The sequence below is a fragment of the Acipenser ruthenus genome, chromosome 2, assembly GCF_902713425.1.
Source record: "Acipenser ruthenus chromosome 2, fAciRut3.2 maternal haplotype, whole genome shotgun sequence".
Taxonomy (NCBI): Eukaryota; Metazoa; Chordata; class Actinopteri; order Acipenseriformes; family Acipenseridae; genus Acipenser; species Acipenser ruthenus.
Window position 1 is genome coordinate 111411735 of NC_081190.1, and position 143621 is coordinate 111555355.

At 38.5% G+C, this 143621-nt stretch overlaps 4 protein-coding genes across 7 annotated transcripts; 1 reads left to right on the forward strand and 3 right to left on the reverse strand.

The window, feature by feature from the left end:
- Nucleotides 1-19366: 19366 nt before the first annotated feature.
- Nucleotides 19367-25726, reverse strand: LOC117408876 (rho-related GTP-binding protein RhoH-like). Its single transcript, XM_034014256.3, has 2 exons — nt 25428-25726; nt 19367-20643 (listed from the first exon to the last, which is right to left on the reverse strand). Exon 2 carries the CDS (start codon nt 20448-20450, stop codon nt 19878-19880), a length of 573 nt encoding a protein of 190 aa, XP_033870147.1. The 5' UTR covers nt 20451-20643; nt 25428-25726; the 3' UTR covers nt 19367-19877.
- A 2262-nt stretch (nt 25727-27988) lies between these two features.
- Nucleotides 27989-59026, reverse strand: n4bp2 (NEDD4 binding protein 2). Of its 3 annotated transcripts, none has more exons than XM_034015002.3 (16): nt 58386-59019; nt 55019-56114; nt 53413-53537; nt 53047-53135; nt 51206-51282; nt 50797-50955; nt 47922-50308; nt 46430-46515; nt 46166-46211; nt 45352-45557; nt 45063-45184; nt 40832-40952; nt 38653-38835; nt 36744-36912; nt 31363-31486; nt 27989-28182 (listed from the first exon to the last, which is right to left on the reverse strand). In XM_034015002.3, the coding sequence occupies exons 1-16, from the start codon at nt 58633-58635 to the stop codon at nt 28137-28139; spliced, it is 5286 nt and encodes a 1761-aa protein (XP_033870893.3). In that variant the 5' UTR covers nt 58636-59019; the 3' UTR covers nt 27989-28136. The 3 variants fall into 3 exon arrangements, with proteins under 3 accessions (XP_033870893.3, XP_033870892.3, XP_033870896.3); XM_034015001.3 differs by having other exon boundaries at nt 38653-38838; nt 58386-59017; XM_034015005.3 differs by lacking the exons at nt 27989-28182; nt 31363-31486; nt 36744-36912; ... (2 more) ...; nt 45063-45184; nt 46430-46515 and having other exon boundaries at nt 45410-45557; nt 58386-59026.
- A 912-nt stretch (nt 59027-59938) lies between these two features.
- Nucleotides 59939-104171, forward strand: LOC117409394 (sister chromatid cohesion protein PDS5 homolog A). Of its 2 annotated transcripts, XM_034015376.3 has the most exons (33): nt 59940-60182; nt 60932-61079; nt 80476-80679; nt 81027-81113; nt 81377-81474; nt 81561-81687; nt 81793-81873; nt 85136-85276; nt 85425-85540; nt 85676-85770; nt 87608-87753; nt 88638-88789; nt 89147-89260; nt 89379-89460; nt 89752-89800; nt 89959-90098; nt 90465-90580; nt 90963-91068; nt 91365-91525; nt 92165-92288; nt 92775-92933; nt 93311-93379; nt 94021-94157; nt 94375-94498; nt 96444-96648; nt 96870-96984; nt 97305-97437; nt 97699-97818; nt 98228-98290; nt 98392-98537; nt 98861-98966; nt 99720-100075; nt 103986-104171. In XM_034015376.3, the coding sequence occupies exons 2-33, from the start codon at nt 60963-60965 to the stop codon at nt 103987-103989; spliced, it is 3993 nt and encodes a 1330-aa protein (XP_033871267.3). In that variant the 5' UTR covers nt 59940-60182; nt 60932-60962; the 3' UTR covers nt 103990-104171. The 2 variants fall into 2 exon arrangements, 1 of the variants encoding a protein (XP_033871267.3); XR_009310054.1 differs by lacking the exons at nt 92775-92933; nt 93311-93379; nt 94021-94157; ... (8 more) ...; nt 99720-100075; nt 103986-104171 and adding an exon at nt 91940-92022 and having other exon boundaries at nt 59939-60182.
- A 4768-nt stretch (nt 104172-108939) lies between these two features.
- LOC117409282 (ubiquitin-conjugating enzyme E2 K-like) lies at nt 108940-127436 on the reverse strand. The gene is made up of 7 exons (XM_034015075.3): nt 126890-127436; nt 119600-119693; nt 116479-116537; nt 115841-115923; nt 113175-113274; nt 112334-112462; nt 108940-111922 (listed from the first exon to the last, which is right to left on the reverse strand). Exons 1-7 carry the CDS (start codon nt 126950-126952, stop codon nt 111848-111850), a joined length of 603 nt encoding a protein of 200 aa, XP_033870966.1. The 5' UTR covers nt 126953-127436; the 3' UTR covers nt 108940-111847.
- Between the last annotated feature and the right edge of the window lie 16185 nt (nt 127437-143621).

Here is a 143621-nt window from a genome sequence, read left to right on the forward strand (position 1 = left end):
TGTGTCAGTGTGTGTATCTCTGTGTGTGTTGGGTATGGTTATATTGTGTGGGTGTGTGTCAGTGTGTGTATCTCTGTGTGTGTTGGGTATGGTTATATTGTGTGGGTGTGTGTTGGGTATGGTTATATTGTGTGGGTGTGTGTCAGTGTGTGTATCTCTGTGTGTGTTGGGTATGGTTATATTGTGTAGGTGTGTGTCAGTGTGTGTATCTCTCTGTGTGTTGGGTATGGTTATATTGTGTAGGTGTGTGTCAGTGTGTGTATCTCTGTGTGTGTTGGGTATGGTTATATTGTGTGGGTGTGTGTTGGGTATGGTTATATTGTGTGGGTGTGTGTCAGTGTGTGTATCTCTGTGTGTGTTGGGTATGGTTATATTGTGTAGGTGTGTGTCAGTGTGTGTATCTCTGTGTGTGTTGGGTATGGTTATATTGTGTGGGTGTGTGTCAGTGTGTGTATCTCTGTGTGTGTTGGGTATGGTTATATTGTGTAGGTGTGTGTCAGTGTGTGTATCTCTGTGTGTGTTGGGTATGGTTATATTGTGTGGGTGTGTGTCAGTGTGTGTATCTCTGTGTGTGTTGGGTATGGTTATATTGTGTAGGTGTGTGTCAGTGTGTGTATCTCTGTGTGTGTTGGGTATGGTTATATTGTGTGGGTGTGTGTCAGTGTGTGTATCTCTGTGTGTGTTGGGTATGGTTATATTGTGTGGGTGTGTGTCAGTGTGTGTATCTCTGTGTGTGTTGGGTATGGTTATATTGTGTGGGTGTGTGTCAGTGTGTGTATCTCTGTGTGTGTTGGGTATGGTTATATTGTGTGGGTGTGTGTCAGTGTGTGTATCTCTGTGTGTGTTGGGTATGGTTATATTGTGTGGGTGTGTGTCAGTGTGTGTATCTCTGTGTGTGTTGGGTATGGTTATATTGTGTGGGTGTGTGTCAGTGTGTGTATCTCTGTGTGTGTTGGGTATGGTTATATTGTGTGGGTGTGTGTTGGGTATGGTTATATTGTGTGGGTGTGTGTCAGTATGTGAATTGATGTCTGTGCTCGTGTGCATTATTGTTTACACTTTTTACTTTGAAAGTGGGTGCCCTCAGTAAGATGTGAAGCATGAAATAGCAACCGCAATAACATCCTCAATTATTTTTTTAACATGTGAACAGGGGAAGAGAATGGATATAATGAAAGGTTTACACATTAGATGGTTTTAAAAAAAATTGATAGGAAACTATGAAATGTGCCCTTGTAGCAATAATATCCAACACACAGACAACTGCCAAAGATTCTGGAGCACTTTGGCAAATATGCGTCAAAGATCTCATTTCATTTTCTGTCATATTTTTATTATTTGATGCACTTTATGTTTTGTAAAGTTATGTTTTTTGTCCTTACCTTGTGGTATGTGGGGATGTTATGACCAGTCTATGTTGATGAAGAGTTTTTTAGGCAATCATCTTGCTAGTTTTCTGGCCATGAACATATAGTTTCTGGTAAGTCAGAACAAATTAAGCCATTTACCTTTGCCAAAATAAAACTTACAGAACAAAACACCAACAAAACAACTCAACATTGTGGATTTCACATTGCAATAATAATAATAATAATAATAATAATAATAATAATAATAATAATAATAATAATAGTATATATTGAGTGATAATAATAATACAATGAAAACTACTTGACAATGTGTACCTTCTGTACCCTTGACGTTTTTTCACACAATCCCACAAAGCCGTGTTTATAAGGTGCATTCACCCTTACATTTTATAATGCTGTGCCATGCTTCCACAATTTATCATCATTCAGTGTGTTTTACTTTATTTCACTATACTTTTACTATATTTTGAAATGCTATTATGAAGCATGCTGTAAACACAAACCAAAGCAGAGCCCTTTCATTATATCCATTCTCGTTTCATTAAACCTAGTGAGCGCAGCCATTGCGTTTCAGTTTCAACCCCAGTACTGCCTGTCTGTGTGATTCTTTCTGGCCTGACGTCATCCCTGCAGCTAGCCTGTCACAAAGCAACATTGCGTCATGGAATAAATCAGCCAATGAAAGTGATGTAAAAAGTCATGTGACTAGCTTCTTCGCTGGCAAAAAAAGCTTAAAAAAATGGCGGAGAAAATGAAAGCAGAGGCGGTGTGAGATACTGTGAGGGAGACTCTCCTTATCGATTTTTTTCAGGGTGATTTTTTTCTTTATTTTTTTCCCTCTTTTATAGGTTGTATAGGCAAGTAAATAAGTGTTAATCGGTCCATTGCTGGTAGTTAATGACCAATTTGTCAGTTAAAGCCACGAGATGTGGTGGAGCGTCATTAAAGTCGACAAAATTAAAGCATTAGACTCATGTTCATGTTAAACTGCAGTGGTGTGTTAAGTTTTTGTTCCCAAGTTGTGTTTTCAGTCGTCATTTTGTCTCAAATAAAGGCTTTCATTTGATACAACTTAATAGTAATGGATAAAGTGAGTCCTGCTGAACATTGCAGTTCAGCAGACACAGCTTGCAAATATTGTTACACAGTTACTGCTATCTGATTTGTAAAAAAAAAAAAAAAATCCTCACCTGGCATAATTAGGAATTCTGTTCAAAACAATAATATAATAATAAAGAAGTGTAACAATCACATTTCAACTTCTCTCTATTTACAATTAGTTTTATTTACACAAATAAAACAGAAAAAAACATTCAAGCAAAACAAGGCAAAAATAACATTAACAACCAAAATGATGAATGTAATGATAAATATTATGAATACAATCCTATATATTGTGGCAGACTATGGGGAGGATGGGAGGAAAATGTAGTCCAGGAGGGGCTGAAGGACTACATCACCCAGAATGCCACGGGAGGGGGCCAGGTTGAGGTTCACCTGGCTCATATAATTAATGAATGTCACCTGCCTATAATTAACAGGCAGGTATATAAGAGGGGCAAAAATGTTTGATCAGGGCGGTGTGTGTGAAGGCAAGAGGATGTCAGTGTAAGAAACTGTACAAACATGTGTGTTTCAAGTGTTTATTTGACTGCTAAACGGCTTAGCCATCCAGTGAAACAGTTTAACGGAAAGAAATACAAACTATCCATGCGGGAGTTAGGTTTTGTTTTGTTTGTTTCTGTTATTTGTGTTAATAATAATAAATACTGCACAAATGTGCTTAAAAACTTCAATTTCTGTGTTTGGGTCTATTTAAAAGGAGGCAAACAAACCTTACATTATGTGAAATCCTTCACAATATATACATATCTAAGAATAAAGTTTAGGGGGAAAAAATGCTGGTAAATTATGTGGACAGTAAAAACTTTGATAGGAAATATCATCTGTGTATTGTTTTCTCTTTGTTGTCCATCAACGTTCTATCTACAATTTCTCCATACTGTAGAATAGTGTCCCCTGAAATCTGAAGCAACAATAGAAGCAGCAGATTTCATTCTACGTTTTCTAGCAACATGTAGGCTAGTGTCCGCTTGGCTTAAAGGGTTGTGTTGCACCTAACTCTGAGACTCTGTCATCACTTGTAACCACACCCCACCACAGGCAGAATGGTTGAAAACCAGTCTGATTCATGTAGAGTTTAAGGGCTGTGGTCTATCCAAGTCTTACATTCAGAGTTCTACAACCATAGGCTAAGAAAATGTATTGGAAAAACAGCAACTTATTTTTTTCACTGCTTCACTTGATATTTGCTTTTTAGACAGAAAGGATCCTAGGGGCATGTGCAATTAAAATAGGCTGCTGAGATTATATATTGTGGGCAGCAGTGTGGAGTAGTGGTTATGTCTCTGGACTCTTGACCGGAGGGTTGTGGGTTCAATCCCCAGTGGGGGACACTGCTGTTGTACCCTTGAGCAAGGTACTTTACCTAGATTGCTCCAGTAAAAACCCAACTGTATAAATGGGTAATTGTATGTAAAATAATGTGATATCTGTATAATGTGAAATAATGTATAATGTGATATCTTGTAACAATTGTAAGTCGCCCTGGATAAGGGCATCTGCTAAGAAATAAAATAATAATAATAATAAACATGAACACACTGACAGAAAGAGACTGAAGAGAGCTGAACCTGCACAGCTGTACTTGCAGTAGGGTGTGAATGAACACCATGTGAGTGTGATAGATACACACCACAGTGATCTGGTGAAAAGCTGCAAGGCAGTGAATCTAAAAGCTGTGTTTCCCTGTGTAATGTTGCAATGCTCAGACTCTTGTTTTATTGAGCACAGCGGCTGTGGGGGGTGCTTCTGAAAAGACCCCCAAAAGCTGAATTTGTGAAGTCAAGAGGTATTTTTAATAATCCTCCTAATCTGCAAATTACATTTACAGAGGGACAGTAATTACAGCTTGTCGTTTTTCAAACCACTTGATTTGAGGAATGTAGATTTTCAGAGTCTTCTCAGAACGCAGTCCTTGAAAAGGAAAAGCGTTGCTGGATTAGTTTACTTATTGAAGCAGAAGCAACAACAGGGACGAATATAGAACACAGTTATAATATATTAAAGATAAACAATTTATATTTCTTAAAATATAAATGACATACATCTTTTTACAGTATTTCAGATTGATTTAAGATCAAGGGATATTACATATCAACTTTGAGCAGTGTGTAACCTTAGTTAGAGATATACTTCTTACAGTTTCTAGGTGAGCTATAAATGGTAATTGAACTTATTTAATGTTCTCTGGTGCCTCGTTTCTCAGAGATGATAATATCACCACCACAATATTAATATGTATATAGTAATGTTTTTTTTATTTTAGCAGTATTTTCTGAAAGGAAGCATTTTAATCAAAGCAGCAGTTTTTTCCCTAAAAACAGCCAAACGTGATTTTGTCTTCACATCACTTCTTTACTTTTACTTCCAAGATCTGTCAAAAATCATGAACAGCAATCCTAAAGGTGTGCCTTACTAAGAAGTGTAAGGAAATGGCATCTCAGCCCATTGAACTGAATAGAAAAACATGAACCGCAAACCAAACACTTCAAGAAGGAACAGCATAGCATTCAGCTGAACAGCAACATCTGTAGTTAGGAGGCAAGGTCGTGTAAGTGTATGGTTTTGTAAAATAAATGAATACAGCATCATGTAGGAAGGTTAACTTCATTATTTTCAATGTCTTTTTTTGTGTGTAGGGTTTTTTGTTTTAAGATCTGCAATAATTGGGGGGGGGGGGGGGGGGGGGTTCTGCTTGGATTTCCCTGTTCCTTAAAAAAGCAGACTGAAAAATAGCATTTTTTTTTTTTTTTTTTTACTTTTGCTCTGTAATAGTCCTTCAAACCCCCTCCAGCAGTCCTGTTGCACAGTAGATCTCAGGACACACACGAGTGTATTTGGGTAGTTGTCTACTTACTTGAAAACATAAGAACAGCATACTGTGGGGGGTGGTCTCCACTTGGTCTGCAGTTGATATTTGCCTGTATCACCAAGCAGTTCTGAAGTTAACGGTTCGAGTCACAGCTCTCAATGAAGGTGTCCACTCAGGACAGGACTGAGGATTGTCACAGGAATATCATTATTTAAACTGGAGTGTTGCTGTTTTTTATTTTTTGTTTTACTCCTTATATTCATATTTTTGAAGTGATATTTTTCAGTTGTAGACAAAGATCACATGTGTTCAGAGTCTATCATGCGCTTCCTTGTTTTCATCACATTCTTTAATAAGCCGAGAGACGTTCCCTCCGAAATGAACCACAAGCAGAGAGCCTTCACCTACTGTAGCCTTGAACACTTTCTTTTTACCTTATATTACGATACAGGTTTTAGTGGCTCAATACAGCACCAGCATTACAAGCAGGTTCCAAGATTTAATTATACAACCTTGACCTTGTGATCTAGGAAGGATCCTCTGCTTTCATCTTCATTACACTAATCAGCTTGCCTCTACTTCTATAGCATTTTGCCTCAGGAGCTCAAGCATTTCACAGTGCCTTTATTATTACTGTAGTTAACAAAAGTAGGCACATAGTGTGAAAATAGATTTGTATGGTGACAATCATTTGACCCACCTTTCTCAAAAATGTGATACTTGCAAATTCGGAAATTTGTGCAAAATCGGATTACTCAGTTACCTCTGCTGTTCCCCAGATCCACTACTGATCCCATGCTTGAACTCAACCCTGACTGTTTTATCTTGTCTCTGCATTGCCCTTCACCAGCGTTGATCTCCCATATGATGTATGGCAGAGGTGTCCAATCACGGTCCTGGAGGTCCATTCCACTCCAGGTTTAATGAATTACTTCAGGGTCTGGACCTTGGTTACACTTTCAAGAAACAAGACACACGCTATTAGATTTGACAACAAAACGTTTTTTACTTTTTACTTTATCTTACTTTAAGTATGCGCCTAGCAGGGATTAATATAGAGAAATAGTAATGACACTTTCAATTGCCCACACTAGAAAATCCAAATTTATGTTTAGTGTCGTGCGAAAAAAAACCCACATTTTATTTCAGACATCATAGTTTTACAGGAAGTCCTTAGCATGGTTTATACCAAAGACTGCAGTCATTTACTTAGAGAATATATTTTTTGTTCAGTGTGTATCACCACCATTATCAAACTATTTTTTAAAACTATGTATGTATTAATGTATTCATTAAAGTCTGTGGTAATGCATGTATTAATGTGTTCATTGATGCATGTATTAATGCATGTATTAATGTATGTATTAATGTATGTATTAATGTGTTCATTGATGCATGTATTAATGCATGTATTAATGTATGTATTAATGTATGTATCACGTTCAGGAGCTGCTCTTCAGCGCCTAGTGCCTGTTTTAAACATATGTAACATAGACTCCCATATGGAAAATATAACCCCCTTTATTAAAAAAAGTGGTTAAAGTGGACTAAATGCTTGTCCTGAATCTGTTACCTTGAATTAGGTATAATAAGCATAGGGTGCCGATTCTTGTGTCTGTGACTGTAGCTGGGCCCCCTTGAAAGAGGGTTTAAAGTGATTGGATAAGTACCCCAACCCTCAACCCTTTGTCTCCTGGGTTGTGCTCTCCTCATGCGGCTCACTTTGGAACTGAACGGACCAAGCACATTTTTGTTTATTTGAGCCACGGACAACACTCATAAACACATGTGTTATTGCATGAAAATCTACCATTACACCACAGACCCCAAACTACTTCTGATATAAGAACATAAGAACATAAGAACATAAGAAAGTTTACAAACGAGAGGAGGCCATTCAGCCCATCTTGCCCGTTTGGTTGTTAGTAGCTTATTGATCCCAGAATCTCATCAAGCAGCTTCTTGAAGGATCCCAGGGTGTCAGCTTCAACAACATTACTGGGGGGTTGGTTCCAGACCCTCACAATTCTCTGTGTAAAAAAGTGCCTCCTATTTTCTGTTCTGAATGCCCCTTTATCTAATCTCCATTTGTGACCCCTGGTCCTTGTTTCTTTTTTTAGGTCAAAGAAGTCCCCTGGGTCGACATTGTCTATACCTTTTAGGATTTTGAATGTTTGAATCAGATCGCCGCGTAGTCTTCTTTGTTCAAGACTGAATAGATTCAATTCTTTTAGCCTGTCTGCATACGACATGCCTTTTAAACCCGGGATAATTCTGGTTGCTCTTCTTTGCACTCTTTCTAGAGCAGCAATATCCTTTTTGTAATGAGGTGACCAGAACAGAACACAATATTCTCGGTGAGGTCTTACTAATGCATTGTAAAGTTTCAACATTATTTCCCTTGATTTAAATTCAACACTTCTCACAATATATCCAAGCATCTTGTTGGACTTTTTTTATAGCTTCCCACATTGTCTAGATGAAGACATTTCTGAGTCAACATAAACTCCTAGGTCTTTTTCATAGTTCCCTTCTTCAATTTCAGTATCTCCCATATGATATTTATAATGCAGATTTTTATTGCCTGCATGCAATACTTTACACTTTTCTCTATTAAATTTCATTTGCCATGTGTCTGCCCAGTTCTGAATGCTGTCTAGATCATTTTGAATGACCTTTGCTGCTGCAACAGTGTTTGCCAGATTATATATATATATATATATATATATATATATATATATATCATTTGAGGCATATCCCTGATAGAATTACCTATTGCATAGAAGCTGAACTAGAAAATAAATCTTTTTTGGCATATCTTGTGTTTTTACCAACAATCCAAATAACATAAAATAATGACACAGCTTGAAGCGTTGTGATCTCAAAGCACAGCTACAGACACAGCTTGAAGCACTGTGATCTCAAAGCACAGCTACAGACACAGCTTGAAGCACTGTGATCTCAAAGCACAGCTACAGACACAGTTTGAAGCGATGTGATCTCAAAGCACAGCTACAGACACAGTTTGAAGCAGTGTGATCTCAAAGCACAGCTACAGACACAGTTTGAAGCAGTGTGATCTCAAAGCACAGCTACAGACACAGCTTGAAGCGTTGTGATCTCAAAGAACAACTACAGACACAGTTTGAAGCAGTGTGATCTCAAAGCACAGCTACAGACACAGCTTGAAGCAGTGTGATCTCAAAGAACAGCTACAGACACAGCTTGAAGCAGTGTGATCTCAAAGAACAGCTACAGACACAGCTTGAAGCGTTGTGATCTCAAAGAACAGCTATAGACACAGCTTGAAGCAGTGTGATCTCAAAGCACAGCTACAGACACAGTTTGAAGCAGTGTGATCTCAAAGCACAGCTACAGACACAGCTTGAAGCGATGTGATCTCAAAGCACAGCTACAGACACAGTTTGAAGCAGTGTGATCTCAAAGCACAGCTACAGACACAGTTTGAAGCAGTGTGATCTCAAAGCACAGCTACAGACACAGCTTGAAGCGTTGTGATCTCAAAGAACAACTACAGACACAGTTTGAAGCAGTGTGATTTCAAAGCACAGCTACAGACACAGCTTGAAGCAGTGTGATCTCAAAGAACAGCTACAGACACAGTTTGAAGCACTGTGATCTCAAAGCACAGCTACAGACACAGTTTGAAGCGATGTGATCTCAAAGCACAGCTACAGACACAGTTTGAAGCAGTGTGATCTCAAAGCACAGCTACAGACACAGTTTGAAGCAGTGTGATCTCAAAGAACAGCTACAGACACAGCTTGAAGCGTTGTGATCTCAAAGAACAACTACAGACACAGTTTGAAGCAGTGTGATCTCAAAGCACAGCTACAGACACAGCTTGAAGCAGTGTGATCTCAAAGAACAGCTACAGACACAGCTTGAAGCAGTGTGATCTCAAAGAACAGCTACAGACACAGCTTGAAGCGTTGTGATCTCAAAGAACAGCTATAGACACAGCTTGAAGCAGTGTGATCTCAAAGCACAGCTACAGACACAGTTTGAAGCAGTGTGATCTCAAAGCACAGCTACAGACACAGCTTGAAGCGATGTGATCTCAAAGCACAGCTACAGACACAGTTTGAAGCAGTGTGATCTCAAAGCACAGCTACAGACACAGTTTGAAGCAGTGTGATCTCAAAGCACAGCTACAGACACAGCTTGAAGCGTTGTGATCTCAAAGAACAACTACAGACACAGTTTGAAGCAGTGTGATCTCAAAGCACAGCTACAGACACAGCTTGAAGCAGTGTGATCTCAAAGAACAGCTACAGACACAGTTTGAAGCACTGTGATCTCAAAGCACAGCTACAGACACAGTTTGAAGCGATGTGATCTCAAAGCACAGCTACAGACACAGTTTGAAGCAGTGTGATCTCAAAGCACAGCTACAGACACAGTTTGAAGCAGTGTGATCTCAAAGCACAGCTACAGACACAGCTTGAAGCGTTGTGATCTCAAAGAACAACTACAGACACAGTTTGAAGCAGTGTGATCTCAAAGCACAGCTACAGACACAGCTTGAAGCAGTGTGATCTCAAAGAACAGCTACAGACACAGCTTGAAGCAGTGTGATCTCAAAGAACAGCTACAGACACAGCTTGAAGCGTTGTGATCTCAAAGAATAGCTATAGACACAGCTTGAAGCAGTGTGATCTCAAAGCACAGCTACAGACACAGTTTGAAGCAGTGTGATCTCAAAGCACAGCTACAGACACAGTTTGAAGCGATGTGATCTCAAAGCACAGCTACAGACACAGTTTGAAGCAGTGTGATCTCAAAGCACAGCTACAGACACAGTTTGAAGCAGTGTGATCTCAAAGCACAGCTACAGACACAGCTTGAAGCGTTGTGATCTCAAAGAACAACTACAGACACAGTTTGAAGCAGTGTGATCTCAAAGCACAGCTACAGACACAGCTTGAAGCAGTGTGATCTCAAAGAACAGCTACAGACACAGCTTGAAGCAGTGTGATCTCAAAGAACAGCTACAGACACAGCTTGAAGCGTTGTGATCTCAAAGAACAGCTATAGACACAGCTTGAAGCAGTGTGATCTCAAAGCACAGCTACAGACACAGTTTGAAGCAGTGTGATCTCAAAGCACAGCTACAGACACAGCTTGAAGCAGTGTGATCTCAAAGCACAGCTACAGACACAGTTTGAAGCAGTGTGATCTCAAAGCACAGCTACAGACAGCTTGAAGCAGTGTGATCTCAAAGAACAGCTACAGACACAGCTTGAAGCAGTGTGATTTCAAAGCACAGCTACAGACACAGCTTGAAGCAGTGTGATCTCAAAGCACAGCTACAGACACAGCTTGAAGCAGTGTGATCTCAAAGAACAGCTACAGACACAGCTTGAAGCAGTGTGATCTCAAAGAACAGCTACAGACACAGCTTGAAGCGTTGTGATCTCAAAGAACAGCTATAGACACAGCTTGAAGCAGTGTGATCTCAAAGCACAGCTACAGACACAGTTTGAAGCAGTGTGATCTCAAAGCACAGCTACAGACACAGCTTGAAGCAGTGTGATCTCAAAGCACAGCTACAGACACAGCTTGAAGCAGTGTGATCTCAAAGCACAGCTACAGACAGCTTGAAGCAGTGTGATCTCAAAGAACAGCTACAGACACAGCTTGAAGCAGTGTGATTTCAAAGCACAGCTACAGACACAGCTTGAAGCAGTGTGATCTCAAAGAACAGCTACAGACACAGCTTGAAGCGATGTGATCTCAAAGCACAGCTACAGACACAGCTTGAAGCAGTGTGATCTCAAAGAACAGCTACAAACACAGTTTGAAGCGATGTGATCTCAAAGCACAACTACAGACACAGCTTGAAGCAGTGTGATCTCAAAGCACAGCTACAGACACCGTTTGAAGCAGTGTGATCTCAAAGAACAGCTACAGACACAGCTTGAAGCAGTGTGATCTCAAAGTACAGCTACAGACACAGCTTGAAGCAGTGTGATCTCAAAGCACAGCTACAGACACAGTTTGAAGCAGTGTGATCTCAAAGCACAGCTACAGACACAGCTTGAAGCGTTGTGATCTCAAAGCACAGCTTCAGACACAGCTTGAAGCAGTGTGATCTCAAAGAACAACTACAGACACAGTTTGAAGCAGTGTGATCTCAAAGCACAGCTACAGACACAGCTTGAAGCGTTGTGATCTCAAAGAACAGCTATAGACACAGCTTGAAGCAGTGTGATCTCAAAGCACAGCTACAGACACAGTTTGAAGCAGTGTGATCTCAAAGCACAGCTACAGACACAGCTTGAAGCAGTGTGATCTCAAAGCACAGCTACAGACACAGCTTGAAGTGTTGTGATCTCAAAGCACAGCTACAGACACCGCTTGAAGCGATGTGATCTCAAAGCACAGCTACAGACACAGCTTGAAGCATTGTGATCTCAAAGCACAGCTACAGACAGCTTGAAGCAGTGTGATCTCAAAGCACAGCTTCAGACACAGCTTGAAGCAGTGTGATCTCAAAGAACAGCTACAGACACAGCTTGAAGCAGTGTGATCTCAAAGCACAGCTACAGACACAGCTTGAAGCAGTGTGATCTCAAAGCACAGCTACAGACACAGCTTGAAGTGTTGTGATCTCAAAGCACAGCTACAGACACAGCTTGAAGCAGTGTGATCTCAAAGCACAGCTACAGACACAGCTTGAAGCAGTGTGATCTCAAAGCACAGCTACAGACACAGCTTGAAGCAGTGTGATCTCAAAGAACAGCTACAGACACAGCTTGAAGCAGTGTGATCTCAAAGCACAGCTACAGACACAGCTTGAAGCGATGTGATCTCAAAGCACAGCTACAGACACAGCTTGAAGCGTTGTGATCTCAAAGCACAGCTTCAGACACAGCTTGAAGCAGTGTGATCTCAAAGCACAGCTACAGACACAGCTTGAAGCGATGTCATCTCAAAGCACAGCTACAGACACAGCTTGAAGCATTGTGATCTCAAAGCACAGCTACAGACACAGCTTGAAGCAGTGTGATCTCAAAGCACAGCCACAGACACAGTTTGAAGCAGTGTGATCTCAAAACACCATGGCAGTTGCTAGGCCGTAAGTATCACAGGTGTTTCCTGTGTACAAAAAAAAAACTCGGCTGTGGTCAGGCAGTCAGGGTTTACTCATCTTGGTTCACATACGAATGAGTATATAAGTAGAGATTAAACCCTGCATGTTCTTGGTATTTGAAAATAAATATGTTTCAGCACTGGTACAACCCTGATGTCTGTCATTACATTAAGGTGTGCATTCCTCTGAGTTGCAGTGTCTCATTATCAGTGACGCTCTGTCGAAGGCTGCAGAGAAACTCATTATTTGAGGCATATCCCTGATCAAATTACCTTGGCAAAGGCATAAGGAAGTGTAGAGGGCTGGGATTAGTACTGGCACAGCACAGGCAATTTGGAACAGTGACGCAACTTAAGAAAGGGCTCATAGGGGGTGATGGTAAAACAAATATCGCAAGGCAACTAACTACAAGTGCTAACATCACTGAGGGATATACTGATGAATGATTGAGCTGAGGCCTCCAGCACATAGCTTTATAGCTGCTCATCCATATTTAAACATGTAGTATGCACACCTAGGCCTTAACGGCGCCCAAAAATAACATAAGTAAATGCATGGAATAAGCATAAGAAACACATGGTAAAACTGCAAAACCTGCGTGCAATTATACCATAGGAAACTTCTGTATGGGTTTGCCTGCGTTTTAGTTCTGTTGGAGTTGACTGGTCTCAGGTAGATATTGTATGATGTCAATGACTTGAAGTTCATACACCTCACGACAGTACACTTCATTCACCATAACCAAAGGTAGAATAGTTCATATGAAATTTGTACCTGGCAAACAAATAGATTATTAAATAATAGTATTGTAATTGTTATATCTAGTATATAAACCTGCCTTTTCAATTTAAATCTTTTTTAAAGCCCATAATGCCAATCCGTCATTTTCTGTGAAGTGAAATCCTGTGGATATAAGAAAAAGTATAAATCCTTTATGACATTTCTTCAAATGAATAACGGTTAACCTTACTAATGATTAAAATGCGGTTTTCAAACTAATGCAAGATTATATTTCTTTCCTGGTACTGCACACGATGCATTCCACAAAGTTCAGTTTTAACAGTGATTGACGCATGCGTGTGGTTATGACGTTTCAAAAAGTGAACATGTGAATGTGTCTGAGAGTTGAGGTTAGAAAATCTGTCTGGGGTTGATCAACTACAGAAAAAGTCACAATTTGACTTTTATAAGGAGTCTATAGAGCAGTAATAGCTTGTACTCACAGCTTGCTTCCATTTTGGGTTACCGGGAAGCCCTATTGCTTATTTGCAAGAACTCAAGCACTCAGAAGCCTCGCTCTTTGGTTGACCTTCTCATTGTGTGTTCCAATGAATCCCATGTTTCTATGTGATCCCTTGAAGTATATGCAGGGACAGGGAGGAAGTGCATTATTTCAATATCAGCTCTCCATACAGTATTCATTAACACCATGTAAAACTATTAAGCAACACTAAAAGGAACTATGAAAATGGTAATATAAAACATAGATTTTCTGTCAAAGGAATCCCTGATAAACATGACAATCGCTCTAAAGGATGCGAAAAGTGGTGCAGGTTCTAAAACACTGCAATATCAGATGCCAGAAACCAAGAACAGAATTGAGACTTACTTGCCTTTTTTATGCATAAATCATGTGCTTGGAATCTAAGGGAGCAAAGGGTTAAAATGCATTTATTTATTTTTAGGCTGTTTTGCATCATTGTATTGTATCTGGCTTCATTAAAGCAGTAACATAAACTTCATCTGGGAAACAAAAAAAAAAAATCCAAAAATGGAAGGTTTAACATGATTACTAAAATGTACTGTACTTCTCTGTGGTTTGCCAAACCGCCCCAGTGAAGTGTAAACCTTCCTCTTCACTGGTGTGACTGCCTGGGCTGCCACGTCACAGGCGACTCACTGAACCATTTCCTGCCTGAGCGGAGCCACTGGCTGAAAAGCAGTGGGTTGGTTTGAGAAGTTTGTATGTAATGTAAAGTGTAGGCTTTTAATTCCAGCCTTCAGGGTTGTTCCATGTTGCGATTTACTGTACTGTGGTAATTTAAACAAATCAGACGTTTCATTTATGGGCTTGTGAGTCTTGCTTTTTTTTTTTTTTTAGAAAACTATGTCCAAATGCTACTTTGGAGTAAATAGCTTTGAGACTCTAGCCCTTAATCACAAGTTATTCAGTAGTACATCTCCACCTCCTTAAAACTAGAAACGTTGACCTGTTATTGATTTAAGTAAAACTAGCAGTGTACAATGAATGTTTAAGGAACACCAGCTTTCAATATCAGTGTGTAAAAATATATGTAATAGCAGAGGGGGGGAGGGATTTGCCTTTCAATTTTTTTGGGAGCGGGTGGATACATTTTAAAGAAATATAAAATCTATGAAAGTAAATAACAATAATATATATATATATATTTTTTTTTTCAAAACTTACCAACACGTGCAGTTATTATAATATATAACTTCTCTGGTGTGTAAAATGCACTTGGGCCTCATTACAACAGAGACACGGTATATTACACAGCAGCTGCACACCCTGTGTTGCATAACACTTCCAAAGTCTCTGACTGTATAAACACAACAGAACAGCCCTCTGCTCCTTGTTGGTGCGCTGGTATGAGAGTCACCCCACTCCTTCATTGCACCACACAGTCCCTTGTCCATTTAGAACGCTCTCCCAGAAACAGGCATAGTATTAGCAAATCACCTTTTAATGTGACTTACCTGTACTTATTTGTGTCTCTGAATTGCACTGCTTTGAATGAACAATCTTTCAGTGTTGGCTGTTCACTCTAGCATGCCCACTATTGTTTCCTTTATTTGCTTTCATTAGTGGCTGCCACCTCCAGTACTTCCTCACAGCACAGCTCTAACGAGGATGTGTTAGCAGGGCAGAATACACCTGTGCCCTTTACTGCACATTAATACAAGGCTGAGTTGCATCAGCATTTAGGTTAGACATTACATTTAGTCAATATGCGTTCCACAGCTAACAAACCATTTACCAGCATGTATCCATCATTATTAACAGGCAACACAAACATCTGTGTGGCATAATATCCAATATAGCAATATTTGTTTGATGAGAAAGTATTTTTAAAGTTGAATTTGAATCTAATTCCTGACTGATTAATAAAGCGAGTGTATGGCAGTAAAGTATATATGGGAGACTACCTGCACTGCTGTGGTGCAGCTCTTTAAAAGGTCATTCTTCATTCATTTTTAACCTCTTGCATGAGGAGTCTGGAAGGGACAGTGTTGAGGAGGAGTGTATTACATGTAGCACATTATTGTAATCTGATTACATTTTTCAGTAACTTAATAGTTCCTTTTCAGACAGGTACAGAAATGTGGTAAGGGGTTGCTATCAAAGGAAGGGGATCTCTTTTGGCTGCTGCACCCTACTTTGTTCACTAATTACATGAAAACTAAAGTTTAAAATGCAACAAATATTTGAAACAATCATGAACATGCAGGACAGAATCAATTTCAGGTAATCATTTCTTAATTACTTTGAGTTAATGTAAATGAAAAAACAGACCACCTGTGTAGCCCATCCTAATTTGACTGTCCTTTTAACATACATTATTAAAAAACATATACTGCAAAGATTATGCTTTAAGAAAGAGCACTTCATGGGTACTCAAGACAAACACACTTTAAATACAAGTACTAAGCGTGTGTTACTTGTTTCAGTCAATAGCTTACACAAATAGCTTACCTGTCTCTCAAACAGGGTGATGTATCTGCTGCTAATATTTTGAATACCTGCCTTGCTGACATTAAATATCGGATGCTTAAAAGCTTTTTAATGTTAAACTCAGACAAAACAGAATTGATGATAATGAGACCTCAGAAGCAATACAAGAACATAGATTCATCTGATTTTCTACTCGACGGTCTCTGTACAGATTCTAGAGCAGAGATAAAAAACCTAGATGTCACTTTTGATTCAGACCTCTCCTTTGAATCACACATTAAAAATGTTACAAAAATGTTCTTTTTTCATTTAAGAAACATAGCTAGACTGAGAGGTATGCTTTCCAAGCAGAATGCAGAGAGATTGGTGCATGCTTTTATATCTTCAAGGATTGATTATTGTAACAGCCTTTTTGCTGGTATTAGTAACAATGTTATATCTCGGCTGCAACTTGTACAGAATGCTGCTGCAAGAGTTTTAACTGGGAGTAAGAAACAAGATCATATCACCCCTGTGCTGGCGTCCTTGCATTGGCTCCCTGTTCGATTTAGGATAGATTTTAAGGTGCTATTATTAACCTTTAAGGCTGTAAATGGCTTAGCTCCACCCTATTTAAAGGATCTTTTAAAACCATACGTTCCTAATCGTCCACTTCGATCACAGGATGCCAGGCTACTTTCCATACCAAGTATTCAGAAACAAAACTCAGGTGGTAGATGCTTCAGTTACATTGCACCGAAATTATGGAACGACTTGCCCAGTACTATAAAGGAAGCTCCTTCTGCCAGTGCTTTTAAATCTGGTTTAAAAACACACTTGTATAGCTCAGCTTACGCAAGTTTTTAAAGTGATATTCTCTCAGCAATAAAACACACATACAATTATACATAACATATAATTGTATGTGTGTTTTATTGCTGATTTTATATATATTTTTTATTTGTGTTTTATTTTATGTGTTTTATTTGCTGATTATATATTTATATGTGTGTTTTATTACTGATTATATATATATATATATATATATATATATATATATATATATATATATATATATATTTCTATGTGTTTTTTATCATGTAAAGCGCTTTGTGGCAACCCCCGGTAAAAGCGCTATACAAAAATAAAGATTGATTGATTAATTGATTGAAATACTTTTTAAAAAAATCTAATTCTATAAGTTGTTAAGGAAGGAGAGAATAGCGTTCTATAATTATTAAATAGTCTAGCCCTTTCATTAGACATTAGAAATCTGCTGAAGCTAAATGACTTAATTGCCTCCTTACGTTAAATTATGTTTCTCTTTTTACTTTCCTGGCTTTGGCTAAACTTCCTGTTAAATTGATAGCAAAACCCCAGTCATAAGATGTGTTTTGATTATGCGTATCATGATGACGAAGCAAAGTAGCGTGCAGCATTTTTAGTGAATTACATAAAGTTGGGCGTTTCCTTTATTGCTGTTAGCTTTTTAAAAAGTGTTCATGAATACCAAACGTTTTTAATTGTATTTGAATTCTATAAATGTTAGCCTGGCGTGTATTATAGCTACTGTAAATGTATGTGTATTATATTGTAAATAGTTGGAAAAATCTACAGCAGCCAGAGATAACAAATTAATATTTAAACATGAATGGACTCACAATTATTATCATTTTTACACAGAAATAAAACGTATAATCAGCCTGCATTCTTTTCTATTATTTTAGCAGTAGCTTCAGAAGCGTCCTGGCCCCTTTGAAGCCAACCAGTTTTATTTTTATACTGATAATATGTATTGTAGATAGGTGACATTTCCAACATGGAAATAGCTGTTGCCCACACTACGTGTAATTAATTACAGTACCAAAAAAAATCCCTCTTTTTCTGTTGTTGAACATCTCGTTCTCTTTTGTGTGCGTGTGTCCTTGAATTTATACAGGTTTCTTCAAAATTGATTATTTTTTTTTGTTTCTTGTTAATAATTTTAGTCTGAACCTTCGGTAATAAAACCATTCAGACTGTATACAAAATGTCTTTAAATAGTGGGTAATCAGTATATTACATTTTGCACTTAAAGGACAAAAAATATATAATTATAGCTACAATTATAGCTACATATAATATGATGAATGATGTGAGTGAAGACAACGTGCTCCTGTTTTATAGAAAGGGGAATCTAAAGTATTGCAGTATCCTTTTATAGACATATTTACTGTCCTTGTTCCACACCTTCAAGATTATATCAAATGTTAAAGTTAAAGCTCCCTTTTGTCTTTCTCATTCTCAAAATCTGTCTATATATTATATCTTATTTTGAAGCAAATTTCAAAGCACATTTTCAGAGAGGAAAATACATTTTAAGCGGTAAACAGCTATCAGGAAACAACTTGGGTTCCGAGAAGGAGAGGTTAAATTGTGTATTATCTTTTTTTTTTTTATACGGTTAAAATTGTATTATTCCTTTTTGCTTTAATACAAATATATGGAAATGTATCTCATTAGCGTAAATATATTTTTTTCTTGTTTTACTTAGATGGCAAGAGAATTTTGATTTAAAAAATACCCAAGAGATCACGTAAACAAACGTACAATCATGATTTTAAATGTTGGAAACATGCACAGGTTGGTACACCAGCGGACTACGAAATAAATGACCAGCCAGCTCAACATGTAACATGCCTGCTATTTAATTAACATACCTGCTATTTCTGTCCAGCGTCTGTTAGACTGTTCAGAACGCTAAATCTTCACACAGGTATTCTTTGGGTCAGGTTCTACAGTTAGAATATCCACAGTAAATGTGTATCATTAACTTTTATATTAATATATACATGAAACAAACTTTGTTTAAAAGTATGGAAAATTAGAAAAGCACATTCCGTTAACTGCATTCACCAGCTGTTTGCCAGGCACTGTTTCTTGAAATTCAATTTTGATTAATTAAATCCAATTTGCAGGTAGGTATATGACGCCTTTTTACTACTGTTTTAGAAAGTGTTGGCAGTGTTTCATCTGAGAGAAAACTCTCTTCAAAAAATGTTCTTCAAAATAAGGTTTTGTGAATAGGGTCCTGTATTCATTTATTTGATTAAATCACTGGAAAAGTACAGGAAACCCCTAGACTTGATATTTCAGAGTTCTTTAACAGTGTTAAAAATATAAAACTGCATAGGATTCTACACTTTTAACAGTACCAAAGGTATATTTTCTGTTCCAGCTTATTTAAGTTTTTTTTTAATTTTTTTTTTTTTTAATGAAAACAAAAAGCAAACTCATCTTGTAAATGTGTTTAATTAGCTGTAAATTGTAATATATCACACATACTCACATTAGTGATGTTATTGCTATTAACAATATTTCTAACAAGGTACATAAAACATGGTGTAAAATGTCCATATCGTCATTTGAAGCTTTACATTTGTAATGTAAACAATCCGTCTGCATTGGCAGGCATGGTAACACCATGTGAGTGACAAGGTGTGTATAAAGTTACAACAATGTTTTATGTTCAAGAAATGATGGAGACGTGAGCAGTATAAGAAGTTGTTAATACTCAACAGAAGATACAAGTTTGATTAATACATTATAGAACCAAATGCTGACTGTCCATAGCATTCATTACCTGAGCTGCTCTTAATCACTGACGTTGTTACAGCAAAAAAACAATGATGTTCCAGAACAGTCTGTATCTGTGTATACATTTCCAGATCTCACAGTTAATCAGTCAACAATAGAAGTGAAAATATCTTTAGTATTTCCAGGAGCTGAAACAAACAGGGAACTTTAAAATATTGTACACTGATTTATGTCAAAAAGCTTTCTTCTGGTCTGTTTTTTCCCTTGGTTGATTGCAGTGCGAACGGCACATTCAAAAACCTGCTGCACTCCTCTGTTGCTGAGTGCGGAGCACTCCAAGTAGCCCTTTGCTTTGATATCATGAGCCAGTCTCTTGCCATCAACGGGGGTGATGCAGGAGGAGCGGTTTGGTCCCATTTCCCGCTGGTCTGTCTGGGTAGCCACCACCAGCACTGGAGTTTGGGGCAGGTAGCTCCTGACCTCATTGATCCACTTGTGGCGAATGTTCACAAATGAGGTATGGTTGGTCACAGCGTAGCAAACCAGAACCACATCAGCCTGCTGAAATGACAGCGGACGGATTCCTTTAAAGGCGTCATTCCCTGCGGTGTCCCACAGTCCCAAACTGATCTGTATTCCGTCCATGAAGACTTCCACACCTGTGTTCTCATACACCGTTGGCTTGTATAAATCTGGAAAGGTCTCGCTGGTGAATCGCACCAACAGGGCAGTCTTTCCAACCGCGGTGTCGCCGACCAGGACACATTTAATGGAAGTCATTTTCCCGATAGTGCCGATGGCACAATGTCTCACAGGGCAAATAAGCCTTCAATAATCATGAGACTTCTGTCTGTTACCTACAAAAAATAAAAAATAATGCCACCTGTTTGACTTCCCTTCTCTGGAGAACGCCAAGTCCTTGAACCGGTTAAAACAGCAGCCACTGAACACATCCACAAATGGTCATTTGATTCTGTCAGAGATTAAGTAAAAACAAACATAGAAATATGTTAATACCAGGTTGAAAAAGTAGGTAATGCAGTCCAGATTGGGAACCATGTTTAAAAAATTGTAAGTAGTACTTTAATTAATGTTAAAGTCTGGTGGTATTCATTAAATAAGGTTTGCAGTTCACGAAACCTTTTTATAACTCGTAAACAGAGGGTTAGCAGCTTGATCTGAGAGAAGACGTTCCGTAAAACGGCCCTTAAAGTTTTGTGAATATGGTCTTGTGTGTCTTCATTTGTTTCAACAGCTGGAATGACAAGTTTAACTTCAATTATCTTGTATAAGCACAACCGGATTAATATGGTTTTCAACTTGTTTCCTAATAAAGAGTTTCAGGTTTTTTTAATATACATCATTTAACTCCCAATCCTCCCACATGCCACCTACAAAAACAAATCAAGATAAGAAGATGTGGGTATCGATTCATTTTAAAGTTCAACAGAATGAGCTACTACTTCCTTTTTTAAAACACAAATGCACGGCACAATGCTCCCGTTGAAGGATCATTTATAGGAAGCCCTCAAAGTAAATGGACACAACCCACTGAAGTCCATCAAAAGAAATCTGCATAAGAAAACTGCTTGCCTTTAATGATAACATCTCTGTTGACCCACTGTTGGCCCATGCTTTATATTAACAGCTTTGTAGGAAAAAAAATTACATTTACGATATTTTTAAAGCATATCTAAAATTGTTCAAAAGAAGTAACTTCTCTAAAACTTGATTTTAAAACTGATTTTGGATTTTTTTTAGTAGTGAAGTTACTAAATAATGGAGAGGCTCTGCTCATTCTAACTGTCACTGACAAAAAACTCCTCGTGAAACAGTAAGCAAAATACATTTAACCCAGATGATAAACTGGATCATTTGACGCCTGTAAAATTAGACACGTACATCAATGGCATATTTTCATTCTTTCTAAACATCAAGACAGTCAGACAGAAATTTAGATAGACACGTATAAAATGCGTCCAACCATTTTCAGAGACTAAAAGCGCCTGGCTACTTCACCTATAAAACCCACCGAAACTAAACCACATCATCAGTCAGTGTGTATTTGGAGAAGTGGTTTAGAGCAGTGTTTCTCAACCCTGGTCCTGGGGACCCACTGTGGCTGCTGGTTTTCATTCCAACTGAGCTCTCAATTACTTAACTAGACCCTTAATTGAACTGAGAATTTACCTTTTTAATTGTTTTCAGCTCTTAACAGTTGCAGATTTCAAGTTAGCTATAACATGTTATAAGTAACCTGAACTCTGCAACTGTTCAACAGCTGAAAACAAGTAAAAAGGTCTAATTAAGCACTCAGTTGGAATGAAAACCAGCAGACACAGTGGGCCCCCAGGACCAGGGTTGAGAAACACTGGTTTAGAGTACTCCTTTGTTCTCTTGCATCTGAACTTGATTCCCTTATCTTGTTTTAAGAGCATCTAAATGCATACACTACACAAATCAAGAGCTGTAGTGTACCGTGACATGGCCTTCAGAAACAGACCGTCCACCACCAAAGTGTTTATTTTGTACACTGCACTTAAAAACAAAGTATCACTTCATTTAACAAACTTTGAGAAGCCCTGGTTTACAGGGATGGGCATTGGTTGTTGGTTAACAAAATAACCTTGGAAAATGAAGATAATTTACCATTTCCTTATCTATAATCTATACTATCTACCCAGGTATCTTATCACACTATAGTTCATTGTCTCTTATTTAAAACTCAACAATTGAAATGCGTAAATTCCTCACTTTTTTTTTTTTAATCATCTCTAAGGAAGACTTCCTTAACATAACATTGAACATGACCTTTAAAATACTTTTAAAACAATTTCTTAATTGTAACCCACTTGTACAACACTGCTAAAGTAACAAATAGATCTTTAAAGGTCTCAGCATAGAATCCTTTGATAAATAGAAAACCCTTTCTAGAACAAGCCTGGTGCATATTGTAAGACTTTACGTGTAAAATGTCTTGGGCTCATTGCTGTGGGGCTATGGGAAATATCATCATGTGTCCATTTACTGCTCAGATAAAGGTTTTTTAAATCTACAATAGGTGCCGATTATGCTTGTCTGTACTGTATAAAGCTTTCGATGAAGCAACATTTTATCAGCTATGTAGTATAAAAAAAACAAGGCCATGTTCCCTGGTTAGCGGTGTTTGTTTTGAGGTTCTGAACAGTCCTGTTTGGATTGTTTGTGCCTGTGCATGCTCTAACCTAAAGCCTTGGCTTCACTGTACGGGTTGGACAGAAAACACTGCTCTATCTTTATAAGGCTGTATAATCTTTTTTTTTTTTTTTTAAAGACATACACAGTACTGACTGTCATCTTCATGAAACTTTTCAATCATTCTTTGGGTATTTTATTTAAAAAGTTAGGTTTGGTATTTCAAGTTTCAAAATATTCTTCAACCTTTAAAAAAACTGATTATAGTACTTTGTCTGTTTAGACTGACTTTATTTTTTATCAACCAGTGAAACAAAGCACAGTACAGCAGCAGTGTGAAGTAGTGGTTAGAGCGCTGGACTTGACCGGAGGGACGTGGGTTCAATCCCAGGTGGGGGGGACACTGCTGCTGTACCCTTGCTAAAAGGGTAATTGTATGTAAAAATAATGTGATATCTTGTAACAATTGTAAGTCACCCTGGATAAGGGCGTCTGCTAAGAAATAAATAATAATAATACAGCAATCCATTAGCAGCCATTTAAGCTAGCGATGTCTGTTTAATCGCAAGTCCAGATTAAATTAACATCACATAAATAGAAGGTAGTTTACAGTAAATGTAGATAAACTGTATTTTAAGAGTCTGTTTAAGGCACACTGTAACTGTGAATTTAAAATTATTTCGATGTTAGTATCTCATGAATGAACCACTCCTGACAGCGGCTTACAGTATTTAGGCTTTATTATTATCAGTGCAAATTCCACTGCCAGCAGAATAACAAAAAAGAACCCCTGCCAGTCATTTAACATCGGGGCCGAAGAAAGAGAATATATTTACAAAACACATTATAATGGTAGTAAGATCTGCCTAAACAGATTCTAATTATATAAAAGTTGTACAGAAATCAAAGTCATCAATGAGCTTTTCAAGTCAGTTGAAAAATAATATTTAGTGGATTGTCCCACAGATATACATGAGTTATTCAGTTAATTAGTACAGTAAGTCCTATATAACTTATAGCAGATCTGTAATATAAAAGTTCAACCAACATATTTATATTGGCTTTTTTTATTAGTTAGGTGACAAAGAATGCTTCATAGTGTTCCTAATTTAGCAGGAAATCGCCTCATATTAAAGAATGACATGTTTACCAATAATAACTGTTAATAATGATTAGGTCAACATTAAGGTAATAAAGTGAAGCGATACAAAATTACTGGCAATTGGTAATATCTTTTAGCATTGATAAGCAATGGTATCTGTTGCCTGGTTAACTTTGCAGAATTTTTCAGTGAAGCTGTTTTTAAATTGAATTTCCTCTCTTTGTTTTTGAGTAGCGCTGTCGGGGGGGAGGGGGTTGAAGGGGTCCCTGTAAAGTCTGTTTGACGGATACACCTGTTTTTAAAAACGAACAACAACATTAACGACAGCTGCATGAAGAAAACAAGAGTCAGTCAAAATAAAAACTGAACAAGGTTCTGAAAATCAATCAGGGGGATTTTCCCTAATTGGTTGTACAAATTACCACAGAGCTTATGAAACCTGAGTTCCTTGCATGAAAAGTAAAGTCTGGCAGTCAGAATAAACAAATAAATTGCCTTTTCAAAATAGATTACAGTTTGCCCTTGGCAGGCCACTGCTAAAATAAGGTATAAACTATGTTGCAACCCATGTTGACCATTTGACCAATTTTTATTTAGACGGGTGTTTATACAGTATATTATATTTATATAATTTCCTGTCACCTTTTAGTTGTCATATCATAAAATAACAATGGAGTGCTGTATCAAAATCAGCAAGTACCACCTAACGCACAAAAGATGAACCTTAGACTTTTGGTACTGTATTTCTAACCCCATATTCCAAGACAAGGTTTTAAGCATATTTCCAATTATCCTTTCACAAATCTCCCTGAACACATTTTTAACTATGATGATTTCATGCAGTTCAATGCAAGTATTGTAATGTTGTTCAACTAAATCTAAATGTTTATTTGGAACGGTGAGGGACAGCGCCTTATGCGCCATTTTATTTATGATCAATTATAGCTTACAGTACTGGTGCCTGACAATTAGTTTTAAGTATCTAAAATGCAAAGTCACTGTGTGTATAAATAATGCTACTTTTTATGGATGTAATTAGTTCAAGACAAACCACCTACACACCCTGTACAACAAACAATTGGAAATATTGAAAACCACCTTATTACAACTAGCACTTCCTTTTAGAAGTACTGCAGTCCCAAATCATATACTCTTACTTCTTTAGGCGTTCAAATGAACAGCAATAATAATTCTGTAAGTTATCACTTTTTAAAACCAAAAAAATCAAAGGACTATACACAATAAAAAGCAGAGTTAATTCTGTAAGCTACATTTACTTAGTATGTCCCTATTTAGACAACATCATAATGCAATGTCATTTTTATTTTTAAAGTGATAGAAAGTGCAGAAAACTGTTACAAGTGATCTGAAATCACTTTTTGGCATTGGTCTTTTTGTTACTGTCAAAGTAAAGACCAAACATACTGTAAGAAGTACACAAATGTAAAAACATGTTGAGATAACAAACAGAACTGTCTTACCTCTCACTCCGTAACTTCAGCAGTGGATGTTCAGAACATACGAGACGCGGATGCAGGACTATTCAAAAGAACAATTTCAGCGTAATCTGTGTTAAGTGCACTTTCATTACAAACGAGTCCATCTGTATTTTACACTCTGTTGCTCCTAAAACTGTTCCCATTCACTTTCAAACTGAAAGTTGCGATACATGTATGTCGGATAGATATGTTGATGGTTGTTAAACTCTCTCCACTGCAAGTTCATCTGAAGTACAAGAATGTGAACCGAGCGCATGTATAACACAAGTGCTGTGTCGTTGCAGCATCTTCCTTTCTGTGGGGGAGGGGGATGGGGGGGGGGGGGGGCTGTTATCCGGTGTATGACACCTTGTTCAGCAAAGGAAGCGCTTTTTACTGAATATCAACCCCCAACTTTTACTATTAGCATCATGTCCATAACCCCTTAAATCATCAGTCGCATGTGTTTTGTGTGCCGAGACATTTGGAATCCTTTTGGATATAATAGACACCTGCATTTGAGCTGTCAGAACTTCGCATGTCTTAATTACTCACCAATAGTACTTATAATAAGATCGCCTTTTGTTTGATTGTTTTTATTAATCCATTACGGTTATGTTCTGGGAAGAATAATCAGGTTCCTTTCCCCTGCTAGAATCTTCATTTCATACCCGCTTGACATTTGATCTATGAATTCTAATAAAGCTGTCTTTCATGCTAGTGCCTTATGTACCAGCATTAGCAAATAAAAATGGCTCTTGGAGAGCTCCGTGGAATGACACTGGGTTGAGTTTTCAGGCCCAGATTCAGAGTTAAATATTTATATTTTCATTTTAGCATGTCTTACAATTCTAGTCAATTTAAATTATACAATCGTAATAGTCTAATAGTTTTAAAAGACACACAAAAAAAAGTCACAAAACAAAAACAGATTAGATGTTAAAAAGCATTTTTTTTATTAGTCTTAAATAAAAAATAAAAATAAACACTTTAACCAACCATATTTATTGTTGTTTTACACAAAAGAACAAATCAGTATTTAAAAAAATATTCCCTTCCCAAAATATACATGTATTGTACTATATAATAATTAAAACATAATGAAAAAGCAAAAGACCATTCCCTCATGGCTGATCCTTGGCTTTCACCCATTAAAAGTACCAAAATGAACTGTTCTTAATTGGTTGGGAAAGAAAAATCAGAACAGAAGCTGTATTTATGTAATTTGATTACATTACATTTAGACTTAACTTTTGCGGTTAACAAAATTAGAGTAAGTTATCATAACAATATAGTTAAAATGCCAGTAAATTGCTCCAAAAATTACAAAGTAGCCTGTCCTCAATTGAGGAAAATACAACTTAACTATAATATATTCAATTGTAGGTTAATTGCAGCAGTACAACTGGTCCATAAAACAGGAGTTCAAATGTTCAAACAATGCTTTACAAAATCTGTCACATTTTAGAAACATTTTGTGGAGTTCAAACGTTTATAATATAGAATAAGCCAAAAGTTTTACAAGGATATCACACTAAGAACGGGTACTGAGCATCGGCTGTATTATCTGTGCTTCCCCACAATGGAATTCACAATAAGCTTAGCACCAGCTGGGTTTACTTTAAACTAAAACACATCTTCAAACACACTAAAAGCATAAACAAACATACAAATCAAGTTAAACACACGGACCAACTGTTAAAAAATAAAATGGTATCCAATTCCCTGCCATATTACACAGCACCATCTTATTTTCAGAACAAAGCAAGCATTAGCATTAAAGCTGCAATATAAATACATTTTGGAATATGAATGAAGCGACTACATGACTGAAAACACCATTTAAAAAAAAAAACATGTAGTGCACTTCTTTCATAAGACATAATACTTACAAAGAAGAATCAACAAAGCAGATACTGTAGCAGCTTAGAAAGGGCACCGTTTATTTTATAATGTCCAGGATTATAAGTGTACATCAATTTGCGTGTGTGTGTGTGTGTGTGTGTGTGTGTGTGTGTGTGTGTGTGTGTGTGTGTGTGTGTGTGTGTGAACGGTTGTGCATTTATTGTAGCTGGATTTCCAAAAGGATTGTCTCACATCAGGACAGCATCATATACATTATGTACTGCGTGCACTTAGTGTTATGTTTTCTCTTTTATTACTTAAAAAAGTTACAATACCTTTGGGTGTCGATACTCATTGGTTTTAATGTTTTATTTTAAAGAATTATAAGAGCCTTTCAAGGCATGTGTGTGTGTGTATATATATATATTATACTTACATATAATACTTATTTAAAATAGTTTCAAAAAAATCTTTAAAATGAAACAAAGGTCTCTTAAAAATGTCTGTGGCATAAACCCTAAAAAGATATACAGATTGATAGATAGAGATTATTTAGGTACCCTTTTTCTTTTCACACACACACACACACATATATATATATATATATTATATATATATATATATATATATATATATATATATATATATATATATATATATATATATATATATATATATATATATATATATATATATATATATATATATATATACATACATATACACACACACACACACACACACACACACACATATATATATATATAAACACAACATCGAAAGGTCGAAAGGTACCAGTGTGCACATGTGTTTTTAGATATTCACTTCAAAATACCAAGAAGTTGGTTTGCTGGTATCCTGTACCCCTTATCTTAGCATGATGTGCACAAGGCCAGGTTTCGGCTCAGTAAATCTGCAAAACAAACAAACAAAAAAAAAGCACGTCAATTGCAAGTGTTTGCCTCAAATCTTCTGAAAGTTAACATCACTCATTGCTTAGGGTTTACCTTAAATTTAGTGAAAAGGTAGACATATAAATTGTTCAATATATTTAAGCAACAAATATGAACATTGTTGCAAGTTTTAAATGTATACAACATTTATTTATTTATTTAAATAAATAAATAAATAAATAAATAAAACAGAACTAGCTAACATCACCATTGTTAAAGCATGTAGCAAAATTCTAATACCCCCTGTTAAACACTTATGGCCATGAATACCTAGCTTACGTAGTCCAAGATGAAGACATTGAAAAATACTTGTCAAAATAATAGTCTTTGAATGTATAAGTTTATTTTTAATACTTCTAAAGTCCACACTAATGAGTGTTTAATAGTTATGGACAAGATTAACGCTAATCAGGTTTCTTGAAACCAGATGTTAGGGGCCTATTCTCAAAAATGTTTACAGGTTTAGAGACTGGGCAACTCACTGGTTTGGTTTTAATGTAATATTAAGATGTTTTAAGCCCTTTGACTTTTAAAATAGGCTTAAACTGCAAGTTCACGATATGACAAGAGGGAGCACAGCAGGTGTTCTAGTGGTCAGATGATTCTGATAGCAGTATATCCTTCTTACATCATAACCACACTCAGTGCATTGTTCCAACTTGAAACATAGTCTTTCACATGATAAGAGAATACTTTATTTTAGTAAGGAGCCGTACTGCGAGTTTAGTGTCTACCTAAACTTTCTCATTACAAGTTAGATTTCAGAAGTGTTGAAGGCATTTAATTTAAATAGTTCTAGTCTAACTGGTTTCTTTTAGTATTGCTGCTGTACATACAACTTCAAATCGAAAGTCAAGTTTTGCAAAATTTAGAATTACTTCTTTGTTGTTGTGTTTTGTATATAGGCATTTCTCAACAGTGAATTCTTTATTATCTGGTAAACCATTGCTTACAGCACAACTCCACAGAGGATGTGATGTTCTTGAGATAATCAAAGTGACCAGTCATTTATAATTATTGGCATAAATGTGGAGGACAGGGCTGCACTCTGCAAAATGAATTGAGCTAATGCCGATACTTTCATCAAACTGAAACTCATGAAAATTAATATACCTCACACCTAGTAAGATGGTATAGAATGGTTAAGAAATTCGGCCTAATACAGTTAAATAGAAACTTGCTGGCTAATTACCCAATTCATTTTCCTCATTAGCAGCATCACACTTAACAAGTAGCCTGCGTTTCAAAAGAGAAAACAGCTTGCAGACTAACAGGCTGCTGTCGTTTACCTTAAACCTCAATAAAACGAAGTTCAGATGCACGTGAAATTAGCTACAACAGAAATCTAAGCTTATATGAAGCTGTGGTTGAAACATTCACACAGCTGCTTTTCACATTTAGCTTTTCAAAGGCTCTCTTTATGCTTATTTACACAATATAAATACACGTAACATCGCTTTATTTTACTGTATTTTGTTAAACATTGTACAAAATGAAGTGTGTCATTTAAATTCAAAGAACTTCTACAGAATAAATCCAAATCATGTCTTATTTCATGGCGCTTAACATTGTTATTCTCCCTATATGACCTAAATAAGTCTTAGCACTTTACCCTTACGTGTGTTGCATAACGGCATCATCAGAAAACACATTTGTGCAGACTAATGAACACTGGTGGCAATCCTTTACTACAGGTAGGACTCCTTTATTTTGTTTTAGTTGCATAAAGTCATGCAGAGTGTTTGCAGCAACATGTTTATTTTGGGTTATGAGAATAATATGGTGATAAACACGTCACACAGGAAATAGTTTTTATAATTTGAAAAACTGAAACATTTCTGAATAAGCCATTCCCAATGACACTAAAAACACTACTTTACAAATCAAGTGGTTTGAGTTTTTAGCTCAAAATCCGTCCTGCATGGCATGTGTAACAGTCAGTAACATGGAAAGCTAGATGGACACCATTGGATGAGTTGCACATGTAAAAAGTGGCGTACAGCACATTGAGTACTGTTTTTTTCTCCGTCATTTATTTGGTGTATTCTTTGTATGTGTGTCTTTGTATACTTATTTTTCGCGTATTTTATGCTGTATACCTGGGGCTGTTAGTTTTTTTCAAGAGTGTTGACTAGTGAATGGTCTCGTAGATAAATTGAGATCCTCACCATGAAATTCCAACTACGCTGAGATATTCAAGGTTTTTCAAGTGGAATAACACATCCATTACTTACCCTTTATTTTAATTATGGTGCTTCTTTCCTTGAAACAGATTTTAAAAAGTAAAAAAACAAATCAAAACTATGAAAACTGGATGCACTTATTTTATTTGTTACTTTTAAAAGCTCTTACAAGGACACTGGTAAAAACACACTAGCTGGGTGTAAAAAAAATGGCAGATGCAATTGATGCATTTTAAGAATTGCATTTTGTTTTTTTATCTGTACTGTTGACTGTCTTAACTTTTAGAGGTGTGCTGGTATTTTCCTACTAATTACAGCACCTTTAAAAAAAAAAAAAAAAAAAAAAGGCATGTATTAAATAAATCAAAACGCACTATTTATTAATGTGTTGATCTCAAAACAAAAAAAGCTGCCCTTCTCACACCTTTACAAGGGAGTGCCAATCAATAGCAATTAAGTTCTGCACAGAGTGTTTTAAAAGCCGAATGGAAGCGAATTTTCCTTTCATCTGGGGCAGCTACCACTGTGGAAACTGGGGTATGTATTTTTTTGTCGAGTTTAAGGACTACAATCCCACAATGCATTGTAGAAATTACACATTTGTAGAACTACGGAAAGTGGAAAAAAACCATTTCATATCAAAAGGATAAAGAGAACGATAAGCCAAATTGCTTATTTAAAATATAAATGGATTTAGTTAGTTTGATTCCAATAACACAGTCAGACTGGTACTGATTGATTCAAGAACTCTGTAAAATAAGGAAAGTGAGGGACCGTATTGTATTGTGTTGAGTAATTACCATGTTTTATTCCATTTAATTAATACCTGAGAACTTCAAACTTTAAGGCAAGTACTCACAATATATACGAGCATCGGCACGCCCCTAGTAGCCATCTTCTTTTAATTCTTCACAGTGTTTACGAGGATCTGCCTGCACCCCCTCCACCCCCCCTTACCTGAAGCCATGGCTTGTGAGGTAGTCCATGACGGCTGGTTTGATGCGAGCTACTCCCCCCTGGCTGTGGTTTCCTCTTCCCGTAATCACAGAGAGGTGTGGTTTACCGCCGCTTTGCTGGCACTCTAGAGAAGCAGGAATTGGAAGGGTTAGATCAGCTTTTACTGTGCATGGCTCACAGCTATCACAATGACTGTGGATCCACACATCCTGACTTAGTCTTCTGTGATGAAGAAAAGACTGAAGCCTGAAAACCCCAAATAAACGGTTTCCACTCCATCTGTGCATTCACTAGTTTAGATTGATAACAGCGCTTGAGTGATTATGTCAAGCCCAAATATATGGAAACCAGCTGCACCTTGAATATTACAGTACTTAAGTCTGAACAGTTCGTTTATTGTCTTCAACCCCCCCCCCCCCCCAGGAGCCCCCTCAAGGACTGGGTTTTGCATACCATTCCAGTCCTACTTTAATAACCTCTACACCAGGTACCATGAATCTATAATAACCCTGCTTGTGTTTAACATCAGTAAAATGCAATACAAAATAGGACTACAAATGTTCCTAATCTAGGCCTACAGCTATGGCCAAAAGTTTTGCATCACCCTATAAAATTAACTAATTTTGCTTCATAAACTCAAATGAAACCTGCTGGATAATGTTACATTAACATATTGCATTACATACAGCTTTGTAGTTTTCCATGTACTTAAACTGAATAAAATTGAAAAATGTGACATTTTGAAATCTAACATGAAATACTGTCATTTTGTAGTCTGATTACCTGACGTTAAATAAAATATCTAAATTATGTTCATATAGCTGATTTTTTTCAAATGATGTCTCAATACTAAAATTCTAGGTGATGCAAAACCTTTGGTCATAGCTGTACAGTATTACAAAGGCCTCTTTTTTTTTTTTTTTTTACTTAAATCAATGTTAACAGCTACCTTACCAACATGTCCCAAAGTTATTTTTTGTAAATGGTAAATCAGCCTATCAAATCAATCAAATTTATTTTGTATAGCACCTTTCATGCCAAGGCATCCCAAAGCGCTTTGAAAAAATACAGTAGTCTATAAAAATGCCTTTTAAAAAAATGTAAACCCAGAGTGGAGAACAATTAATTGTGGTGGTGCACTTTACTTGAAAATAATTAGTCATTAGATATTAATTAGCAACACATTTGTTACATTATTAAGCTAGTTAACAGTTCAATTAATATAAAAATATCCAATTTAAATGAAGTGCTACTGTTTCATTACAGCTCGTCAGAACAATAAAACTCATTTGTTTTATTAACAGCAAAATTATTGCTGCCCCCAACACGGCCTTAGCTTAGTGTTGAAGATATTATCACTTTCCCTGTTCCTTAACCACACTGTATATTCACTGAAGTTTAGCGAACAACTTGGTAAGTAAACATGATACATTACCGTATTAATCATACTTAAGACTTTGAGAATGTATGTTTCTGGAAAGCATAAGCCTTTTCAAATACGCTTACAAGCAGTGTATGTGAAGTAATTCTATAACAAGACAAACATTACCGGTTTTCAGCACAATTTCTCTGCATGACATACAGTTTCCATCAGTAGGCAAGAATATCTAGCAGCTTACTGAAAATGTTAAGTAAGTTGACGTAAGTGCATTACCGTGTGGGCAGACACAGATAACACTAGCCTCAAACTGGAAAGTCTTCATAGTTAAAACCTCAATACAGCACTTGGAATATAGTTTTAAACTGAAAAATATGAACGGTTCAATTAATCTTACTCATGTTCTGTATGACCAGCCTACTGCAGCACCCCCCCCCCCCCCCCCCCCATTTCGGATCTGGGTGTTGGTGGAGTTCCACGGGCTGCAACTTGGATGTCAACAATTGTCAACAATTTGTTTACGACCGTCTCGTTTCCACGGTCAAACTTGAACTTCAAGTTTCTGTTCTTCATCAAGCAGGATGTTGTCGTCATAACTGTTTTGGCTAAAGATCTTGTGGACGACTCATGCAAAAAGCTAAGGGTCAGATGAAGAAGGGCTATTTTAACTGCTTGTAGTAACTAACGTTTCCTTAGCAAACCTACAACACTCTGCTTTTGTTTTACATTACCATATTTAAAACGTATTTAAGTTGAAACTGGGACATACAGTATGTAAAGATCCCGCATTGCACTGTATTTTTTTTCTATAAGTAGAAACAAACTGTCCGTTAATGTTACAAAACAAGTACGAAACAATACAAGTGTGTATAAACGTCCTTGGATTCTGTGTTATTAATTTACAGTGTACAACATTTAATATAAAAAATACACAACTTTAAGAGTGGTGTAAACTTTAAACTGGTGGAATAGCAGTTTCTATTATACTGTATATATTGTAACCACATAGGATTTATACAGTTGCAGGACTGGTCTGCGGACCCTGTTGTTTGTTTGTGTGTGCGTGCGTCTGTTTGTTAACAGGGAAGTGGTAAGCTTGCATCAGCTGGGATTGGTGGGTGACGTCCAGGGAGGCAGGGACATGAAAGCATATAGGGAATGTGCTCTATGAACGTGCTGCTGTGAGAGCAAGACTTGTTTTTGGTGTGGTCCACGGAATAATCGTCCCAATAAACCGTGGATTTGAGTACCTGCAAATTGTGTGTGTTTCCTTCCTTTATTTTCCACCGTCGGTTACAATATTAATTTGGCTTGGGGGCAGCAGTGTGGAGTAGTGGTTAGGGCTCTGGACTCTTGACTGGAGGGTCATGGGTTCAATCCCAGGTGGGGGGCACTGTTTTTGTACCCTTGAGCAAGGTACTTTACCTAGACTGCTCCAGTAAAAACCCAACTGTATAAATGGGTAATTGTATGTAAAAATAATGTGATATTTGTAACAATTGTAAGTCGCCCTGGATAAGGGCGTCTGCTAAGAAATAAATAATAATAATAATAATAATAATTGTAAATCATTTTGGGAACAAAAATGCGAATATTCATTACATGGCAAAACACAAAAAGCTGTCTCCTAATTAAGGACCTCGATAATCACATTATAACAGGCAATGTCCTTTCTGATTTTATCTGAAACTTGCGACAGCCAGGCAGCAACAGCAGCAAGTACCAAGTTTCATTGCAAATGCTGTTTGAGTACATACCCTGCCGTTCATACAACTAGCTGGCCGTCAATATGGCAGAGAAATCAGAAGGGAGAGTATGCTGCGTATACAGACTCAGAATGAACCTATTGCTAAGAAGGGAGACAACTAATCTTAGGGTGGTCAAACGTATTTTTAAGATTTAAAAACAGAAAAAAACCTAACAAAGATATCTGAAACAAAAACCTTAAAAGTCTTTTAATACGCAAAAAATCAGCTCATTATTAACCTGGCAGTCCATCTTGGATTTACTGTGCACACTGAACGAACAGATGTCAATAGTTTAAAAAAAAAAAAAAAAAAAAATTATATATATATAACACAACAATTAAAATAAAAAAGTGAATGTGTGCTGCATTGTTTTGTTAAAATAGCAAATCGCTATACAACAATGCCTCTAAAAACACCATCTCTCACTGTAAACCACTTGTCTAAAGTGGAAAGCTGCCTACCCTAGTGGACTGCAATAAAACGCATAGGAGTCATTTAAAAGGGTAACATATGATTCATTTACAACATCTGATCAATATCACCAAACTGCCCCATCAAGTCATTGGAGAAATATATAATGACATTTCCAAAGAATCTGCCAGCTTTCTTTATCTACAAACCGCACTAGATCCAACCAATGTGAGCGATAAAATATCCGGTATAAAAAAAATAAATAAATAAAAAAAATCGGTTCTAATTATAAATTTACATGTGCTGCATTTTGTAATCTGTGCGATTTATTAGACCAAGAAATTTGCCACAGATGGATCTCAAATACCAATTCTGTCCCCTACTGTGAATGAGCACCTGTACATATGCAGGAACAGTTTTAATCCCATAATATTTAAGCCATCTCACACGCCAACATATCCATGTCAGATTTTGTCATTCAATACCCTGGGAGTACAAATGGCAGTTTCATTTGGTGCAAATGGTGATCGCTTTGCCAGTGGAGAGATTGGTGATGGATGGCTTTTAGGAGACAGTGGGCAAGACAATAATAATAATAATAATAATAATAATAATAATAATAATAATAATAATAATAATAATAATAATAATAATAATAATACATTTCATTAACAAGTTGTGTAATGTATAACTTTTTCTAGTTACATTATTGTTTATCTAGACAACAAAAAACCTGTTTACTTACATTGGGTCAAAGGCAGCAGGAAGAGCTTCGCTATCTGCTTTTCTTTTTTTGCTTATTGTAATCCTCTCTCTCAATACCAACAACAACTACTTCAAATATATTAACAATGTTTTCTTCCTCTGAGGTCTTTTTCATCTCCCTTCTTTTCCATTTTAATTTCATTCTGCTCACTAGATCTATCCATTTCTTTCTGCCGTTCTCTGCGTCACCCGTCAGTGTTTACTGCATCCGTGATCATCGGCCACTTTTTTCTTTTCTTTGTGATTAAACTTCCTGACAACTTGCCGAATAGAACAGATTTGAGTTGACCAACCATTTAAATAATTGTATCAATTTATTATTTCGAAAAATGGTCTTTCCTTGGCACACCTGCCATTGTATGTAAATTAGTAATCTGTCACTCGGCTTTAAAGTGAATTACCGTGTTACTGATTTTTCACATTGCAGATAGCCAAAGAGTGGTCACAATGTGTTTTTTATAAAACACTCACAGCGTCCTCACAAGTACGCAACTTATTAAAAACGGGCCCCCTGACTGTTCCCCTCCTCCCCCAAGATCAATTTAACCAACTTCACACAAAAAAAAAACACACCAACATTTTCATATTTAAAAAGGTAGTACTGTAAAAAATAAATTGTGTTTGACTGAAAACACAGGCAAGAAAGGTAATATTTGATCTCATCTAAATTTTCAGTTACGTTCAAGAGAAAATTAGTTTTGCACAAATCTTATTCATTTATTATTATTATTATTATTATTATTATTATTATTATTATTATTATTATTATTATCATCATCTTAACAGACGCCCTTATCCAGGGTGACTTACAATTGTTACAAGAACAATTGTAAGTCGTCCTGGATAAGGGACTGTGTAGCATGTCTTTCACTCTCATTTCTGAGTGATAAGGACCACTGCACCTGTAACTCAAGCAGGACATTTGGAGACTGCTTTTAAGCTACAGAGAAGTGATTGCATTATATACAGAAATGCATAAATTCAAAAAAACTATAAATAAGCATAAAGTTAAATACTAAACGTCCATGGTTTCATAGCGGGTAAGTAAACTATTCATAGACCCTAATGCTTATGCTTACCTGCCGCTTTCTCTTGCAGTACCCTCTTCAAGTGGTGAATGGCCTCATCCACATGAAGCCCGTGGAGATCCAGAACGTTCTGTGGTAACAGCGAGGCGTTGACTCTCTCAAAGATCCTCACAGCAGCACGGTGGTTGGCCTCTTTCATCTGCTGTCCATGAAGATGGCCCTGTGGAAGAGTCAAGACAGGTTTCTTTTTTCTTTTTCTACTGTATTTACATTGGGCATTCACTCTGGCATGCATGCATGCATGCATTCTGGTGCTTTGGGCGAGAATTGGCCACTATCTTCACAATTAACTAGAGCAAATATTTTGTTTTAGTGTTGTTTGTTTTCTTTCATCTCATACAAAAGGCTCTCCTACACCAAGTTTTGACACCACTAAAGGTGGCAGTGCTAAGACAGAAGCTACAATGGAGCAGCACCAAACAGCAGATGGAAACATTGCAAAAACAGGAGGAGTGGCAAACACAGCTTCAGCAGCAAATGTCATTCTAAATGATCTAGACAGCATTCAGAACTGGGCAGACACATGGCAAATGACATTTAATACAGAAAGTGCAAGGTACTGCATGCAGGCAATACAAATGTCCATTATAAATACCATATGGGAGGTACTGAAATTGAAGGAGGAATCTATGAAAAAGACCTAGGAGTTAAATGTCTTCAGGCCAACATCATATAGTGAAAAGTGTTGAATTTAAATCAAGGGAAGTAATATTGCTTCTCTAGAAAGAGTGCAAAGAGCGACCAGAATTATTCTTGGTTTAAAAGGCATATCATATGCAGACAGGCTAAAAGAATTGAATCTATTCAATCTTGAACAAAGAAGACTACGCTGTGATCTGATTCAAGCATTCAGAACAGAAAATAGGAGGCACTTTTTTTTTTTTTCTTTTTTTTTTTTTTTCCACAGAGAATTGTGAGGGTCTGGAACCAACTCCCCAGTAATGTTGTTGAAGCCAACACCCTGGGATCCTTCAAGAAGCTGCTTGATTTGATTCCGGGATCAATAATCTACTAACAACCAAAACGAGCAAAATGGGTCAAATGGCCTCCTCTCGTTTGTAACTTTTCTTATGTTCTTAACCCTTCCACTCCGGTGAACATTCGAACCGTTTGAGGTCTGACTGACATAACGTGACTTTCGGCTTGTGTATCAGGACAAATATCCACCGAAAGTATACCTTTTTAAACAGATGAGTCTGAAGATTATTAAAATGATTCACTCTATGATGAAATATACCCTACGATTACCTAGTTTGAATGTAAAAAAAAAAAAAAAAAAAAAAAGTCTTAATGTACTCAAAAACGCAAAATGTAGTTTAGGGATCTCCTACCTAAAAAATTGTAAACCCTCAGGAACTAGGATCAGAAATAATTTTATTAATACCGTGTCTGGTTTTGATTTTACACCAAATTGCTTGACAGGTGCGTAATGTGAAAAAGTTCTCCATCAGACACATCTGTCAACTCTTTTACATATGCGGTAATCGAAACCCAAGATGCTGAAATGCTGCACCTCATATATTAACTGTAGTGAAATGCATTATGATTGGGCAGTCATCCCTGAAGGTTTATCCTATAACTATTTCACTACAGTTAATATATTTTGAATTTATTTTGGGGTTTATAACATTGTGGACGATTTAGTATGACTGCTGGTAAGCGTGTACTTGTGATCGCCAAATCTCCCGACAGAAAACAAACTCGCTCGTCTAGCTTTCTGTCGATCTAACTTTACTTTCGTTTTGAAAGTATATAAAACCATCCCTGATCGGTTGTTGGAGCCCTTGGAGATGGGCATCTAATGTCACCATTACATCATCGTTCATATATGAACGATTTCTAACAGTGCCGTAGCGGAAGGGTTAAGGAAGTAAAAGCAAAAGTGGAGCCTTTATTGTACCTGCTGTGCGTAATAAGTCGCTACTTCCTTCATGCCTTTGCGATAGGCTTCGGCTGCCTTGCTGAAGCATTCCTGCTGACTACGCCGCTGAATCAAGGCTTCAGTCCTGTAATCATCGTAATCAGGGTCCTCCGTGTCCTGGAACAGCGAGTCTACTGCAGCCGCCTCTGCCTCCTTCGCTCTCTTCTAAAACAAGAACAAAATGCATGTCATGTGTATTCAAATACTTCAGGTACTGGGGCACTGGATAAATATGTATTGCATTTAAAAAAAAAAAAAACACACTGTATTTCATATAATACAATCCTAAAACCTGTATTTCATAGAATACAGGATATTTAAAAGGTTGTTGCAGTACTTCCGAGAAAAAAAAAAATGATGCACTTTCTATACTGCGGTTTATATTATTTCAGGTATTGACATAATACACTTCAGTGCATGATTTACGGGGTTTAGAACATTGCATTTTTCATTCATGTGGAATAGGGGTTTTAATCAATTAAACATTAATCATGCCTGTGCGCACTGATCTACCCACGTGCGATAGCAAAAAGCAGTGCGTGAGAAAGAAATCTAGAAAGATGGCGGAGAGTACTTCATAAGACAATGGCAAACGGGTTACAGGGAGAGATACCCAACATCATGTCATAGCTCAGAACAGTGTTTTTCAGGTTATTAGGGGGGCGCCTAGACCTGACTGGAAAATACATTTTTCTGACTTCCTGGCAACTGTAAAAGCTCCACAGTAAATGACAGACTCAGTGGGTCTCCAGGATGATTGACTCGATCAATTACCCAGGCAGGGATAGTAATTGGTTTAATCTGACCAACCCCATTAAATCTGGCCAACCCCTGTCCACAGAGCTTGTCGTTTCAGACCTACATAGCTCAGCATCTCTATCACACAGCCCTTCTTCATTTGAAAGTGTAGAGGCGGTACGTTTTAATATCAAATACATTTTGTTCATAAAGAAAATAAAAATCTAGGATTTAGATACAGCTTCAGCTGATAAATAGGGAGGGGCTTAGCTTCTAGTTAATTAACAGGATTTGCTGTGTGCAGAATGTAAAAAAATAAGCAAACAAGGGTGCAACATTTTATTAAACAAATCTTTAATACAATCTTAAATAGTTATAATAAAAGTTATAATAAAAAAAATAAGCTGGACAAACATTACAATCACTATTCGTAATTGCGTTATTAAGACTAGTCACAGGTATACTATAATAACATCACTGTAATAATAATAGTAGTAAAATCTGTTTCATTTACAGGGTTTTGCTATGAAAATTAAATAAGCTTTTAAATCCTCCATATCCTTACTTTCTCATTTAAAAGTGGAATGAAGAACGACAAAACGAGAGCACAGTATTTTAATAAGTGACTTGTTTTTTGTATTGGTGTTAATACAATTATGAATAGTGATTGTAATAAGGTGTATCCATCTTATATATATTATAATTTTATTTTACTGTTTATTAGATGGGGGCAGCAGAAAAAAAAAATCTCTGAAGGGGGGTGCAGCGAACCACTGGCTTGGAAGGAAGGAAAAAAAGAATACAACTTGCAAGATTTGCTCTTTGGTGCTTTCCTTTTACAGCAGTATTACTAGTTTCTTACCTGAGTCGCAAGTAAGTTGATTTTTATTTTAAACAATGTATTCTATTAGTTTAAATCTGTACCTGCTATAGCCCAAGTCTTAATTATGACACATTCAGCTAACTAAAATTAAACTAAAATAAAATGGCACTCAATTCAAATAAATTAGCTGTTAGTTTAAAGTTTATACGAAAAAACGTCCCAACAGTATTGGTTGTAGTACCGCTGCTAATTTACAGTAATGCATGACACAGTATTTTATGCATTGTATTAATAAACTTGCTTTTGCTAACTTCATACATGCAAGTAAACATTTTCATTCATTATCAAATTGTTAAAGCTGCCTGTAAAACGTTAGGTGTCATTAATAAATGCTTGCAAAAAATAGCATTAATACCAAATGTTACTTTTATTTGGCTTTCACTACAATTGTATATTATAGCAAAACGGGTTTAATCGATTTCTTTTAATTAATCGATTAATTAATCGTCCAGATGGAGCGATTAATCAATTAAAAGAAAATGCCAAGATTAAAACCCCTGATCTAGAATAAACGTTCGGATCATTTTAAGAACTCACCCTTTCCTTTTGCGGACAGGGAGTCTCGCTGCGATGGACGGAACCTTGGGCTACAACTGTTTTCACAGGTCCTTCGTCAAGTAAAGACTTCAGGAACTGTTCAGTCTGTTCCAGGGAATAGCTTGCAGTGTAAAGAAAGATTTATTAATGGAAATCAGGAAGTTACAAAACGTACACCCCTTTCACAGACTAGTTATGATGCTGTGTGAATTGCCTATACTGTCACAGAGCTGTCATATTTTATGGCGTCTCTGAACCACCTCGCGAGGCACTGAAGAGTCTTAACTCCTGTGTGAAAGGCTATGCCGGCACTGAAGCGCTATAGTGGGCGTGGATTGAAAGTCAATATCCCACGTGACTGTATACCGGACGTCGTCAGTGTTACACACTTTCATTTTTTTCAAATACAATGGCTGATCAAGAACGAGATATAGTAAGTGGAGAAGGAATTGTTAACTTTACAATAGTGGCAGCTGCTAAATAGATGCAGCATTTTGAACTATGCAGTAGTAGTTGGTACAGACCTGCGCAAATCCAGTTCATGTGATTGGGGGACTTCGAGAATGCAGAGGAAACTCAAAGTGATCAACAGACCCAACAGACTGTTATATATAGATATATTATATATCTATATATATATATATATATATATATATATACACAGACGTGCTCAAATTTGTTGGTACCCTTACAGCTCATTGAAATAATGCTTCTTTCCTCCTGAAAAGTGATGAAATTAAAAGCTATTTTATCATGTATACTTGCATGCCTTTGGTATGTCATGGAATAAAGCAAAGAAGCTGTGAAAAGAGATGAATTATTGCTTATTCTACAAAGATATTCTAAAATGGCCTGGACACATTTGTTGGTACCCCTTAGAAAAGATAATAAATAATTGGATTATAGTGATATTTCAAACTAATTAGTTTCTTTAATTTGTATCACACATGTCTCCAATCTTGTAATCAGTCATTCAGCCTATTTAAATGGAGAAAAGTAGTCACTGTGCTGTTTGGTATCATTGTGTGCACCACACTGAACATGGACCAGAGAAAGCAAAGGAGAGAGTTGTCTGAGGAGATCAGAAAGAAAATAATAGACAAGCATGGTAAAGATAAAGGCTACAAGACCATCTCCAAGCAGCTTGATGTTCCTGTGACAACAGTTGCAAATATTATTAAGAAGTTTAAGGTCCATGGAACTGTAGCCAACCTCCCTGGGCGCGGCCGCAAGAGGAAAATCGACCCCAGATTGAACAGAAGGATAGTGCGAATGGTAGAAAAAGAACCAAGGATAACTGCCAAAGAGATTCAAGCTGAACTCCAAGGTGAAGGTACGTCAGTTTCTGATCGCACCATCCGTCGCTTTTTGAGCGAAAGTGGGCTCCATGGAAGAAGACCCAGGAGGACTCCACTTTTGAAAGAAAAACATAAAAAAGCCAGACTGGAATTTGCTAAAATGCATATTGACAAGCCACAATCCTTCTGGGAGAATGTCCTTTGGACAGATGAGTCAAAACTGGAGCTTTCTGGCAAGTCACATCAGCTCTATATTCACAGACGAAAAAATGAAGCTTTCAAAGAAAAGAACACCATACCTACAGTGAAACATGGAGGAGGCTCGGTTATGTTTTGGGGCTGCTTTGCTGCGCATGGCACAGGGTGCCTTGAATCTGTGCAGGGCACAATGAAATCAAGACTATCAAGGCATTCTGGAGCGAAACGTACAGCCCAGTGTCAGAAAGCTCTGTCTCAGTCGCAGGTCATGGGTCCTCCAACAGGATAATGACCCAAAACACACAGCTAAAAGCACCCAAGAATGGATAAGAACAAAACATTGGACTATTCTGAAGTGGCCTTCTATGAGTCCTGATCTGAATCCTATCGAACATCTATGGAAAGAGCTGAAACTTGCAGTCTGGAGAAGGCACCCATCAATCCGGAGACAGCTGGAGCAGTTTGCTCAGGAAGAGTGGGCCAAACTACCTGTTAACAGGTGCAGAAGTCTCATTGAGAGCTACAGAAAACGTTTGATTGCAGTGATTGCCTCTAAAGGTTGTGCAACAAAATATTAGGTTAGCGGTCCCATCATTCTTGCCCATGCCATTTTCATTTGTTTTCTTATTTACAATATTATGTTGAATAAAAAATCAAAAGCAAAGTCTGATTTCTATCAGACTATCAGATCTAAATCAAATCCATATTTGGTGTGACCACCCTTTGCCTTCAAAACAGCATCAATTCTTCTAGGTACACTTGCACAAAGTCAGGGATTTTGTAGGCATATAGTCAGGTGTATGATTAAACAATTATACCAAACAGGTGCTAATGATCATCAATTCAATATGTAGGTTGAAACACAATCATTAACTGAAACAGAAACAGCTGTGTAGGAGGAATAAAACTGGGTGAGGAACAGCCAAACTCAGCTAACAAGGTGAGGTTGCTGAAGACAGTTTACTGTCAAAAGTCAAACACCATGGCAAGACTGAGCACAGCAACAAGACACAAGGTAGTTACACTGCATCAGCAAGGTCTCTCCCAGGCAGAAATTTCAAGGCAGACAGGGGTTTCCAGATGAGCTGTCCAAGCTCATTTGAAGAAGCACAAAGACTTCCCTTCGCAATCTGAAGATGTCCAGCAGTGCCATCAGCTCAGAATTGGCAGAAAACAGTGGGACCCTGGTACACCCATCTACTGTCCAGCGACTCAACTATGCATGAAAACACAGGAACTGGGGTGCAGAAAAATGGCAGCAGGTATTGAAATATTTGGCTGTAGCAGAAGGCAGTTTGTTCGCCGAAGGGCTGGAGAGCGGTACACGAATGAGTGTCTGCAGGCAACAGTGAAGCATGGTGGAGGTTCCTTGCAAGTTTGGGGCTGCATTTCTGCAAATGGAGTTGGGGATTTGGTCAGAATTAATGGTCTCCTCAATGCTGAGAAGTACAGGCAGATACTTATCCATCATGCAATACCATCAGGGAGGCATCTGATTGGCCCCAAATTTATTCTGCCGCATGACAACGACCTCAAACATACAGTGAAAGTCATTAAGAACTATCTTCAGCGTAAAGAAGAACAAGGAGTCCTGGAAGTGATGGTATGGCCCCCACAGAGTCCTGATGTCAACATCATCGAGTCTGTCTGGGATTACATGAAGAGAGAGAAGCAACTGAGGCTGCCTAAATCCACAGTAGAACTGTGGTTAGTTCTCCAAGATGTTTGGGCCAACCTACCTGCCAAGTTCCTTCAAAAACTGTGTGCAAGTGTACCTAGAAGAATTGATGCTGTTTTGAAGGCAAAGGGTGGTCACACCAAATATTGATTTGATGTAGATTTTTCTTCTGTTCACTCACTTTGCATTTTGTTAATTGATAAATATAAACTATTAACATGTCTATTTTTGAAAGCATTCTTACTTTACAGCATTTTTTCACACCTGCCTAAAACTTTTGCACAGTACTGTATATATATATATTTTTTTTTAACACAGCAGGGAGGAGGTTAATCCTCCCTGCCGAAAAAAATTAAAATAACTAAACAAATACAAGTTATTTTAATTTTTTTTTCGGCAGGGAGGATTAACCCCCTCCCCGCTGTGTTACAATATCTATCAACGCATATTTTTTGTAGCTGTTGACAGTATATGCAATAGGTAGAACTTTTTTTTTTTTTTTTTATGGTCGACAAGCCTACAACTTTTAATACACTGCAGTTGGTATCAGACGGCTGAATGAAAATAATATTAATAATGCATCTCCACTTAAATATTTTTTATTTCAATTTTCAGTAGCTTACCCACGTTATTCTGCTTATTTATTTGTTTTGTTTCTGTTGCCATGAAAACGATCTGTTGACTGACAGGTTTGAAAGTTGTACTCACATGATCCCTTTGTCTGTGTTAAAGGGTTATGACAGTTTATACTGGCATATACTGCACAATTTCGTGCTGTGTGAATGGGTATTTTAAATATTTTTTTTAATGTCTCTGAGATGGCATTTTGTGTGTGAAAGTGGTATTAGTAGTAGTAGTAGTAAGCCAGTCGCAAGTTTTTCTTTTATCTTGTTTGAATGTAAATCAATGCATTAACTGGCAGATTACATCACTATTGACACTTCATAACAAATTAAAAAGGCAAGTAATACCCCAAAGACAAATCAATGTGAATGTTTTTCCTTTTTTCTTGGAAACCAAATAAATCAGAAAGGAGGAGGGCTGTACAAATACTTACTTATTATCCCTGAAGATATCCATAAGGAAATGGCGATCAATGCTGGGAAATGTATCAAAAAGCTGTTTCTCTTTTAGCATGGCGGCACCATCTTTTCTACCCAGCACAGGATTCACTTTAGCCTAAAATAGTACAGAAATATCATTACATTTTAAATAACCTTTTTTTTGTTTGTTTTTTTTAAAAACAAGTGCTTAAAATTCTGCAATTATTTTTTCATCGTAGTCTGTGAAACATCATGAAACTCTTTTAAACACGTACACATTAGTCAAGTAAAACATGTCCTTACCTTCTTGTACTGCTCCTGCAAGGCCATCTCCTCTGACATAATGGCCTTGAGTGAGACATGGGGTGCCTGAGCACTCCAGTGATCCATAAACGGCATCCCCTCCGACGACTCCCACTGGCCAAAAGCTCCCTCAGCCCCAGGGACAGAAGTCCCACCCCAGCTGCCTTTCAGTCTGTCAAGCTGGTAATCATTTGATAACAAGGGGTCTGTGGGGGGGGGGAAGCACCACAAACATTTTTCTGTTGCGATTTTACAATACATTCTACAGATATACAGCATGAACAGGAATACCTAACATTGATCGAAATTGCAAATAATGACTGAGACTTGTTAAAAGCAAATGAATAATCCTCACGCCACAGTACAAGAGCAAGAGTTTGAAACATCAAATAAATCACCAGCAGGAAAAGGTAACGTTTGTTTTTTGCCATGTTCAAATCACATTCTCACTCATATCTCATCCCTTGTGAAATATGAAATGTTCAACCAATGCCTTGCCAACACTGGTGCAAAACTAATTCATACAAACACTTTAGCCTTATATACAATACTTTGTGCTCAGCACGTTGTAATTAGCTTGTTTTATGTACAATACTGCAAAACCTTTTTTTTTTTTTTTTATAACATTAAAACAAACATGAGCTCATGTTAGAGGCTGGTACGCTATCTCCTTATTATTTATATTAAATCTCAATGTGGACCATATCAATTCTGACACTCTGAGTACGAGAACTGCCCAATTATTTTTATTTGAGCCCGATTACCAATACATCTTATATTTTAATATGAAAAACAAATACATAAACGCACTTACTTTCTTGAAGTAGCTGGTAAGACAGAACCTCTTGTTTTTGACGCTCCTGGGAAAAAAATAAAAAGTTACCAAAATTGAGAGGCAAAAAATAAATACCTTGATATTGGACAGAAAAAATGAATGCTGCTAAATGTTTACTAGTTTTGGCAATGTTGAAGGCAAATACTATTTGGATCTGATTTTATTATTTTTTGTTTGCCTAACTTTATTAAATCAATTTAATTTGTTCTTGCTTCCCCATACAAACACCACAATTCTACCAACTTGTATGGCTTCCTTCCACTTCTGGTGTATGAGTTTAGCAAGATTCAGGTCTATCTGGACAACACAATCTTCTAGCGACAAAGTACCTTAACAAAAAAAAAAAAAAAAAAAAAAAAAAAAAAAAAGCAGCAGAAGATTAAGGTCAGCACACAAAATTGTACAAGACAATACATCTATACAGTCGTCTCTGCATATAGGAGCACTGCCTAAAACAGGCGTGGGCAGCCCTGGTCCTGCAGGGCCTCTGTCTCCCCTGACTTTTGTTACAAACTGTGTCCTAAATTATTTAATTGGACCAATTATTGGTCTAATTAAGTAATTTAGGGCACAGTTGGAACAAAAACCAGGAAGGACACCGGCCCTCCAGGAACATGGGTTCCCACCCCTGTCCTAAAAGAACACTTTTTAGGGCAGTGGCTCTCAACTCTAAGCCTGGGGACCCACTGTCCTGCTGGTTTTTGTTCCAACCGAGCTCTCAATTACTTAATTGAAACTTTAATTGAACAAATAAGTTGCTTAATTTGACTTTTTAAAATTGATTAGCTTACAAAATGTTTAAAATAAGCAAAAAGCTCTGATTAGTTCCATTAAGGGTTCAAATAAGTAATTGAGAGCTTGGTTGGAAAAAAAACCACCAGGACAGTGGGTCCCCTGACCACTGGTTTAGGGAACAACCTTGTGGTTAAATGGAATTTCCCGATGGTCATGGTCCTGGAGGGCTATTCCACTCATGGTCTTTGTTCCAACCTTGTTCTAAATTGTTTAAGTGAAGCAATTAAACCTCCATACAGACCCTAAAGTGGTCAATTGTCTCATTTCACCTGTAAAACCTGGAGTGGAATGGAACATGAACTTCATTTAAAAGAACACCTTTTTGGCACAGATAGCAATTCATTGCTAACCAATTCAAAACAGGTACAGTACTGTTTTGTAACCGGATAACTCACTCAAATTCAAATGGTTTATTACTTTCATGACGACTCGTCATCATGAAAGTAATGTAGAACTGCTGCTGCATTTTCTAACGTGTGCTGCTGTGTTAACAACCATTGTGTTAATTCATTCTAGTAGGCATAATTACTCTTAGACCTGCTGCTGCATTTTTACAGAATGTAGGGGTGTTTTGTTAATTTAGTTTGCCAGTTAGTTTATCAATGTTAATTTGTCAGTTTATTAGCATACGCTTACCTATTACTTTTCTTACTTATTCTGTTAATGTCATATGCTGAAGCACGTGCGTCATGACATAAGTAATACACATTTGTATTTATTGATTCATATTGAGCCTTGGCATATTGTGTCCAGTGGTCAACTCTGTCTTAGAGAACGCTTCACTTGCTTCCCGAGGGGTGTTCTCTTAGCCAGAGACAATTGGATTATAAAAACTTGGGAACACCCAAGAAAAATTCCAATCAAAAAGGCTTGGACACAGGAAACAAAATGTAAAATGGGTATAAAAGCATGCAATTTGTAGCAAATTGACATCTCTTACCTGGATCAATTCCAACTGGTCCAAAGAGATCGCTGAGTTGAAAAGCCAGTTCTGGAGGTAAACACAGCTCTAAGGATTGGATATTCAAGGATCCTAAAGACTTCTGGCTTGGCTGTTTCGTTGGGCTTTCATCTTTCGGCATTTGTGCAGGTCTTGAAGACAATGTTGAGCTGGCCCGATTCTCTGTGGGGTGCTCCACTACCTCCGTGCTTTCCCCTTCACTTTCTCCAGATGGGCACTCCAATAACAATGACGGGTCCAGACTGCCTGGCCCCTCTCTGGTTTCTGCCATGTCTGAAAGTGCACACTGTGCTTCTGCCTCCAATCTGTCCTTTAATGTTGTGTCTTCGCCGATGATTTGTTTAGACTGCTCAGGCATCAGTTTATTTGTACCGGCCTCCATGGCTGTCCGACAGTCAGAATTCCCTCCCTCTACAGTCAGTTGTGTTGTGCAGTCCTCAAGTCCAACGGAAAAGTCGGTTTTAACAGAACCGCCATCATCAGGTTTCTCAATCCCAACTGCTGGCTGACCTTCTGATAGGACCTCATGGTCATCAAGATTATCTGCCGAACTGGCAGAATGCTCATCTAAAATGTTTATGTTTGAGGACTCCTGGTTAAGAGCGTCCAGAGGTATGTGGGAAACACCTGTGGGTAATTCAACAGTTTCTGTACTTTCCAGACCTGTGCATACAAGCTCATCCTCTTTGTACAGCTGCTCACCGGAATCCAATAACAGATTTGTAGTCCACTCCATATCCTGATTGCATTTTTCATACAAGTCTTGTAATATATCGAAAGAAACAGATTTAAAGTGCTCACTCAGGATCTGTAGATTATTATGTTTGTCATCTGTATCAAATTCAGTTTCTTCTACCTGTGTGCCTTTATCGTGGTCGACTCTATATGGAACTTGCTGAAGCTCAGGTAATACTGTGGAGTCCAAACACTTGGGTTCAAAGTTATTTGCATTCCCAAGAAGTACTTTTACTCCAGATGCATCCATTTTTTGGTTCTCCACCCTCCACAGAAATGCAAAATCTTCAGAAGTGGCCTGTGTTGAAACAAGCGACACCGATTTTGTTACAGTGTCAGGGATAACTTCAAACTGGGGAGTTTTAAGAGATTCATCAAACTGGGGAGTTTTAGGAGATTCATCAAAGGATTTCAGGGAGGGGGGACTGTTGTTTGTAAAAGTAAGGGCCAATTTACACTGCTTGCCTGATCTTCTAATGTGCTTAAACTTTTTGTCTCGACTATGCGGAGGTATACATCTATCTGTGTCTTTTACCACAGACTGATTTGTGCATGTGATCTGTGACTCACTCTGATCTAAAGAGCTTTCCACCCCCCCTACAGAATCATAGCTTTTGTTTGGATCACTTTCACTGATATCAACAACTGTTGTATTTTCCTTGACTACCACTAGTTCTTTTTTTTCTTCTATACTTGGGTGCTCTTCAACATTTTGGATTCTCAGTCTCTGCTGACGTTCCCTTGATGAAGCAGTAGTAGGCCAATCTTCGACAAAGTTTAACAGCTCAGGTCTACAATCCTCCAAGCTGACACTTGTTTCAGAAGACCTACACGGTTCTTCAGTGTCCACATTGCTTTCCAGGTTGAATTTCTCAAGATCTGAACATAATGCAGTTGGTGCTTCACATTTCTCACTATTGGATGCATCTTGTAGAAGGTCTAGAAGTTTCTTGAGTTCTATCCCCATCCTATCTTTTCCATCTTTTCTTTTATCTACATGGCTTTCAGTTTCTTCCCAGGCGCACTGTGATGCCTGTGACCCCCTTGACCTTTGGTTTCTTTGCCCCAGTATCTGTTGTGTAGGCCAGTCTCCAACAAAGCTAAGTAACTCTGGCCTTGTAAAGTTATTCCCAACGCACGCATTGTCATCTTCAGGATTACTCTGATCTGACTTCACAAGAGTTTCATGTGTCTTTAAATCACTTTGGTGATCTTTGTCTTGATTCCCTCGCCTCTGCCGCCTAACTCTCTGGCCGATAGATTCACAGAAAGCTACTGGGACCTCCCTTGCAGCAAATCCCCCTGTGTTGTAAGATAGGTCCTCATTATTTTTACTGTCTATTCCTTTACTACTGACTTCATTCTCTAAATATAATGCTACATCAGAAGAACCTTTGTCTTTTAATTCATCTTCTACAGTTGGGTATTTTGATTGGCCTTCTACCCGTATACTGTCATTACTTAAATAATGAGTATTAGAGCTGCTCCTATATGTGGTATCATCTGTATTGATATTTTCTTTCACTGATGACACATCAGGTAATGATTTCACTTTGAAGTCACTGTTGGCTGGCTGCTGTTTGAAGTGCGGTTCTTCAACAACATCGGGTTTCATTAATGTGTTGCTACCTCTGTATTACAGGAGAGACAGAAGACAGAGTTGTTTAAACATATACTCTTTCTATCGTGCCATCTGAGTACTAACAGAGATACTCCTTGTGTGAGAAAATACTCTGCAAACATAACACCTGTACATACTAGCCATCACAATTAAACTGCCCCATGGTGCCAGTCAGACCCTGTAACCCTGACACAATACTAGTGTAAGTATTCTTCAACCTATACCCTGCTGGTATAAACAGCATTTTTAAGCACCACAGATAGGTGCTGTAAAATGTTATAATACAATCTACCAATGGCTTATCCTGGCATGGTATAGGTTAATCAAACCAGCTCTCAAGCACGGTTAACAAATTACAGTAAGAATGTACAATCATCCCATTTACAGGCAGTAACAATTACTGCAATGGACACCCTCGATAAGTATGTTTATTTAAAAAAAATGAGCCTCTGCTGCTAAAACTATTTCAATATAAATTAAACAAAACAGTTCACTTACTCATCTTGTCCTTCCTGTTCTTGTGAAGGCTGCACATCTTTTCTCTGTTCAGTTGCCTTAGGATTTGTAGAACCCATTATATTTTGCACAGTAACATAACGTTGGTACTGCTCCAACATTCTTTTGATCTTTTCCTTAGGAACGCCATGCTTAGTGTGTCTAGAAAAAGAAACAATTATAACAGGGTTTGACTCGGCAGCACTGTGGAAAGATTAAATGAACAAACTGACCAATTCTCTGCCTGTTCTGTGATAAGATATCCCCCTCTAAAAGTAAAAAGAATATTTTGAGAAATGTTTGCCATCCTTTTGAAGCCATGACAAACCCCACTCCCAATCTCATGATACAAGATACAGGTATAATTCAATTACATCAGCCTGATGACTGGAACCACCTGCAAAAGCTTTACCTTTCCAGCTCCCGTGGTTTGTATTTCCACCATGTGTCTGGCTCACGAAACATCACCTTGTAGTTATACTGGAGGGCCTGCAAAACAGACAGCATATATCCTTCACTTTTGCTGCATTTAAATCTTTAAGGACCGTTTTTGATGAAACTGGCTGCTCGCGCCCCAGGCTGAAATTTGCAGTCAATTGATCTGCAGTTGTTCGCCTGTTTTCCCTTGCACTTAGAATTAATGCACAGATATCATGATCCTGGAGTATGCACTTCTGCCCACTGTTGCCCTTTGCTGATGATGTCTTTCCTTCGGAGTTCCATGCCGACATCACCTTAGACACCGTTGCTTGTGAAACATCAGCAAGTTGAGTTGTCTAGGTCACTGACGCTCCTGCCAAATACGCCCCAACAATCACCCCTCTTTCAAAGTCACTGAGGTCTCCTTTTGCAGCCATGCTAGCCATAATTATAGGCAACCAGGCCTGTCCAGCATTTTTATACATGACCCTGAGCATGCTGGGATGTTATTTGCTTAATTAATGCATGAGCTACACCTGTGTGGAAGCCCTTGCTTTCAATATACTTGGTGTCCCTCATTTACCCAGGTGTTTCCATTTTTTTGTTCACTACCTGTGTGTATATGTATGTATGAGATATATATATACACACACACACACACACACACACATAGTATATGAATTGGATTTAAAGTTACAGTCCATGTATTTCTTCAAGCACTCAAGTAAAACTTTATGTTATGTACAAAGCAAGAAATCATTATGGGATGCATTTCTGTAATTCAATGTAATTTTGTAATAGAGCCTTGACGCTATTTGTATCTGCCTACAATATTTTCTAATTTATAATTATAGCCCCTAGTTTTGCATTGCTTGCCTTTTAACTCCTGCTGCAACACATTACAGGCAAAACCTTCAACACTTCCTTACTGGCATCCATTTTGTTTTACTTTTTTTTTTTTTATCTACTTAAATGAACTCATATCTGAAATGTACAGACCTTATCTTGAAAATGCATACAATGACAAAAACCATTAGCCTGTATTATTTTTTTTAATTTTAAACAATTAATAGACAATGCTTGGAGAGAAACAAAACAAACAAAAAAAAATGTCCATGTGCTTTTTAAGTCACTTCCTGGCTAACAGGAAAAACAGCCTATCAGTATTTAGTGGTATACTAAAATTGACAGTATAGTGCAGTGAAGCATTTATATACTGCTGCAGGCACGCTGTACCAGCCCAGCAGGGTAAGGAGCTGGGGTAGAAATCTGGGTAACCGCTAATAAGCCAATAAGATTAATTGTAGTAGCACTGATTTAAAGTAATTGTACTTGGTGCCAAGGTACACCGTTCTCAGGTTTCTAAGTGTATTATAAAGAGGGACTTTATAGTCAACCCATAACAATCTCTTAATTGGGTTCCAAAGAATGCCTTACATTTGTTAAATCAAAATGGCCACTTACTGAGAAAGTGGGAGCGGCAGCAGCAGTGAAAACAAGGAGGAAGAATAGTGATAGCATGCCTAGTAAAGTATGCATTTGAAACAGCGTGTTTTCTTATCTGCACTGCGAGAATGAGTAGAAAACCTATTACCCATTAGATTCCCCCCCCCCCCCCAGAAAAGCATGACAGACTACTACTACTACAAGCACAGTGAAAGAAAGCCACAGTTCATTATTCCAGATTACATGCCAGCAATGAGAGTACTTATTGTAGCTGGCTGAACTGCAGAGTGATACCAAAGCAGTTAAGATAGCAGTGAAACATAAGCATTTTCCTGAGCATTAGGGGTCAGTTGTTTAAGCTTTTCTGTAAACAATTGCAACACTAACCAGAGCAACATACGGTTTCATTTCCCAACCTTGAATGTTGGTGTTGTCGATTATAACTGGAGAAAGACCTTTCCTGAAGGTTTCTTTAGCTGAAATAAAAAGAACATGCAAACAAGAAGAGAGAAAATGTAAAACAAACAAAAAAAATATATACAATGAAGAGAGAACCAATATTGAGATATAGGTACAGTATATCTAGGGTCTGTACTATTAAACAGAACCAAAATTACTAAAGTAAATAAACTTGGTACTGTAAACAAAGTGAAATGTATTTACAATAATGTGATTTGCTATATAAACCCTTCAAACCAAGGTTATACATTATTATAGGGTACATTTATTATGCACAGTATTGATCAGCTTTACCTCGCTTCTGGGTCCATTCGTGAGCCTCCCCAAGGGCAGACCGGTCATACTGGTAATGTCCATCGCAAAGGAAGTAGTCATCTGTACTTAAAATAACCCCGGTTGGATTTTGTTCCAACAGATTCCTGAACAGAACAGAGTTTGCAAAGTTTAACCATCTTTGGTATTTAATTGTTTACTTGCTAATTTTTGGCAAAGTGGAAAACATGTTTTTTTTTAACACTTGATGCAATTACAGCATTCAACCGCTAGGCGAGAGGGGGCAGTGTCCATGCAAAAATAGCAAGAGTAAGGGCTGGTTCATACTCCTGTCACAGATGAATGCGATACGCAAGGCGCAGACAGCTATAAAAGCTGTGCAGCTTCACTCCAACCATGCAGCAAATGTTGACATTTTTCAACATTATCCAACCCTGTGCGATTTCAGGTCACAGACGGCTGAGAAAAGGCTGTGCAACTTTCCAAAAAAGACGCATGTCGCAAGAGTGTGGATGATGTAATTCTGACCTGTCACACAAAGTCGGAGACCCTCGACTCCGACCAGAAACTATGTTGAAGTCTGAAGTATGAAGCAATCTTAAGAGTAATTTCAGCTGTAATATTCATCCCCACAAACTATTTACCTTTTCTCTTAACACCTACAATCAATAAGATCAGACTCATTTCCTCCGATACAGTACAGTGTTTAACATGTATCGTTGCAGACTTATGCTGATGCGACTGCCATTGTAATCTGAACAACTAATTCAGCAAAAAAGGACTGGCCCTTGTCAGCACAGTGCTGCTTTATGAGCTACCAACCGCAGTGAAAGAGAAGCTTCACCAGGAGGTGCCTATTCACTAAATATACACAGCTATTTATTATTTTCTTTACATTTTAAAAAAGAATACATCAATCAACTGTTACAACTTTGTGAACATGGGAAGACTTACATCTTGCATATAAAATTGGAAATAGGGTTGTGGGTTAAAATACAATTATAAGAGCATATTGCACTATCCTTCCCACCTCCTCTCTAATGTCAGTAAAATGAAGTAACAGCATGTATGCTGGATATTTGATATTTTGTCTCTATTGTTTGTTAACCTCCTGTTTCACAAGCACTTTCTTTTATTCTTCTTCTACCTCCTTGCATGCATCACATTGCACACGTACTATTGAAATCAATTGTCTCATCATCAGTTGAAATGCAGAATTGGCAGCCCTGGATACTCTAGTCCTATTTTCATCCTTTAGAGCTATTCCACACCATTGAAGAAAGCTACCCTCATCAAAAAGACTCCATGCCCACCCAGGTCTTGGGTTTATTTGTGCAAAGGTGGCAAATGGTGTGTGCATATACAAAATAACTTGTCTATTGCCACATTCTATTTATTTTTTTTTATCAAATTCAATTAGGCCCACAGTATCATCTTAAAAATGAATCTCATAATGCTAAACATACTAAGGTTGTTTAAAGTTAAAAAAAAAAAAAAAAAAAAAAATTCTGCAAAAAGGAGGAAAAATTACTTTAAAATTGGCCAACTCACAACATTTTTCAGGGGGATACCTCCTTCCTACTTTCAATCCAAACTAAATTCATACATGCACCATTCACCACAGTACCTGGCCAAAGTTGATTTTCCTGAGCCCGGAGCTCCTCTCAACAGCACTAGCACTTTGCCCACAAGCACTGTTCTCTTAGCAGAGCCTTGCAGTGGAGGTCTCATTGGGGAGGACACTGGCTGAGTCCCATGCTGGCCACCCCAAGATGCTGGGGTAAAAGCTCCAGAGTTGAGATGAGGAGCTGCCCTCCCGGAGGGTCTCAAGTTAAGCCCAGATCTCCATACCGGGCTCATTGCGACAGGTGTGATAAACATGTGTGGTCCAGGAAGATGAATTTCAGAGGGCCATATATTGCAGTCATTGCCATTGCCCAGTGCTGTCTGTATGTTATTGTCTGTATTGGGCAGTTTGAAATTAATCTGTTCATTAGTACCACTGTTGCCATTTATTCTGTGTTCATGGTGCGGTGTGTCTGTAAATGGAAATCCCCCAAAAGCTCTGTTGTTGTCAGCGTCCCTTGAAACAGTCTTACTTTTCATGGAAAAGGGATTGCTGTTATATTTTGATCCTTTGAAGGCCACAGATGTGACATCATTAGAAAAGGATAAAGGGGGTTTGTCACTCTCCACCTCCTTTACTAAATAACTAAAGTCAGTCAACATGGAACCACCGGAACTGGCCTGATCAGGCTGTGAAGGTATCTGACCTGCAAGGACAGCTAAATTCAAGTTCCCATGATGCTGTGTGTTGTCAGCTGGCTGCTCCTCTGTAGAAATATGCTGATCATCTGTAGAATAGTTGCACAAGCTAGATTTGATAAGTTCGGGCAACTCATTACTAGAACTAGAAGCACTGGATGGTAAATCTGAATGATGTGGCTTTTTACAGATAGTCTCAAACTCGTATTCTATTAACGAATCAAAATCCTCTGTTAAATGTGTCCCGAAGGAGTCTGGAGATTTTGTCTGGTTCCCTGAAACAAAGACAGAACCTTTGGTAGGTGGGTTTTGTTTTCTCCTGCTCTCTGCACCGCTGCCGTCATGTTTGCTCTGTCCTAAAAGAGCAGCGGCAGATTCAAACCCTGAGAGAGGTGCAGGGACGACAGCTCCTTCAGCAGCATTGGACAGTTCAAGCAGAATATCCATTGCAACTTCAGCTGGAAATGAAAGCGGGGAGAAAGAAGGGTTAGAAAAACAGTGCTGCCATTATATTAAATGTGTTTTAATACACCGTGGCCAAAAACTGAGCAGTGCGGTTTTGACTCCTGAAGCGTGTTTTAAAAAAAAAAAAAAAAAAAGAATAAGGCTGAACTTTTAGAATAACTAGTGCCGAGAAGGGAAATCTCAGGAAACCACCACAGTACTGCATTTGGCCATAATCACCATATATATTGGAGATCAGATTTATAATGTCTTATAAAAACTGCTTTATTACACTTAATAGACCTGGCACATTCCTAGACACGTCCTCACAAAGCACATACAAACAAAAGCAATCAACACACATAACTTTAAAATAAAGAAATGTAACAATGCCACCATATGAAGTCTCAATCACCCAACACCGTGACATCCCTATGACCTTCATCACAGCGGCTTAGCTAGGAAGGCCACAAAAACCGGTTTGTCTTTTCTCAAGAATAGAAAATAACATTCCCACATTTGTCTTTTAATTTTACACGAGACACAAATGCCTGGCAGATCTAAAGGGTATTTTACTACTTTGCACATATAAGGCAGGGCTGAGCACCTTGCTTGAAAATTAACAAATTATTAAATGAAGAAAAAGTCACATACATTTGTATTAGTTATTTTACTGCAGGATTGGAATTAGATCAGTAGGCAATTGAAATACAGCATATATTTAGACATGACATTCTTAGTGATGCTATGATATAACTAGGACGTGTCCACGTGTGTTGAGTCTAGAAATCAAATATAAAAAAGATGATTTATCATCTGTTGACAGAAAATATGGAATACCCACTGCACTAGGTTATTTTGGCCCTGTCCACACTATGCCTTAAACCAGCTTACAAGTGCTAAATACCGTTAGTGTCCACACTACACAGCGTTTAATACTCGAGAACCAGACTCGAGACCACCTCAGGACACAAGTCTCGAGTCCGGTTCTTAATTAGATCGCATCAGATAGTGCGGTTTGTCAGAAGTATGGACCCTGTAATACCACTACATGTTTTGTGTATCCTCCAATATCCCAAAATGCGTTGTGGTATGTTTGGCGAAATACTCGGACCAGGCACCTGAAGTACTTGCTATCAGTGTACACTCCGTACTTGGTATTCAATTTTATGCTTTAAAAAAAACACTGTCAGGACCTCTGTTAAACTAGTGGGGGGAAACAACAAAAGGACAACGTTAAATTATACAACTGCAAAAATTAAATGCGAGTTAAAAGTAGGACCGGGGGTGAGCAATTCACTTTGAAATAAAATTAAGGGCGCCAGAACTAGGCTCAGGCACAATATGAAGGTAAAAACAAAGATTGTTTAAAGGGACGTCACTTCATTAAAAAGAAACCCCCAAAACTTTAAGCCCTACTTGTGTGTGTTCGCATTTAGTGGTTTCCAAACTACTGGTTTCTTTTTAGCAATATGAACATCTATTAATATGGGGTATAGTGGAATCGTATGTGTAACGATTAGATAAAGGGGCATTCAGAACAGAAAATAGGAGGCACTTTTTTACACAGAGAATTGTGAGGGTCTGGAACCATCTCCCCAGTAATGTTGTTGAAGCTGACACCCTGGGATCCTTCAAGAAGCTGCTTGATGAGATTCTGGGATCAATAAGCTACTAACAACCAAACGAGCAAGATGGGCTGAATGGCCTCCTCTCGTTTGTAAACTTTCTTATGTTCTTAACCCCACCCCCCAATTTATCATGTAACATCAGTCCCACTACCGGTCTTTATTTAAATTGCAAAATACACTACAGCCACTCAGTATACGCCGATGAAATGTTACTGCACTATGCTACTAGTAGTAGTATTGTATGAATCAAACAATTTTCCAGAAACGTAATTATTTCTTGCATTGCAATTTTTTTTTTTGCAAAGATATATCACTGTACATTCCGGCATTTCACAAGAATTGCATTCTGCAAAACTTACATTTAAAAACCATCTAAATGTGTTGTTTATGGTGGCACTCGTAGTCGCAGTACCGTGACTTATTTTAAATCACATGACAGTAATAATAATACTAGACGGCAATGTTGTCAAGAAATTGAAGGCTTTTCACAATTCTAACTACAGTACGCTGTACTTTTAGCGATGACGACGGCGCCGACACAGGCCATAAAGACCTGGATCTCGATTTAGAAGATATTAAGTGCCGCGAGTGGATGAGTAACTAACACAGCATCGCCCCCGCTTGCGTATACTTCCGGCGTGCACATTTCTTTACCTTTAAAGTCGCATTCAGATAGTACCATATAAATCACTTCAGAATCCAGATGAGAAAACATCTCCAACATACTGTTGACGATTCCTTCTTTGCCAGAGCGGCTGGTATGGAAGTTTGAGGACACCATATTATTATCATCAGTCTCTCTGCTTGGCAGAGCGAGATCGTTGCCAGTGCTCGTGCTGCAGTCGCTGGAATTTCCAGGAGTCCTCGCGGGGCTTTGCGCGGCACTTTTCTTTTTTCTCGGCATTCTATGTCAAATTTAGCTTTCTTTCATAAAGTTGCAGTTTTATTTGCCCTTGCACATCGGCACTTAGCACATTAAGAAGCGCGGAAGATCAAAACAAGCTAACTTTTTTTCTTAACAAACCAGCACAGCTTAAATACGGTCAACGCTGAACTTTCTGTATAGCACACCAGGCGGACGAGTCGTGTAATAACACTGACACAAGCAAGGGGGCGATGAATATACGACCACGACTGTACTGCACTCACTATATTCTCCATACAGACAACAAATACAACATTTGTAGCGTTGCTAACGTCTGTTGTAATAGTCTAAACTGCAGAACAACTAACTGACTTTTACATTAATGTTGATTCCCCCCCCCGGCAATGATAATGCTTTAAGCTGCTGCTAGAGACAATGGCATCAATGGCGGACGAGGCTTCAAATTCGAATTCTGCTCTTGTTCAGTTTTGTCACATGGTACGGTACATCTCTTTTTGAGAGCTTTACCATCTAAATCTGAAAATGCTTTCTAGTTCCGTGTGTTACACTGCTTTTGTATGACATTTTTAGAGTATCGCAGTATTTTCGACAGAGAAAGGTTACGTTTTTATGAAAAATAAAGTACAGAGGAAAACACAATTGTAAACTGTGTTGTAATGAAATGACGATTAAGTCATATCATGTCAACAAATTGTATTGTTTACTTGTTCTCTGTACATGTATGGGGTTTGAACACTTGCCACAGCGCTGTCAATGAGGTAAAAGCGAAGTCTGTTCTCCTGAATTGTTAGAAATGTTAGTGTTACTTAAGGAGGCTGTGTGGTCCGGTGGTTGAAGAAAAGGGCTCAGCCACTGACACACTGACCCTGAGCAAGTCACTTAACCTCCTTGTGCTCCGTCTTTCGGGTGAGACGTTGTTGTGACTGCGATGCATAGTTCACAAACTAGTCTCTGTAAGTCGCCTTGGATAAAGGCGTCTGCTAAATAAACCTGTCAACTGAGCGCCCATCATTAGACCTCTATCAGTCTGCCGGATCTGCTTGATAGAAAACGGATATTGCACATATTACAGAATGCATGTCAGATATTTGACTGTGTGAGGTGGAAGCACATTCATAGACGTGTGAGTCAAACGGTGCGTGTCTTTCTATTTTTGTCCAATAATAGGGGCAGTTTTTTTTCGCATAAATGTCATACTGATTTCTTCAAGAGAATCTGGTGCAATGTATTAATATTATTCACCTTAGACATTAGGCGGCGCTATGCTTTCTGTTTGCAATCCTGTTATGTTCTCGCTGGACTCCTGCTCATTTAAAGTGCTGTTTTTTGGTCTGTGCTCACGCCTGCGCATGATCTGTTTTCTCGGTAGGCGGGCGGTGAAGTGAAGTTTCGGAGTGTGGACTCCCGCCTCTCTTGATAGCTCTGCGAGCCTAATTTCAGACCGGAGGCGGCGCTGTGGTCCATTCTCTCAACAGACACTGAGAAAAACGGGGCTGGCTGAGCTTTGTGTTGAAACTAAATACCATATAAACCTGACTCATGCAGTAAAACAACACATTCATGAGGTAAGTATTGCAGTATAATTTATGTGTATTGTGGGACCGTGTGTAATGCTGGTGAATGTTCTTGTTTTTGTTTTAAAAACACCAACAAGCAAGTTATGGGAGGGGAGGACGGAGATAACGTGTAGGTTGTAAGAGAGCCGAGACCTGAAGTTGAAGAAACAAACAATAAGTAAATAATCTGAGGTTTCCCTCAAAATAAAGTTGGTCTGTTTAGAGAGGTGATGCAGCGATAAATACCTGGCTGTTTTTCACAAAAGGCTAACGTAATAATTGATAGAAATGTAGATTTAGATTCAGCCGGTTTATATTGTCGCTATATCTGTGTGTATCTTTTAAATAGTTTAGAGGCCTAACATTTGGGCCTCTACACGAACGATGTACCTACATTTTCATCACACTGCTTAGGGCATTTTGCGTCTGGTTATGTATTTTGTAACGGTTTAGTGAATTTTCAGTAACGTCGGTTAGGCACAACCGTATAATTTTTATTTAAATTCCAGTGTAAATTGTGCACTTTTAATGAAATGCTGAATTTGTAATTAGTGGAATGAAAGAAACATGGGGATGCCACAACGTATTTCAGACGGCATCTTTAGTTTTTTATTAAGTCACTGCGAATTGGGGCGGGATTAAACATTGCTGTGGTGCTTATAAACCGTGTAAATGTCAACGTATATAAAATAATTTTTAAAATGAAAATATAAAAGTGGTGTGTTTATTCTCTTGAACTTTTGTTTTCTGACCGATAGAGGCCAGTAGAGTACTGTGGAAGAAAAGTTGATGAGAATGGAGTTTCCTCAGCAGCAAAAACCTGCAGATGGAAAAATCATCTATCCCCCCGGAGTCAAGGAGATCACAGACAAAATCACAAACGATGAAGTTGTCAAACGACTGAAGGTATATGGCTTTCCTTCTTAACTTTTTATTTTTTTATATTTAATCATTGTAGTCAAGTGGCTTTAACAATTGCTAAAAAGGTATATTTGATATCTTAATGTCATTTGTCGAAGGCATCTTCCTATAACAAAATTCGCTTTAAAAAAATAGTTTTGGAATAAATCGAAAATACGGAGAACTGGTTGGGTTAGCACTCTGAAATTCACCCCAGAATACCCTGTTAGGTGCAGAATTACAATGCATATTACAGATACTAACGTGTGAACTTGCATTTACATAAATTCTGTTTTAGTAATCGTTGGGTTACAGAGTGTTAGTACAAGTATTGTACCTATTGTATTCAGGACTATAGGATTTATTATCCTGTTGTGTTCTGTTAACATCACTAAATACTGCACACTGGGATGTTTATTGGAATCAATTTACAAGTGTAAATATGCAGTAACATTATCTTCAATAGTAAGCAAAACAGTTTTGGTACAATTTACACATACCTTCCACATCTTTGATTTTTGGACTATGTAACTGAAATATATTTAGAATCAACAAAGGTGAGTGAATTAAACCAGCCAGATACAATACAATTGCAAAAACAAAGTTTACAATGCTAACCATCAAACGTACCTCTGCCACTCCGAGCAAGGGCAGTTTGTATAATGAAGCCAGTACAAAAGTGACTGTTTGTTTTGTCTACGAGTAATTTCTGCCCCCTTGAAATGCAAGTTAATTTCCAGAGCAAATAAATTAACAATGTGCTAGTGACTTTATTAAGCATGTTAAATATTCATGACTGATTAAACAATTCTAAATGATGTTTAAGAATACACCATGGAAAAATTAACACAAAACAATTGCACAGGAATATAAGGTATTACTGTAAGTTATTTATTTAGTTGGCAGACGCCTTTATCCAAGGCGACTTACAGGGTTATTATTATTATTATTATTTATTTCTTAGCAGACGCCCTTATCCAGGGCGACTTACAATTGTTACAAGATATCACATTATACATTATACAGATATCACATTATTTTTACATACAATTACCCATTTATACAGTTGGGTTTTTACTGGAGAAATCTAGGTAAAGTACCTTGCTCAAGGGTACAACAGCAGTGTCCCCCCACTGGGGATTGAACCCACAACCCTCCGGTCAAGAGTCCAGAGCCCTAACCACTACTCCACACTGCTGCCCTGATTGGTGGTTCAGTGGTTGAAGAGGCTTGGTGTTCCAGTAGTTAAAGAAAGGGCCTTGTTACCAGGAGGTACAATGCAAAATTATTATTATTATTATTATTATTATTATTATTATTATTATTATTATTATTATTATTATTATTAATCAGCTATTTAGCAGATGCTTTTATCCAGTGACTTACAGAAACTAGGACGGAGCACGAGAAGGTTAAGTGACTTGCTCAGGGTCACGTACACAGTGAGTCAGTGGCTGGGATTGAACCAGCAACCTCCTGGTAACAAGCCCCTTTCTTTAACTACTGGAACACCAAGCCTCTTCAACCACTGAACCACCAATCAGGGCTCTACGTTTAGATTTTTAACTACTGGCCCCTTGGGCCACTGAGCTTGTGTTTTTACTGGCCCGGATTAATTTTATCTGTCCCAATATATATTTTTTATATATTTTTTGTCATGATGGCTTTTATTTTCACTGTTTCTAACTGTGTAGGGTAACCGAAGATAGCCCGCGTCTCTAAAAAGAAAAAGAAAGTAGTTAAGCGAAGCCTTTCAATATATGTTACTTCAGCCATTTAACATGCACACATTTGGGTACTTGTCAGAAAATGAGAATACTATTAAGATTTCAAAATGTATGTGTACAAATGATACTCATTTTTCCACAAGCAAAGCCGTAACCGAGCTGTTACCATATGGTCACAGCAACGCTAAAACTGAATGATAATAATCGTAATTAGGGATGGGTCAGTGTAGTCGAATACACGATTACACAAACTGAAGTAAAATAAATGCATATAGCAAGTGCTAAAAGAAGGAAGTCGAACTTTGGAAACATTGAAATTAGAAAGGTAATTTTAACATTATGATAGTGACAGTGTGGAGTAGTGGTTAGGGCTCTGGACTCTTGACCGGAGGGTCGTGGGTTCAATCCCCAGTGGGGGACACTGCTGCTGTACCCTTGAGCAAGGTACTTTACCTAGATTGCTCCAGTAAAAAACCCAACTGTATAAATGGGTAATTGTATGTAAAAATAATGTGATATCTTGTAACAATTGTAAGTCGCCCTGGATAAGGGCGTCTGCTAAGAAATAAATAATAATAATAATAATAATAATAATAATAATAAATATAAACGACATACTAAATGTTAAGCAGAACAATGCAGTGACTAGTAAGAAAAGCAAGACACATGGGAGTTTATTTTTTTAACTCTGGACTGCAGTTCTCAATGTAAAACATCTACTGTTGACATTTTGTGACTGGGTAGTAATGTCAACATTTGCACTGACCATTAAAAGTACAACCAGGAATATTACTTGTTTTGAATTACAGGTTATTGAATAAACAAAGTAACTTGACTTCATCGGAGGTCAGTACTTAACAGCTTGTTGTAATTGGTAGAAATGTTATGCTATTGTAATGTTGAAATGTATTTTCTATTGTTTTGGCCAGGTTTACAATATTTGCACTATTCAGATTATTTTATAAATTGTATTATTTGTTAGAATTAAACAGATGTAGATTATTTAGGTTGTTATATGATAGGTGTTATTTTATTCTGAATACAGCAAAAAAAAAAAAAACATTGTGCTATTGTTGCTTTAATTGGAAGAGATATGCGTTGTGACGTTGCTGCTCATTGTGATCTGTATTTTAATTTAGTAAACAAAAGGAAAAACCTGTGTCGAAGGAGTATTGAACAAAGAAATATCATCTTAGACATTGTTTGTACACTGTGAACCCGTCTAAACTTGATTGGCTTACACTGTTAGGCTGTTTGCTTGTAGCACACAAACACATTTGCCTTTTATTCTTGGGAGCGTAAGAGCAGGGACTAGAGTTCGGGTAATCAAATACGTGAAAATGTTGCACCCTGTGCATTCTAATAGGAAACTATTTGAAATTTCCATTCCTAATAATAAACACTATTAAAACAATAATACAAAATAACTGTCCTTATCAGAGCGTTGTCGCTAAGTTGTGTAGACTCTCCCAAGTCAGCGCTAATCTTGCTGAGTGATACCAACGAGTCTTGGAAAGAGTGCGACCTATTGCTGTGAGACTGGATATGATGTAAACGAAATGTTAAATTTTCAACAAATAAAGCTGCTGTTTTATTTGCAAGTCTGGGAAACAAGGCAGAACATTACTTTTTTTCACTGTCATTGAAGCCAGATGAAAGTCTCCACTCTAAATGTTCATTTTTTTCATAATTACTTTCTTTGATTATTGATTTTGGCGCTTTTGTTTTGGCTTATTGGTTGCTTAGTTGTAGAAAATCCGATTTGTAAAGATTGTCCATGTAGCAGGAGCGATTCTTACCAACACAGCACTTTGGTAAGTAGTCTCAGATTCTGACTGTACAACAAACATGACGTGCAGCGGGAAAATTTGGATTAGTTCACTTATGTCGTTATCGGAGGGGGTGGTGGATTTCTTTGTAAATTAGTTTTTGCAGCTTTTTTGGTTCACTGGTCCATTTTTCCTCCGTTCATGAAACGGAATCCATGTGCACTATACTTATACTATATATTAGTTAAAAAATGTAACCGGCCCAGTCGGGCCTGTGGTGCTTCATAACTACAGGCCAAAATGTGATCTCTACCGGCCCAGGGCCACCGGGCCATGGTTAATGTCGAACCCTGCCAATTAATATTTAAATAGTCAGTGCAAATACTAATACTAAAGTAGAATAAGAAATAGGATGCAACAAGTTAGGAATACAAGACGTTATATCTGCAATGACGTGTTAGTAGTGCAATGGTCCAAGGATAGTGTATCATTGATGGTCCAGTAACTCAGTGTGTAGGTTAGATGAAATACAGTGCATTGTAAGTGGGGTAGATCGAGATCCACAGGTGCAGTCTAAACAGTGGGTTCTTGAGAAGGCAGTGAGAGACGGAGTTGTCCTGCAGTTCTCTGATAGCTGGTTCCGCCATGGGGGGACGGGACTTCCACTTCAAAAGAACATCTCATGTTTACAAACCGTTGAATCAGAGGCTTGTCTCCTTTCCTATTAAACCAGGGGTGTTTTAGTTTTGTTTGTGTTCCTCCACAAAACACCAGTGTGTGGTTAATACTGTACTGTAGACAGGTAGTTAAGCTCAGTATTTCTTAAATGAGGCCATCATGGTACACCCTCTACATCCCTCTCAAAATGAATCTTCCTTAATGCCACCACTGCATGCAAATGTCATTTTGCCGAGGCACTGTAATAAACCCCTGTGTTAAGCTGTACTGTGCTTTTTTAGGTGTTATATTTGAAACCACTCCCCCACAGTCAGGGTTCTAGATTTTTGTAGTCACTAGTGACTAATCCTTTCTAAAAACATTAGTCACTCCAGATATTCAGTAGTCACTACTGGCGCACAGCTCAAGTCTTCAAGGGTGTTATGAATCCTGTTTTTATTTTATACCTTAAATCACTGTATTGACCAAAACAATGATTTAATTAAACCATTTTAATAAATGCTCTACAGTTTAAATAAATTGATCATTTTACAGCTGTAAACTTTTAGAACTTTAGAACTCAAGAACCGGACTTATTTGCCCTGAAAAGCTACATAGAGACACAGAATGCATTATTAAGTACTTATACCAGGATTTATTTATTTTTTGCAATTATATTGCAACATTTCATATGGCAATGGTACGCAAATAAGTCAATATTTCATAACCAACAAACTTTCTATATTTCTATATTAATTTCAGGTTTCCTAAATGAAAGTACAGTATTTCAGAATTAACGCTTCAGCTAAAATTTGCCAGTCTGTGGTATACAATAACATTAAAAATGTAATTTATTGAGTGTTTGTGTACTTGTATGTCTTTTACAATAAAGAAAAAAAACAGTGTTAGAATATTATATACAACCCATGGAAACAGAGTTTTCCAATAAGGCTGAAACTTTGCTGCTTGTTTTCTTTTTCTTTTATTGACACTTGTGAACTTTGTTCTTTTTTGTCTGGTGTTCCTAATCAAAGTCTTCATCTTCTACAACTTGTTCTGTTTCACTCTTGCTGTGGCCGCGCTGAAAAAACGAGTGGATTTTCTTCTGCGACATTTTACAGTATTGGCTAACAGTTTTGTTTTTTAATTTGCGCGCAAAAGCGTACCGCTTTCACTGCGGATGCAAAGGTTTGAGCAGAACTCTCTGCAGTCGTGAAAGCGCAGCAACACCTAGTACAGCCTCATAAAGCGGTCTGGGTTACCATAACTGTGGTTCTCAGGTGATGCCCCCTAGTTCATATTTGAATTGTTTTCTTTGATTTTAAATAAAAATTATTTCAGATTTGAATATTTATTATCTCCAAATTCAGGGTGTAGCAATGGGTTCAGTAATGGCGCCTAACTATGCCAATCTATTTATGGGTAAATTTTTAACACGATTACATTTACAACAATAATCCTTTTAAATCTTATCTAAAGTTGTGGTTACGTTACATTGATATTTTTTTTATATGGACTGGACCTAAAGATATGTTGAGTAAGTTTGAAGAGTATGTCAATAACATTAAACCTACACTCAAGTTTACTTCAGAGATTAGCTCGAGTATGTTACTTTTCTAGATGTTCAAGTTGTGAAGGTGGGGCATCGCCTGATAACCACTTTATATAGGAAATCCACGGATCGGAACAGTTTTTTAAATGCTTCTAGTTATCATCCTCCTTTGAAACACAATTTGCCATATAGTAAATTCCTTAGATTAAGATGTATCTGAGTCTGAGGATGATTTTGTATTACAAAACTGATTTTTGACAAAAGGATATAAACATACTTGGGTTGACAAAGCTTTATCTAAATGCATGTCTCTTAAGAGACCAGTTACTTACATGTCAATTTAAGATAGCCAAAACTAAACACTCTGTTACATTTGTTTCTACCTACTTACCTATTTCAAATACATATATTGTCAACCAAATTAAGATCAGTATCCTCCACGTTTTACATATAAAAGACAAAGAAATGTATTTGTTAAAGCAGACACCATTTTTTCCCACCGTCTCACTTTTTAACACCGATACCACAAGGTAACTTTAATTGTCACAATTGCACTTGTTGCAACGCAATGATAAAAAGCGATACTGTTACCCATCCTAAAACTAATAAGCAGTTTAAAGTAAGAGGTAGGATTACTTGTGTTACCAAGTTTGTAGTCTATTTGTTGAAATGCCCTTGTGGTCTGTGCTATGTGGGTAAGACCATTAGGGAATTGAAAACGCGTATAAGTGAACATAAAAGCGGTATTAGGAATAATGACATACAATCACCTGTAGCGAGACATTTTAATGAACAACAACATAGCGGTTGTACTCTCAGATTTATAGGGATTGAAGTGGTTAATACCCCATGTCGAGGTGGAGATCGTAATAAACTGTTAATACAAAGGGAAGCCTCTTGGATACATACTTTGCAAACTGAATCTCCTGATGGCATGAATGAGGAGCTGTTTACACCTTTTTTATAATAATATCTATTGTTGCATCTAGTGGTCCATTATGATTTTGTGTTCTAGTTTGTAATTTTACAATAGACTATACTTGGATATACATATTTTGGTGTTGGTCTGTATGTTTTAATAACATATTTTTTGTTTTGTATTTACATAGTTTGAGTTGGGCACTAAAAGTATTGATTGTTATTGCTTTATTGAAAGATAATTGAATAATGAATGCTTTAGACATATAAATGTCTCACCTGTATGTGCTTGATTTAAATTGTTACTGCACTGACGAAGGCCAGTGGCCGCAAAGCGTCTGCATGAATTCGCTTCATTGTTTTTTATGATTATGATGTTCTAATAAATATGAGCTTAACAGCAGATACTTGGTGAATGCTTGACTGTTTACGACATTCTGTATATTTACTTGAGTTATAGCACACCGTCAATACAAGAACATTGCTCTTTTAGCGGCTCCTATTTTTTCTATTACCATGGTAACTGACACGCAACATGAAACTGAGGCGTTGAATGGCTGACTGCATTTACGTCGCCTACCACGCCATGAGAACGTTGCAGAGTCAATGAATCGAGAGGCTGAGGCGCTGATCTGATCAGCAGCAGTGACTGGTTTAGCGATCCCTTCTTTTGAAGAAAGAGACGTTGTGTGTGACTAACAAAAAGGATTTTTTTATAGTACAAACAGAAACGATCGTCGCTAGTGACGATTCCACTTTTTTTTTGTCATCACTTTCAAAAAACTTTCGCAAATTATTCGAGTGACGAGCAACAGCGAAACCCCTGCCCACAGTGCATGCAGAGTAGTCGTTGATTTGAAGCTGTTGATGCAGCGAGGGAGGAAGTAAACAAGGGTTGTGTAAAACAGTGGAGGCTCCTTTAATGGATTATATTATAGAATTATAATATAATAATGTTCAATAAAAAACAATTATTGGCTAAAATTAAAAAAAAAACTATATACATTTTAACCTAAACCTTAGATTCAGCATTCCCAAATTAACAGCAATTCTGGCTGCTGAGTGACGCACTTAGAGTACTAGCAGTGGCAGATGGTGTTATGGTCCTGGAGGAGCGATTTTTTTTTTTTTTTTTTTTTTTTTTTTTTTCTCCTCGAGGGGAGGCTCTCCAATTCTACACAGTAGAAGATCGCGAGATCTGAGCACAGGTTTTAATTGGAGAGGTTTTTTTTTTTTTTTCAGAGGAGGCAATGCCTCTGATTGAAGTCCTGTCTGTCAAACACAGTAGTAGCAATAGTAGATTGCATGATCTGAGCACAGGTTTTAACCACTTCAACACCATGACGTTCGCACGTACGTCAATTGAAAACCCACTTACAGTACCATGCCGTACCATGCCGTACCTGGGTACGTCAAGTTTCCCATTCTGTTCTTTGATCGGTTTCTCAATCAAGCAGTGGTAGTACTGTGGAATGTGCAATGAAAGTTGGGGCTTGGGTCAGGTGACATTTTTATTCAATTGCGTGTCATGTAGCAATTCCAGTCTGTAGCTGTGGGTGTTTAGAAGGCTGAGATATATTGCAGGAAGCCATTCAGCTTTTACAAGTATGTGTGTGTGTGTGTGTGTGTGTGTGTGTGTGTGTGTGTGTGTGTGTGTATATATATATATATATATATATATATAATGTATTAGTGTTCTAAATTATTATTTTTTGTTTTATAACTAGTTTTACTTGTTTAGTTATAGTTTATATAGTTTAGTGAAAGCTAAACATGGCAACGTACGTGGTCTTTCTATAATGAGTAACGGGAGTGAAGTTGGTTCGTAGGATTTCGATACCAGCGACAGTGATGCTAACTTATCGCTCAGCAATTATGATGAAGAGGATGTGGAGCCAAAAACAATACAAACTGTACAAACAGAAGAGCATACTGCTACTTTACAGGTAAGCCAGCTGCAAACGGAAAGCTGTTTGGTTTGAAATGGCAGATCCATCACAATGTCTGCGCAAAGTAGCTGTGTACATGCATTTGTGACTATCCCTCCAACACGAGCGAAGCAGACACCGTAAAAAAAGGTACAGGGTCTGCAACGAAAATGAAAACAAAAGAAAAGACGAAAGAAAAATGTGCAGTGGTTGCGAAGGCAATCCCAGGTTCTGTTGTATTGAACATTTCAATAAATGGCACAGAGCAAGTCGATACTGGCACACATTTTGATATTGTTTGATTTTTATTTGATAATTACTGTTTACTGATTCTTATTGTTATTATCGTTATTAGCAGCGTTTTTGTTTTCATTGTTAAAAAGCAGCAGTGTGGAGTAGTGGTTAGGGCTCTGGACTCTTGACCAGAGGGTCGTGGGTTCAATCCCCAATGGGGGACGCTGCCTGTGTACCCTTGAGCAAGGTACTTTACCTAGATTGCTCCAGTAAAAACCCAACTGTATAAATGGGTAATTGTATGTAAAAAATAATGTCATATCTTGTAACAATTGTAAGTCGCCCTGGATAAGGGTGTCTGCTAAGAAATAAATAATAATAATAATAATAAAAATAATAAATAAATAAATAAAAAATGTTTTTATCTCTTGAATATGGGTATGTAGAACACAGCAGCATTAAAGGTTAATGAAAAACACAGTTTAGGTCATTTATTTGTGTGTTATTCATCATATGTTAACATTTTATAACAATTACAGGTTTGAAAACATTATTATTTTCAAAATCTGGTACCTGGGAAGGGGTTTCATTTTTACATCTGGAGTTGAAGTGGTTAATTGCAGGAATCACCCACATCCTCCCACACCCTGCTGAAGCACTACTTTTAATACACTGAGTATGCGTTAATTTATGAGTGTTGATTGAAATTGCATCATTTCGTATTGCATCAGAGGTAAGAAACACAATATATTTTGTTATTGTTTTATTGTGGTGCATGTCTTGTGCAGGCGTTAAATATAAAATGGAGGATAACACATTAACACACGATAACACGCTAGATTATACTGAAAAACTTATGGTAAAATCTGAAGAGAGACCGCAAGCAAAAATTGAAATTGCTTATAAGAACAGGTCATTTCATAGTGGTTGGTATGACAGAGTGGATTGGCTGACTGGAGGTGTAGCAAATAACCGTCTTTATTGCTGGAATTGTTAACTTTTCACTAACTGCGCTTGCGTGGTCAAAGTATGGCTTTATTGGTTTAAAAAATCTGGAACGGGCTGTAAAGTGTCACAGTAAAGCCCGGGACAGACAGGCGTGGCATGCAAGGTATTTTGCCGCCTGTATCGCTGCCATTGAATTCATATGGTGTTGGGACAGATCAGCGCGGGATGATACCCGCAGTGACACTGAGCGGTACCGATCAAGTCGAATCCAAAGTGATTATTTCTGGCTGCCGCGCGGTACCGTCGGTGGATTAACCAATCGCAGCCAAATGCTGACTACAACAAATGTAGTTTCCGGTAGAAACTTTTTTCGATACAATTTTGTAGTTTCTTAGATTGCATGATGTTAAATAAAATATTGAAATTATGTTCATGTAGGGTTTTTTTTTTGTTTGTTTTTTTAATTATATCTGCATCCTTATATTCTACTAGGTCAGTGGTTCTCAATCTGTTGTCCGCCAGCTCCCTTCCGGTGGTCCGTGGAAAGGTTACATAATTACGGAAAGCAAACGGCGGCATAGTTTTGTAGATCCCATTGCAAACCAAACTTGGCTACAGAAGCAGGAAGAAAATGCATACGTGGAGAATATCTCCCAAGTAAAAAAAAACAAAAAAAAAACAACACAGTCTAAACTCTCCGTCATCTACGGTTTTGGAGTGTCTAAAATGTATTCTTTACTAGGGAGTTTTTGTGTATTGCGCTCGTATGCACTCAGCACAGCAGCTTGTAAAGTAAGGGATAACATACGACAGTATGAATGAAGCCTCCGTGCTGGTCTCAATTAAGCCCTGGACACACTGCCTGATGCGATCAATAGCGACGCGATATTTTCAGTCGCATCAGGCTGTGTGTTACGCTTTGCGATGAGATTTTACAGGGTCGGCCGACCGATCGCAAAGTTTAAACATGTTTAATCGGGCAGTGTGTTATACCCACTCAAGTCTCAAAGTCTGCAACCAATGAGTTCACCACGTTCAGTCATATGACTGGAGACAGACACGCATGTATTCTCTCTCTCTCTATTAATACATATACACACACACCCACAAGGTATTCCATTGGTTTGTATATGATGTATACCAGGGATGGCGAACCTTTTTTAGCTGGAGTGCCCAAAGTTGGATTTTTTTTTTTAAATATACGTCACTAAGTGCAAAGGGTGCCAATGATTAATTAGGGGTGTAAAAGGTTATACGGCGGCCAAACGGTAACTTTTTAAAACAATATTTACTTTCCTTTTTTTTGTAATTAAGTTTTTATTAAGCAAACATACCAAAAAAACAGCAATCCACAATACAAAATAATCAAGAACATTACATGAACTAGGACAGAACCCTTCCATCCGCCCTCATCCCCTCGCAACCTCCCCAAACCCTGAACCCCCCTCCCCCCTCTCTTGTCTGGAGAGCAGGTGTGGGGGAACAATATTTACATTCCTATGACTAATGGGACTTCTGCTGCTGAATATCCGCTGACATTTTTTCAACCCGTGGTTCATAGTCAGTCATTTTTAGAGCAACACATGCAGCACTCATGTCATCTGTCAGCCTGTTGCGCATGTCTGATTTGATCAAATTCATGCCAGAAAAAAGCTACTCACAAAAATATGATGAGCCAAAAAAAGTTAGAAGTGAAATTCCAAGAGTTTTCATTGCTTTGAAAGAATTTGGCAAAGAATTCCATACTTTCAATATCTCATTTTCTGCACTTTCTGCTTTTTCCCAATCTACTCTGTCACACTCAATCTGCTGTAATGTTACATGCAGATCAGTGAATTCTTTTCCACACTGCACTTTCTTGAAATTCCAACAATTCCATTTCCAAACTTTCAAGTCCCAGCCATTCCAACTGGGAAATATTCAGCTGGTCAAACATGGCTGTGTCAGGACTGCTCATGAAAGACAGTGTTGCCTCCATGTTGCGGAACTGAATAAACCTGACTGCAAATGCTTCCCTTGAAGCCCCCACGATTTTGGAACACTGGTGGTAAACTTCCTGCAGATTACTGGGACTGTCTGCAAAGTGTGCAGATTTCTGCAAATGTGTTTTCAGGTTTGGGAAGTATTTGAGCTGTCCACAGTCAATGTCTCTTTCAAACACCTAACTTTCTTTCAAAAGCCCTGATATCCCCAAACATACTTTCAGCTGTTTTGCCAAAACCCTGCAATTTTTTGTTCACGTCATTTAAAATGTTTGGTGAAGTCAGTGAAAACCATAAGGTTGTTAAGCCACACAATATCAGTGAGTTGTGGATAGTTTTTCATCCACGAACAGCCTTATTTCATCTAAACAGGCCACAAATCTCTCCAGCACTCATCCTCGGCTTAGCCACCTGACATTATTATACATCAATAACGTTGAGTACTGTGACTGAACCTCATCAAGAAGCATCTGGAATTGGCGGAAATTTAGAGCTCGAGCCATGATGTAATTTGCAATCTTTGTGACTATCTTAAGGATGTCATCCAGTTTCTTGCTGCTATCTCTAGCTGACAAGGCTTCCTGATGGATCAAACAGTGAAACTGGACAACTGGATGTTTTGCCTTCTGCACAAGGTACTGAATGAAACCTGATGTTGCACCAACCATGCTAGGTGCACCATCAGTTGTAACAGAAACTACTTTTTCCAAGCTGATATTTTCTGCCAAAAATGCCCCTCTGACAGCATTAAAGTTATCATTCCCTGTTGTCCTCCCTGGCAGAGATAACAGTTTCACTAATTCTTCCCGCATGTTTTCACCAGCTGCATAACGCACGATTACTGCTAACCTTGCAAGGTTACTGACATCAGTACTTTCATCCAGACACAGTGAATAAAACTCTGACTTTTGCAATTCAGAGGTGAGCTGCTGGCCAACATCTTCAGCCATGCGCAGGATTCTGTCTTTGACAGTATTTCTACTGAGTGGCATATCTGTGATGCACTGCACAATTTTATCCTTGTTAGGGAAGTCATGAAATAAAGAACCAGCACTAGCCAGCATGGCACTCTTGATATATTCACCATCTGACAAGGGTTTGCCATGCTTTGCAATGCAATGAGATAATTTGAAGCTTGCAGCCACCAAATGGTTTGTTTTTTTAAGATAATTACTAAAAACAAGAGTCTGGTTTTGATACCTCCTCACTGCCCTTTGAAGGAATTCTTTCCTTTCACTCTCATTAAGATCTGTAATGTTTTTGTGGTTGGTGTCAAAATGGCGTTTTACACTTGAGGTTCGATAAACAACACTTTCATTACAAATAACACACAGCGCTTTCCCTTTACTGTCAACCATTCCAAATGTTTCTGTCCAACCCTCCTGGAAGGATCTACCACTATCTTGTCTGAAGTTTAGCTTTTTTGATTGTGCTCATTTTCTTAACCTTCACTTTTCAGTTAACTGACGAATGTTTTTCTTCAGAAGCACGCTGAAACAGGTTGTCTTACTAACTCCCCAGAAGAGGTCTCTATACAACAGCAGCTTTCAGCATGAACAGCTATCCCACTATTGCAGATATTTGCTGGGTGCCATACCTAACAAAAAATGGCCCACCACATCCCCTCCCCCCATCCCATCCATATCCCCATCCCCATCCCCATCATAACTGCCAGACCAAACATACACTCTCTCTCTCTCTTCAACCCCATCCCACTCCTGTTCCCCTTTATACTTCACTGGGCAGTTAATGCTGGTCTCCCCTCACCTCCCATAATTTCCGCTTGTCCCTGAGAACTCGCAATCTGTTCTAAGCAATTCCCTTACATTCCCCATTCCCTGTCCCTAAGTACACTGCACATTCTAATCTACACTCACATGCTGTTCTTGCTGGAGACTGCGTTCGGGGAGCGTGGTAGAAGGCAGTGGAAGACTACTTCGCTGCAGACCAGTGGGAGGCAAAGTGAGGCAGCAAGACTGATTAAATTCAGACAAAAAATGAATAATTATGAATATGCATGTTCTTTCCGTCCCTAGATCCATTTTTGTTCACAGATTATATTATATTTTTTTGTAAATTTACAGACATAAAAAGCAATAGTGATAGTGCACCTCACAGGGTAACCCTAACCTCATCAACTTTTGCATATGCCCCTCTATATTTTGGACAATGAGACTCTTTAATCCTTATTCAAGTAAGATCAATTCATCTTAATTTTATATAGCGCCTTTAATAGTGTTACATCATCTCAAAGCACTTCACAGCTTGTAAAAGAATAACAGTGCATCATACAATAAATACATAGTTTGAATATTATATTGCTAAACTACAGTAAAATACATAAATCACATTTCATGACGCACTAAGTAGCAGATAACATACTTATTAGAAAGATTTCTGTGGTGTCAAACTACCTTGAAAAAAATGAGTATCCACAAATGTACTCTACATATCAGAGGCATAATTTATTTTGAGACGATTGTTTTTTGAGAATTTACAACCTGCTTTTCCCCACTGTATGAAGAGGGGTAACATACCACAGTATGACCCGTAATTAAGATTAAAATAGTATTTAAAAAAAAAAAAAACAGTGCATCAAACAAAGAATACATAGTTTGAGATAGTATGTGACAGTGAAATATATTTCCGGTATTTATGACAAGGGAAAGGTTTGACAATCAGAACAGCGTGGGACATTTGCTTTAAAGTTCAATGCACAAAATACACGTGTTGCCGCCAGTGACACCTGCAAAAGACCTTGCACTGCACATTAACATGTGTGCGAAAAGCTGTACATCTTTTTAGAAAAGACGTAAGCCGAAAGTGCTTGGTTATGTAATTTCAACCTATTTTAGGCTCGCAGACCCCCGACCCCGAGTGTAAAGTATGAAAGATTGTGGCCATTTCTCCATTTAGTACAGGAGATGACGGACAGTAAAATGCTACAAGCATCAGGCTAACGATCCCTTCCTCCCCGCGTGTCCCGCTGACCCATCCATAGCTGACCACAATTACATTTGATCCTCCATGGGACAGACTTAATGTTTTTGATCAGCTTTCTGTTCCCAGAGTACTTGAATAAAGCAGCTCAGCAGCATAAACGTGCAGATTTTAACGGCTACAGTTAGCACTGCTTAATTACTGGGGGTGGGGCCGTCCTTGGAAATCAAACTGACTGGCTTTCCAAAGTGCCACTCAGAGGGCGTGCAAAAAAAAAAAAAAGCAGATAACTGCTCACTCGGCGTGCCACTCTGGGCACGCGTGCCATAGGTTCACCATCGCTGAGTACTATGATAACTATTAGACAAAATATTTACAGAATACAGTACTTAAACTGGTGCTGTAATAGCGTTTTAAATTACCAAATAACATTTTTATTTACAATGAAGGGAAGACATAATACATGTTGTCATTATAGCATTTGTTTGACACAGTATGTTCCCTACATTGTAAATAAAAACGTGATTAGGTATAATTGAATTAAAACGCTATTAATATTGAATGAATCATGGTTGTAGCAGCATTTAAGTATTGTGTAAAAATGTTGTCTTAATAGGTAAAAAGTACAATGCTTATAGGGCTGTCTGGGCTTGTTTTCAAAAGATATCGGCATAGACATTTATATATTAAAAAATGGAATACCTTATTTAGGGTGTGTGAATTATGCATCAGCTGCAGAGTCACTTACAATTACGTCTCACCCGAAAGACGGAGCACAAGGAGGTTAAGTGACTTGCTCAGGGTCACACAATGAGTCAGTGGCTGAGGTGGGATTTGAACCGGGGACCTCCTGATTACAAGCCCTTTTCTTTAACCACTGGTCCACCTTGTGTGTGTATTAATAGAGAGGAAATATATGCATGTCTCCAGTCATGTGGGTTTCACGATCACGCCGCCGCCTAGCCAAGAAGTCGTTTGAATATTTTTGACAAATCCAATATGGCCACCAAACAATGATCGATCAACTTCTCTTGAACAACCGTAAATCTAGGCCGTGCGCTCGGAGCACACTGGCCAGCTCCAGCTTCAGAGCTGGATTCTTGGAGCGTTCACTTTCAAAATGGCTAACGGCTCGCTGTGGTGGATGCGGCTATTCTAAACCTATTTTTATTATTTCTATATTTGTCATTTTAATGTTCTTTGAGAAAAAAAGATCTACCACTTTTTAAGTTCGGGTTTTACATTTTGAAGCGACTGAAGGGGAGGAGTCGCCTACACGCTAGCCTTGTTCAACACCAATTAGCACTGACCAGTTTTTCATTTTCTTTTTTTTTTTTTTTTTTTTAACAGCACCACCGCACAAAAAAAAATTTGCAAACTGAATAGCAGCAGTAATAATTACAGTAGTATTAGACTTAAGAGCTGAAAACGCATGTAAAAAAAAAAAAAGAGAGTTCACGCTCTGAAGCACCTCAAAGATTTCTCAGATGGTCTTTCAGAGCTTCAGATTCAGTTTACGAACGCACCCTAACAGTAGACCATTCCCATGACAACGAGACGGGATTCTAAGCAGTGTTTATTGCCTTCATTTTTTTATATATATATATATATAATATAATATAATATAGACAGTGCTGTGCAAAAGTTTTAGGCAGGTGTGAAAAAATGCTGTAAAGTAAGAATGCTTTCAAAAATAGACATGTTAATAGTTTATATTTATCAATTAACAAAATGCAAAGTGAGTGAACAGAAGAAAAATCTACATCAAATCAATATTTGGTGTGACCACCCTTTGCCTTCAAAACAGCATCAATTCTTCTAGGTACACTTGCACACAGTTTTTGAAGGAACTCGGTAGGAAGGTTGGCCCAAACATCTTGGAGAACTAACCACAGTTCTTCTGTGGATTTAGGCAGCCTCAGTTGCTTCTCTCTCTTCATGTAATCCCAGACAGACTCGATGATGTTGAGATCAGGGCTCTGTGGGGGCCATACCATCACTTCCAGGACTCCTTGTTCTTCTTTACGCTGAAGATAGTTCTTAATGACTTTCGCTGTATGTTTGGGGTCGTTGTCATGCTGCAGAATAAATTTGGGGCCAATCAGATGCCTCCCTGATGGTATTGCATGATGGATAAGTATCTGCCTGTACTTCTCAGCATTGAGGAGACCATTAATTCTGACCAAATCCCCAGCTCCATTTGCAGAAATGCAGCCCCAAACTTGCAAGGAACCTCCACCATGCTTCACTGTTGCCTGCAGACACTCATTCGTGTACCGCTCTCCAGCCCTTCAGCGAACAAACTGTCTTCTGCTACAGCCAAATATTTCAAATTTTGACTCATCAGTCCAGAGCACCTGCTGCCAGTTCCTGTGTTTTCGTGCATAGTTTAGTCGCTTGGCCTTGTTTCCACGTCGGAGGTATGGCTTTTTGGCCGCAAGTCTTCCATGAAGGCCACTTCTGACAAGACTTCTCTGGACAGTAGATGGGTGTACCAGGGTCCCACTGTTTTCTGCCAATTCTGAGCTGATGGCACTGCTGGACATCTTCCGATTGCAAAGGGAAGTAAGCATGGTGTGTCTTTCATCTGCTGCAGTAAGTTTCCTTGGCCGACCACTGCGTCTACGGTCCTCAACGTTGCCCGTTTCTTTGTGCTTCTTCAAAAGAGCTTGGACAGCACATCTGGAAACCCCTGTCTGCCTTGAAATTTCTGCCTGGGAGAGACCTTGCTGATGCAGTGTAACTACCTTGTGTCTTGTTGCTGTGCTCAGTCTTGCCATGGTGTTTGACTTTTGACAGTAAACTGTCTTCAGCAACCTCACCTTGTTAGCTGAGTTTGGCTGTTCCTCACCCAGTTTTATTCCTCCTACACAGCTGTTTCTGTTTCAGTTAATGATTGTGTTTCAACCTACATATTGAATTGATGATCATTAGCACCTGTTTGGTATAATTGTTTAATCATACACCTGACTATATGCCTACAAAATCCCTGACTTTGTGCAAGTGTACCTAGAATTGATGCAGTTTTGAAGGCAAAGGGTGGTCACACCAAATATGGATTTGATTTAGATTTTTCTTCTGTTCACTCACTTTGCATTTAGTTAATTGATAAATATAATCTATTAACATGTCTATTTTTGAAAGCATTCTTACTTTACAGCATTTTTTCACACCTGCCTAAAACTTTTGCACAGTACTGTATATTTATTTATTTATTTAAACCTTTATTTAACCAGGTAGATCAATTGAGAACAAATTTTCATTTGGAATGATGTCCTGCCCAAGAGGCAAACAATGTTACAGCATGATAGAAAGTGCACAAAACATGAAAGAAAGCAGACAAATTAAATAAATGCATGTACATCACAGATAAGAATCAAATGCGGCAGGTACAGGAGTCGGTCAACAGTGATAATTATAAGAACGTATTTTTCGTTTGCGTTCTTCTGCATTACTACTGCTTGCAACTGCTTTCTGTCTTTGGTCACTGTACAGTCTCCGGCTAACTAATCAACAGAAATAACTCTCTGGGTGCAGTACCTCCAGCTAGCAGCAATGATTTTTTTAACCATTTTAACAAAAAAAAACTAATGATACACCCCTTGTTCACTGTATTTTTCACATACTACTTCATAGTCGTGCTTACTGATAAATCATCTCCTGATCACTCGTTTTATCACCAAACCCCTGAATAATTCGATACAAGTCATTAATTAATTACTATAACATCTCAAAAAGCTCTGCAACTGTCCATGATATTCTTTTAGCGCTGGATGCAGAAGCAGCTATCTTGTTTGTTTATGGCCGTGTTATCTCTCTTTTTTCGGCTTCTCTCAGCTCCTGTCGGTCTCACTCGGCCATAGAATGGTTTTCTCTGCTTTTTCCAGAAAAAAACGACTAGAGACCTGTGTTTTACGTCTTTTTGATGATGTCGGACAGGGTCCGACATTGGACCAGAAAGAGTTATTCTATCAGGCGTCATGTTAAACTTTTAAAAAGGTTAATTTTAAATTATGTTCGATGTACCTGATGTATATACGCCAGTGTTTTGGACACAGGCTTCACTTTGCTATCAGTAAGTAATTTACCTTATTTTTATTAACAATGTGAATGTACCCGTCTGTTATTTAGCATATGTTTAACTAGTGTTACTATTCTATTGTAGTAAAACAGCCTACAGACAGAGTACCCTAGGGTGAGCCGTGTTACACTAGCTATATTAAATGTCTTCCTTTTAATATTGAATATTAAACTATTTACTTGCCCAATGTTTCTGTTGTATGTTAATAAACATACTTTGTGTATATACATACAATCCATGGCAAAAGAGTAAGTAACTTACTATAAAATTTTTATTTTTTTTGTTTGTTTTGTTTCTTTGTCCTGGCCTTAATATTAGAAGCATTTTGGGCCTATAGTATTATATAAAAGCAGCTTTTACCGTACAACTGCAAAAAAAAAAAAAAACCTTCATTAGAAAGTTTAATACATCGTCTTGAACGTATAAAATATCAGAATATGTTTTTATGTTTTTATATCGCCCACCCTTATTTCTAAATACAGAGTGATGAAACATTGTTAGAATTAATGTTGTGCACAAATGCCTTCAACCCATTTTATTGTGTTATGTATATTGAAGATTTTGGCTGAATTTCAGAGATTTAAGACCAATGCACATCATTGTACCCTGGAAGCATGAATTTAGGTGCAGATAAGCAACACGGATGCCTTGATTATTTCTCTCCAGATGGTGGTGAAGACGTTCATGGATATGGACCAGGACTCGGAGGATGAGAAGCAGCAGTACCTCCCACTGGCTCTGCACTTGGCCTCAGAATTCTTCCTCAGGAACCCAAACAAAGATGTGCGGCTCCTGGTTGCTTGCTGCCTGGCAGACATCTTTAGGATCTATGCTCCAGAGGCTCCATACACCTCGCATGACAAGCTCAAGGTAATCGTTCTGGACCATTCACACTTGCTTCTGAAACTAGCCCCATGACTGCTACTCATTTATATTTTATTTTTGATTAACACCTAAAGTGCCTAAGTGTTGAAGTGATTCACATGTGTGCAGTGCTTCATGAATTTTAATCCCTGTCGGTTGGGTTTCCAATGCAAACATAGCGAGGCTGGTCAATGAAAGGCCTAATATGAGTGGATGAAAATAATTTCAGAATGCAACTACCAAACGTAATGCATTCAGTGGCAGTCCAGTGCTAATCATTCTATCTGTGTGTTGTACTTTTGAAATCCTTTACATTTAATACTAATCGCAAACAAATTATTGTTTCCCAACAGGATATTTTCTTATTCATTACAAGGCAGCTGAAGGGCTTGGAAGACACCAAAAGTCCACAGTTCAACAGATATTTTTACTTGTTGGAGGTAATATCGTGTCACTTTTTTTTAACATTCTTTAATTGTTTAAATGTGGATTCAAGCAGTGATCTGATACTGCAACTCACAGGATGTAAACACAGGATGCTGTTGAGTTGTGGTGCTTGGCTGACTCAAACAGTGGCACAATTTCTGCACTTACTTATCCTACCCTGATAACAGTGACTGATTCTGATGCATCATTCTTTGGTTTGTTTCCTGCTTTTTTCTGCAAATGCATAACTGCCTCCTTTTTTATTCCTTGTTTGAAGAATATAGCTTGGGTCAAATCTTACAACATCTGCTTTGAGCTGGAAGACTGCAATGAGATTTTCATACAGCTGTTTAAGACTCTCTTCTCTGTCATTAAGTATGTATAAACATTTTATAAAATCTATTAATAAAGAAGCTAAATAAAAAACGTACTTGTTTTATAAATAACATTTGTTTTCTCAGCAATAGCCACAACCAGAAAGTACATATGCACATGCTGGATTTGATGAGTTCTATCATCATGGAAGGGGATGGGGTGACTCAGGAATTATTAGATTCCATTCTCATCAACCTTATACCCGCACACAAGGTTAGTCAACGACACACCTCAATCCTGATATTTGCGATATGCTGCCACTTTCAGGTTACTTGTAACCCACTGTTTTACTAACAACTTAAATATCTTTCCTTACAGAACTTAAACAAGCAAGCATATGATCTTGCTAAAGTTCTCCTGAAAAGGACAGTACAGACCATTGAGACATGTATTGCCAACGTAAGTATTGACACAGCCCACAGCTGCACTCAAACCAATTCCTTCTTGTGATATTTTGCAGAGAACTCCAAACAAAGGCATGATATAATTACATTTGCTGGCTGTGAATTGTTTTTGATAAATTATAATACATACCTATAATGTGTAATTGTCTGTGTAAAAGATATATATATATAATTACACACACAATCTACAGTTATTTATTTCAGCAACTTTTTTGCAAAACTCCAAAAATGCTAATTAAAAAGTGTTCATACCCTGACAAGAAAAATGAAATTAATAACTAATTGAGCAATAATAACCTCTTCTAAACGATTAGGATATTTGTCAGTGAGCTTTTCACATGATACTTCAGTGATTGTTTACAGTTCTTCACTGCAAAATTGTTCCAGTTCATTCATATTCCGAGAATTTCTCTTGTGCACAGCCTTCTTCAATTCATACCAAAGATTCTCAATCGGTTTTAGATCGGGACTTTGACTAGGCCATTCCAGAACCTTGATTTTATTCTTCTTTAACCATTCTGAAGTAGATTTTGATGTGTGCTCTGGATCGTTGTTGTGTTGGAACATCCAGTTGCACTTTTTAAACCAAGTTTTGTAGCAGAGGGTTTAAGATGATTGGCCAATATCATTTAGTTCCAATACATTTTACCATGTATTGGAACTAAATTTCCTGTACCATTAGAGGAAAACACCCCCATCTCCAAATGTAACGACTGTCAGTGTGACTAAATAGCTCTATATTTATTTATTTATTTATTTATTTTTTGTTTCATCACTCCACAAAACCTTTGAACAGAACTCATATCCATCATTCAAATGCCATTTTGCAAACTTTAAGCGATTTGTCCTTGTGATGTTTTCCTAAGAGTGGCTTTTTCCTTGGCCTGCGACCATTGAGACCTTCACCATGCAATACTCAACCTATGGTTGATATGGAAACCCCAGTCACACTTGCAGCCAATTCACTTTGAATATTGTTGGCAGTCAATCTTGGATTGTTATTAACCTTCCTCACAATTCTTCTACGTGTTCTTGGTGATTTCCGTTACACGAGAGTAGATGTTAAAACTTCATGCTGATTTGAACTCGGCTCTCGCCAAAGTAAGCACCAACTAAGTGTGTCTCCATCCATTTGCGCTTCCTTCCTTCCTTAAGATGATGTAGATATCCTTCTGTCTGGTGTTGATGGCTGACGTGTAATGCTGGCTCCAGGGATCAGCTTATTGCCTCCCTAGCGCATCAGCACACACAACGGCTGCGATGGTGGCTCCGGGGATCAACCACAGTGCGGTCTCCCCAGCGCATCAGCATAACAACCGTCTGGATTGAGCTAAGTAGGGTACATCTCTGGGGTCTTCAAGTGGGCACCTTCCATCCTCGGTGTTTCGTCGACTAGCCCACGACACCTCAAGAGGGCTCGACGGTGATTCTGGCGTCCCAGCATCACCCCCCTCCGTCCCCCACTCAACTCAGCCCAGCTTACTTACCCGTACATCAGCTTTCCTTTCTATTGTGCTCGAGATCCCCAGCCAGAATCTTTCCGTCTCAACCACAGCCAGTTGCTGCTCCTCTCTGCTGCTTCAGATAAGTTCTACACTGTACGACGCAACTCTTGGCCACTGAATCCCATGTCTCTGAGAAACCGGGTTGTAGCGTGTGCCACAAATCCTCAACAACCCACCTCCACTGGGTAAACCTGGAGTCTCCATCCTCGCTGTTCCGCTTCAGAGGCTAGTTGAGCATACCGCAGTTTCTTCCTCTCATACACCTCATCTACAGCATCCTACCATGGTACTGTTAACTCTACCAGGTGAACAAGGCGTGCTGATCCAGACCACAAGACAATATCTGGTCGAAGGTTAGTGGTAGCAATCTCAGTTGGAAAAATAAGCCGTTGACCAACATCTGCCAGCATTTTCCAGTCTCTGGCAGCTTCCAGTTGTCCTGGGCGAGGATTGGTTTTAACACCTTTTCTTGGTGGTTGCTCTCCTGGGCGGAGGAATGTTGTCTTTTGTGTGTAATGTTTTGATGGAACAGGTGGCAACTTATTGGTCATGTTACACTTGTCTTCCAATGCTAAGGCCAAACATCGCAGCACCTGGTCATGGCGCCAAGTAAACCGTCCTTGGCTAAGAGCTACCTTACATCCTGTCAAAATGTGCCTTAATGTTGCAGGTGATGAACACAAAGGACATGAGGGATTCTCTCCTACCTAGAGGTTTAGGTTCTGTGGTGATGGGAGAACATCATATGTTGACCTGATAAGGAAACTGATCCTGCTCTGTTCCATTGACCATAGGTCTTGCCAGCCAATCTTGCGTTGTTCCACACTCTCCCATCTCATCCATTCTCCCTGCTTGGCCTGGGAAATTGCCTTTATACACCTCATCCTCTCCTACTGCTTTTGTACCTCGTTGACTACCAGCTTCCTCGGCTGGTTCCTAGGGGAATCCACGGCTCACCGCGCATCAGCGACCCCTGTGGCCGATAGGGCGCCTGTGGTTCTGCAGTGGAGCTGCCAGATCTGTGTTGTCCTCCGGCACTATAGGTCTGGTGGCATTGCTGTGGATCTGCAGTGCGAAAAAATGACGGCTTGGCAGGAGCACGTTTCGGAGGACGCCTGTTCCAGCCGCTATTTCCAGCCGCTATAATTAGGCATACTAAATTGGGGAGAAAACCGGGGTAAAAAAATTGGCAACGACCAAATTTAAAAAAAAAAAAAAAAAAAAAAAAAAAAAAACGACCTTGTGGGTGTGTTAGTATTGGGACAAATATCCGAAATATTCAAAATTTATTATTTTTTTGACATGTATTCGGATACAAAAATCAGATGTTTGCATTTGCTAGAAATGACAAATACCTTGCACTGTACCACCTCACCAAAAGTTGTGTGACAGTACAAAAGTGGCAAATGAAAAAGAGCTCTGTGTGATGTGAGATTACTGTCTATCTATTTAAAAAAAAAAAAAAAAAACTCAGCCGCTCTTGAGCCTCTATTTAATTTTAGACAGCAAAACGTAAACAAACCAGAATCTAAAGTAAACAAACGAATATTTAAATTGAGCGAATATCCGAACATGAAAGTCCTGTGTTCATCCAAGCACTAATATATACAGATATGTTATAAAAAGTAGCTCCGCATTGAATGTAGATGACAATGGTGTACTTCTATTTATAAAAAAGTGTGTATATATATATATAGCTACTGTTGTCTTGGAACCTGTGCATTGACAATTCATTACTATGTTGTGTTCTAGTTTTTTAATCAGGTGCTGGTGCTGGGAAAGTCATCAGTCAGCGATTTATCTGAACATGTATTCGACTTGATTCAAGAGCTTTTCGCCATCGATCCTCATCTTCTGCTTTCTGTCATGCCACAACTTGAGTTTAAGCTGAAGGTGTGTGCTTAGTTTTATTCAAGTCTGAGCAAAATTACATTTTTAATTACTTTTTTATGCTTAGGAATCATGTTTTATTTGGAAGCATGATGTGGCAAGAGGGAGTGTGTCTTGCAAAGTGTATTAATGATGATTATTGTTTATTTAGAGCAATGACGGAGAGGAGCGTCTTGCTGTCGTGCGACTGCTTGCTAAGCTTTTTGGAGCCAAGGACTCAGAACTGGCTACACAAAACCGACCGCTTTGGCAGTGCTTTCTTGGAAGGTCAGAAATTATCATTTTTATTGTCAAAAGTCAGTATATATATTTTTATTACTATTTTTATTTTTACAATATTGGTACCAGTAATCAAGTACCTATTCTACATATAGTAAATGTCTGTCTTTTTGTTTTTTTTAGGTTTAATGACATCCATGTGCCTGTTAGATTGGAATGTGTCAAATTTGCCAGCCACTGTCTGATGAACCACCCTGATTTAGCCAAAGATCTCACAGGTAAGAATGGAGCCTTTTATTTAGTCCATGAAATGATTAATGTCACAAACTTCAAACTTGCCAGACCTATTGTAGGGCCCTAATGAAATCCGTTTTATATTGAATTTTCAGATTTATTTTCCTGATTCTTTCTGGATTTTTTTCAGTTTTAAAAATCTGTAATTGTTTGTTTGTTTTTTATAACCACAAGTGTTTGATACATTGACAGCAACGATGAAAAAAATGACAAAAAAAAAAAAACCTTTGTAAACGGTTTTAATCAAAGTGCTTTCAGAAAAAAAGGTACTAATTGGCACAATGTAATAGAAACAAACTAGGAACATTGTACATTTTAAAACAATCAAAATGTAGGCTTTAGTGTTTTTTTTTCTTTTCAACAAAAGCTGAACTGTAACATTTCAAAATAGATTTAATGTTTTCATTAATAATTAATGACAAACAATGTAAATAAAAGCCTAAATATTTTGATTTATTCTAATTTAATAAAAAGGCACTTCGTAATATCTCCCTGAGAACTTTGGAGAAAAAATGCAGCAACTAGACGCTACATTCTGCAGTAGTCATGACAGTACTATCTGCTCAGAATAACTTGTAGGTAGTCGTTTTCCCCCCCAAGTGATAATGGTAGCTAGCAAGTGAAGGCTTTTTTACAGTTAAAATCACGGTCGTGTATGGTGGCTGAGAGGTGCAAAAAATAGTTTTTTCATGCGTTCCCATGACGTGTTTTTCTCGAAGTCTCTTGTCATGTGAACACCATGGTATTTCAATGTAATTTTTAAAATATATACATGTATATATTGTTTGTTTTAACTGATTTTGTGGCAATGTCCTCGGGTGCCTAATTTGTTTTTTTTCCTCTGAATTCCGCGATTCTGTCTGTGTTCTCCAACGCAGGTTTCATAGGGCCCTATTATTGGCTAATAGTGTCACTTGACCAACAGTCACTTTAGTGGTCGATAGTCAAATAACTGTTGCCCTCTGACATCACTCAGCAGTGAATAGTCAAAACACTATTGCCATCTTACATCACAGGTTTAATAAAACAGATATTGTCTTCGGTTTTCACTTTAGTAGTGGAACATTTCCCCTTGAAAAATCGACTGACCTCTAGTGAGCGATGTCACATTTACATCTCTTGGATCAACAGTTTTACAACATTGTATATGCAGTTTTCATTTCCCTTCCCCTTTTTTAATTCTTTTTTTTTTTTTTATTAGATTCTACCACCCTTATTGGCTAGCATGATGTGAAATTGCAAATAAATAAGATTAAAGAGTAAGTAGCGGGGTTCTGAAAAATAGTGTTATACGTCCCCACATTTTGCTACAACTGTTTAAATAACGTACCTGTAATTTATTTTCTTTAAAATCCTAACACCTTTTTTACACATCTTAAGTCTTTTTCAAAGCTTTTTTTAAAATGGCTGCTAATAGTGCACTTGATTATTGTCAAACGGGTAACACAGCAATAACGATCCATGATGTGGTACGGAACAGAAAAGCCAGAGCACTTTTTTGTGTGGGTTTTTTTTTAATCCTGCATTGATTTAGAGGACAGATCTCAAACCCCAGTGCACTAGAGCTGCCATTTTGAAAATAGCTTTGAAACAGACTTTGAAGTTATAAGTGTAAAAAGTTGTCAGGATGTTAACAATGAAAAGAGAAATTACAGGTACATTTTTAAACAGTTGTAGCAACGCATGGGGACACAACGCTATATTTTACTGAATCCCGTTACTTACTCTGGCCTGCTCTCCATTGTCTTGTAATTTGAGATCTTACTCTCATAACCTTTTTTTTTTTTTTAAACATGTTTTTGTTTTTTGTTTTTTACCTAGAGTTCCTCAAAGTTAGATCTCATGATCCTGAGGAGGCTATTCGCCATGATGTAATTGTTACCATAATAACTGCTGGCAAGAAAGACCTGTGTCTCGTCAACGATCAGTTGCTTGGGTTTGTGAGGGAAAGGACACTGGATAAAAGGGTAAGATTTTGAATGCTCAACACATCTCTTAACAGTCAATACAAAGTAAGTTGTCACATTAAGTTTTTCGTAATAAATGCTATATCTAATTATGATAGAACTTTGTTAGAATGTTCTTTCAGTGGCGTAAGATTTTGTCTTGGTGTACGTAATCTTTCAAATTTGTATTTCTATCCGTGGCTGCCAATGTACATTACATACCTATAGTGACATCTTGCTTAACGGCCACCTCAGTAGAAAGAGCATCTTTTCATGTTGGATATGCTTCTATTAACTTTGTATTTTGCCACAATATACTGTATTACCACAAATAGAACTGCAACAGTGTGTGTGTATAATATATGCTGAGCATCAAAAGAAACTTCCCTAACACATTTATTTAAAAAAAAAATAAGGTATACAAATGATGGACATTGACAAAATGTTTTTGGTTTCTTTTTAATCACTCAATCATTTCATCCTTGACCATGACACGCTTGAGTGACTATGACTGAAGCATATGCACTTAATCGCCTAATTAGTGAGACAGTTGATTGGACACTGGATATGGAGTGATTTTGGCTGTTGAATTGCAAGCTTGAATAAAAGCAATAAGCAAAGTCTGTTGAGAGTAGAGCCTTAATCGGCACAAAGAAAAGTCACTGCACCTGCTCAAATAGTTTGTCATTTTATCCAAATATAAGTGATAAGTTTCTTTTGATGCTCAGTGTACATATACATTTTCTTTTTCCACCATTTAAAAAAATTAATTATTCATTCCTTTGGATTTAACGGTGATCTCAATTGTAAACTTAAGAACCTGGAGAGCTCCCACACCCTTTGATTAAAAAAATAAAATAAAAATGTTAATGTTTTTGTGTTAAATGCATTTCCCTTCTGTGTAGTGGCGGGTCAGGAAAGAAGCAATGATGGGACTTGCACAGCTGTACAAAAAATACTGCCTGCACCACGAGGCAGGAAAAGATGCTGCACAGAAAGTGAGCTGGATCAAGGACAAGCTTCTCCATATCTACTACCAGAACAGCATTGATGACAAGTAAGTCCCAGCTGTTTGCTGTACCAAGAAATGCATTTTAATTAACTGGAATTATCATGTGTATTTGTAAACAACTTTTAGATTCTACTGTCATTGCAGTTAGGCTATTGTTCAAACTAAAGCTGTTCTAAACAAGACACACTTAAAACATTCTGCGGAGATGTTTGCCTGAAGCACTGTTAAAAAGCTAATGTAACTTATTTGTTTCCTGCTACAAAACAACTTTAGGGACGTGTTATTTTATTAGCAACCTTAGCTCCTCTTGATGTTATGAATTACTGTAGCAGAGGCAGCATTTGGAAGCGCTAATGGCAAGTTAGATACTGATTTTAAATGCTGTGTATTTTTTTGTCTAAGGTTACTGGTGGAAAAAATATTTGCTCAGTACATGGTCCCCCATAATCTGGAGACTCAGGAGAAAATGAAGTGTCTGTATTACCTGTACTCTTGCCTCGACCCTAATGCTGTCAAGTGAGTACTGTTAATGACTCTTTAAAAGGGGTTGCGATTCTGTAATTAACATACATTTGTGTGGCATCTTTTAAACTGCTTGTTTGAAAATTTAAGCATTGATTGTGTTATTCCGCAGAGCACTCAATGAAATGTGGAAATGTCAGAACATGCTGAGGAGTCAAGTACGAGAGCTTCTGGATTTGCATAAACAACCACCTGTAAGCAGCTGTGGGCCAGGGAGAGGGTTAAGCTCTTGATGATTTGTGTTTTCTTCCAAATTAGAAAGCACATGTTTGTTGGACAATGATTATAAAGTTGACTAACAGCCTAAATGTCTCCAGTTTCTTGGACAATAATACCAAACAACAATGCATCCCAAGCTGCAAATCCACTAACGTGTAATAATGTGAAAGGCCTTGGGATTTCTAAATGCCTGGATTTTCCTATGTAATTCATGCACCTGCGCATGTCAGTCAGATTTCATTTCTGTTTTCATTTATTTTTCCTAGTCTGAAGCAAACAATACAGCTATGTTTGGGAAGCTGATGACTATAGCAAGTAAGTGTTTTTTTACGTGGTTTGTTTGTTTGTTTGTTTGTTTGTTTGTTTATTTGTTAGATTCTTTTTTTTAAACTTACTTAAAGGGAGGTTGTGTATCTGTGGTTTTGCACTTTAAGATGTATGGCTTATACATAGTATCATTTTAACTTTAACAGAAAACCTTCCTGACCCTGGAAAAGCACAAGACTTCATGAAGAAGTTCAACCAGGTTCTGGGTGAAGATGAAAAGCTAAGGGTCCAGCTTGAGTTGCTGATCAGTCCAACATGTTCCTGCAAGCAGGCTGAAGTCTGTGTGGTCAGTAGATGTACTTATGCAGTATTAGAATACAAGCCAAGTTCAGCAAACCACTTTTAAGTTTGTACCAACTCTGCACTCAGTACTGGGTTTCAGAACTGCCTTCAATGAAGTCTAAGCCAGGAGTTTGTTAAATTTGTTCCTCCCTTGAAGCGCCTTGAACAACAATAGACACAGACATTTATTCATGCTGTGATTAATTATATCAGTTCACAGCAGGTTTAGCAGGGGCCCGATTTTGTTCAAACCTAGACATTTCAATAATATACCATTTTGCCATACTGCTTGTGGTGGTGGTGGTGTTGTGTGTGTGTGTGTTTGGTTTTTTTTTTGTTACTTAACTGCCTTGTTTGTTATCTTCCGCAGAGGGAAATAACCCGCAAGCTGGCAAATCCAAAGCAGCCAACAAATCCTTTTCTAGAAATGGTGAAGTTCCTCTTGGAGAGGATTGCACCTGTGCACATTGATTCTGAAGCTATCAGGTAATGTTTCTCTTCATTCTCTTTAGCAGGAAAAAAAAACAAATAAAAAAATACTGTTATTTAGTTGCTTGCTTGTCAGATTTTGAAGCAGTGTTTTTCTGCACTTGTGCTGTAATTTGTGAACAACACTTGTTGGCAGAGGTTTATGGAAGCATGATCCAATAGCTGACTACCTGTAGTCTCCACTCTTCGTACCTTGTCTTGAGGGCTCAAAAGAAGCTGGTGATTTCATAGTGACACCTAGTGTTGGAACATGTTGGTTGGTTGATTTGATGTTAAAAAAAAAAAAAAAAAATGTTAATGTTTGTGATGAATTCATAAATTTGCTCATGTTTAAAATATGGCAAGTATTAACTGCAGCATTTGTTTTTTTTGTTGGCAGTGCTTTAGTAAAACTGCTGAATAAATCGATAGAAGGCACTGCTGATGATGAAGAGGAGGGTGTAACGCCTGATGCAGCCATCCGATCTGGGCTGGAGCTGTTAAAGGTAACGAGAAAGCCCCCAAGAAGTTTGTTACAGTACGTCTAGTCTTTCTTGAGACGTGTTGGCTTACAGTTAAGGCATTGGTAAAGTATGCTCAGTATACTGTGGTGTCGGTGTCTAATGTCACGTATCTAGAGCTCTGCTTACTGCAGTTATAAATGGAGCACTGTCTTTACAGCAATTGTAACTTTTATTTTAGTTCATGACTGGCTTGCATAACCCTTTAATAGTATTGGCCTGTTTATACGTTTGGTCTAATGGGAAGTATAATATATATATTTTTTTGGTTTTTTTTACAGGTTCTGTCTTTCACTCACCCTACCTCCTTCCACTCTGCAGAGACTTATGAATCCCTCCTGCAGTGCCTCAAGATGGAAGATGAAAAGGTGGCGGAGGCAGCTATTCAGATTTTCAGAAACACTGGACACAAAATAGAAACTGAACTTCCGCAGATTCGATCGTGAGGACTCTGCTCATTTTATTGGCAAGCCAGTCCGTACCTCTCAAACTGCAAACATTAAAATCTGGGACAAGCAACTAAAAAGCAAAATAAATAGAGCTGATAGCTTACATTTCTTTCTCTTTTTTTAACATATAAGCTGTTACCTTCCTAAATTGTTCTACATGTTAATGAAGTGCCATAAATAATTATTTTTGGTTTCAAAGCGGGTTCTCAGATCTGCAATGTACTGTTTTATGTGGGTCAGTTGAGAGATATGGACCAGCTATTACTAGACTTGTTTTTGTTTTTATTTTATTTTTATGTATGTAAACATTCAGATAGTCTAATGTGGACACTTTTATATAAATAAATATGCATAAAATATAAAAACAGCATAAAAACGCATTTCCAAATGTGTTAATATTTCAACAGAGAAACAACATCATGAATCTGTTCTGTTACGCAGAAATCAAGATTAATACATCCAGTCAAAATAAACGTCTTCAACCAGCAAGGTACCGGCAAAACCATCTGTTAGTAATCCAGCATGATGTAACAGGGTCAGCTTCCATCTGTGAAATGCAGTTGGTTTTGGCAGAATAATTGCAGGGTGCCTGTTCTCTTTTTAGTATGTTAATCTGTATTTGTGTTTCACAGAACTCTTATTCCCATCCTACATCAAAAGGCAAAGCGAGGTACACCTCACCAGGCTAAGCAAGCAGTCCACTGCATACATGCAATATTCCACAACAAAGAAGTACAGCTTGCACAGATTTTTGAGGTAAATTGGTGCATTTGAAGAGCAACTTGGTATGGATATGAAACTAATGTATATTTTGTCTTAGTATATTTTGTCTGTTTTTAGTATCACTTTTTTTTAAAACTTTTATCCCAGTTTATAGAACCTCCACAACACTGCCCCTAGTGGCTGTAAGAAATACAATGTTCTGTAGTATTTCTTATTGAAGGGGCTCTAGTGGAGGCAGTACATATGGATCGCTTATTTAATTGTCCAGCCATTCATCCGTCTGGCACACATGGAATTGCAGTTTCAATTGTTAACAAATTTAGTGACTTTTCACAAATAGAGCTCAAGACATTAACTACATGTTTTTTTGTTTTTTTTGAAAGTCGCGTCCATTCTACTATTTGTACCTATCTATTCACCTCTTCAAATGTTGTAATAGTTATATCCCTAGTCTAGCTCTTTTTGTTCCAATTGGAGATCATATGTTTCAAGACTATTATTGTTATTTTTTTGTTCCAGCCTCTCAGTAGAAGCCTCAATGCTGATGTACCTGAGCAGCTGATAACTCCCCTGGTGTCCCTGGGGCACATCTCCATGCTGGCTCCAGACCAGTTTGCTTCTCCAATGAAATCTATTGTTGCTAACTTCATCGTCAAAGACCTCCTCATGAACGACAGAGTAAGACAAGCTGCTGACAAAATTCTCTGCTTATCAGTTCAAAGCTGAGATCTTTCTTTGCTAAAAAAAAAACCTGAATTGATGTCTGATTTCTTATGATGGAGTTGTAATACCATATGGAAAATATAGCTTTAGCCTTTTTTGATATCTGTAAAGGGTATAGCTGAGTTCATATGTGGGTTTTAATGTAGTAACTTTGCTTTTCCTTTTTACAGTTACATTATGTAAATGGAATTGACAATTTTTTTATGAATGACTCGACATTTTAGTATGCTTGCTTTGAAATTTAGAAGTTCACTAGAGTATGCAATTTCTAATCAAGTATATTAAAACTACATATTTCTGTACTACTAAATATTCTTTTCCGCTTTGTGCAGTCTGTGGGCAATAAGAATGGGAAGTTATGGTGTCCAGATGAAGAGGTTTCATCAGAAGTATTAGCAAAGGTGAGTCTTAAGCAGCTTAGACCCAAACCCAGATATTAAAACACCTGTGACCAGATAAAGCAAACCTGAATTCTTCCTGCAATAATGTGTTCCTGGCATTCTTTCTGCAAATGATATATTTTTGTAATAGTTTTTACAACTATAATACTAAAGTATTTTTGTATTTATTAATTTTAATGCAAGATTTAAACAAATACAGGTGTTATACCACAGGTTACTTACAACTTGAAGATCCTGCAATTAAAGATAGTTTGGCAGTCATACATTATTTCTTTTAATGGTTATCTAAGTGCCCCTTTTTTTCACCACCCTATCCTTACCAAACATTTTGAATTGTTCTGTTGATTTTAATGAAGTTTTGTTTGACAAACCTTTGGACAGGTTTTTTACTTCCTGAATATGTGAAAACATGTGATTTGTGACCATTCAATTGGCTTTCACCTGCTTCATGGTAACAGTATAGATGCAGGTAGATTCAGTTGAAAGTTCACAGTATTGCATGGTATCTCAACCAGGAAATAAAAATAGAGCAACAGAACTATGAACCATTTTGAATGAAAGCAACCTACGTTTAAAATGGCATGCATGACCTTAAATGCATGTACCATTGGCTCTAAAATGTAACATATTCTTAATTTGAGGTACACGCTATCAAACTGTTAGTACGCTGGTTGCTGGGTATGAGAAACAATCAGTCTAAATCAGCCAACTCTACTCTACGGTTACTGTCGGCCATGCTGGTCAGTGAAGGCGACTTAACGGAACAAAAGAAGATCAGGTAGGATGTGTGGTTTTTTTTTTTTTTTTTTGGGGGGGGGGGGGGGGGGGAGGATAGAGGTCATTTTCTGTCATATTTCTTTGTATCATGTTTTCAGTATTATAGGTGTGTGTTTTTAACTGTTAAGTGCCTGACCATTAATAATACACACCGAACTCGACACACTTCTATTGATATTATCGCATGGATTTGCTGATGACTTGTCTGCTTGTTCCAGTAAATCTGATATGTCTCGTCTGCGGCTGGCTGCTGGAGGTGCCATCATGAAGCTTTCACAAGAGCCCTGTTACCATGATATCATCACTCCAGAGCAGTTCCAGCTCTCTGCTCTTGTCATTAATGTAAGGATGGATATTTGTATATTTGAGCTAAACTAAACAGCAGGTAGTAAATTTAATAAATCAACTCGATCCTCGATCTGTTTTTTAAAAATATTTTTAAATTGATATATATATACTGTGTGTGTGTGTGTGTGTGTGTGTGTATATATATATGTATATACAGACGTGCTCAAATTTGTTGGTACCCTTACAGCTCATTGAAATAATGCTTCATTCCTCCTGAAAGGTGATGAAATTAAAAGCTATTTTATCATGTATACTTGCATGCCTTTGGTATGTCATAGAATAAAGCAAAGAAGCTGTGAAAAGAGATGAATTATTGCTTATTCTACAAAGATATTCTAAAATGGCCTGGACACATTTGTTGGTACCCCTTAGAAAAGATAATAAATAATTGGATTATAGTGATATTTCAAACTAATTAGTTTCTTTAATTAGTATCACACATGTCTCCAATCTTGTAATCAGTCATTCAGCCTATTTAAATGGAGAAAAGTAGTCACTGTGCTGTTTGGTATCATTGTGTGCACCACACTGAACATGGACCAGAGAAAGCAAAGGAGAGAGTTGTCTGAGGAGATCAGAAAGAAAATAATAGACAAGCATGGTAAAGGTAAAGGCTACAAGACCATCTCCAAGCAGCTTGATGTTCCTGTGACAACAGTTGCAAATATTATTAAGAAGTTTAAGGTCCATGGAACTGTAGCCAACCTCCCTGGGCGCGGCCGCAAGAGGAAAATCGACCCCAGATTGAACAGAAGGATAGTGCGAATGGTAGAAAAAGAACCAAGGATAACTGCCAAAGAGATACAAGCTGAACTCTAAGGTGAAGGTACGTCAGTTTCTGATCGCACCATCCGTTGCTTTTTGAGCGAAAGTGGGCTCCATGGAAGAAGACCCAGGAGGACTCCACTTTTGAAAGAAAAACATAAAGCCAGACTGGAATTTGCTAAAATGCATACTGACAAGCCACAATCCTTCTGGGAGAATGTCCTTTGGACAGATGAGTCAGAACTGGAGCTTTTTGGCAAGTCACATCAGCTCTATGTTCACAGACGAAAAAATGAAGCTTTCAAAGAAAAGAACACCATACCTACAGTGAAACGTGGAGGAGGCTTGGTTATGTTTTGGGGCTGCTTTGCTGCGCCTGGCACAGGGTGCCTTGAATCTGTGCAGGGCACAATGAAATCTCAAGACTATCAAGGCATTCTGGAGCGAAACGTACTGCCCATTGTCAGAAAGCTCTGTCTGTCGCAGGTCATGGGTCCTCCAACAGGACAATGACCCAAAACACAAGGCTAAAAGCACCCATGAATGGATGGGAACAAAACATTGGACTATTCTGAAGTGGCCTTCTATGAGTCCTGATCTGAATCCTATCGAACATCTATGGAAAGAGCTGAAACTTGCAGTCTGGAGAAGGCACCCATCAAACCTGAGACAGCTGGAGCAGTTTGCTCAGGAAGAGTGGGCCAAACTACCTGTTAACAGGTGCAGAAGTCTCATTGAGAGCTACAGAAAATGTTTGATTGCAGTGATTGCCTCTAAAGGTTGTGCAACAAAATATTAGGTTAGCGGTCCCATCATTTTTGTCCATGCCCTTTTCATTTGTTTTCTTATTTACAATATTATGTTGAATAAAAAATCAAATTTCTATTAAATATGGAATAAACAATGATGGATGTCAATTACTTTTGTCAGTTTCAAGTTATTTCAGAGAAAATTGTGCATTCTTCGTTTTTTGTGGAGGGGTACCAACAAATTTGAGCACGTCTGTGTATATATATATATATATATATATATATATATATATATATATATAGTGAGAAGGAAAGTACAGAGCTTCAATGTTTGATTCTTTTAATTCAATTTGAATTAAGTTTTTTTCCATACCCGTTTGTGCAATCATGTGCCGATGTTAATGATGTGCTCTTTCTTTCTCAAGGATGAGTGTTACCAAGTAAGGCAGATATTTGCACAGAAAGTGCACGTGGCCCTGGTGAAGTTACAGCTTCCTCTTGAGTACATGGGCATCTTTTCTTTATGTGCCAAAGATCCTGTTAAAGAGAGGAGGGCGCATGCTCGACAGTGTCTGCTGAAAAACATCAGTATCCGAAGGGAGTATATCAAGCAGAATCCAATGGCTCATGGTTAGTATTGCCAGAGATAGCTCTTTTATTTGATCTGTCTCACGTATTGAATTTAATTATTTTTATAAATCCATGTTCACTCGTGTATTTGTTTTAAATAAGAAAGCTGGCCTACTGTAAATGTTACTTGTTTAACACACGAGTATTGGAGCAGGAGATTAATCTGAACTATTTCCTTGCAAATCTTTTTAGAAATTGATGGTCTTTTTTATGTTTTAAAGAGAAGCTGTTGTCTCTGCTACCTGAATATGTGGTACCGTACATGATCCATCTCCTGGCTCATGATCCAGATTTTACCAAGCCTCAGGATTCTGAGCAGCTTCGTGACATCAAAGAGTAAGTGTTGCACAGGTCTAATAATTAATACAAGGTCGCAATGCGGTATTAAAGTACTTAATAGGAGCATGTAGGAACATGTATTTAGAAATCTGTAGCTTAACTAGGTGAGCTACATATTGCCTCAGTCCAAATGTATTTATTTGGCAGTCCTACACTTAAAGTAATGTTTGTAATTGTAATACATGATTTAGATTTTGTTTTTGGACCTGTAACTTGCTGTATTAGAGTGTGTGTTTTTTTTGTTTGTTTTTTTCCTAATGTACTTTTTTAGATTTTTATTAGAAGTAATTTTGTAATTCACCTTCTCCCCCCCTTAGGTGCTTGTGGTTCATGTTGGAAGTTTTAATGACGAAGAATGAAAATAACAGCCATGCATTTTTGAAAAAAATGGTGGATAACATAAAACAAACCAAGGATGCTCAGGCTCCAGATGACCCCAAGACAAATGAGGTCAGTTGAACTATGATTGAATCTTTTTTTCATGGCAGCAAGGCTGCTTTTAGTTCTTTTAAAGTGTTCAGTGTAGCCAGGGACCAAGACCTGATCTGAATCATGACTGCTACCTTGGAAGTCATCTCATTGGAAATAAGATTTCTCTTAATTGTGTGAAGTGTGTTTGGAAACTGATCAAGCTCCTGACTACTGATACATTATTGGGTTTATCACTTCAATCTTGAATAACACTTGATTTTATGTTGGATTTTCTTACAGAAACTCTACATTGTATGTGATATTGCACTGTTTGTAATTGTTAACAAAAGCACAACCTGTCATTTGGAGTCGCCCAAGGATCCTGTACTACCTACCAAATTTTTCACTCCACCAGACAAAGTAGGTTACATTTTACACTAATGCATCAAACGAAAATGAGTTGCACTTAAATAAAATATGTACTCATTATACAACTTGCCTCCTTTGGGACTATCAAGGATATAAATAGAAAGTATTTGCATTGAAACAGAGGCCTAATTACATTGATGGGGCTGTGAAAGTAAGTGACATGTTTAGCCCCATATCCAAGCTGGAGTAGTGCAAGTCACTACAAATAAACAGCTTTAATGTAATCTAAAATAGGTTTAATGATGTATTTTTATTCTTTAGAATAGTGACTTTAATACTTATTGATACTTATAATTGGTTCTTGCTCTTGCATGCATGCAATATCTAACTTTTTTTCTGAGTGCTAAAATAGGACTGTGGTAAACCTAAAGATAAACCTTTCATAATTTCATACCTACAGGATTTCATAAACGACAAGGAATATCTCTCACTGGAAGCCAGAACAGTCCTCCTAACGGGAAAGGTTTGCTTTTTTGATATCTGTTCATTTTTTTTTTTTTTTTTAAAAGAGCAAGTTACATGTAATTAACACATAAACTCTTTTTATTTTTTTATTTTTTTTAGCCCAAACCAGCCAGTGTGTTAGGTACAGTAAACAAACCCCTGTCTGTTACTGGTAAGAGGCCGTACAACAGGACAGCAGGTTCAGAAACTGGAAGTAACGTCAGTGGGAATTCAGAACCAAGCTCACCATCAGGAAACAAAGGAAGGTAAGGAGGACTTGTTTTGTGACTTGATACCTGGATTTGACTTGTCTGATTACTCAGTGCAGGGGAAGATGGTGGAGGCAGGAATCCATATGTATATTTTTTGCATGTTTGGGTATACATATTTCAGAGCATATCAGAATCTGGTTGTGTGAAAGCATCTACATGTCAGACTTGCCATGGTTGTAGCATTTTCACTTATGCATTGTTAATCAACATTGAGAGACTTCACTAATTACAAATTAACCACCTGTTCAAAACAAATCTAAATTGTATATATGTTAAAATAATGAAGTTAAATCTGAATTTTGTTTGCTCTGTATAAGAGAGCAGGGCACAGATGCTTCAGAGACGGGAGCAAGTGAGAATGAAGAGAACCCAGTTATACTGCTCTCGGTGACGCCAGTTAAAACTGAACCTGTGAAAAACAAGGTAAACGTAATAGTGTGTGTGTGTTTTGCAGAAATCCACCCTTTAAGACATGCCTACTGTCTGTTTCTGTAAAACCGATTCCAAATACAAGTCTTTTAAATCTGATCTCGCAGACCAAGATTACCAACTGTCTTTGAAACCAGCAGGTGTTAATGTTGTGTTTCATTTGGAGGTGTATCTCCGAGTACATATTAATGTATCCTTTATCAGTGGCGCTTGTATGCTTCAACTGCTAACAACTTAAACCATTTCAGAAGGCATTTTTTTATATTTTAATATTATGGAAGCTCATCAGGCAGAATTTAACTGTACCCTTAACTTTTTAACCTATGACTTTAATGTGGTTATGTTCATGTGAGTGTTTGATTTCATTGATAGGTCTGTTTTCTGGCCCTATCAATGACCACGCACTTTGAGATGCCATTTCTTTAGTCATGTTGCATAACCAGTGTTAAGTAAGAATCAACTGTTTCACTGCCACATCTCTTTGCTTATCAGTGATACAAAGCATCCCCCCCCCCCCCCCCCCCATTTATGGACCAGATTTTAATTTGTTAAACAAACGTTAGTCAGTGTTTTGAGAATTAACAGTTATTCCTTTTAGTATTATACCTTAACAGCTTGGATCAGGCTTGAGTTCTCTCTAGTTGCAATGTTCCCCTAAAGTTCTGCAGCACGCAATATTTGGGGACAACCATTTGCCACAACTGTGCTACAGGTTGATGTGCATCCTTGGTTTCTTTCATCCCATAGGAGGTGAATTCTGAGCAGTCTGCTACAGGCAATGACAGTGCCGAGCGTGGGAAGAAGCGAGCGGCACCTGCTGATGGAAGTGAGAACATGCATCAGAACCCAGAGGAGGACCAGCCAGGTGAAATGGGTGGACCTGTACCCCCTAAACCCAGGCGGGGACGGCCCCCCAAATCACAGACTCCAGGCAGCACTGACAAAAGCAGCGAGGCAAAGACAGGTGGGAGAGGGAGGAAGAGGGCAGCACCCACCCTGGAGAGTCCTGGAGGGCTGGAGGCAGCAAATGTCAAAGTACCAAAACAGCAGAAGGACACAGAGGCAAAGAAAGCACCAGCACAGAGGCAAATGGATTTGCAAAGGTAATGGGTTAAAACTGGATGTTGGGCAGCCTACATTTTAATATTTAATATGTTGAAAATTGAAGTATACTAAAATGTTTACCCAAAAAAGAAAACAATATGGCTTGAGTATTGTTTAATCTACAAACATGTATTACTACTATGAATGAGTATGTAGTTTTAGTAAAATACTGAGTATTGTTTACTTCACCTTGTTGGAATACTTATAGGATGTTATGAATTTGATCACAAGTGTTGTAGTAAAATAAATAACCATCTACAAGGGTTAGGGAAAGTAGTGTTTTATCCTTTTTTTTGTCCATTAAATCCAGTGAAAGTAAGATTTTGCTTTTAATGTTTTTCCTGAAATTTAGCACAAAGTAAAGCATTGTTTACCTGCACTATAAGGTTGTATATAGCAGATAAATTATTACTGTATGTTCCATATAATGTCAGTCTGAAGTTTAAGAATGACAAATGTTTGCATTTTTCAGCAGCCAGTTTTTGGGCAGTGATGGCGATTCTCTGTTGGATGTAGAGTCCAGCCCAGATTGCTTTGTAAAGGAGATGGATCTGTTTAGTAATGAGAGCAGCCAGGAAGAGCTTGCAGAGACAGAACTAACTCAGGGAGCTACTCTTCAGGTGCACAAGGGAAAGGCAGACAAATATTACGCTGTTGAATACATTTCAATTCACAGACCAGGCTAGCTTTATTAACCAATAATTGTGTGTTTTAACTTAACAGTATGAGGTTTAGTTTTAATTTAACACTTTTGTCCTGGAGACTTCAGTGGTTGTAGTTCTGACTGCGCTTTAGAATCATGCTAGTGCAAAAAGTTTGAACTTCTCCTGTTTTCTACAAAAGAAGTTACACCAACTCAAGTGCAAAAATAATGTTAATATGGCTGCCGCTTGTGATCTGACTTTTTTAATCTGACTTAATATATTCTCATATATACTTTCACTTTATAGCCATTATTTTTTCCATCCGTTATTTATTAAACCACTTTATCAGAGGTGCCATTCATGCTGATTTTGCTCAAACTCATGTCTAGTTTATTTGTAGTGACGTGAAGACAAAACAAATGCATACAGTAATTGTTTTATTCTAACCACCAGTGGCATATAGTCACTTGGGGTGGATGTGTTTTTTTTATTATTCTGAGTAGAAAGGAACCCTTTATCAGTTAAACTTTTTCACAACAGAGCAGGGTTGTTTTTTTTGTATTCAGCCGATGAAGGACTTGTAGTCCGAAACGTCCTGATTAAAGGTAGAATAATTGATTACAAATCAATTAAGTACCTGAAATATCCTTTTCTCTTTTTTCTTTTTTCTTATTGATCATTTTGGTACACAGCAGTTTTCCTTTTTCTCAAACTTTACATTTATTTATTTATTTGATTTATTTATTTATTTAGATACACTGTATTGGTTTTGTTGGTAGTACAGTACTATATTTTCAACAGAAGTATTTTAATTCATAACAATATGATTCTGAAAGTATCACTTGCCATGAGACTACACGTGGATTGTAATACAGTACATACTTTTAAATCGGATACGGATTGTAGCAGTATGTAAAGTTCCCCGTTAATGACCCAAGAGCAAAATTAAATCAAAATATTACCCATGCACAGAACTATCTACAATGTAAAAGCTAATGCAATTTAGCAAAAGATTTAAAAAAAAAAAAAACTACCTTCCAGATTTGCAACACCCAATGCCCCTGTGTGAAAAAGTAATCGCCCCCTTAGATTCAATAACTGGTTACGCCACCTTTAGCAGCAATAACTGCAACCAAACGCTTCCTGTAGTTATTGATTAGTCTCTCACAGCGCCGTGGAGGAATTTTGGCCCATTCCTCCATGCAGAACTGCTTCAACTCAGTGACATTTGAACTGCTCGTTTTCAGGTCCTGCCCCAACATCTCAATGGGGTTTAGGTCTGGACTTTGACTAGGCCATTCCAAAACTTTAAATTTCTTGTTCTTCAACCATTCTGATGTAGACTTGCTTGTGTGTTTCGGGTCATTGTCTTGCTGCATGACCCAGCTGCGCTTCAGCTTCAGCTCCAGCTCACGGACGGGTGGCCTGACATTCTCCTGTAGAATTCTCTGATACAGAGCAGAATTCATGGTTCCTTCAATGATGGCAAGGCGTCCAGGTCCTGATGCAGCAAAGCATCCCCAAACCATGACACTACCACCACCATGCTTGACCGTTGGTATGAGGTTCTTACTGTGGAATGCAGTTTTTTGGTTTTTGCCAGACATAACGGGGCCCATGTCGGCCAAAAAGTTCCGCTTTTGACTCATCTGTCCATAGAACGTTGTTCCAGAACTCTTGCGGATCATCCAGGTGCTTTTTGGCAAACTTGAGACGAGCATTCATGTTATCTTGGTGAGCAATGGTTTCTGCCTTACTACTGTGCCATGAATCCCATTTTTGCCCAGTGTCTTTCTGATGGTGGAGTCATGAACACTGACCTTAGCTGAGGCGAGAGAGGCCTGCAAATCCCTGGATGTTCTAGGGTTCTTTGACTTCCTGGACAATTTTACGCCTTGCTCTTGGAGAGATTTTGGCAGGACGGCCACTCCTGGGAAGATTCACTACTGTCCCAAACTTTCTCCATTTGGACAATATGGCTCTGACTGTGGTTCGGTGGAGCCCCAGAGCCTTAGAAATGACTTTGGCTTTGTAACCCTTTCCATACTGATAGGCATCAACAACTTTTTTCCGGAGGTCTTCAGGAATTTCTTTTGTTCGTGGCATGATGTGCCTCTAGAACCTGTGTGCTGACAACTTCACTCTGATGGTAAGGGCCAAAGTTAGTCAGATTTATATTCGGCAAGGCTGGCCCAAAGCAGGCCTGGTTGTTAACCAAAGTATTCAAACAGCTGACCCTAATTATCCCTTTAATTGGGTTGCGTTAACTAGGGGGGGGGGGGCAATAACTTTTTCACACCTGAAGATTGCATGTTTGATTACCTTGCACACCAAACAAATGAAAGAAGCACCAAACTTTGTGATTTTCTCTCTGACTCCTCTATATACTGTTACAACCCACAAAAAAATCTGACCAAATACAATGTCAAAAATGTGCAAAAATGCAGAAAATCAGACTGGGCAAATACTTTTTCACGGCACTATGTTTATATGCAACATAATAGAAAGTAATAATCTCTGAGGTATGTGGTATTTAATTTTTTTTAATTTATTTTTATTTATTTATTTTAATTTAGTGGTTGGCAATTGTTTTTATTGTTTTCTCCCCAATTTAGTAATGTCCAATTATTTTTAAGCTCAGCCCACCACTGTCACCTCTGCGCTGACTCGTGAGGGGCGAAGACGAACACACGCTGTCCTCCGAAGTGTGTGTCGTCTGTCATCAGCCGCCCACTTCTTTACACACTGCAGACTCACCATGCAGCCACCCGTGGGCAGCTTACAGGCAAGCCCGCAGCTGTCTGGCCAGACCACAGGGGTTGCTGATGCGCAGTGAGCCGAGGACACCCAGGCCAACCTAGCCCTCCTCCCTCCCCCCCCCCCCCCCCACCCCCCCCCCCCCCCCCCCCGGTGGTGCTCGGCCAATTGAGTGCTGCCCCCTGGGAGCTCCCGTTCATGTCTTTTCCTTGAGAAACTGTATAAAATAGGTAGTAAAGGAAACAAGAGCTTTCTTTCTTTCTTTATTTATTTATTTATTTATTTAATTATTAATTTATTTATTTTTAAATCAAGCCATTTAAATCGCGATTTTTAATCTGATTTCACAGCAGTGCGAAATTGTGACACAATGTGTTGAGGGATTTGCCCAGCATCCCATTTTAAGTGAATCTCTTTGCTCCAAGTCATTTGCTATATCTGCTTCCTGCAGACGATAACTTGTGTTCATTTAGATATACATTTTAATATCCTGTTCTTTCTTTGTCAGGTAAAAAGGAGGACTGTACGAAGACCAAGAAAGTAAAACACCTGTTTCAGGAAGTCTTCAGGGCACCCAGATCTGTACAGAAGCTGAAGTTCCTTAATTATACAGCTCTTTGCCCTGAGAATACAAGACACGTTTTGAAAGCAAGCTTTCTCCTCAGCGAAAAAAACATTTTTTGGGGGGGGGGGGGGGGGGGGGGGGGGGACTCTTGGAACGGAGGCCCAAGCATTCGTTCATGCTTCATGGAGACTTATTTTTTATGGAACTTTTAAAATATAAATTCAGGTCCCAAAACATGGATGTTTAAATTCTGCTGACAAGATATCATCATCATTTTGCTGAAAGCAATTTCTTTCCAGAAGAGTCTCCAGGTTGACTTTAAAAATAATTTCAAGCCAAATAATCCCACTGCCTACTCTTGCAAGAGCAAATTCATTTTTGCCCATCATACAGTGTCGGGTGGAGGGAAAACCGGTAGGTTTTGGTGTTCTTTGTGAAACTTGCGCTCCCAGTGGAACCACAAACATTGAAATCTAGCAGTTGTTTCAAAGTTAATTGCTTGTTCTCGATAATAAAAATGAATTGTATCATTCCCAACAGATGCTTATCCCTGAAGTTTTACAGATTTAGTTCTTGCCTACATTTTTAACGAAGACCATGTTTTAAAGCTGTAGCAGGTAATGTGGTTCTTATACAGAGGCCTTTTGTTTTACATTTTGTTCAGATTTTACATTTTTGTAACAGAATGGAGAAGGGAAGGGTGTACAAGACCATTTTGTTTCGGGTAATGTTTTACCACATTTCACGATGATGCTAAAGTAAAGGTTTTCAAAAAAATGTTTGATTTTAGATGCCTGCATAAATCATTTGAAACGGTTCAGAACTGTTCATACATTTTGTGTTTTTAGAGATTGAAAATATTTTTAAACATGTTTTGCCAGTTTGTCTCCTTGTTTTAAGCCTCATTTTGTTTTGTTTTAGTGAAATACTTAATGTTGCATTGATATTATGATTGTTTGCCATAGTTGTTTACAGTTTATGTACACATGACCATATTTAATTTTTGTTGCATAAAATAAATGCTTCTAGGTGTCAAGTGGTTATTATCTTTCAAAAATAAATCTGGGTTTGATTTCTGCTCTTTGTTCTTTCGCCTCTAGATCCATGGAATTGTGAGCAACAATGTACTGATTCACATCAATACCACAATTAATAATCGTATAAAGTACACGTCAAAATGTAATTTAAAATGATTGAGAATACAAATTGATTATGTGGAATCAATTCATCACACATGGGTGTGTTTATAACTTCTTTTAATGATTTTTTTTTTAATGGCTTGTCTATGGAAATGAATGTAATGTTACACATTCCCAGAGCAGTGAAAGGTATTTGGGTGTTTTATGTACTAATTAAAGATTGCACTTTTTTGGGTGTGTGGATATGTTTCCCTATTTAAAAAAAAAAAACACACACACACATTTTCGCACTGGGTTGCAGATCTTGGGTAAGTAAGTGATATCTGGTGCCCATGTCAAGTGACTTTAAAAACTAAAAGTTTATGGGGGCGGGGTTAGAGGTCAGATTCTCTCATTTAAAGATTCTGAAATTGCACTTGTACATATGTTACAAAGTTCCTGATCCTTGAAGTAGAACATAAGGAAGCTGCTTATGCTTGATGTATGAGTCTGCAGGCCTTTGATACAGTGGCCACTCAGTTGGTGGTTCAAATCCAGTTCCCAAGTGCTTCCGTTTTACTCAAATCCACTAGGTGAAGAGTGTGGTGTTATAAAATGGGTATTTAAAATACTCTATCCTGACTGGTCGAAACAGGTCACCTAGGGGTGTTATTAAAGTATATCACCATGGGTCTGCACTTTTCAAAAAGGGGTGAATCACTAGTAGACATCCATACGCCACTAACCTTAAAAATAAATAAATAAATAAATAAATAAAAATTGGAATTTATTGCAATAAACATGACTGAAGAGATTTTTGTAAATAACCTTAATCGGACACAAATGATTAATTAAAGTAGTGAAAAAGGCAAAAGTAAATATTCAAATCAATTCAAAACTCGCCATTCTGATCACTCTGCTGTTTCTCCCTGAACTATAGCAAAATATATATATAAACGTTCAGCTTTTAAAAGAATATTTGGATCACTTTTAAAAGAGACTTTGGTGGTTAAATGATCCCAGGGTGTCGGCTTCAACAACATTCCTGGGGAGTTGGTTCCAGACCCTCACAATTCTCTGTGTAAAAAAAGTGCCTCCTATTTTCTGTTCTGAACGCCCCTTTATCTAATCTCCATTTGTGTACTTGATTTTTTTTCTGGTCTAAAAAAGTTCCTTGGGCTCTCGAGTGGCGCATCTAGTAAAAGCCCTCCGCATGGAATGCAGGATGCGCTCTATAGCCTGGACGTCGCCGGTTTGAGTCCAGGCTATTCCATAGCCAACCATGTCATATGCTTCTCAATTATCCATTGTCGATGTTGCATCCTCAAAAAAAAAATCATGATAGTGTTACCATATAGGTAAGAATGCATGTCTTTGTGCGTTCTTCTCAGGTCGGTTGCATCTCCTGCCCAGCCTGCTGCCCCAGGTCCCATGCAGGAGCTGTGTGATCTGATGCAGAGTATTTATAAATGCATCTCGACAATTCCTGTCGTACCTCTCTCTCCACATACATTCGTCCAGGTACGATAGTTTAAGCTCTTCTACTGTCCCCTGCGTTGTTTTAAATTGTTACTTAACACTGGCCCAGTAGTTGTCCACGTCGTCAAGCCATAAACTGCAATCAGTTTGATGAGTAACCGGGTATTCCATGCAAATAAATCTTTTTCGCCACTGTGATGCGGTAGTGCTAATCTGGTATGGAACCTCCTGTCACTTCCGCAAAAAACAAATGATTTATATTTTTTTTTTAAAAAACAGCACTGTCACCTGATACTGTTGCAGGTCTTGTGAGGAAGGGCCTGCGTGATTTAAAGGCAGACTCATTTGTGCTCGTGGTGAACATGGCCAGTAATATTTTACTTTAAAATGTAATGAACAAACCAAGAATTACAAGAAGTATAATTAATCAAATAAAGAAAAACTGCACTTTCAATGGCAATGTTCAATTTAATATCTGTAAACCGCTTTTTTATTTATTTATTTATTTTTTTAATTCATGCATTTTTTTCTTGGCTTATGCGGAAGGGTATTTAATAAAAATGACAATTTAATAATAATAATAAAAAAAAAGTTTTTACTTTTTTTTCCAGTTTGTAGTTAGTTAACCCATTTTGTAAGCGCAATAAGGCATTAAGGAAGTGTGATGTACTCTGATATCACCACTCCCCAGGCGGTTGAAGCTGCTCTGCTTTGCCTTGATGTTGGAGTAGATCACACACCCTGTTGTGTCTTACTGCTTACATAAAGAACTGTATGATGGATATTGTTGCAGCCAGATTCTAGTATTTGCTGCTTTCTTGATCAAAACCAGTTTTTTTTCAAGTTTCATTCCTTTCATTATTTTTTTTCTCCTTTTACTCAGAAGAATGTGCACCATTTGCAGTCGCCTGTTGAATCACTAGCTTCCGAATTAGGTCATTTATTTGTTTGAAATAATGGAACTGTAATTATGGCTTTTTGAGCAGGGGTAGTTGCCAACATTGTGAGTACAGTCTGCACATGGCTACATATTTCAGACTTATTTAGAATACCACTATTATTCAGAGAAGAAATAACTGAAATTTTACTGAAATAATGGTGTATTGGCCGGTATGTGACCTTTACTGATATCTCAACAAAATAAAAGATACAACTCAAATTTTAAAATTCCTAAAATGTTTATTGGCCCAACATTCATGCTTTTTTTCTGAAGAGGGAGGGGTATGGAGGAATACTTTCCAGTACCAACGAATAAATTAAAGGGAAAACAAGTAATTAAAACAACAGATGATGCAAGATTAGTGGTTCCTTTAAATACCACTTGTTAAATAAATATATTTGATCAAAGTTATATTATCCATCATATATGAAATGTCCCTCTGGACTATCCTTTCGCACATTACGTAAAATATCAACATATATGCAGTTATGATTAGCGGTTTCTGCATTTCCCCCTTTCATCTCAACAAGCAGGCTAATGAGAACCATGAACAGGATATTTTACAACATACAAATGTATTTTTGGTTTAAAGAAAACTAAACAAAAAAATATGTATAACCTTCCAATTATGATTAACCAGAGTTCCTTGACACGTTTAGAGAATGTTTGCAAGAGTGGAGTGTTTTAAAGGATAATACAACCCCAGCAGTATCTAATAACATTGTCTTTTCAATGGAGTGAAAACAGGAGCAGTGCCTGAATGTCTTTATTGTCACCAGTATCACAGATGTACATCAAAGGTTGTATTTACTGTTTTGGTTATTTTATTTGTTATAATACATAGCAAGATAGATGCATTTTGGTATTGAGAAATATTTTCTAACCGTGTCAAGTGCTTCTGCTGAAACTGAGCATCTGGTTTTTCAGCTGTTGTTCATTGTTAATTTTCTGTCAGCTGTGTACTTCAAGTATGCAGTGGAATTCATGTGCATGCAAAGTTTAAATCTGGACAAGCAGTTCCCAAGTCTTAAATTAGATAAACAAGTATTGGTACCAGAAAATAAGGTAAAATCACCATAACCTACATTCATAGTATATAGCATGAGATTATTATTGAATAAAGCTGTGTAACAAATCTGAAGCAAATACCTTGAAACCAAAGTCCCTTGATGGCAATATACATAACTGCAAAGAGTTCTGTAATGTGAGGTGTTGAAAGTATATAAGCTGCTCCTATTAGTTGTAGCCCAATGGTTAATGCCTTTATAGAAAACATGTATTACACAATAATTGCGGTATAATGAGCTGCTTTGTTTTTTAAAAAAGTATTTTAAAGAAATACTGGCTCACAGATTATTCATTATGTATTTTTTTTTTTTTTTTTTTAAATGCAAGATTGTAAGCAGATCTTGCCAGCAGTAAGATGAGATGTGGTATTGCACCGGTGACATACTTGTAGCTTTGCTCATGCTGCATACAGTAAAAAGAATAAATGATGATTCTTGTAAATAACTCCAGCCATCAAAGGTGCAGTCTAAGATGAAATGTTGTTTTAATATGAAAAGAATGTGTGGCTGTATGTACAAGAAAGGGAAGTAGGATGTTGAATCTGAGCTGCGTATCACCTGTGGTGTGGCAAGTCAGAAACTAGGTGAGCTTCCAAGTATATACAGCAATGAACCAGCATCTTCCACACCCTCCAGTGCAGTAGGAAACAAACAAGCAAACACTGATTGAAATTCTACCTGATAAGCAATACCCCCCCCCCAAAAGACCATTCTTGAATATAGTCGTTTTGAGCAATTAAGCTGATCAAATCCTTGATTGTGTCATAGCAAATATCAAATAGAAAAAGCAACTAGATGATTATTCTAAAATGCCAAATGTATTTTAAAAACACAGGTGTCTGACAGGATTTTTTTTAAAACTTTAAAATGAGATTTGAGATTACCCCTCTTTTTTGATAAGACAACTGTGTACTTCGAATTTGTATCATAAGAATATAGGGTAATAAAAGTTGCATTTCTGCTTTCTCCATCCTGTTAATGCAGTAAACTGGAAGCGCTGATGAAGTTTGGTGTCTTTCTAGCTAGAACCAACATTTCTATTGAATTATTTACAGAGAAAAGGCATTAACAGATAATTGCTTTACAACAGTGATTGTCATGCCTCATCCTCAAGTACCCAAAAGCAGACCAGGTTTTTATTTCACCCTTGAACTAAACATGTTTAAAATATGGCTTTAAAGTGTATGTAAGACAGCCGTCTCAGACTTAAGTTAACAGCAATACGTGTGATTGTGTATATTTCGAGAGAGAGAGAGAATTATAACCAAACCTGAACTGTTATGGACATTTGAGAACAAGTTCTGACAACCCACTGCTTTACAGCACCACTTGGCAACAAAAGAACACACATATAAGGGCATTTGAAAAAGTGCTGCATCATAAATACATGCTTGGCATATCTATGTGTGCCTGGTTAGCGATTCAATATTGGTAATGAATTGCATTCTTAATTATCTATAGCAGTTTTAAAAAGCCAGTAACTCCATGGTGCAGGCCTTTTGAAAACCTTAAACAGGGTATTTAACATTTTCAAACCAGTGTAAGATGTAGTGGTTTTATGACCCAGATACAGCTAAAGACATTTTTCTTAATATGACGGCAAAAAAGGCTCAATGAAAGCCAATGTCATGCAATAGAGCAAACTGTATCAAATAGAAACTACTCTTCTTATTTATAGAAGCAAGGGAAATGTCTCTGCAGCTCAAGTTTATACTGAAGTTCAAAGTTCAGTACTGAGCTGCACCAAGATGCTTCCCTTGCTGCTCAGTTGACCTGGGGAGGGTGTGTGTGTGTGTGTGTACAAATTATAAGGGACCAGCAAAAAAATGGTCATCAGTAATTCTTATCGAGTCTAAGCCAAATGCATACAGATACACTGAACTCAATTTTCAATTGCACTATAATGAAAAGTATTACATTTAAAAATATTGTGCATTTTATTCAGTTTTAACTCAAGTTTTTTAAGGTATACAGTGCAAGTGAACGTCACTTGAAATCTGCATATCCCATTGTGATCACTGGCATTTTTAAACCACAAAAGCAAGACGTCCTCAACATCAGGGTATTGAGCACATCAGAAAAGCTGACGACTTGCATCCAGTTTGCTCTTCATAGGCCTGTATTCCGGTACCCCAGATTTTCAGAATGGTTAACATGGTGGTGGGAATGTTAATCTGCAGCAAGATCTTTCATTTTTCTTGTATGGTTGTGTATTATCCATCGCTTTCAGCACCTCCACTTTTGTCTGAAAGGATAATGCCCATTTTATGTATTGCTTCATTGAAATGGCATTGATGCATGAAGCAACTCGAAATGCATTACAGGATCAGTAGTTCTAACACAGCATTAAAATACAGTACAGGTGCTTATGCACGTTAATACATTTCCCTATATCCTTTACACATAGCTGTTTGAACTAGGACGCTTAATTTTATTTCAATTTTTCTTCCATGGGGGACTCAAACAGGAAATTCCTGTCAAGTGAATTCGTATTAAGTAATTTACAAGAAGCAGCTGTTAAATTTGTCCTGGATCATGTAGAAAATTCATAGTATCAGGAAATTTGTTTAATCAGAGTTCGTTTTAACAGGATTTTACTGTGTGTGTGGGTGTGTGTATATAAATATATATGAATGAGATCAACTGAGCAGCTTGCCACTAAAAGCTTTTAAATCAAGTTTTTTTTTTTTTGTTTGTTTGTTTTTTTAATTATTAAAAGGCTGCCAGAGAATAATATACTTCAAAAACAATCCAATATTTAATCCCTATCAGGATCAAATTAAAACCACTACAGTTATACAGAGCTTACCTTAGAATTTAAGATCCACTTTGATAACACTAAGATAACAGCTACCACATCATAGAAGAGGTGTAACAGCCATGACACATTCAAAACACATTTGTTTAAAAAGCATGTTACATTATCCATAAACCAAAAAAAAAGCTCAAATTTATAGTGATTCTTTACAATATTTAGTAAGAAAAAATTAAAGTATTTCCCCATTTTTAATTTACACAGACTTCAACAGCTTTATTTACAGAGCATTTCGTTTCCAGTCTCCAGTAGCATATAGATAGCTTTATCAGGTAACAGAGTGCCATTTTAAAAGGGAACCTTGGTGTAATCCTAAAAGAAAAATGGAAGATGGTGCTGTTCAAGGAAGGGGCAAGCTGGCCTGTGGAAGCAGACTTCACAACTCCTCAGTTACTCAGAAGAAGTTCTGTCGCAGTTTCTACATCCCAAGATTTTGAAGACAAGGCCACTATTACTGCATTCTGTAAAAACAAAACAACTCTAGTTAAATGAAGTAATGTAACTTAAAAATAAAATACTACATTCTAGACAGGACTTAACACATGACAATAGTTAAACTAAATGACCCCAGTGCAAAGGTGCACTGTAGAAATGCATTTATAATGGGGGTATACGTATTGTTGGTCAAATCTAGCTTAGGTCACAAAAAAAAAGATTTAAAATGAAAAAACAAGAATTGTTGCTCAACACAGAGCAGGGCAGAGGCCCACCTGTCTGGGTAAATAATTTAGTGTAAGTGTTAAATGATCATTTTAGAAAAACACAGCTAGTCAAGTAAAAGCAAGTGTTGTACCAATTGCACTTTTTCTGCAAATTCACCTCTAAAAAAAAATAATTAAAAAAATGCACGTTTTACACTGTACTATACTTACTTTATCAAAGCCCATTGCACACAATTTATCTATTTTTCGTGTGTATTCGGTACTGGAAACGGGTGCCCCGGCGTACACGTGCGCCCAGAGTCGAGCTGTCTGTTTAAACATTTCTGGATTTTGCTTGTACTGCAAACAAGAAAAAAAGACAAATATATAAATGATGAACCATCCATTATAATTAGGGTTTCTGATTTTTTAAGCGTAAATTAAATCAATTTGACTATTTACGTTTCTCAGTTGCGATTGAGATACACCAATGGCTTAGCAAGCATCAACTGAATTTTTAAAGGACAGTAGAAAAGTTGGTAAAACACAGAAAACCCAAATTATCATTTTCAAATATTAAAATAAATCAGCGGTTTAGTTAAACGCTTAACAACTTGAAAAAAATTGAGGAATTTGGTCTCTAAATATTCTAATTATATATTTCTATTTGGGATCTTAACAAATATTTGCAGTTTCTGTGCAAGTCAGTTAACATCTAGTGACAGAAATTCCAATCTGTGAATGTAACCTTGCTGTGCACCTGAGGAGCATGGACAGAGAGAGACAAATCAATGCTGTCGAATTGTTTCTTCAAAAGCTTTGTGAAAAATCTCCACGTACACAATCTGAACTGCAACTGAACTACGATCTGGGTAAGTGGATATAAAATGAATTACCCCCCCCCCCCAAACACGTTTCTGATTATTGTAAGCAGGGGTGTATACAGAGTTTGAGGAATAGGTTGTTCATAATGAAATACTTTCTAGACAATCAGCGCAGTAGCCTTTCCCATGCGAGCATTTCAAATCTTTTCAAACCCTTTTTACTAATAAATCTGAGGGTGGTCTCTTACCTGATTTGCCACCACCGCATCCTGTGGGTCATCTGGTTCTGCCGCTGCCAACAAGGCTTGTAATGATAATAACACTGTTCTAAGGGTCATTGCCGCCGCCCTGAAAGAGATTGATAATGTATTTGAAATACCCCAGATGCTGCGTGTAGTATAGCGATTCACTTGTCTGTGCAGAGCGGGCACATGAAATGGACTACATAACAACTTTAAATCAAGATAAACTGGAAAACTAAATAATGCTAAATGCAAGAAAGTTGTTAAAGATTTTTTGTAATTAAAAAAAAATAATAACAAAAATCAGAGGAATTCTTTAAGGTGAACAGCTTTGAACCGTTGTATACTTCCTCCAGGACTCACCAATGTAGAAGAAAATTGAAAACACCCTCCCTCATATTCCAAATAGCAGTCCCAGGAAGATGTTTGTTTGTAGCAATGTACTCCTTATATTAGTGCTACAGTTCTTAATCTGTGCACCTTCAATGGCTACAGTTTCAAACATGCTCTAGGGGAGCGTAGCCATACATGTTACATTTGTATTTTAGCTTATTAAAAGGGAGATGTTTTGTGCAGCTTTTATAGCCACATGACTTTCATTCTTTACCATACACATTTAACTGTGTTTGTCTTTTCCCAAATAAAAACAAGTAGTCATATTCTGTTGTACTGGTAATTTCCTGTTTTAACTTTTAACATGTTTGGAGAGCTTGTAGCCAAATAAACATGTTGAATATGAATGGTTAAACGTGTGAGCAAAATTCTAACTGTTTAACACTTTGCTAAAGCTTAGGCTAACCTGAGTAGTATTAATTCCAAGATATCTCCGAGTCTGAATATAAAATGAGAAGGTCAGAACCAGTATAGAAATGAAATAAATAAACAACAGTTTAGTACAACATTTGGATCAAGATGTAATGCTGATACCGGATAATATAATCTGTCTTTAAAACATTTCTGTAACAAAACCCTTCGATCTTCTCAGTGATTAATTCTACGACTCTAACTCAAAGTGGCTGTCTGGCTTTGAAGAGAAGGAGAGTGTGGTCCAGACATATGGTTGATTATTGAATCCATAGTTTGTGCTATGAAAACCACAGAAAACTTGATTCATCAACAAAACCACAGGTCGGAACAATTCAACAGAAAAGCGAATACCATTTAATTACACAACGATCATTTCAACAGTATAATTCATTATAATATCACCTATTCAAATGTAACGCATACAAAAGGGCTTATGGCATTTCAGATTTCATATAGCTTTTGCATTCTTTCGGTTAACCATTGTTCAAACAAGCATACAGCCCATTTACATTTTGCCCGAGTACTTCTCGAAAGCCGATCACTGGAAATGGCATTTAGGTTTGGCAAAACAATTAATAACTTTACCCTGTTCCTGGTTCGTATTCTTTTGTTTTTTGCATTTTTATTTTTCTAATGCCACTGTCATGTTCTACATCTAAAACACAGTCCTTGCTACGACTTTCACTTACAGCAGACACTTGTCTGTGTAAGTGGGATTTCAAACTCCAAGGAACTCATGACAACATTCAGACAATGAGAGAGAAACTAAGCGTAACAAAACAGCAAAAAACTAATTAACAATCAACTGAATATCATTATCTAACAAGTATCAAATTAGGAAGAAATGTTAAGTGGCATACACAACTCAACTCAAAGACAATATTGTAAGACAATAATCCAGTTCCCGAGCAACAGCTGGCCCTGCTTTAGTGCAATACATTTTCTGTTTTTCTTTATTATAATGGCTGTGGAGGTACATAGTCTGAATCGTAAAGCTGCTGCACAATTAAATTATCTTCAACACATTTTTGACTCTCCACACTAACAGACTTTATATCTACGGTAGATGCAGTCTAGCAGTACTAATGCTAGATGCAGCAGACAAACTAGAGAGGGAAAAAAAAAGACATTCTTCTTTTCGACATGACTTGAAACTTAAGCTCCATACTATACCAGCAAAGTCTATATTGGTTTATTAGAGGCTGCACAGTTCACAAACTTATTAGCTTGATCTGGTAACCTTTTCAATTCCCTTTGGCTTTTTTGTTTAATTCTTGGCCCTTGTCTTCAGTGCTTTTATTCTCAAGAACTTTCTTAGAGTTTTTGGGGCACGCTTGTGTGAACTTTTCCAAAAGCCAGCATGATTTAGTTCTAGTTTGTTACAATTATATTAAACTGGTACAAGCATTGCACTCAGAAGCTTAGTAAATCTTGTTTTGAGTGCTTCAACCTTGTTCTATAGGATGCAAAATTGGTTCAATTTTTTGGATACAGGTGGAACAAAGACCATGAGGTGTCTGGACCTCAAGGAGACTACGTAACACACCGAGATGCGTTTATCAAGGCTTCTGTACAGTATCTTTTGACATCAGTGAGATTTCATCCAGGACAATATAGTCAGAGTCTATTCTGGAATTATTCTTCGAAAAATAATCTTTAAAAAAAAAAAAGAAAAAGTGCAAGCTCAAAAGTACGGCACACTGTCTACTGGCAACTAAAAAACCATTCAGCATTTACTCATTATAATTGAGAAGTGTGCTAGCTAAAGAAACAGATTTGCTATATAAAGAATGCTACACATGACTATTTTCTTAAACTTGTATTCTAATTGCACATCTGGTGTGTAAGAATCATTAGAAGCTTACCACTGATCTTTTAGAATATCCAAGCAAATTGCACCGGTAACTGAGCTGATGTTGGGATGCCATATTTTTGAAATAAACCGAACCTAAAAACAGAGAAGAATTACAATGCTGGTTTTACATGAAGCTCAAGCAGCAGAGCTTGTCAGAAGAACCAGTACATGGTCACATCAACCACGGATGAGGTGGTCTCTGCAGAGAAGCCCTTCTGGTGCTGCATGCTTGGAACTACCAGCAGACTTTGTCAGTGATACATATACCACCATCAAGTGTTACATGTACAGATAAAACACTGCAGTTAAAGACTGAATATGTAAGGTAATGAAACCAGCTGTTTTTGTGATTGGTTTTAGACTGCTGCAATAGACTTTTAAATGTATCATAAAGATATATTTTAATTTTAATTTTCATTTACTTGCAAGCATTGGATTTTTAGGGGGGGGGGGTTGTTACATGGAGGCAGCTTCATCGTGTTTTGCTTGACTACCTAGATTGCTCCAGTAAAACCACAACTGTATAAATGTTTAACTGTATGTAAAAATAATGTGATATCTTGTAACAATTGTAAGTCTGCTAAGAAATAATAATAATAATAATAATAATAATAATAATAATAATAATAATAATAATACTACACCTACCTTTGGAGGATTAAAGGGATATGTTTCTGGAATTTTTATTTCTAATTGATATCTTCCTCCTGTAAAATAAATATTATATTAGGGTAACATGAACAATAAACAAAATTTTTTTTTTTAAAAACACAGCAGGCATTCAAAAAGTTCAAGGTTTTCTCACTAGTTTCAGGTAGTTTGGGTCAAAACAAGCACTAAAAAAAAAATAAAAAATCTACAACTCCCTTTAACAATAGGCTTAAGAGAATAGCAGCTACAGTACAGTAAGCAAGTCTTAACATGCACAGTTACATGCACTTCCCCAAAACTATCCAAACCTCTCAGATCACCCACATCTCAGTGCGCCGTCCTGTCTACCTCACCCAGTCTTGGCTATCTCCCAACACCCTCAGCCAGACTTGAGCAAGGTGGACGTCTTGCTATTGGAGTTCACACCAAATGTGATTTGGAAGCCCACCTTGTTGACAAAAGTTATTTGTACTGCAACTAACTGACAGCATGGAGTGGAGCAGGATCCTCCTTTACAGAAATTAGTGCAAGTCATTTTTAAACATATATAACTATACATAGTAAGAATGTTTGTTCTAAGCACTAATTTTCCGATCGTGTAATCTACTGAAACGCTACTGTGTACTGCCAGAAACAGAACAAATGTATCGAGGGAGACTGGATTGCAAGTAACAGTGGCATGGTGCCAAGTCTGTCTGTAGATCATTTTGATGCTGTACCAACTGACTCTGCTGTTGATTTTCAGACAGATGCAATACAAAGCTGTGGCACCTACAAAAATAAAGGTTTTCCAGATTCTGTTCTGCCAGCCTGCAAAAAGCACACCAACACTGACACCTTAATGACATTACAACACCACACAAATGCATGAAGCACTCACGTTTGCAGTGGTCCACTTTTTTCAAAATATATATAACATGTTTTTGTTATTTAAAAATAAAAGGAATATCATTTTTTATTAGTCTGTAATACATCTATATCCACTACCATGGTTGTAATCAGCAATTGGTGAAAAAGTAGACCACCAAACAAGATATAATTACATACAGAAAACAGTAAGGCTGCAACCGTGAAATGGGTAAATGTCTTTGTTTAGTTTACTGCTGTTTATCGTTTAAAAAAATAAAAACTACAAAACTAAACTAACCACTGGCATGCCTGTATCATTTATCTTAGGAATATTTCAGTATTGTGTGGCAATCGCATCCCTGATCTTGATGACTTGTTTCACTCAAACACTGGCTGTACTTACTTTTTAATTTAATTTTTTTTTTTTTTTTTTTTACATACTTGCCAAGTTCCAGTATATCTACACAATCCGTGCAAGTTTCTGTTAAGAAATGAGATTCAGTATAATGCAGCAAGTTCCAGACATTTGCTGCCAAATGAATACTCCAAGACTGCCATGTAATTAATATTGCCCTGTTTGTTCTTCAGTATTCATGGTATGTTCTACTTAAAACAAGACGTACTACAGAAACAAAAGGCAAGCAAAGTATAAGGGTTTGTTGTTTCAAATGAAGATTAATATAGCCAACCTCTATAATATGTCTGCATTATTAAACATAAAAAACATGAGCCATTGTTCCACAGACAAAATAGTTTGAGATTCGGTTTAATAGTTAATCTGTTTGTGTACAGGACGATCAGCACCATTCAGCATGTACTGTAATACTTGCACAGCATTGTTTATGAATTATGTACAAATGGAAATCTATTTATAAAATTAGCTGTATACATTGCAAAACTACCAGCTGTTCGGTCAACACTAGTCACTTTGCAACTCTAAATTTACCAGACCAAAGTAAACAACTTATGTGATCTGCCATAAAGTACATCAGACCTGATGAACAAGCATGTCAATGATACAAGCCATCGGCATATTAAAGCATATCACCATGAACCTACCCCCTCAGTCAATACACACATAGATGAACGCCGCCACATACAGTACCTCCAGATTTGGATACTGTCAATAACTTGTGCACTAAAGAATGTCCAACCAAGTCACAGTTGAATGAGCAGTTCTCTTAATATATTTAAAATGGAGGTTTGAAATAATTGTTGCCCGTTTTCTGCAGCTGTACATTAACTGCCATACATTCACTGTGAAACATGTCTTATACATCACACAATTGCAGAAACACATTTCTGAGGTAAAATAAAGAACAAATATCCCACCCAATCACTCTGCATTAGTAGAAAATCGATTATGGTTGGGTTAACACTGCACGTGTGGGACATCTGCTGATTACAATCATTTGCATGTGTTCAAAGAGCATGGATTCAATACAGTTGCCTGTGTATAAAACTTTCCTAGGCTGTTTGTAAAGAAACTAACAGTTTCATGACTATCAAACGTTATTTAATCCACCAAAAGAGGGTTTGATACCTCATATGTAGTCAGATGTTAGCTGGCATTTAATGGCAGTGTACTTTAAGAAGTCTTGATCAGTAATTATTCCCTGTAATACTAGAATAGTGTGGTCCTTGCTGCTAAATTTCATATTTTAGCCTCTCCCTTTTAATCTGGATCTTAAATCTGAACAGTATCAAAGATTTTTTAATCTTACATTAAAGAGGCTTTACTTGAATTACAAATGTATGTAGTTAAGAATTTTGACCAACCAGTTACAAGGAGGATCCCATTTTATTATTTGAAATAAATATTGGTAATAATACTGGTTCTTTACTCAATTCAAGAACTGCACCCATCTATCCATCTGAGGTCAAAGTAGAAAAAATAATAATAATTTGGGATGCAATGAAATAACTAAATCTGTTAAAAGATAGTGGGTAGATGTGTTCTGTGCTATGGGGGAACACTTTCTTATAACAATCTGCAATTTTCTGTGTTTTGTTCCACTACAATTATGTAGACAAATTCTCAAATCAATCCAACTAGTCATTCACAGGTCTTAAGAGTCACAAGCTTCGACAGAGACATCCAAACGTACATGCGAAGAAGAAAAGTATAAAAACAGTATGTGAGCAGTAAGCTCACGCACATAATAACTGGTAATGAATATACTGCAGCTTTTAAACGGTATCAGTATGCAGAGACCAGTGCAATTGTGAAACCTGTGTATAAGTGTGCAACTGCATAAAGATCGCTTACCTTCATAGGGCGTGTCAGGAGGTCCTGCAATTTCCCCTCTCAATTCTGTGAAATTCTCATCTACAAGATCGACTTTGATCTGGTTCTTGCTCGTCTTTAAAAAGAAATGTTACAAACAAAATTACTTATGTGGACCACCAGACACATCGCTGCCCTTACTTATAGGATGCCTTAAATAAATTTCAAGCAATATACAGTACATGTCAATGAGACTTCAGTAACAATGTAGGAATATCTAAAATTGTCAAGTCTTTCAATTTAGATATTCCACATGCCCATTCAAAGTACCCAAAAATATGATTTTTCCCAGCCTGCATACAAATCACTGTATACAAATAAAATAGTCAAACAAAGATTATTGAGTTCTTGGGCTCAGCTCTATCACAAAGAGATCAAGACAGCCACTAACTGCAGAAGCCAAATGCAATGCTCCACATTCTCCCCATCTATCGTACCTTAAATACTGTAGTACAGGTTATATTATCCAAAAGTGTACAGTACAGTATGTCGGTGTCTGTATCTCTGCCTGACAGCACTGCATTGCAACAAAAACAAATTAAGTTGGCAACTGTGTTCTGGATCACAATAAATTGGAGAATTCAATAATCATACTTGTCACTTATAAATATGACAGATGTGGGATTGCTGTGGTACCAGTACGTTCTGCACCGTGCGCTACAGTGTGGTGGCAGGATAAATGGTATTTTGGCATCTTCAACGGCATGATTTCCATTACACGAGAGTAGATGTTAAAACTTCATGCTGATTTGAACTCGGCTCTCGCCAAGATAAGCACCAACTAAGACGTAGCTTTACAGTAAACTAATGTGATCCATATGCGTCTCCATCCATTTACGTTTCCTTCCATATGATGATGTAGATATCCTTCTGTCTGGTGTTAATGGCTGAAGTGTGATGCTGGCTCCAGGGATCAGCTTATTTTGCCTCCCTGGCGCATCAGCACACACAACGGCTGCGATGCTGGCTCCGGGGATCAACCAAAGTGCGGCCTCCCCAGCGCATCAGCATGACAACCGTCTGGATTGAGCTAAGTAGGGTACATCTCTGGGGTTTTCAAGTGGGCACCTTCCATCCTCAGTGTTTCGTCGACTAGCCCACGACACCTCAAGAGGGCTCGACGGTGATTCTGGCGTCCCAGCATCACCCCCCTCCGTCCCCCACTCAACTCAGCCCAGCTTACTTACCTGTCCCCAGCCAGAATCTTTCCGTCTCAACCACAGCCAGTTGCTGCTCCTCTCTGCTGCTTCAGATAAGTTCTTCACTGTGCGACGCAACTCTTGGCCACTGAATCCGACGTCTCTGAGAAACCGGGTTGTAGAGTGTGCCACAAATCCTCGACAACCCACTTCCACTGGGTAAACCCGAACTCTCCATCCTCGCTGTTCCGCTTCAGTGGCTAGTTGAGCATACCGCAGTTTCTTCCTCTCATACGCCTCATCTACAGCGTCCTCCCATGGCACTGTTAACTCTACCAGGTGAACAAGGCGTGCTGATCCAGACCACAAGACAATATCTGGTCGAAGGTTAGTGGTGGCAATCTCAGGTGGAAAAATAAGCCGTTGACCAACATCTGCCAGCATATTCCAGTCTCTAGCAGCTTCCAGTTGTCCTGGGCGAGGATTGGTTTTAACACCTTTTCTTGGTGGTTGCTCTCCTGGGCGGAGGAATGTTGTCTTTTGTGTGTAATGTTTTGATGGAACAGGTGGCAACTTATTGGTCATGTTACGCTTGTCTTCCAATGCTAAAAAAAGGCTAGGAATGGGGTATTCACTGCTTCTCATTTACTTCTGCTTTGCACCCTCCACTGGCTTCCTATTTCTGCTTGCATTCAATTCAAGACTCGTTCTTGCCTATCGCTCTCTTCACCACACTGCCCCCTCCTACCTCCAATCCCTCATGTCTCCCTACACCCCCTCTCGCCCTCTCCAGTCCTCCTCTACTGGCCACCTGGTCATGCCTTCCCTCCACTCTCCATCCTCCCATGCCCCCTCCTTCTCTTCCATAGCCCCTCAGTGGTGGAACCAGCTATCGGAGAACCAGGACTGCTCCGTCTCTCCTTGCCTTGCATCGCTTCTTCAAGTCCCACCTGCTTATACTGCACTTGTAGATCTCTTGATCTACCCCTGGACTTGCCTGACCTAAGCAACATGTTATTGGATCCTCAGCTAATGTATTATTGCACTACTATGTCATTGTACATATAACTTGTTGTAATCCTAACTTGTTGCATCCTATTTCATCCTATATTCTATTAGTATTATTGCACTGAAAACTATACTGTATTTAAATATTAATCTTGCCCTGTAACACCTGTAAGTTGACTTGGATAAATGCATCTGCCAAGAATTAACTGTAGCAATAATACAGTAGCACTACCCTAATCATTATTGAAACCTATATTGATTGTCTCCTTTATGACTGCAGAATGTGTGGTGAGAATTTAAAATGTCTATTTCACAGAAACATTACCAACAATTAACATGGCTTATGAAACATGAAATGCACTTTCATTATAAAAATTATACATATACTATTCCAGGATTAATAAATCTCAGTTTACCTGCCTAAAAGTGTCCCTGCCTCTTCAACAGGGTAGAAAATAATACTGTAAGTTTCTCATCCAAGGTAGTTTTATTGAAGTTTTACCCATACAACTCCAATAGCAATACATTATCAAATACCTTTGAATAGATAACAATTGTTGTGTTTGGACTTGCATTCCGGAATGGATTCTGATTCTGTTCCGGTAGGGTGCGTTTATACTTTGGAAGGTGAAGACGTTGGACACTATGGTATGGTATAATGTATTTTGAAAGCACCATCATTTCAAAATACTACCTTCTTTCATGCTTGTGGTGGATGTTGATGAACAGTATTAGAAACACTTTTGGAAAGGTAAGCAACATATATTGAACCTGATTTTACTTTTACTATGTTCATGTAATGTATAACATATGGAATATTTAATCACGGTATTTAATGCTACCGCCTAGTTAATCATGATAAGGAAGCAAGGTGATGACGCAGGGTAGCCGAATGTCCAAAATCTTCGGTGCACAGACTACAAACCTTTATTTTATTTTTTAGATCTTAGTTAGCTATTAGTAATGTAATTTACCAAAAAAACGGACGTGTATAATACACAAACACACAGTGCAATTGGGTACTGTACTGTGCTGGGAGGGAATTAACTTCAACGTGCTGTGGAAATGATACCTGAGAATAGATTTCGGACAGAGTGAAAACATTATTATTATTTTTTTAATCTAACATGTACGTGTCCTCAGCACGGTTACACTAGCAAATATTCCGGCTGTGCCGGAATCAATCCCCAACTTTGAGAGGATAAGAGGATGCATTCATTAGTGTTTAATACATCCTCTTCACCACTCGTTCCAGAATAAATGCACCTAATGAGTCATAGGCCTACATTTATTGTGACCCAAATAATGTATGTTAAAAACAAATTGATTCATTTACAAAGTATTGTAACTAGTCTGGTGCCTGAAGTGCAAGAGTCATGCAGTATACTTAGTAAAGGACTCACACTGTCCACATCAAATGTGTAAAACAATTAAATAGTTGAAACTCGCATGGCAAGGGCAAGGCCGAGTGACACAAGTTGTAGTTAAGTGCGTCCATTTCCACAGAAAGTGCCTCTATCATCAGTGCTTAACTGCAACAAAAACATTTAACAGTACAGTACTTACAGGACCTGAGCTATCCACTCAATTCAGAGTTTAATCAGGTCTACAGATAATGCCTTAAAAGAGCTGCAATAAAAATAGGCAGGTTTTAGTTTAAAACTACAAGTTGCTCTCTCTGCAATATGTTTGGCCACGAGTTGACAATCAGGCATTTTGATGGGCAGTACATCATCTGGAAATTATATCTCTCTTACAGATAGTTCATGCTCTTGCTGGCGATCTAAAATCTAAATTAAGATGAGGCCAGTGACTAAAAGTAGGTTTCAACAAACAACCAAAACAGGCACACTGTATGCAGGCCTATTTATTTATTTTAAAAAGTATGGGTTAGATCTCTGAAAATCAAACAGCTCATTTTTGAGGAGATCCTACTGGGGCAAAAGCAGCATGGACTGAGGAGGTTATACTCTCAAATGGTTCACCCTGAGGTTTGTAGTCCTCTTGCTCACAAGAAACATACCATCGCAGACAGGGCAAACTGTACAAACAGCATAGCAGGCTGCAACAGGAGTTTAATTATATTACAAAACAAGAAAGCCAGCAGCCTCTTGGATAAGTCTATTCATGAGCAGGTTTGACTAATTCAACTCATAATAAAGCCTTAAATTGAAATATCATGTTTCTGATACAGTGGCATCAAACATCAGACAAATAAATATCTGGAACATGACTTCCATTCAACTTCCATAACAACTTTGATGAAAAGATGTAAATGCTAACTTTTGTGGGCATCCGAGATCAACATAGAAGAATTGTCATAACATCCTCAGATACTAAAACCGGTATGACATTGAAGCTCACACCAAGTCTTGAGAATGCTTCCGGTACTTCTGTTATATACCAGGCCTGTAACATCAGAAGTATGTGTTAATTTCAGTTCCTACATAACCATTGATATCTAAATGCAGATATTAATGCTGACCGACATAATGGTAAACAATTAACTACTGTGCAGACATAAAACCACAATAAATCTCAGGCATAGGCGGCACATATAAGAGGCTTGGGGAGGCTAAGCCTCCCCAAAATAAATTGCCCAAACTATCACAAGAAATTGTTCTGACCAACACAAAAAATATTTGTGAGAGAAGATTTTTTTCTACATTTATTCGAATTGCTGTTATCTATATAAACAGCTTGATCCGAATCTTATTTTACAGAACTTGTGGCAAAATATTTTCGTCTGTTTTCACACACCACCGTTTTGTAAGAACACGATAACTGTGACACTACAGTCAGAACCTACTTCTTTTGACTGTTTGAACAAATGCCACCTTTCAGAACACTGTTGGTGGTGTCAGATTACAAATGTTTCTTAAGTTTTTTCTTTAGATTTTTCCAGTGAAAGCTGGGTCTTTTAACTTTTGAAAATGTGTCTGGAAGGAAAGCAGAAAACCTGTTGCAGTATTACCAAGGTCCAAAATACAGGATTTAGTTGGCATTTCAATGTCATTTGAGGAGACAATGCTTGGCTGGTTTAACATCCATTCTTCCCACCGATCTGAGCCCCATATGGATATTCAAAAGTTTATGGTAAGAGTGCAGTTTTTTGTTTTTTTTTTGTGCAAATGTACCTTATGAAATACGTTGAATGCCCCTTGATTATAAGTACGATAGTAAGTGCATGTTTAAAAGCTTAATAGTCAATATTAATATTTTATTTAAATTGGTGTGAAGTGATGGAAATGGTGATTGAAATTGGTGTAGGTACTGTAACACTACAACACAGGTTAAAGGATCTAGGCCTAAATGTTTTAAAAAAAACAGTGCAGCTTGTTATCCTGACTGTTTATCCTGATGTAGCATCCCTGAGTGGTTTCCAGGTCTGTTTTGTGCTATAAATTATTATACAGTACAAGTTCTCAAAGACGTAGGAGAATGAATCCGGTTTAAAGCTTTTATTTGTGTCCATCAGTCCGGTTATTTTTCAAACTCAACACAATGAATGAAACTTAGTAATCAGACTTACTAGTAACAGTAATACAAAACAATGGCAGTCTTAAGTTTATATATATATATATATATATATATATATATATATATATATATATATATATATATATAAAACCTTACTGTGCATGGCTGGGTTCAATAAATGCAGGAGGAAAAGTGTGGAATAGCCTCCCCAAACGAAAGACTCACACGCCACCTATGATCTCAGGGATGGAGAAAAGACTTCCATTGCATAGCAGTTTGATCCATTCCTGGTTTTACTATTTGCGTTTAAAAGACATACCTGAACTTGTTACCTACTGCATGCTGTTACTAATCAAGCTTGTAGTAAAACCTGGAATGGGTTAAACTGCCATGCAATAAGAGTCTTATTTCCATCTATACTTGAACTACCTAAAGAGACCCATTTACACACCATAACCCCATTTAGCATCCACAATTTAAAAGAATCCCATATCACTTGTCCTTCAAGGAATTCCAATTAAAAAAATACACTTCTACCATCAAACAGCTGCTGACCCTATGGAGTAAAGCAGAAAATCCTACTCAAAGTGCTTACAACGCATTACATAAAGAGAATATTCCAGTGTTCAATTGATGGCTCTCCTCTAAAATGTCCAAAGGTAACTAAGAACAGAAACTACAACCAATGGTTGTCATTGTATAGGAGAAACAATTGAGTAAAACACGTCATCGAGCGTTTATTACTGAGAAGCAAAGGTGCATGATGTGCAAATGTAAACGTGCAATGAGTTAACACAAACTGTACAGCTATTTGGACATTCACAGGATATAGGCCTCAACTATGCTCATGTGAAGTGTACCACTTTCGATATGCTGTGTGCAGCCAGCATTCACTGAACAATAAGATATTGTGTTTAATGAAGTTCAGAATTGTGTGCCGGCTTAATAGACAACAATACACATAGGTGTGATTCACTATAAATAGTTCTGTCAAAAGTGAATGCATCAAACCGTTTTAAAAAACGTATTCAAGAATAAGACAAAGTATAAGTAACGAAATTATTCTCCCCGATATGAAATCGCCTGATTTGTAATGTTTATGCTCATATACACTGTAGCCTTGTTACATAACTTTCAAAACAATAACTTGAGGTACATTTATATTCAGCCATAGCAAGTGTCAGCAGACTAATAGAGTTAAGCAGTACCCCTCATAACGATGACTGCAAACCGCACAGTTCAGCTTGATCTCTCTACCCGTGAACGCTTCACCACAAGAATCTGACAGTAGACATTATTTACGTTATCAATTAGCCAGAATGTCATCTTCGGTACTGTATCATTCCTGCTGATTCTGAGTTCAACAGCCAAACTGAACCTTTTTAATTAAAAGCCTCAACATTTAGATCCATCCCCCACCCTTTGCAAGCGGCCTAAACTTATTACAGATCCCCGGTATTTCCTGTACCCTGTCCCGCCTTCACTTCCACCACTAGGAGCTGCTCCTTGGGCTGGCCCCGGTCGGGGTGACAGGAGCATCTCCTTCTCTTCGGGCCTCGTTCGTTTTTGTTCCAATTAAAAATGTTTATTTTCTAACTGACGCCAATGGTGTTGTCCTGTTCATAGGGTAAGAAGAAAGACTAACCTCCTCGCTCTTTAGCACCTCTTTGAACTCTCGCTTGATTCTCTGCACTGCGATGTTGGCCATGGCTTACTGTCTCCGGGTCTGTCGCCGTTTCCTGATTCAGGCCTTCAGCTGCAGCTTCAGTTCGGCGGCTCCTCTCTCTCTCTCTCTCTCTCTCTCTCTTTTTTTTTTTTTTTTTTTACAACAAAAACAGAAAACCCCTGAACCAAAATGGCGGAGCGCAGACGGTGCGCACCCAGCAGCCAATAACGCTTTACACTGAGTTTCCCAGACAACAAGAACGCGTTATTACGAGCTCAGCATGTTCCTTTACATATTACTAGGCTAACACTAGCATGAAACTGTTTAGTAGCCGATATTTTCTGTAACCAGTTACTCCTGTTTGTTTAATTAATTTAGAAGTTTAATGCACACTAGATATTGATTATAATTTGTACAAGCGCAAATAATTATTTGTTATTTTCGCTTAATATAAAACCATCAACCATCAACGGTGGAGCTGATATATCCATGTCTTCTAACTCAAAAATCCTGCCACCCTAAGTGTGTGTGCTCATACATTTTTAAATATTAGTTTATATGCACTGGTTGTTCTATATGATTGGCAACAGGTAGTTTGCAGCATCACTTAAGGTCTGTGTAAGATGTGTAATATAATTTAGCAAGTTAAAGCTTCTTAATTGACAGGGAGGGCACAGAGGATAGGGCCAGGGGAAGCTACACCACAAACTGCACAGCGAAATGCAACCAAATTGTTGCCAGTGTTCATAAACTGAAATGCTTATATTTAAATGCAAGAAGCATAAGAAATACATTTCTAGAATTAGAAGCCGCAGTCAATGTGGATAACTATGACATGGATAACAGAATCCTGGTTAACTCCACACGATGGAGACGACTTTAACATGGAAGGATACAGGTTAGTTAGGAAAGACAGACACCATAAAAAAAGGGGGAGGGGTCGCAATATACACTAAAAATTACTTAGAATGTGAAATACTGGAAAGTGATGGTAATGAATCAATATGGATTAAATTAAATTAAATCAAATCTAAAGGTTTAATAGTTTGGAGGCTGTTATAGGCCCCCAAGTTCTGATGAATCACTAAACAAAAACTTATATTAAAGCATCAAAAAATAAGTAAGGGAGGGGACACTAATTATGGGAGACTTTAACTTCCTAAACATAAACTGAGACCACATGACCTCAGACAACAGTTCAGACATGGGAATGATAGAGTTAGTGTAAGATTGCTTGTTATCACAAATGGTGTATGTCCCAACTAGATACAATTCATGTCTAGATTTGGTATTAACAAACAATGAAGCAAGGATACACAACTTACAGGTTATAGAACCACTAGGAATAAGTGACCATAATATGATAGTTTGTGTCAAATAAATCAAAGACAATGGTATACAATTTCAGGAGAGCAGATTACAAAGGAATGCAACAGGAGCTTCTATACACTGACTAGGATAGAATACTAATAGATAATGAAGCTGAAAACAATTGGATTACATTTAGGGATATAATGTTAGAAAAGCAGGATAAATTTATCCCAAAAATGACAAAAGGTAAACTTAAGAAAAATAAACCACGATGGGTAAATCTATCGATTAAGCTGAGTATTGAAAATAAAATAAAATTATATATTTCTATCAAATCAAAGGGAGCAGCGTCACAAATAGAATACAGAGAGGCCTGTAGAGACCTTAAAAAGCAGACCAGGAGAGCGAAAAGGGAGACCAGAAGCAGCAGATAGTAAACTTAATCCAAAAGGGTTTTTTCAGTATGTTAATGCTAAGAGGAAACTGAAAGAGGAAGTCAGTAGTTTACGTGACAGCAGTGGTGACTTAGTGACTAAAGACTACCAAATCACAGATTTAGTTAATCAACACTTTGTACAAGTATTTACAAAGGAGGATTCATGCAATATACCAAAGTTAACAGAATGTACACAAACATCATTACCAGAGTTTGTTATAGAAGAGAATGATGTACTAAGGGAGCTAGCAGCACTTAAAATAAATAAATCCCCAGGGCCCGATGGAATCTGTCCAGGAGTCCTCAGGGAAACTAGAGAACAGATTTTTAAACCAATATGTTATATATTCAACAAATCTATAAATAAAGGAGCCATCCCACTGGACTGGAAATTTGGCAATGCTGTTCCTGTATTTAAAAAGAGAGACAAATTTGACCCTGGGAACTACAGACCTACAAGTTTAACATCAATCATATGTAAAATCATGGAAACTGTGATAAGGACCAAAATGGAGGAATGGATAAGAACAATATTATAGGTGACAGCCAGCGTGGCTTTAGGAAGGGTAGATCTTGTTTAACTCATTTACTAGATTTCTTTCAGGAGGTGACTACTAGAGTGGATAGTGCGTATGACATCATCTACTTAGATTTACTTGAAACCAACTCCCAATCAGCAACTTTAATAATACAAAGAGATTTAGACAAGATTCAAGCTTGGGCTGACACATAGCAGATGAAATGTAATGTGAATAAATGCAAAGTCTTGCACATCGGACACAAAAACATTACAGGCAAGTACAGCATGACTAGTAACGAAATAGAGGAAGCTATGTATGAAAAGGATGTGGGTAGTAGTGGATGAATCTCTAATTCCAGCTAGATAGTGCGGAAAAGCTATAAAAAAAGGCAATAGAATGTTAGGTTATATAGCCAAGACAGATGAATTCAAATCAAGAGAAGTTATATTAAAATTATACAATGCACTGGTACGACCACACCTAGAATATATGCAGAACAATTAATGTGGGTGTCTATCACCAATTGAGTGGAAAGAGTACAGAGGAGAGCAGCAACACGATTAATTCCAGGATTGAAGGCTATGTCATATGAAGATAGACAGAAAGAAGGAGAGCCAGAGGCGACTTAATAGAGGTATTTAAAATTGTCAAGGGGTTTAACAAAGTAACTGCTGAGAATTATTTTTCACAGGTCACAGAGAACAGAACCAGGGGCCACGGGTGGAAGCTGAAGAAAGGCATATTCAGATCCGAGAGGAGAAGGAGCTTTTTCACAGAAAGGGTGGTGAACCATTGGAACAGGCTGCCTGACAGAGTTGTTAAAGTAGAGACTATCGGATCCTTCAAGAATAGACTGGATGCTGTCATCAACAACACTGTATAACCCTCTCTGTAACCTGGTTAGAGGTTTTTGTTTTTTCCTCTTCTGAGTGCTAACAGATCATGTTGGCACCAAAGCGAGCGAGCACAGGTGGGCCGAATGGCCCTTCCTCGTTCTTGAATTAATTATGTTCTTATGACAGGAGGAACATGTTCATTTTTTTACAAATATACAACTCCATCTGTTGATGATGAGTATTGCTATTCCAGCTGTTTGTCTCCTTTGATTTCTAAAAGCTTTGGGCTTAACAAGACCATTTCTATATGTGCTGGAACTCACGAATCAGATAGGTAAGAGCCTGTGACACAATGGCCCATGTGGGAATGTCAGGCCAGGAAAGAGTATAACCATCCAACAAGGGGGCCTAGCCCAGTAACGTTTAGAGGGGATCAGAGGGGAAAGATTTTTTAGAGATGTCGGAGGGAAGGTCATGGGAGGAAGGATTACCCCCAGAGAAACTAGAATGGGTGGACACACTGGGTCTAGTGTCTGCCCCCTTTCTAACAGGACCCATAGTAAGCAAATGTGAGAACACTGGGACAAGTGTTTTCTTGAGGGAAAAAATAGGGGTAAAGAGTGTCAGTTTCTGGTGGACACTGGTGCCCAGGTGTCTCTGATTAATAAGGAGTTTTGTGATCAATTGGTATGTACTACTTGGGAGATGAAGGTATATAATGGGAAGGTACATGCTGATAATGGGAGCCTTTTAGATATAGCTGGGGTGTGGATAGGTTCAATTGACTTTGATAACCTGGTGCTTGATCACAGTTTTTTAATAACTAGTAGTTCCAGTCAGCGGGTATTGTTCAGGATGGACTTCTTGAGGAAGTTTGGAGCCTTGATATTTGGGAGAGAGCTGCTTCCTTTTAGGTAGGAGATTCCCTTTGATTTGTGTTGAGAATGGGGTGGAGGTTAGAACTGTGTCCCTTGAGGATGAACAGACTGTCCCTCCTCGGACACAAGTGGTTGTTCAATGCCAGGTTGCTGGGCTTCATCGTGTAGATATTGAGGGGGTGTACGAACCAGCTGAAAGCTTGTTTGAAAGGTATAATGTTTTAGCACCACGTGTCAAAGCACAGACTAGGAGTGGTAGCTTGTATGTTAGTGTTATGAATGTGACCACTGAAACTCAAGTTCTCCGTAGCGGTCTGAATATGGGTGGGTTTTCCTTGGGGCAGACGTTGAGTGAGTTACCTAGAGACCCGGGTGTGGGATCACAATCATTGGTTAGATCTGATTTGATGCAGGAACAGCACTTAGATGAACAGCTGTTAGGCCCTCAAGAGCTTGAAGCAGTTCAGACATGGTTACCGAGTTATGCCTCTGTTTTTAGTATGGGGGATAATGACTTGGGAAGAACTCACTTGTCTTGCTATAAAATGAATACAGGTTCAGCAGTCCCTGTTGGACTTGGACCATTCCACATCCCTGTCTGTTTCCAGGACAAGTTCCAAGAGCAGTTGGGCCAGATGGAGACTGATGGGATCATCCAGCACTCGCACAGCCCTTAGGCTGCACCGGTCGTCCTGGTGAGGAAGTGTGACAGTCTGGCTCGCAGTGGTGATGTGGATGACGTCACGGACCAGGAAGTAACTCAAACCAAACAGTGGATGGGCGGTTGAAGCTGAGTGTTAGTGCACTCAGCGTATTTAATAAACAAAATATTAAACAAATTAACACAACACAAAACAAAAGGGCACAAGGGCCAAACGAATGAACAAACAAACAAGTAAGTGATGTGCTGGGAAATCCAGCACGTCTTAGCAATTGTTTTGTTAATGTTGCTTTTTCTCTCTCCGCTCTCCCGTACTCTCCTCTACACTCTCAACCCCGAGTGCAGAGTGCTGCTGGTTTATATACTCTGGCCGAGGGATTTAACTAGTTGGTAATTATCTTATTATCCCCCGGCCAGAGTCTGCACGCGTTTGGTAAGGATGCATGACTGTCAGCTAGTTAAATAATCAGTAGCTGATCAGCCATGCATCCTCACGGGGTTTTTAAATATAATAACAAAAGACGCGGCGCTTTTACCCGCGCCGCAAACAAAAATACAAATAATAATAAATAGGGGCGGGACACTCCGCCACACATGCCCCCCCTTGTGCGCAGCACACATGGCCTTTTCGGCCACCTCCCCCCTTAGTCCCCAAAGTCCCGGTCAGCAGTCCCGGCGCAGGAACAGGGGCAGCAACGGGCCAAAGGTGGCGGCCACGGTGGGATGTCCTCCTCCCACCCAAACAGCCGTAGTGTTCCAATGGCCCGCGCACCGGCCAGCTCCTCTGGCCAAAAAATTTTTGGGGGTGGTCTCCAGACCTGCCCCCCCTTCTTCATGGCCGACAGCTCCCCTCCGTGGGGCTCTGGCCACCCTTTCTCCTGCAGCGAAATTGCTGCGGGGGAAGCTGGTCTCCTGACCTCCCCCCCCTTCTTCATGGCTGACAGCTGCCCTTCACGGGGCTCCAGCCACAGTATTTCCTGCCGCGAAAGTGCGGCTGGGGGAGCTGGTCTCCTGACCTCCCCCCCCTTTTCCATGGCTGGCAGCTCCCCTTCGTGGGGCTCTGACCACATGATCTCCGGCCGCGAAAGTGCGGCTGGGGAAGCTGGTCTCCTGACCTCCCCCCCTTTCTTCATGGCCGGCAGCTCCCCTCCGTGGGGCTCCGACCACAGTGTAGTGACCCCAGGCGAAGCAGGATCCCTGGCGACCCCAGGCAAAGCAGGATCCCTGGCGACCCCAGGCGAAGCAGGATCCCTGGCGACCCCAGGCGAAGCAGGATCCCTGGCGACCCCAGGCGATGTGGAACAGGCAGCCCCAGGCGATGCGAGGCAGGCATCCCTGGGTGGTGCGAGGCAGGGCAGGAGCAGTCCTTCCCATGACGGTGGATGTGGAACCAGCAGGTATTCACCCTCTGCTGGTGGAGGTGGGAGGGGAAAGCAGTCCTCCCACAGCGGCTGAGACGGAACCAGCAGGTATTCACCCTCTGCTGGTGGAGCTGGGAGTGGCAAGCAGTCCTCCCACGGCGGCTGAGGCGGAACCAGCAGGTATTCATCCTCTGCTGGTGGAGGTGGGAGGGGCAAGCAGTCCTCCCACGACGGTTGAGGCAGAACCAGCAGGCATTCATCCTCTGCTGGTGGAGGTGGGAGGGGCAAGCAGTCCTCCCACGACGGTGGAGGCGGAACCAGCAGGCATTCACCCTCTGCTGGTGGAGGTGGGAGGGGCAAGCAGTCCTCCCACGACGGTGGATGTGGAACCAGCAGGCATTCACCCTCTGCTGGTGGAGGTGGCGGAGGCAGAGGCAGCTCTTGCTGCTCTGCTCCTGGTGATGGTGGAGACAGAAGCAGCTCCTGCTGCCCTGCTCCTGGTGGTGGTGGAGACAGAGGCAGCTCCTGCTGCTCTGCTCCTGGTGGTGGTGGAGGCAGAGGCGATGGGGCGGATGCTGGCCACTCAGAGGGAGGCTGTGGCGGTTCTGGCTCCCTCTGCTGTGGCGGCTGGGCTGGTGTGTGCCGTGCTCCCTTCAGCAGCATAAATAGAGGCTGCTGGGGAACATCAGCATCCTGCCCTTCTCCCCCCCAGAAAAATTCAGGGGGTTGAGCCTGTAACTCCTCCCCTTCTGGCTCTTGGGACTGCAGCTTGGGTCCTAAGGCTGTGGAAGCGCAGACTTCCACCTCTTGGGCTATGGACGCACCGACTCCCCCCTCTTTGGGCTGTGGACGCACCGACTCCTCCCTCTTGGGCTGTGGACGCACCGACTCCTCCCTCTTGGGCTGTGGACGCACCGACTCCCCCCTCTTGGGCGTAGGACGTTCGGGCTCCTCCCACTCGGCCGTAGGACGTTCGGGCTCCTCCCACTCGGGCGTAGGACGTTCGGGCTCCTCCCACTCGGGCGTAGGACGTTCGGGCTCCTCCCACTCGGGCGTAGGACGTTCGGGCTCCTCCCACTCGGGCGTAGGACGTTCGGGCTCCTCCCCAGGCTGTGGAGGCGAAACCAGCAGGCATTCTCCCTCTGCTGGTGGAGACGGTAGCGATGGCTCCTCTCCCTCTGATGCTGGAGATGGCAGCGATGGCTCCTCTCCCTCTGATGCTGGAGACGGTAGCGATGGCTCCTCTCCCTCTGATGCTGGAGACGGTAGCGATGGCTCCTCTCCCTCTGATGCTGGAGACGGCAGCGATGGCTCCTCTCCCTCTGGCGCTGGAGACGGCAGCGATGGCTCCTTTCCCTCTGGCGCTGGAGACGGCAGCGATGGCTCCTCTCCCTCTGGCGCTGGAGACGGCAGCGATGGCTCCTCTCCCTCTGATGCTGGAGATGGCAGCAGCAGGGTCTCTCCCATATCCGCAGCCAGGTAGTTGAACACCATGGCTGCGATGTCTGGGAGGGAAGCTGGGTGGTGTTGCTGTTCCCAGGCCTCCCAGCGCTCCCCATCTCTTGCCCACAGGAGGTTGATCACTGCAGGGAGGGCTTCCTCATAATCCCTCCCCGGCTCCACCAGCCAGTCCCAGACTCCCTCAGAGGAGAGTGCATTCGTCCTCTTTGGAGGATGCAGGTCCTCCCTCACTGGACGCTCTGGCTCCTCTTTCTCCTGCCATGGAGGGGGTTGGTCTGGTGCCACGTGCCCAACCTCACCAACCGCGAAGCACCACTCCTCACCCTTCAGGCAGGTGAGGCAGATATCCAGTGTGGCCAGGTAAGGCTGATGTTGCTGCGCCTCCTGCTGCTGTTGTTGCTGCTGCTGCCGCTTTCTCCTCCGGCTACTTTTCCCCATTTTTAATTTGAAAAAAAAAAAAAACGAACAAACAAAAAAAAAACGCACTTTTCAATCCTGGTCCGGCTGTTGGAGGCGTTGTTTATCCCACGCAGGACACCATATGTGACAGTCTGGCTCGCAGTGGTGATGTGGATGACGTCACGGACCAGGAAGTAACTCAAACCAAACAGTGGATGGGCGGTTGAAGCTGAGTGTTAGTGCACTCAGCGTATTTAATAAACAAAATATTAAACAAATTAACACAACACAAAACAAAAGGGCACAAGGGCCAAACGAATGAACAAACAAACAAGTAAGTGATGTGCTGGGAAATCCAGCACGTCTTAGCAATTGTTTTGTTAATGTTGCTTTTTCTCTCTCCGCTCTCCCGTACTCTCCTCTACACTCTCAACCCCGAGTGCAGAGTGCTGCTGGTTTATATACTCTGGCCGAGGGATTTAACTAGTTGGTAATTATCTTATTATCCCCCGGCCAGAGTCTGCACGCGTTTGGTAAGGATGCATGACTGTCAGCTAGTTAAATAATCAGTAGCTGATCAGCCATGCATCCTCACGGGGTTTTTAAATATAATAACAAAAGACGCGGCGCTTTTACCCGCGCCGCAAACAAAAATACAAATAATAATAAATAGGGGCGGGACACTCCGCCACAGGAAGAAAGATGGGAAGATGCGATTCTGTGTAGATTATCGGCGCCTTAATGAAGTCACGGTGAGGACTCCTACCCATTACCCAGGATTGACGACACACTGGATGCCCTCGCCTCTGCTAAATGGTTTTCTACACTTGACCTGGCCAGTAGTTACTGGCAGGTTGAGGTTGCCTTTGGTGATAAGGAAAAGGCTGCTTTTGTAACTCGTCAGGGGCTGTTTGAATTTAATGTTTTACCCTTTGATCTTTGTAACGTGCCAGGTACATTTCAGAGGCTGATACAGCTGATTCTGGCTGACCTTCAGTGGAATACGTGCCTGGTTTACCTGGATGATATTATCATTTTCGGCAGATCTTTCGACGAACATCTGGGACAGCTTGGTAAGGTTCTGGGTAAACTGGGACAAGCTAATCTGAAAGTTAAACCCAATAAATGCCAACTTTTCTGAGCAGGGAGTTGCAACAGACCCTCAGAAAATTGAGGCTGTTCAAACCTGGCTTCAACCAAAGAATATGACTGAAATATGGAGCTTTTTAGGATTAGCCTCATATTATAGGCACTTTGTAGAAGGGTTTGCAGAAGTGACCTGGCCTCTACATTGCCTTATTGATAAGGGGGCTGCTTTTGTGTGGAGCCCAGAATGCCAAATGGCCTTTAGCGAACTAAAACAGACTAATCAAGGCCCCAATACTGGCTCATCCAGATCCATGAAAAATATTTATCCTGAATACTGACGCCTGTGATGTGGGAGTGGGGGCTGTGTTGTCTCAGGGGGAAGGGCCAGAAGAACGAGTTATTGCTTTTGCGAGCAGAGCCCTGACAAAAGCTGAATTAAATTATGCTACTACAAAGAAATAACTGTTGGCTGTGGTAACTTTTTGTTCAGCATTTCAGGCACTATTTCCTGGGAAGACAACTCTTGCTCCGTACAGACCACAGCTCCTTGAGATGGCTGTATAACTTCAAGGAGCCTGAAGGACAGACTGCCAGATGGTTGGAAAAATTGGCCTCTTTTGAATATGAAATTTTGCACCGGCCTGGGAAGCTACATCAAAATGCAGATGCTGTTTCATGGCGCCCTAGTTCTAACCAAGTGGAAGTCCATGTCGAAGAGGCAAGAGCTACCTCGGAGGCTGTCCCACAGGAAGATGCTTATGGGACCTCGCTGCTGCCCAGCTGCAAGACTCCACTCTGCAACAGCTGAGACAATGGAAAGAGGGGATTGAAAAGCTACCAACCACAACAGCCCCCTGAGAACCACTGAAGTTCCAGGGGGCTTGGGACCAGCTCTGTGTCGAAAAGGCTCCTGGTAACGTATTTTGGGGAGAATTTAGTAGGCCCTGTGACACCACAACAGAGCAAATATATACTTGTGATTGCTGATTATTTTTCAAAGTGGACTGAAGCCTTCACTTTGACAAATCAAGAAGCTGTCAAAGTAACAAAGGCAGTGGTAGAGAAATTCATTCTGCGGTATGGAGCTCCCCATTCTATACATACTGATCAGGGGTCAAATTTCGAGTCTGTGCTGTTTTGAGAGGTCTGTCAGTTAAATTAGATGGCCTAATACAAAGGGCTTGTAACCAGGAGGTCCCCGGTTCAAATCCCACCTCAGCCACTGACTCATTGTGTGACCCTGAGCAAGTCACTTAACCTCCTTGTGCTCCGTCTTTCGGGTGAGACGTAGTTGTAAGTGACTCTGCAGCTGATGCATAGTTCACACACCCTAGTCTCTGTAAGTCGCCTTGGATAAAGGCATCTGCTAAATAAACAAATAATAAAGAATATGACTTTGACCACCATGATTTCTTTGTTTGTAGATGCCAACCAAACTAATTGGGATGAGTTACTGCCCTATGTTATGATGGCTCATCAGAGCAGTGCACATGCGACTACAAAATTGACCCCATTTCAAGTTCTTTTTGGGAAGGAGATTACTTTACCTATTGATGTAGTGCTGGATCTAAGGCCTGCTGAAACCTATCGATATGTTTGTGATTATGTGACCTCCCTAGCAGGTAGGCTGAGAACAGTGAGGTAAGCGGTACAGGAACATCAGAGACAGGCATCAGGGAATCGGAAATTGTATTATGATCTGAAAGCCAGTCACCAGTCATATGCTGAGGGGGAGAGGATGTGGGTCAGAGACACTGCCAGGAAAGAGGGGCGCTGTTTTAAGTTCCAGAGACGATTTAAGGGACCTTATGTGGTGGAGCAGAAGATTTCTGACCTCTTGTATCGATTGAGGGGTGACCAAAATGTGACTTTTGTAGTCCATATTAATCGCATCAAACCCCATGTCAGTGACTGTTTTTCAAGTGATTCTAGACGAGTCGCCCCTGCTCTGAGGGACATGGATCATCCGGGGCAGGAGCCTTTAGGGTATCCCCGCACTCATCCAGTGGGAGCTCTGGGAGGCTGTTCAGTCCCTGCCTCTTGGTGGATTCATAGGAGGCACCCTGTGGCTTTGGGTGATAATCAAGTCCCTGATCCCCAGAGGGAGGCCCCAAGAGGGACCTCTGGCACCCCAGCACAGACCCTGAACCAGCAAGGACCCCCAATATTGCAGCGCAGGTATTAAATACTGTCCCTGGTAAACGTTGTACTAAAGTAGCTCAGTGTGTTGTGCATGTATGATTTTCACACATAGTAGTTTGAAATACTCACTATTTATATAAAGAGTGTTATTTATGTTTTATTATTTAATGTAGAATGTGCACTGATATAATTTGGTTTTGGTTTGTTGTGGATTGAATATAATTACAAGTGTTGTATGTTTATAATTTACTAGATGTGACTTTTGTTGTTTTATAAATACTTGGTGTGTTTATATGAGCACTATAGGTAATGCAATTAGTGGGATGTGACCAACTAATTGCATTTAGTGGAGGCACATTAGGAGGCTGTGTGGTCCAGTGGTTAAGGAAAAGGGCTTGTAACCAGGAGGTCCCCGGTTCAAATCCCACCTCAGCCACTGACTCATTGTGTGACCCTGAGCAAGTCACTTAACCTCCTTGTGCTCTGTCTTTCAGGTGAGACGTAGTTGTAAGTGACTCTGCAGCTGATGCATAGTTCACACACCCTAGTCTCTGTAAGTCGCCTTGGATAAAGGCGTCTGCTAAATAAACAAATAATAATAAAATGTGTAATGCATAAATAGGTATATAGTATGGTTAAGCTCGGGGGGGGGGGTGACATTGACTAGACACATCTGCATCAATTATTCTTCACAAAGAATAATTACATCCATGTCTTAAACTATTTACAAAATTAGAGAAATAGACACCATTGGGGCTGGCAGGGGTTAGCCACCCTAGTTGGCAGGATCCAGCTCTGTGTTTTCAAATGGAACAGGATGCTGGAGACACCTGCCCAAGGCTTCAAAGAAATTATAGAGAAAAATACCCCTAGAGTCTGCGAGAGCAGGGCGGAAGATGACTCAAGATTTGACAACACAACTTAGGAAAGGAAACAGATTTAAGAACTGAGAGTTCTTTGCCTGTCAGGTCTCTTTTTTTAAAGTAATAAAAACGCTCCTTCACTGCCAAATATGAACTACTTTAAATGTGTAATGACTGCAGTATAGGATACTGACCTTAAGGTTAGGGTTTCGGTGTTGGGAGAGGATTATTCATTGTTTTATTAACAATATTATGATAGCCAATTCAGAGTGCACTGTCCTGATAGGAGAATTTCGTGTTACCTTTGTAAGGACAGCATTGAACGCACCCCAGTTGTTGTTGAAAAAAACACTGCGCTGGATGACTGTATCCCAGAATCCCCTGTAATGTATACACGTTCTTCTTTCTTTTTCAGGAGCTATGAGACAGTGCCTAAGTAATCAAACGGGGAATCATTTGTATTATTACACGCCATAGTAAATAACAATCAGGGGCAGGTAAGGAGTTCTTTAATTGAATTAAAATTCGAAATAAAGACCTTTAACTTGCTAATATATGATGTGATCTAAGATAATTTAAAAAGTGCTTTGGGCACATTTTAAGTTTTGTGTACTACAGTACATTACCATGTCTGACTGTACCGATGGAATATTATAACAAGAATAAATCCTCCTGTATTTTAATTTTGTCTCATAACCAGGGGAATTACGGTAACGTACTACCGCAAAGCACTAGGGGATATCGGAGGTACTGTGTAACCAGACTCGAACACGGTTCACGTCCGGATTACAGTGAAACCAGTTTATCTAACCCAGTTCTGCAGACAACCGAATTCGAGACTACCTCCTGAGTAGGTTTCAAACTCGGTTGTCGAACTCAGTTATGAACTGTGTTTAGTGTGGATGCAAATCGAGTTAAGCACTTTTAAACAGGTTTTGAACCCTTTCAGTCGCTTTTGTAAACAGTTTTTAGTCACGTTTTTATTTTTGTTGTTTGTTTTTCATATTTTTACAATTTCTGCAGAGATGGATGTCATACCAGTTTTGTCGCCATTATATAAAAAAAGCCAACAATGGAAATCCCACGCATTTTTTTTGCATTGATTCACCTGTCCACTACTGGTTAGTGAGTGGTGTATATATGCAGCATTTTCACAAGGACAAACATAGTGAAAACACGGTAAAGCATAGGTGAGCATGAGTATCGTAAAGCCGTCTGGTAAAGAATATTCAATATCATGGGACATGCATAGTATTATATAACCATGGGAACAGCATGTTAAGCAAATATTTACTATAAGTTATAACTGCTCTCAGTCAAACTCGCTCTTACTTATAATTTACTGTATTCTTTATTTTGCTCTTACTTGAATGTGATCTTATTGTACTTTCATAACTGCTCTTATCTGTATTATAATATTCTGTAATGCGATATTTTATAATGTGATAACTTGTAATATGATATTTTATAATGCAATACTTTGTACTGTGATATTTTGTAACAATTGTAAGTCGCCATGGATAAGGGTGTCTGCTAATAAATGCATTAATTAATTAATTAATAATAATAATGTGAAAACTGCTGAAATACCATGGTGAACGTGTATAAGTTCAGGCCCTAGTACTGTCCTGTCTTGATTACTGCAACTCTCTCCTGGCCAGCCTCCCTGCCTCTGCTATCCATCCACTCCAGCTCATCCAAAACTCTGCTGCTCACCTTGTCTTTTCCCTTCCTCATTTCTCCCACTCTATATTGCTGCTCCGCTCTCTGCACTGGTCCCTAGTAACGCTGCTCACATCCAATTCAGAACTCTTGTACTTACCTATCACTGTCTCGACCTTACTTCTCCCTCGTATCTCCAGACCATCATTTCTCCCTACAACCCCTCTTGCCCCCTCCGCTCTGCCACCACCGGTAGACTAGCTATACCACCCCACCCACCGTCTGCTCCCCCGCTTCCAGAGCCCACTCCTTCTCCACCCTTGCCCCTCAGTGGTGGAACGACCCACCCACTGATATCAGGACTGCTCAGTCCCTGACCAGCTTCCGGCGACCAGCAATTGTACAGAAATGAAAGTACTACTGTTATTGATCGTATAAAATGTTTTAAAACGACATGTGCACTTTTCCTTTAGATAGTTTCTGTGTTACCATGATCCCTAAAAGATTAGTTAATTGGCGGTGTATTTTTTTTTTTAACAGACGCCCTTATCCAGGGCGACTTACAATGATTACAAGATATCACATTATTTTTACATACAATTAACCATTTATACAGTTGGGTTTTTACTGGAGCAATCTAGGTAAAGTACCTTGCTCAAGGGTACAGCAGCAGTGTCCCCACCGGGGATTGAACCCACGACCCTCTGGTCAAGAGTCCAGAGCCCTAACCACTACTCCACACTGCTGCCCCGTTTTAATATTAAAATTCTTAATGCAACATCAATTATACCTTTTCACTGAATACAATTTTAGATGTTAAAAAGTTATATGTGTAAAGTGATTTAGAAGTTGAATTAACCTGTTCAGTTGTTTGTATTTTGAATCTCATCTGTTTTATGATTTAGGAGGTTTTGTTTCTACGTACTACCTATTTTTGCTATTTACTATGACTATTAACTCGGGTAGTCACTGTGTAACTAAACTGTGAGCCCTGCCTTGCCTGAATAAGGTTTAATTGTTTTGAAGCAATTGAAAAAGTATGCACAAGACATCACATATAGATTAAGAGTGAAAGTAATTGGACAAAAAGGAATGTATAATGTTGGGGGGGGGGACACTCATTTGAAGAAAAAAATAAAAAGTGAAGGGGCACCAGCAGCACTGAACGTTTCACATAGTGTTGTGTAAAGGCATCACTTTAAGGCACTATGTGAAAGGTAGTGTAGGTGATTATCACTTTTCAAGCACACACATAGTCTAGAAATACAGACTCAATATTGCAGGAACACCTGCAGTTCACTCTCAGACCACCAGCTTTTATTCGCTGAAGTTTAACCTACCATATATCAGAAACTAGAGTAGAGAGCTACACGTAGCATTTTTCGCTTTATCCAGGTATGTCCAATGTTTTATCAAAATCTAACATGTGCCATTTTCACAAATGTTATGCTGATTTGAAACATTATTGTTATAATATTCAGCTGGAGTCCAGTATATACTGTAGTGAAGGAGCACAATTGTTTTCTATATCAGTGGTTCTCAACCCTGGACCCTGTTTAATTGTTTTCAGCTCATACAGTTGCAGAGTTCAAGTTACTTATAACATGGTATAGCTAACTTGAAATCTGCAACTGTAAGAGCTGAAAACAATTAAAAAGGTCTAATTAAGTAAATGATCAGTTCAGTTAAGGGTCTAGTTAAGTAACTGAGAGCTCAATTAGCTCAAAACCAGCAGACAGGATTGGGAAACCCTCTCTATAGCATCCACCAACAAAAGAGGCATCTATCATCTGCAACACATATTAGCACCCCCCCCCCCCCCCCAAAAAAAAAAAAAATTGTATGTTTATAAAGAAAAGGATTTACTTCAAGGATACCAATAAGGTGACACAACAATCCAGACAAGTAAAAATAAATGTATATTTGAAACATTTTGTATGTGCATAATTTTCTGATGTGTTTTACTGCTGTCAAAAATTGGTACTTTTATATGTAAACAATTCATGCACATACCAGTTTCTGATGAGTATTGTGCTATTGTCAAAAAGTGGTACATCTGTATTTAAACAATTTCTCATGCATGTACATGTTTCTACTACTGTCATAAATTAGCTGATGGGTGTTTCAGAGGTGCCTTTACAGTGTCCTTCCATTTAAAATACACTGCATGTGCACAGTGTGCTATTATAGAATGAGGACAAAAAAGAGAAACAACATTTATAATTTAACAAATATCTACAACTATACATATTTTTTGTATGTACTACAGATTTGGCACACCCCTAGACTGAACTCTAGCAGCACTTATTACAGGTGTAATTATTTTTTTCTTGCTTGAAGTCCTCTGATTTTTCTTGCTTGGAAATGCAGTCTAGATGTTCCCATCCAAAACACATGCAAAAACAAAATAAACACACTTTAAAATATGTTTCCTACATATCTATCTAAAAACCATACGCAGGTTTAACTTAAAATACAACTGAACGCAAAATGTTACAAAATGGAGGCTTATCCAGTGCGTTTATCTCCACATTTGACATCTTTGGTAAAGTGTGAGAGTACCTGTGATAACGTGTCGTGTGTGTGTCTGTGTGTGTTTGTCACTGATTGTTGTTGTTTGTTCTTAGCAGACGTGTAACACGTTCAAGGGCCAGCACAAAACCCGGAACTACACGGCACTACTGTCACGTATAAACCTGTATCCGCCACGAGCACTACTGCGCACCCAGGACTGGTGATCGTGTTAGTATATTGTGGGAAGGATACGTGTGTTTATTGTTTGGGACTGCAACCCCGTTGTTGTTTACACCGTGCTCTACACATTCTTGTGTATTGCCTGGGATTATTATTTGGTCACCAGACCAAATATAAACGTTTGTTCCAACTGGATAACTCTGTCTGTTGATTACGCACCGCATCACTCCTGCACCTGTAAACAGTAAACCACTTTGCCACAGATGGTTATACAGTCTGTTGCAGATTGTTACTTTAGTCGTAATCTTCAATGAAAGACAATTTTGCTGGAGACACTATCTGGCACGGTGCCAAATGCTGTCACTGCCAAATAGTGTCACCATTGAAAATGAAAATG

Bases quoted from the DNA above. Each gene is read 5' to 3' on its own strand.
- LOC117408876 (XM_034014256.3), bottom strand. From the start codon at position 20,450: ATGACTTCCATTAAATGTGTCCTGGTCGGCGACACCGCGGTTGGAAAG.
- n4bp2 (XM_034015001.3), bottom strand. From the start codon at position 58,635: ATGCCGAGAAAAAAGAAAAGTGCCGCGCAAAGCCCCGCGAGGACTCCT. The intron at 50,956-51,205 runs GTAAAGCTTTTG...TTCTTTTTCTAG, and splicing joins AAACCACGGGAGCTGGAAAG to ACACACTAAGCATGGCGTTC. The intron at 45,558-46,165 runs GTAAGTGCGTTT...CCCCCCCCACAG, and splicing joins TTACCAGCTACTTCAAGAAA to ACCCCTTGTTATCAAATGAT.
- LOC117409394 (XM_034015376.3), top strand. From the start codon at position 60,963: ATGAGAATGGAGTTTCCTCAGCAGCAAAAACCTGCAGATGGAAAAATC. The intron at 91,069-91,364 runs GTAACGAGAAAG...TTTTTTTTACAG, and splicing joins CTGGGCTGGAGCTGTTAAAG to GTTCTGTCTTTCACTCACCC. The intron at 93,380-94,020 runs GTGAGTCTTAAG...TCTTAATTTGAG, and splicing joins CATCAGAAGTATTAGCAAAG to GTACACGCTATCAAACTGTT.
- LOC117409282 (XM_034015075.3), bottom strand. From the start codon at position 126,952: ATGGCCAACATCGCAGTGCAGAGAATCAAGCGAGAGTTCAAAGAGGTG. The intron at 116,538-119,599 runs GTAAGCGATCTT...TTTATTTTACAG, and splicing joins TCCTGACACGCCCTATGAAG to GAGGAAGATATCAATTAGAA. The intron at 113,275-115,840 runs GTAAGCTTCTAA...AATCTCTTTCAG, and splicing joins GATATTCTAAAAGATCAGTG to GGCGGCGGCAATGACCCTTA.